The 143308-nt window shown below is 38.3% G+C and overlaps 9 protein-coding genes and 3 non-coding genes across 37 annotated transcripts in view; 5 read left to right on the top strand and 7 right to left on the bottom strand.

Moving 5' to 3' along the window:
- Positions 1-6243, top strand: part of fhl1a (four and a half LIM domains 1a) — a 10186-nt gene extending 3943 nt beyond the window's left edge. Inside the window, exons 1-6 of one of the 2 annotated variants that reach the window (XM_027136117.2) lie at positions 1924-2106; positions 4083-4264; positions 4466-4643; positions 4753-4922; positions 5640-5826; positions 5949-6243. In XM_027136117.2, coding sequence (XP_026991918.1) covers positions 2085-2106; positions 4083-4264; positions 4466-4643; positions 4753-4922; positions 5640-5826; positions 5949-6103 — 894 coding nt within the window. In that variant the 5' untranslated portion in view covers positions 1924-2084 and the 3' untranslated portion in view covers positions 6104-6243. Of the gene's footprint in view, positions 1-1923; positions 2107-4082; positions 4265-4465; positions 4644-4752; positions 4923-5639; positions 5827-5948 lie in introns of those variants that run through there. The other variant, XM_027136118.2, reaches the window with a different exon arrangement.
- Positions 6244-6587: 344 nt separating this feature from the next.
- On the bottom strand, positions 6588-34225 carry map7d3 (MAP7 domain containing 3). 18 transcript variants are annotated; one of them, XM_027136103.2, is made up of 21 exons: positions 34071-34225; positions 26239-26337; positions 25073-25153; positions 24816-24979; positions 24082-24190; positions 23368-23463; positions 22632-22736; positions 21895-21990; positions 19796-19891; positions 18301-18423; positions 15792-15934; positions 13745-13884; positions 13418-13653; positions 12083-12218; positions 11758-11938; positions 11561-11665; positions 11336-11389; positions 11132-11201; positions 10863-11046; positions 9637-9899; positions 6588-9435 (listed from the first exon to the last, which is right to left on the bottom strand). In XM_027136103.2, the coding sequence occupies exons 1-21, from the start codon at positions 34114-34116 to the stop codon at positions 9428-9430; spliced, it is 2535 nt and encodes an 844-aa protein (XP_026991904.1). In that variant the 5' UTR covers positions 34117-34225; the 3' UTR covers positions 6588-9427. The 18 variants fall into 18 exon arrangements, with proteins under 18 accessions (XP_026991904.1, XP_047658005.1, XP_047658020.1 ...); XM_047802049.1 differs by having other exon boundaries at positions 15792-15910; XM_047802064.1 differs by lacking the exon at positions 25073-25153 and adding an exon at positions 27719-27786 and having other exon boundaries at positions 34071-34121.
- A 4044-nt stretch (positions 34226-38269) lies between these two features.
- On the top strand, positions 38270-49284 carry adgrg4a (adhesion G protein-coupled receptor G4a). 3 transcript variants are annotated; one of them, XM_027136102.2, is made up of 26 exons: positions 38270-38329; positions 38488-38592; positions 38771-39400; positions 39567-39664; positions 39801-39859; positions 40077-40131; positions 40229-40260; positions 40366-40517; positions 41758-41843; positions 42146-42213; positions 42358-42393; positions 42501-42649; positions 43106-43232; positions 44583-44692; positions 45163-45367; positions 45633-45798; positions 45970-46116; positions 46357-46476; positions 46602-46647; positions 46751-46854; positions 46958-47079; positions 47174-47442; positions 47907-48003; positions 48133-48413; positions 48646-48747; positions 48849-49284. In XM_027136102.2, the coding sequence occupies exons 2-26, from the start codon at positions 38520-38522 to the stop codon at positions 48959-48961; spliced, it is 3447 nt and encodes a 1148-aa protein (XP_026991903.1). In that variant the 5' UTR covers positions 38270-38329; positions 38488-38519; the 3' UTR covers positions 48962-49284. The 3 variants fall into 3 exon arrangements, with proteins under 3 accessions (XP_026991903.1, XP_047658004.1, XP_026991902.1); XM_047802048.1 differs by having other exon boundaries at positions 38270-38383; positions 48133-48266; XM_027136101.2 differs by having other exon boundaries at positions 38270-38383.
- Positions 49285-51686: 2402 nt separating this feature from the next.
- vgll1 (vestigial like family member 1) lies at positions 51687-54741 on the top strand. Of its 2 annotated transcripts, none has more exons than XM_027135319.2 (4): positions 51687-51923; positions 52554-52753; positions 52869-53281; positions 53865-54741. In XM_027135319.2, the coding sequence occupies exons 2-3, from the start codon at positions 52564-52566 to the stop codon at positions 53279-53281; spliced, it is 603 nt and encodes a 200-aa protein (XP_026991120.1). In that variant the 5' UTR covers positions 51687-51923; positions 52554-52563; the 3' UTR covers positions 53865-54741. The 2 variants fall into 2 exon arrangements, with proteins under 2 accessions (XP_026991120.1, XP_026991119.1); XM_027135318.2 differs by having other exon boundaries at positions 51688-51923; positions 52869-53261.
- A 4062-nt stretch (positions 54742-58803) lies between these two features.
- cd40lg (CD40 ligand) lies at positions 58804-62875 on the top strand. The gene is made up of 5 exons (XM_027135256.2): positions 58804-59261; positions 60111-60242; positions 60381-60402; positions 60503-60565; positions 60670-62875. Exons 1-5 carry the CDS (start codon positions 58833-58835, stop codon positions 61050-61052), a joined length of 1029 nt encoding a protein of 342 aa, XP_026991057.2. The 5' UTR covers positions 58804-58832; the 3' UTR covers positions 61053-62875.
- Positions 62876-63141: 266 nt separating this feature from the next.
- arhgef6 (Rac/Cdc42 guanine nucleotide exchange factor (GEF) 6) lies at positions 63142-96217 on the bottom strand. Of its 2 annotated transcripts, XM_027135127.2 has the most exons (22): positions 95921-96214; positions 94872-94955; positions 91628-91712; positions 86374-86486; positions 86067-86271; positions 83859-83929; positions 83657-83751; positions 81513-81608; positions 79254-79376; positions 75528-75666; positions 75382-75441; positions 74069-74215; positions 71339-71425; positions 71143-71224; positions 70867-70982; positions 70490-70675; positions 69957-69977; positions 67107-67200; positions 66862-66948; positions 66665-66764; positions 65921-65975; positions 63142-65828 (listed from the first exon to the last, which is right to left on the bottom strand). In XM_027135127.2, the coding sequence occupies exons 1-22, from the start codon at positions 96083-96085 to the stop codon at positions 65706-65708; spliced, it is 2334 nt and encodes a 777-aa protein (XP_026990928.1). In that variant the 5' UTR covers positions 96086-96214; the 3' UTR covers positions 63142-65705. The 2 variants fall into 2 exon arrangements, with proteins under 2 accessions (XP_026990928.1, XP_026990930.1); XM_027135129.2 differs by lacking the exon at positions 69957-69977 and having other exon boundaries at positions 95921-96217.
- Positions 96218-96377: 160 nt separating this feature from the next.
- rbmx (RNA binding motif protein X-linked) lies at positions 96378-101613 on the bottom strand. Of its 3 annotated transcripts, none has more exons than XM_027135130.2 (10): positions 101466-101613; positions 100543-100666; positions 100050-100156; positions 99690-99858; positions 99389-99502; positions 99187-99304; positions 98977-99111; positions 98757-98848; positions 96612-98266; positions 96378-96533 (listed from the first exon to the last, which is right to left on the bottom strand). In XM_027135130.2, the coding sequence occupies exons 2-9, from the start codon at positions 100649-100651 to the stop codon at positions 97974-97976; spliced, it is 1137 nt and encodes a 378-aa protein (XP_026990931.1). In that variant the 5' UTR covers positions 100652-100666; positions 101466-101613; the 3' UTR covers positions 96378-96533; positions 96612-97973. The 3 variants fall into 3 exon arrangements, with proteins under 3 accessions (XP_026990931.1, XP_047658403.1, XP_026990932.1); XM_047802447.1 differs by having other exon boundaries at positions 96612-96716; XM_027135131.2 differs by having other exon boundaries at positions 99389-99487.
- LOC113636207 lies at positions 99563-99633 on the bottom strand. The gene has a single exon (XR_003438991.1). It is a non-coding gene; the product is annotated as a small nucleolar RNA SNORD61 (small nucleolar RNA).
- Positions 99947-100021, bottom strand: LOC113636206. The gene has a single exon (XR_003438990.1). It is a non-coding gene; the product is annotated as a small nucleolar RNA SNORD61 (small nucleolar RNA).
- Positions 100263-100338, bottom strand: LOC113636208. Its single transcript, XR_003438992.1, has one exon. It is a non-coding gene; the product is annotated as a small nucleolar RNA SNORD61 (small nucleolar RNA).
- Positions 101614-106537: 4924 nt separating the features above from the next.
- LOC113635917 (transmembrane 9 superfamily member 2) lies at positions 106538-121659 on the top strand. 2 transcript variants are annotated; one of them, XM_027135673.2, is made up of 18 exons: positions 106538-106833; positions 107254-107321; positions 107400-107493; positions 108052-108179; positions 108338-108467; positions 108955-109082; positions 109436-109547; positions 109823-109902; positions 110047-110152; positions 111240-111281; positions 111775-111907; positions 112029-112148; positions 112788-112845; positions 112958-113117; positions 116075-116226; positions 116322-116433; positions 116755-116926; positions 119429-121659. In XM_027135673.2, the coding sequence occupies exons 1-18, from the start codon at positions 106702-106704 to the stop codon at positions 119494-119496; spliced, it is 1995 nt and encodes a 664-aa protein (XP_026991474.1). In that variant the 5' UTR covers positions 106538-106701; the 3' UTR covers positions 119497-121659. The 2 variants fall into 2 exon arrangements, with proteins under 2 accessions (XP_026991474.1, XP_026991475.1); XM_027135674.2 differs by lacking the exon at positions 111240-111281 and having other exon boundaries at positions 106539-106833.
- A 45-nt stretch (positions 121660-121704) lies between these two features.
- Positions 121705-124592, bottom strand: gpr101 (G protein-coupled receptor 101). Its single transcript, XM_047802446.1, has 2 exons — positions 123911-124592; positions 121705-123766 (listed from the first exon to the last, which is right to left on the bottom strand). The coding sequence occupies exon 2, from the start codon at positions 123661-123663 to the stop codon at positions 122386-122388; it is 1278 nt and encodes a 425-aa protein (XP_047658402.1). The 5' UTR covers positions 123664-123766; positions 123911-124592; the 3' UTR covers positions 121705-122385.
- Positions 124593-143308: the final 18716 nt, after the last annotated feature.

Below are 143308 nucleotides of genomic sequence, written 5' to 3'. Positions count from 1 at the left end.
ACATTATCTCATTGTGAGGATCCAGAGTGGTTCTATACAATGGATGCAGTGCTACAACTGGCTTTAATCCAGAGACATATTTATCTCTTTTAATTAACCACTTGCATTCGTCTACCAGTTTTCACACTTATACAGTTGCTTTGGCATGTTATAATATATATATATATATATATATATATATATATATATATATATATATATATATACATATATATATATATATATATATATATATATATATATATATATATATATATATATATATATATATATATATATATATATATATATATATATATATATATATGAGAAATACTAGTTTTAATTAATTTTCCTCTGTTTTGTCATGCGGTGAGCCTGAAGAGCTATTCTGTGAATATTGTGTGCATACTGTATGCCTGTTGGATCTTGTTTGTTGGTTTTTGTGTACATGAACTGCTTCCTGAAACACTGTTCTGCCTTCAGCTCCTCCATGAACCTACCTGATTCTTGTGTCACTTATGTTGACCTTCATAATCAGTGTTTATAAACAAGCTGCAGATGGTCCTGACCGGATCAAGAGCACTGCCTCTCTGTGTGTGTGTTGAGGGGGTAAGATAACAGATGAGTGAGGCGTTGTTTAAGGGTTGTGCCAAAGGGCGTGAGCAGAGCTATTTCAGGGCTATCCAGAAGGGATGGTCTCAGGAGAGGACAGGTGGAATGACACAGAAAGCTTTCCCTATTGTATAGTAACAGCTGTATTTCCACCAAATGACTCATTCAGGCCAATGTCAACATTCCAACTTTTCAGAAATGAAATATATAGAATCTATTTTAAAACACGTACATCATCACACAAATGAGACCAGAAATCACATGTGTACTGCAGGGTAAAAGAAACATACTTTGTGCTTTTTAACAATTTATTATAGTGGAAATTTCACAACATATAATTGCGAATTCTTGTATTCATGATTATTTATACTAGCCTACTTGGCTGTTTGTTTGAATTGGTTTAATCCAAGAATCCTGTTATCTTGAATCTAATGATAAATTTAATAGAAATGTCCTCTGTGATTGGATAGTTCAGAAATTAAGAGCTCCATGTCACCAATAGGAAAACCATATCAACATCATATCAGTGTTTATACAAATTTACACAAATGTATTTTTGCTAAGATGGTAAAACTTTGACTAAACTTGATGCGTGATTTTTACAATGTCAATTTATTTAGACAATATCTATTAGAAACTGCTAGAAGCTAATGCAGAGTGATATGGTTGCAGCAATTAGGTTAAGATGTGTGATGGAAACAGTTTAAAGTTGTAAGTCACAGTACTATAAATACATAGCCAAGTAAAGGTAAGTACACCACTACTCACGAGAGGATGAGACATACCCTAATAATCTCATGCGTGGCTGAACACAGAAATCATGAAAGGCTAATGGCTTAAAAGTATAACACAGACACAAATAAGTGAAAGATTATGTTTGATAATTTATACACACACAAACACACACACATACACACACACACATACACACACACATTATGTAAACACAGATCATATATATATATATATATATATATATATATATATATATATATATATATATATATATATATATATAAAAATAAATAAATAAATAAAATATATTACACCACACACACACTGTACTTTTTAGATCCTAAGCCTTTGTAGACAGCTGATCCACGGCTCCATTTCAGTATAGTACACAGAGAAGCTTCCAAGTATCTAAAAGCCCTGCTGTGGAAGTTCCAGGCTGAATTGACGTAACAACAAAGGAATTTAGTATCTAGCCCTCTTTCTATGCTCACCTCTTCCCCCACTCATTTGGAGGCATACCCTAACATGGTTAGAACATGTGGTGGTTTAAGTATAATAAAGCCTGGGGCAGTGGTTTGTGAGGTGAGGTGAGGTGGTTTGAAGTTGGGGTTGTGTGAACAGAGAGTGGGGTATTGGTGCTAACTGGGGGCAGGCGTGGTTTCACTGGGTATATATAACAGTGGGGATACTGTTTATTTACCCTCTACATTGAATTCCTTGGTCCAAGAGTTACTCTTCCCTGCTAGGAACCAACCATGACTTTCTACAGGCACTCAGGTACAATGTGTTTGCTCTACTAAAGATATGGTTGGATTTATAAAGCATCATTCAAGGATTCTGATGGCTTGCTCTGTACAAACCTAAATTCTGGGACTGATTGGACTCTGGGGTTGTTATCCGTGGATGCTGATGTGACCAGTATTCACTGTTGTGGTTGTGCTGTAGGATTTGGGAATTTACTTTCTTGATTTGTTTGGTGTCTGTCTGTCTGTCTGTCTGTCTGTCTGTCTGTCTGTGTAAAATCTGAAATCTATCGATCTTAAACACTACTAAGATGTTTATTCTGGTGTAGTGGTTATTGTTGGCAAAGAATTTTTTTGTGACTGGATTGGATAATTCAATACTTAGGCTTATGTGCTATGGATTTTTATTTTTATTTATGTAAGTATACATTTATGGTCTCTGCTTTAGATACAGTAGTTTCTTTTGATGGATTTAGTTTCCATCTCTGCTGGTTCTTCCTCAGTGACTCAGTTCAATCCTATGAAGACCTTTTTGGATAATCCATGTTCTTCCCACTGGGACAAAATTGCTACACTATTAAACTCACTGGCAGAACACACCAAAAGGATCACAGAGGTTTGATGAAGCCAAATGACCTCATAGTGCTCAGGTCACAGGGATGAAGTTCAGATTCAGACTCCAGAGCACAATTACTTTAAAATTGTCTGCATTGTTTCAACATTTATTTTCAACATGCTATATTAAAGTACGTACTATACTCAAGTCTAGACACTTCTTTACATTGGACCCGCATTGATGGTCACAGAACAAAGCTACATGTGAAAAAAATACATAGGAGAAAACGAACAGTTGGGATGTCAATGCCTGTGTAAAAGTTTTTAGTAATATAATTTGAAAAGAATTGTACATATTTATGGTTTAAGCCACAAGACCAACCTTTTTCATACCTCCTTTCAACATCCTGAAACATATTCACTTCTCAATATAAGAGATGATAAAAGATTATTCTATAAAATTAACCAGCGATAATCAGCTGTTGAGATTTGGATTTGTCGACATCGGTTAACTGTTTTCTGATCTGCTAACACCTTTCTGAGAACCAGCTTTCTATTTGTACTCTATCGTCGTATCTTCCATGGTGTTATTAACTGTACTTTAATTATTAAATTGTGATGATTTTTGTTACTCTGACCTATGGATAATATACGGACTGTTTATATTGTACTGTATACTACCTCCAGTGGTATGTTGACCCATGGAACTATGGGTAAGACAACACCCAAAGACTGTTGACATGAAAAGTCCACTGGGATGAATTAGTCTGTCCTTCAGAAAGTACTCTCTTTATCAATGGCCAAAGCATGTGGCTCTGTCAGCATTAAGTGAAGGTCTTAAAGCTAGTTGGAACTCATAATTGTGGCCAGTTGGATAGCTGCTGTCCTTTCATACATATCTCTTAGATGTTTGGTATACTGTTGCCAGGCTATGCATGATTACAGCCAACATGGAAGGAGAATGGATTAGCCCGAAACCATTCATCATCCCATTCTCATCTTTCAGGCTGGAACATCTGAGTCACCCACACAGATATAAAGCAGCAATGTCATTGTATTTACGTTCATAGGTTAAATAAAGCTGCTGACATTTGGTGCTGCTAATACTGGACTGACATCTTGAACGAATTAGTGCTGCATTGTTATACTTTATGAATATGCTAAGATAAATTTATTATATTATAATATATTACATATAATATATATTACAAAATCATATAATGAATAAATAAAAATACATGTGTATATATAAAATCACGTACTGTAGCCCTGCTTTTAAACCTTGAATTTCAGATATTCTTTATCTGTACTGTACTGACCTCTTGAGGCAACAATAACACTGTATCAGTAAAATAGAATATAAAAGTTAAAATGTAGACTCAGACTTCTGAATACAGAAGAACATGTCTAGCTACTCAAAATACATCTTCTTTCTCCTGTCTGACTTCACTACAGGCCCACGTAGCTATCTCAGCTCCATCATGACCGAGCGCTTCAACTGCTTCTACTGCAGAGATGATCTGCATGGCAAAAAGTACCTGATGAAGGATGAAAAGCATGTGTGTGTGCGCTGCTTTGACAAGCTGTGTGCCAACACTTGTGCAGAATGCCGTCGACCTATAGGAGCTGACGCTAAGGTGGTCTTCCTCTTCATTTACCAGAGAGATACTTTTACATGCCACCAATTCTGAAACTTGTTGTATACTGTATGATCAGACATTTATGTATACTTTAGTACCCTTTAACCAGTGCTTTTGTCCCAGTGTGTTTTGCATAAACAGATGGCTAAATAAAACTGACTTCTCTTTATTTATTTTCCCCTCTATCTCTGTTTTAAGGAGCTGACCCATAAGAACCGCCACTGGCATGAGGACTGCTTCCGCTGTGCCAAGTGCTACAAGCCGCTGGCCAACGAGTCTTTTGCAGCTAAAGATGATGGCAAGATCATGTGTGGGAAATGTGGTGCCCGTGAGGACTCACCCCGCTGCCAGGGCTGTTACAAAGTCATCATGCCTGGTGTGTGATTCCACTCATTCGTCTGTTATTACAGTCTCATCATTAGCAAATTTATCCTCCTTTTCAGTATTCCTTCAAGCCAGCACTTGACCACTGTGTTTCTCTTCAGGGTCTCAAAATGTGGAGTACAAGCATAAAGTGTGGCATGAGGAGTGCTTCATCTGCTTTGAGTGCAAGCAGCCAATCCGCTCGCAGAGTTTTCTGACCAAGGGGGACGAATTCTACTGTGGGGCTTGCCATGAGAAGAAGTTTGCCAAGAACTGTGCCCGCTGCAAGGAGGTGACTGCTGCAAGTAAAGAGTAGAGCAGAGGTTCCCAACCCATGGGTCACTGAGGACATTGTTTCACATGCTGTGGCATTTAACAAATAAAAAAGTAAAGTAAAACACTACTAACAAATAAGTCTTCTGGACATCTGACCCTCACACACCAAAGCTTCTTGATGTGTTTGAATATATGCTTTTATATACACAGGACATCTAGTATACATTTATATCGTATAAATATATAATCACATGAATAACAAATCATAATCACCAAGAATTTGATATATTTCTATAAATATATTATAGAATTGATATATTTTTAAGATTCTATCTGTAAATGCAATCTACAATATATATCTTTAGAAGGCATAGACCTTGACACCACTGAAACGCTTCTTTCGACTTTTTAACTGGCTATTTATTTTATGCTATGAAGTTCAGTTCAGATATTAATGACATAGTGACCACCGTGTTTAATTCCACAATCCAAAATTAACTTGGAAATCTGAGAGATAATGATTTTACACAAAAATTGGGAAAGCCCTCCCTTGGTCACGGAACCTCTGCTATCCACACAGCAGTCTGTAAAAGAGTTGTCTGTTCCAGTACAATGCATGTATATATTTCATTATAGGTCACCAGATTTATTCAATGTACTGTACAAATGTGATTTCAATGCTTGAATATTTTCTTAACATTTCTTTAAATCGTTTCTGTCATCCATCTTGCAGCCCATCACCTCTGGTGGGATCAGCTATCAGGATAAACCCTGGCACTCCGAATGCTTTGTGTGCCTCACCTGCAAGAAGCCGCTGGCTGGTGCTCGCTTCACTGCTCATGAGGATGACTTCTACTGTGTGGACTGCTACAAGACCTCTGTGGCCAAGAAGTGCTCCGGATGTCAAAATCCCATCACTGGTAAATATGGATGATGCTGAACTGTAGCAATTTAATGTGTTTTAGTGAATTTTAATAGTTAGAAACCATTAATGTGGGGAAAAATCTCCTGTTTGACACCCAAATAAATTTGCTTGTTACAGGTTTTGGCAGAGGGACTAATGTGGTGAACTATGAGAACCACACTTGGCATGAGTACTGCTTTAACTGTAAGAAGTGCTCTCTCTCCTTGGCTCACAAGCGCTTCGTCATGCATGAGGAGAACATCTACTGCCCTGACTGTGCCAAAAAGCTGTAAGACTGCAGATGATGTTTCCAGATTGCATTTTAAGGAAGTTTCCACCTTATACTGGTGTTAACTAGAATTCATTACTAGTGCTTTTGGTCTGCTCCTTAATTGGTGTTTCAATAATCAAGCTAATCAAAGGCAAAAAAACAGGGCAAATAGGATGGTTTTACTGATGACATGCAGCACAGATTGAAGCAGACAGTATTTTTCTTGGTAGAAAATAGCAAGTGGTGTGCAATCAGTGTAATAAAATTTGCAGTCAGTTCTCCATTACTTCACAGCAGTACACGAGCGTCTCTGGTGAGATGCAATACTGTGATAATATTTTAGCTTCAATTTAAATACATAAAACCATGCAGGCTTTACTGGAAGATTTGTCATGCCGCTTTGTGAAAATGTATTTTGTCTGTTTAACATTATTAACACACAGGAGTATTATGCTTTTGAAATTCTGATGCGACACATTTAACATGAATCCTTTGGCATGCAACAATATTAGTATATACTTTATTCATGGCATTTAGGGTGAAGTAACAATGAATCTGAACAATAAATTTCAAGCTTCAACTAAAGCCTTCATTTATGAATGATAAAACCACAAAAAGTTTACAGATCTTATGAACATCACAAACATTTACTTATTTTATCTAGCAAAACTTTATTTTAACAGTTTATAGCTTTTCCAGTATAGTTTGGGTAAATTTACAACTATATTTTTCAAGATACTGAATATTGCATCCTATTTAGAGCCCTGGTCAATAAAATGATTGTCATGGCCAGTGAAAGCATATCATGTAACATTTTAGTTTTTAATATAGGAAAATAAATATATGTCTCACCCTTTTTCTAAGGCACCATTCTATCCTAACACAATAATGAACACTATAAGCTAGACAACAGCTCTGAAACCCAAAGCACTCAAAAGGTTTACAGGGTCCTGGACGAAAGAAGCCGCAACTGCACTGGTGTCAGCACACATCGAAATCACAGAGATGACTGACCGCTTGTGCAGCAGCCACTACAAGTCTTGAAGCACTTTGGGGTGTCTAACGATATTGTAAACCACGTGGAAGGGAGGGACTGCGGAAAGGCTAAAGTAAACAAAAAGGGTTCTGCAGCCCAGCTCTCCCTTTACACGCCAAGCACATTATTCGTTTTTTTTTAATTTTGCCTGAGTGTCTCCACTGGAATTCTAGACAGTGTTTGGGTCTCAACCTGAAAATTTTAACTCTGGGGTGTTCCTTGTCCTGGACAGAAGAAAAAAAAAAAAAAAGCAATTAACTAAAGCAGTGAGCAACAAAACATGGCTTTCAAGTAAACGATCCATGCCTACAGTATAAGGGAAAGAGTGGTGTTATGAGAGGAATGATACTAATTAGTTTATTAGTAAATGACCATGATCTTAAACAGTAAAATGCCCTGTGCTCAGTGGCCCCAGTCATTTCTGAGTAATCTAGTGTATAAAAAAGTCCAAACGTGCCCAAAATAGACTATATACTTGGACCAATACAAGTCTCTAATAAACACTTCAAGCATTTGAGGTTCAAGCGTTTCCTTGCAATTACTAATAGTGCTATGAAACAGACAGGAACTCAAACAGCATTTCTTTTAGCTATGAGCCCTGAGCACAATTCATCTGGATCCACCACCAGGATTTCCAATTTAGTTAAACCTGGTCCACATCGATCGTTTTTATGCAGTCACACCAAGACAATCATGTTTGAATCAACCTGACAGCATATTTTACCCAAAATAACTTGCAATAACCTCCAGCAACATTCATATTCCTCATCCGTTCATTCCCCGGACGAACGAGCAGGCCCAGGTTCTTTCGTGTTCTACATCAGATACTGTTGAGGAGCAGCAGAAGAAACATGCACCAGACACGAACCAACCAAAATACACTTCCCTTTTACTTCTACTCTCTATTCCTCAAGCCATATAGGATAACAGCTGAATACTGATCAAGTTCATAATACTTACAGAATAATGTTTTAAATATTACCTTTATGAGATAAATTGTACAAGACATAAAACTTAAGGATTAAGGATTTAAAAAAGTCTGAGGAAAAGAAAAGGTAGACTTCAAAACACTTTAGGACCTGATAGAATTATGACCCTGAGGGAATGTGGGAACACTAGCAATTATTCAAGCTTTGAAAACAGACCAGAGAATCACCTCGGTTTTAACGTTCTACAGGGAAACAACACGCAATTAAGAACTTACAGTAATTTCTGTGTGCTAGAATGACACAGTTGAGAAAGAAATAGATTCACTCTGACATTCAGAGTTGTACGTTAGTTTTGGGATACTCTTACGTTAGACTTATGCGAATATCTAACCGTGAAATATATGTAGAAGAAAACAACATCCACATTCGGCAACAGCCACAAACCTGAAACGAACAATGTTAAAACCTTCATTCAACAAGTTACAAATATGTTTCCAGGTGTTTTTTTTTGACTGGAGCACCGTCATCCTTTAAAGACTAAAGAAATTTGAAAAGGTTTTGGCTGAGCTTAAAAGTCAGCACTTTAACCAAATCCTATTGTCACTTTTTTATGAAATACCTTGACCAAGCTTTGCTAGGGTTAGAGTTTAAACAACAGCAGGAAAGAGGACAATTATCAGCCTGTTGCCTGCATCATCACATTAGATTGGGCAGAAGCTGGAAAATGCAGGTAAGGGGCTACATGCATTAGAGTAAATTTAAGGAAGCGCTGCCAAGGCTCTCTGTAGACTCATAAGCAGAAAAAGCCTGGATAACTGTTGTACGGTTGAACAGTACTTACTCAGTTCACAAACAAATTATACCAGTGTGTGAGAGTTGGAAGTGTGCCTCCTCTGACCTCAACAGCTTTACTTCACATTAAAATGCTCACTTCTGCTTCGGCCCACTGACAAACTGGGATCATTGAAATAACTAATTCGACTTTAACGAAATACACAAACAAGAAAAATACAACAAAATGTATAAAGAAAAGAACGAGTCATAAAATGCAAAGTCAGAAGAATAAATTACAAAAGACTCAACATAAAAATAACATTAATATTGACGAGAAAACTGACAAGATGCACAAAACAAAAAGAAAGAGGCAGGAAAACAGAAAATTAAGCATAATGAAAGATTATGTGTCCCTGAAGCATTTTACTTATTTTCAGCTTTTAAAAAAATGTATATTCTACTATATTTCCGGAGGTGCAGACGTTGAGGCCTTCCTCTCTGATTCAGTTTTCTCTGGCTGTCCAGCTGAGCACAAGAAACTTTGGAACTCAACCAGACAAAAATCGTGGAGTGCAATTAGCCACCGTCCTTGTGCGAAGATGTCAAATCAAATCTCTGAGGAGAATTATGTTTGGGGGGGACCAGAGAGAAACAGAGGGAGACAGAGGGAGAGAGAGGGAACACACAGGGCAAATTCAGTACAATGCATACATCTTTGAGGCCATATGCAACAAGTACATTCCTTTCTGTTAAAGTGCTATTAAGGATAAAAGAGATCAGAACAAAACATGAGCACTAAAAAAAAAACCTCCTCACCAGAAAGGGCTTCAATGGGTTGAACAGGATGGAGGGAGTTCACAGGAGCCGACTTGTCATCAAAGGCCACTCTGGGCCCATCAGGTCCCACACCACAATCTATTAGACCCTGATTACAGGAATCGGGCCGGACTTTAGTGTGAACTCCCAGATCAATGAACTCTTCAAAGCCCCAGGAGCCTCCTTTCCCATTCACCCCGTTCTTACAGTCCTCGTTCACAAACTCTGAGCCCTCCATCAGATGTGCCTGTGGGTAAGAATTACTAGAGGAGACAGAATTGAATCTTTAACTGATGAACCAGGTAACAAAAGACTTTAAACAAAAAAAAATGTTTAAAGCTACAGTTCTGTGTCTCTGTTCACACCTGGTCATGTATAGACATTAGATTAAGACAGATTAATCCAAACTAAATATGATTACTCAAACCATATAAACAGAGTTATCAGTATTCAGGTGAAGTAAAATTGAGGAATTATGCAGAACACCGTCAGTGTTTTACAATTTAATGAAGCTGGATTTCACATGCAAACGAGGACCAGTGTGCTGTTGTGGCATATCATATAACATAATGCCTAGCTGAAACAAAAGCATCCTATGTTTTAAAGTTACAAAGGGATGCACGTACTTGAGTAAGTGCAAAGATGAACAAACTAAGTATTTGAAAAACCACAAATGCATGTTGTCAGTTCTTAAAGCTCAGATTAACTTTAACACACCCTCACATCTGACATCCTGTGCGCTGATCCGCACTCCCTAACCAGCCTCCTTTTTTGGGGTGAAGTTGAAGTTGTTTAAGTTGAACCAGAAAATACAGAGGAGGTCATTTGCTTTAGGAGCCATTTTAAATGATAGAAATACATAATCTCAACACAATTTTAAACGACCCCCACATTGCTTACACCAACAACAAAGTGTTTCCAGTAAGAGACAGCACACAAAAACATTATCCATAAAATCATTTTCTGCACAAGATGACAGAACCCAGGAAATACAGGAAGCTGGTGGTGAAGTGTCAGGAGTCAGGTTTCTAAGCAATGCAGCACTCAGGCATTAAAGCGACTAACTTGAGACACACAGTTGGTGTAAACACACGTTGTTAAAGAGACATTAAAATGACCAGGTGTAAATAGGGTCCAAAATAAAAGGTAATGTTCAAGTTGTAAAACTAGGTATGATAGTATCCATCATGTGAGGGACGGAGAAGATAAAATAAGACTTTCTGTACCTGATGGCTGTGGGCTGTGCTGCACTGAGATCGTTGTTGTTTTCTTTGTCATCCACTATGCGGTGTTCTTTCATGTTGTTAAGTGGCTCTGATTCCAGCTGGCCTTCTTCTGAAGTCATGTTTTTCTCCTGGACATCCGACTCGATGACCTCTTTGTGTTGCATGGAAGGCACAGATTGGTCCTCTGAAATCAGGAAGATCAGGAACGTGGGTGTAATAACCAGTAGTGAAAAGTCTGTACTATAATACCACCTAAGATGCAGATTTACCCTTTTCACAGTTTAGCTGGTCAGTAAGATCGTCACCGTTCTCGTCTAGCATGCCTCCCTCATCGTTACCCTGCAGGAAAGAATCATCAACAAATTGAAAGCCCTGCTTTATCACTTTATAACCTACAACAGCCCTTAATCTTAGCAATGTACAACTAGAAAAAACAAAACAAAACAAAAAAACAAAACAAAACACAGACTTGCCTTATCATCATTTTGGTCCATTTTTCTGGTTCTCTTCATAATTTCCTCAATTCTCTGCAAAGATAAACAAAACAAACAAAAAAAATGCTCATATACTGTAGTTTTGAGCAATAATGGATGAGAAATTTGTGTATTATAGTGACAGTATGGCAACTATAATCACCTAAACAGTGAAATGTGTGATATGAGAGCAGGTATTAATTAAGTAGAATGATGGTGTTTCACCTTCTTCCTCTCCATGCGCTCTTGCTGGTTTTGCTGCATGATGCGCTCTCTCTCCTGTCGTTGCTTCTCTGCCTCCTCCAGAGCCTTTGCTTCTGCCTCCTCTCGCTGTATTCGGACACAAGATCAATTACTCAGTGATTATTCCCACCAGTCTCAGCTTTCTGAAGGATATGTATGATGTATAGAGTTTAGTTTGCCTCTTTCTGTAACTCGGCTCGTTTCTGTTGCTCCTCCAGCTCCAGTCTCTTTCTCTCCTCTTCTGCTTTACGAGCGTTCTCCTCCTCTTCCTTCTTTCTCTCCTCTGCTTGAACCTTCTCCTCCTCCAGACGCCGCACTCTCTCCTCCTCAGCCAGCCGCTTTTCCTCCTCTTTTCTCACCCTACAGTGCCGGAAAACTATTTAGCTCTTCAGTACATAAGCCATCACTCTCACCTAATGCTGCAAACTCAAAGTGATTCTGTTTACACCATATATTAAAAAAAATGTAGTAAATAATAAAAAGAAAAAGGAAACATGCGCTCACTTCTCCTCTTCCTCTCTCTGTAATCTGAGCTGTTCATCTTTCTCCTTCTGCTCACGAACCAGCCGCCGGTTCTCTGCCAGGATCTTAGCAGCTTCGGCAGCAGAGTTAGTGCTGGCTGTGGTTTTCAGACTAGGATCTGCGAGAGTCACACAGACAATCAGTTCATTTACCAAACAATCAAATACATCATGCAGGTGTTTGGCCAGATAAAGCTTTATAACATTTCATAAGACAGGCATGCAAAATAAAGCAGCCTGAAGTGAAACAGCAGCTTTCAGCAATACAGACTAATGAGTCCAGAAGAGGGCGCTGTAAGGCAGTGAAACTGGGTGCTGACGATACAGGAAAGTAAACAGATTTATTAGAAGATGCAGTAATTATTTATGTAAAAGCTAATTAGAGGTCTAATTGTACTTAAAATGCCCAAAATCCTAATGACATCTTTAAAAAGCACTCTTTATCCAGATGTGTTCATCTTTATCCAAAGAGATGTGTTCATATAAACATTTGACCATATATTAACTTTAGTATAATAACAAGGTCACAACAGAACTTCAGTGTTAGTATTTTAGCTTTTCACTTAAATGCAGATTATTTATTCATTTATTTATTTTATTTTTAAATCATGCTCAGCCTTTAAGCAGAATGACATATTACAGTACACGAATGCTGAAAACAGTGCCACGGTAAGTCTGGAGAGTTTTGATTATATCTGGAGAAGTCATTTTCTATACTCTAGCGCAGGATTGTCAGACAGAACCTGCCCAGGGCATAATACTGTTTGTGTGCTGTGTATCGTGTGCATGAGGCTAATTTATTGAGATTAAGATCAATCGTTAAAATCCTATCTATGAACACAGACTATACAACTGTTTGAACTATACAATATTTAAAAGAAAGATCTACTTTTAGAAACTTATTTTACTGTAAACAAACAATGCTGCTTCCTTTTGCATGTTTCTTCTATAAACACACCCTAAGCTCTGTGGAGGCCATTTTTATTTCTCTACTTGTTAGTTGGCTTGTGGTAAACCAGGTCTGTCCACTTTGTCTCTTATTATATGGACTGTTATTATACTACAGGACTATTATATTATTGTTATTAAAGTTTAAGATATAATAACTTCACCATCATCATATCCAAACCCAATGTTACTCCTTTGCAGTTTGTACGCAGGTCACTAATTCCAGTCCTGCAGACTCTCACAACTCACATGACTCAGCACATAAAGTGCTTGTTATTTTTCTAGCTAGTTGAAGCAGAGTGTCTTCAGTGGTGGTTTGGTTAGCACTGATTAAAAGTATGTGAAATAAAATACGGTGGGTAGTTCTCACCATCTTTGGGTTTGGTGCTGGGGGCTGGGCTGGTAGTGCTTGTATCTTGAAGTTGTGATGTTTGAGCAGTCATTGGAGATGCGTCTTTGGGCTTGGACTCTCTCTTCCTCAGAATGGGAGGGCCAGTTGGAGTGAGGGCAGGTTTCTGGATAGGGGGAGGTTTGGAAGTAGGCTGAGGGGATGGAGGCCTCTGCTTCACCCCACTAGGGGAAGGTGGCCGATAACGAGGGCTTTGCCTGGAGGAGATAAACACAATCAAAATCTGCCAAGATAATCTGAAGGAAGAGAGACAGAGTCTCCTCGTTCTCCTTTATCTAAGTCTCTTACTTGGCTGCTCCAGGTGATGGTGTTCTCCTGGGACCACTGACAGGGCTTGGTGAGGGAGAGCGATGGCGGCTAGGAACAGTGTTAGGGGAAGGAGGACGTTTTGCTGCAGGTGAAGTGAAGGACTTGTCCTTTTCAGCTTTCTACACACACACACACACACACACACACACACACACACACACACACACACACACACACACGTATCCAAAACGTGTCATTTTCTCACCCTACTCACCTACTAAAGGAACCGTGTTTATTCTACATGTATTTATCTGATATACTGTATGTAGACTTGTGTGAGATGGAAAAAAGTGACAGAAGCAAAATGTCAAATCTAACACTTTACACTAAATGTCAGCAACGAAAACATTATTATACTATAGCACTAATATCATTTTAAAACCAGATTTCAATATTATATAATAAGATTTCATATTATTTAAGAATCACTTAAAAATCCACCATCCAATATTACATTTCTGTGATTACCAGAGTACCTGACTGCAGAGCTGGAAATCCTCCTCTACTCTCTGAGAGTCTGTATGGTAAATCTGTAAACAAGCCTAGGTGTATGAATGTTTTTAATGTGTTTTAACTAGAAAGTGCATTTATCTGATAATGATGTACTGGTATGTACATGAACCAGACTGAATTCAACAATTCTTACATCTGATTCACTGATGTATTTCGTGCCATGGACACGTGACGCTGACGAACTTTATAGCCCCAAACCTATCTCAATAAACACGTTAATAAAAGACATTACTGACATTTCTTTCTAGACTAAAGATGATCAATTCAAGGGTTGAACTGATTATTTTGTGGTAGAAACAGATGAACAGCCCAGTGTGTTACTGCAACAGCAACTGACAATGTCAAGGTGAATGTACCAGGCCTCTGAGAGCCATCTATTTATATTACACAAGTCATACTTGCCAGAATCAGAGCAAGGTTACTCAAATGGCACTGGGACAAATGCCTAGATAACTAATATCATGTGATGATTAAACATTTTTGGTTTGTTTGGTTGATATTTTTTTTAGACAGAAATGTACTATGCCTGCACCTTAAAATAAAAAAGAATCATTATATACACTTGTATCTATGGCCTGCCCAGGCTGTGTGTCAAAAATATTATATTACTGCAAATTAGTGGTTTGGAAGACTGACCAAATAATGCAGCCAATTCCTAGCGCTTTGTAAATCACAATTTCAAACCAAATACCTTGAAGAATGTTTAATGCAATGTAAATGTGTTCCGAAGGCGCTCTGTTTAGTAGGATTCTCACATTTTTTGTGAGACATATATATAATGTCAATTCAATGATTTAGTGACATAATGATAAAATCAGAGAGAAAATTGTTGGCAACGCTTTCATTACTATGGGCCATGTAAGAAATAAAATGCACTACATTTTAAAAAACAGGACTAGAAAATGCAAACATTAGAGGGCCTGATGTGACCTACCATGCTTTGCATTCAGCAGATGATTCGAGTATTGTGCATTGATGGCATTCTGACTAAAGCTCAGACAATGGCCCAGTGTGTTATTTGTGAGATCTTGTCAGGCAAAGCCAAAGAACATCTCAGTCACATTTGCAGCAACTGATAATGCTTAATTTGGTTACTGGTTTAACCAAAAAAATTATTATTTTTGAGAAAACCTAGATACAGGGGGGGGGGGGGGGGGATATAGCTCGAGAGAAATACAGTTCCTTGATTAGAATCAGAATAAAGTACAAGCCTACTTTGCAAAGCAAATGAAAATGGATGCTTGCTTATAAAATAGTTGACCAATGTAAGTGTACTATTGCATGGAAAGTAAGACAGGGAAAGGGTGTGACATCTTTCATCCCTTCATATTATCCTTGTTTGACATATGAGGTAACTTTTGGAAAGTGAGGGATCATTTAATATTTAACACAGACTTAATCTTTCCCATACAACCACCATGTAAACGTGTCAAAGCATGTAGCTAACCAATGCGATACATAATACTATACATATAACATTGGGAGTAAAGAATGATAGTTCATATCAGCTCACCTGAGCTGCGTTCGAGATGGATTCAGAAGAAGCAGAGGTAGTGCTAGGGGTGTTCTTTTGGCGATCAATGCTGCGACTTCGTAGGGGGCCACGGGTGGAAGGCAGCGGTGTGGAGGACACTGATCGAGGACACAGGTGAAACTCTGATCAAGAACGTGGTCAGCCGAGCATGGGACAGGTGGAGCCGGGAAAAGGACCGCAAGCAGGCCAGTGGGTGAAGCACAAGCAGGAAGTATAAAGAGGAAAGGGAGAACAGGATGGGATGATAAGAGCACAAAACAGTTTGCTATGTGTTAGATGTATACTGAATGATGGAGGAGATTTCAACACTGATTCAGGAGCAAGCGATGATTGGTTTGGGTGGGGCGAGGCTGGCAGGAGATTTGTGGAAGACACACTTTTACATTACTTAGGCACACACACACACACACACACACAATCACACACATACAGACACACACACATACAGACACACACACATACAGACACACACACATACAGACACACACGCAGACAGAGAGAGAGAGAACTAGCTTTCAGACACAATCACAAGCGATCTGCACACTGGACATCATATGCACCAAAGCAAAACCTCCAGCCTTGAATGGTGAACAGCCCACAAATCACCACAAGCACCACAATACACACACACACGTATACACAAGTAATTTAAAAATTCAATTAGCTCAAAAATAAATCTTGCATACTAATAGGGCTGTTACACAGTATCATTCTGAATAGGTCTGTCACTATTAACACTATAAAACTGTTCTGGACACAAGCAATAAAATCACCTATGAATGAAAGCGTACCAGTAAAAATGTTGCATGTGAGGCCTTATCATTCCAAATTGTAGCCAGTCCCACTGACAAACCTTTATGTATATGTACACACTACATAGACACACACACACACGTATACACTCACTGAGCGCTGAGGAGAGCTACAGTAGTCCTGGGTAGGGCCCATAAAACCTCAGGAGATCAGCAGTTATAATACAGCAGCAACAATCATGCCATGGTCAAAATCACTGAGGTCACTCTTTTGCATGTTTTTTTTTTGCATTGCACTGCTGCCATATGATTGGCAGATTAGATAATTACATGAAGGTGTAGATGTTCAAGTGCTCATTGAGTGTACATACAGAGACACCAATGTATCTATGTATATATATAGTGGATATAAAAAAGTCTAAACTCTACTGTGTGTGATGCACACACACACAAAAAAAAAAGATAAATCATGCCTTCATCAGTCAGATAAAACCCAAGAAGATCCTATAGAAACAGAAGATCTTTATTTGTTAATAATTGACATTGGTTCATTCTGAACACAGCCACTGATGTTGTAAAAAGGTCTGACCTGATTTATCTTGGCTTTATATTTTACATCACAAAAACCTTTTTATATCCACTGTATGCATGTTTACCACCAGACCCACATCAATGACTAAAGCAGTTTGTACAGCCAACACACTGCAGCATTAATTGATAACTGATCCATAAGTTTCTGCTGAGTCATTTTACGCTTGTGTCTATTTCAAGAGACAGTGATACTGCCTTCAAATCCTACTTATGTAATACAATTAGCAGGGGAAGAGCTGACCCAGGCATTCTACCTGCAATTTAGTCCCTATCAAAGTAACTGTAAAAATAAAAAGAGAGAAAAACAAAGAAAAAAAAGATGAGAAACCGTAAATTGTAGGCTGTTTAAAACTTAGCTGAATTAAAAAAATTATGAAAGGCCTTTGCATATGAACCATTTGGTTTTTTGCATCGAATTGGACTCAAATTTGACCATCAGTGTTGTGTATTTAAGCAGATAAGAACACAGCGATGACTCTTAGTCCTGTGGTCTTGGTCCAGTTCCAACTCTAAAACGGCTCAACTGCATTGAGAAAGTGTTTCGCAATTTACATGCTAAAAGTGGGCAATATTTTTGCACATACTACATGTAACTGTGAGCCGCAAATCGCAAATTAAGCCACCTAACAGGGCTTCAGAAATGTACGTTGTTTTGAAACTTTGATGAAGAAAAGAGAAGACATTCAAAACAAAATGTGCTATTTCTATATTTACTGAATCGTTCATTTAGCACTGTGTTCTTTTAACTTTTAAAAGTTTTTGGCTCTTTACACAGATTTGCCAAAAGTTTATTCAGGTTGATCCCACAACATATTTCTGACTAATAAATGAAAGTGTATCATAAGCATGTTTTCTGCTTGTATCTAAGTGCAATAAAGTGAAACCAAACAGCAAACAAATCAAATGTAAAAAAAATCTTTGCCCTTACAACTCAACTTGCACTGATTTACTATTATTAGAGTGTTCAATTATCTGCATGACTTTCCTGGACACGGGTGCTTAAGTGAAAGTATTCGAGCATGCTTAATCACTGCACATTGTCATGCACCACAGACCAACATAGCATAAAACCCCACCAACACTACAGCCATCAGTTTCTACATGAATAGGTCCTGTTCAGTCTCTCTAGATTTTCTCTAGGTTACCTGTCTCATCCGTTCCATGGGCTGAAAGGGCTGCTGCACTCTTGCTCCTAGCTAGAGAGGCCTGGGTAGGGGTGAGGAGACGACTGAGGACACTGCTGTCCATGTAGGCCAACGGGCGATGGGCTACACACGCACGCGCAGCATGGCAACACCCGAAAAATATTAAAATAAAAAACAGAAAACAAGAGATAGAATGTTGAAGGATAAACACAGTGATGTTGGGAAGGGTTAGTGACACAGGGATAGCTAAAACCTTAAAAATGAGGAGACACCAACATGATACCAATGATTCATGTGCCCAAGTCACCAGGTTGTGCTGCCAAGAGTCATGTAAGGTTACTGTTGGGAGATTACTGGAACATTAGATGTGTAGGATGACAAATGGTTCTCATATATAAATACATGGATCCAGCATTCAGGTGTGAAATCAAGAGCCAGACAAAATAGAAATGTGATATTCTTTAGGTTACTTTTCATGATCATGCTCGATATCAAGTAGACAATCAAATGCATCTATAAACCTAACATTTACATTCATCCGTTTGGAAGATGCATTAATCTGATCTTTGAGTTATAAACGATTTAATTCCAAGTCTGGTCTCTGCCGTATAGCTCACTTGGCACAGAATGATAAAACATAATACTGGAGCTTGATAAAATTTGGCAAAGCTGATTCTCTTACAGGAGATACAACAAGCTCTGGCTGTCATGAAGATGTTTTGTGTCCCTGTAGCTGTTAAGCAGGTCTCTCCTTTGGCACAGTGATGGGGAGGCAGAGCTCGGTCTGGTTGAGCTGTTCTAAACTGTACCCTTGTTTTATTAAAGGACTGCAGGTCATTAGTGAGCAACTGATAGCGTGGCTGTAGGATAAAGACTCTTTAAGAGGATTTAATTGGTACACATACACTATCCCTCCCTCCCCCTCATTTTTCAGTCACACACACACACACACACACACACACACACACACACACACACACACACACACACACACACACACACACACACACACACACACGAAGAGAAAACAATTCAGTGCAGATAAAGCTTCCATTCTTGGCTCAGGGAAAGAAATGACATGAGTAGTTATGACCTCAGCATGCAACAGCAAACACTGAGAAGCACAAAAGTGTAGCATCCACAAGTCTGCTAAAACAATATTGTGGAAAAATTTTGCATAAAGAGAAAAGTCAAATGTTTTTTCTGGTACAGTACGTGACACAGGGGAAAAAAATGTAGTGTTAATACTGGATTCAAACGAACATAAAGAGACTTTCTTTTAATACTCTGTATACTCTGAAAATTGTAACAATGCCATTAGTTAAACTTGGGTAGTATAATACTGTGCTGCAACAGTGGGTTATGATGTGGTTAGTATAATATCATCATGCTGCAACAGCAGGTTAGTAGTAGGAGGCAGCTCAAAACAGCATTCTTTTGTTATTTTTTTTGTGCACGCGGATGCAAATTAAACAGCCATAATTAGACAAAGCACCTGATTCACTGGGTGCGAGTTTCTCTGGTTTGCCAGTGGGTGGAGCTCTATTCCCTACACGGGAAAGGGAGGAGCTCCGTTTCTTCAGGACAGGATCTAAAGACAATCATCACCGACAAAGTTAAGGCCTAAAATGGATTGCAGCCTGGTTCTTCTGAGCATGTGAATCTCATTTATTTTAGTTGTAGGCAAACTTTTAAAATGAAGTAAAACAAAACAAAACAGGTTTGTAAACATCATTACTATAAAAAACAGAATACAGCAGGATGCTGAAGTGACATCTATAATTTAATGACCGAAGCCTTTCAAGTACCGTTGTCTATTGTTGCATTGTATTCAGCATCTTTGTACTAAAAAGAATGCAGAAGTATTTGTGGTTATACTATGCATAGTAAGCCCTGTCAGACTATAATATGGCCTTAAAAACAAATAAATACATGCCCCACCTTTAACATGGGTGGACAAATGACAAATAGCTAACCCACCAGGGGAAATAATAGCTCCAGTGTGCATGGATGTCTGGAAGTATATTTGACTAAAGCCGGGCTCACACTGTGATACTGGCCATGATTTGGTCGTCTGAGACCAATTTTGGAAATTCTAAACGATTTCTAAAATCCTAGGGTAAAATCTGTATTCTTTGAATGCTGACACGGTTGACACGGTCACTGACAGCCTATTAATGGCCGTTGCGATCATTTTTTTCCTCCGAAGTTCTTGAAGTGTCAGACGATTTGAGACACTTCTGCAGTGTGACGTCTCCTACGACGAGCGTCAAACCAATAACCAATAGCCGCCTCAGAGAAGATGATGTCGAAAAACAAGAAAAACTAAAAGCATTGTAGATTGTTTTCGTTTGCTGCTACCTGCCATTTTAAGTAGAGAATGCAGGTCTGAACGTGTCACGGATTGATGACGCAAACCCTGGACAAGTCTTCTCGTGTGTGTCTGATTTTGACGCGTCATGACTGTCATACAATCTGACAACTGAGATCCTGACAATGGGGTGACATGGGGATCATGCTTGTACAGTCTGATGAGCAACAAATTCAAAGGATGATGGAAAAATTGCACAGTGTGAGTCCGGATTAAGATAAAATGTACACTGTACTAACAATGTAATAACTTCATTATCAACTAGATAAGTGTATTAATATAGACTAAAGCAGTAGTGTCCAATCTTATCCACAAAGGGCCAGTGTGGGTGCAGGTTTTTCTTCCAACCAAGCAGAAGCCACACTGGAGTCTTCTGCTTGGTTGGAATGAAAACCTGCACCTACACCGGCCCTTACCGGATAAGCTTGGACACCGCTGGACTAAAGGAAACAATCAAAGTGTGATCACTGTGCTTATGACCAAAAAACTGTTGGTAAACATTTCAGCAATAAACTGTGGGGTTCTATGCATTTCATGTAAATGATCTAATTTGCATGTGAAAGATATTACTTTAAGGCTCTTTATTTTCTCTTGAATTATTTCATGGGGAGGTAGCTGGATGTTTTCTTACTTTAATCAGTGTTTCCACCTATATACCATAACGTGGTGATTAAGATGAGACTAATCGTTACCTGAAGATCCTAAATAATCTGCTAGGCAAAAACAGATTCCCCCTCAGCTGAGTACTGTACTATTGTATATACCTCCTGAACTGCATTACAAGCTTAAACATATCATAAATATTAAAGAAAACGTTGTTAGTCTTTAATTGTTCATTTTTACAGTCATGTCTAATAACAAATTAAGACTGAAACATATTTAGCTCTCCCGGGTGCCCAGAATGAGATTGACAGGTTAACAGTAAACCTCACAAGCATCACTGTCAGGCTTTGAGCTGTACTTTTTCCCCTTAAAAAAAAAAACTTTTTAAACTTATCAACCAGTGTATTTAATACTGCTGGTCCATGTGGCCATGTTGTATAAATTAAGCATGGCTTATTTAATGGCTGATATTTATTTCAATGCACTTGTATCTATGTGTATGCATATATTTATTAAATGACAGACCATCTTAACTTTATGCAAATCTCTAGAGAACCTTCTGACTCTAATTTAGCTGCTGCAAAACTGCCTGCAGAAAGGGAAGAGGGGAAAATCTGCACCTGTCTTTTCCACCTGAGGCTGTTTATGCGCTTCCTTAGAAACCCGAGGGACATTGCTAGGCAACCGGTTCAAAGATGAACTCCTCCGCTTTGCACCTACAAGACAAAGAGATCTCACAACCTAGAACAGAGATTTAATAACGGAGCGATTGCTTTACGGTGTTTGACGGTGGATCCGATAGCCTGTATTTGTGCATCCCTTACTGCTAGTATTTTACATCCCATGATAGAAAGTGCTTAGTGTTCTTAACGGAAGGAAATCAACATGAACCAAACACAAATAGTGCTAGTGGAAAACAAATCAGCTGAGTCACTACTGAAGGATCCATCTAGAGGGAACAAAGCTGTTGTGAATAAGAGCACTACAATAGATTTGTTTCACCATGACAGAAAGGCTGCACTAATGACAGCATTGATGTCTTAAGAATACACAATTCATACAATATCAACCTTACAAGGTAAGATCATCGAGAGTGCCGAGGTGAATCAAAAGCTCACACACGTGAGCTTCCCTAGTGATTATTTTCCAGTTAGAACACTAACATATTTTAAACATAATAGATCATTCAAGCTCTGATTTCGATACATGCAAGAATGGCACTTGTGAAGCGTTACCAGCCATGTCTTGTAGCCCCTGAATAAAACTGCAGACATCCTGCACGAAGGAAGAAAGCAGGTAAACACACTGACGGGGTGTTGGTGAGGTGTGTGAGGAAAATAAGCACGGGAAAACTTACTTTTGTCAGGAGTGCTGGGGAGGGTGGCGGATGAAGAGGAGAGGCGCTTGCTGATAGCGGAGTCGGCAGACTGTTTGAGGTTTGTAGTAGAGGAAGAACGCTTGTCTATATGACCAACATACAGATAGAGCAGGGTAAAATTAGTGGGGCAGCACAGGACCGTACAGTTGTGAAAGGTCTAGATTCTTAAAAAAAATTTTTAGGTTCAGTACAGGCTACAACACCTTTAAGACTGACACTAATAAACCACAGAATTTTAGAGATCCTCAGAATAATATTTCTGTATTCCCACTGACTACGTAATAAACATATTCAAGAGTGTGTTATTAGCCGTAAACTATCTCATAACCAAAAGTACATGAGATATAATAGCATCACAATGTTGCAGAAAGATTTTTGCCGCATGAAAGTTACATGCCAAACCAAAGCATTCCAATTTGGCAGGCAGTTAGTTGTCAATGAGAAGGAAAGCAGACAAACTCCAAGACCTTTAAACAAAGTTTTTAACTGCATATACTTAATGTGACAAATGGATGCCCATATCAGTGAATACAATAAAGTCAGGAAAAAAGAGTGAGTGAAATACAAGAGAGCACCACTTGTGAACTTCCTTGTTGTGAATAACAAGGCATTAAGAAGGATTCAGTGGTGAATGTATGAGTAAAAAGGAGAGAGGGTACAGAGCCAGTTTGTGCCAAGCTGTGGAACTAGGGGCAAGCAAGCAAGCTTTGACCACCTTGTGGTGTGGCGCTTCTGGTAGGCTTGGAGACCGGAGAGGCTGGGGAGATTACTATAGTGACTGGGGAGGAGTTGGGGCCACTGTCGCTCTCACCTGTGGGAGGGGCACGGATAGACACATAGCTCAGGGAGATACATACACACTCTCTCCAAAATGGGAGAGTTGGAAAAAAAGAGCTGAGATCATTAGGGAGTTACCTGTTCTCCAGCAAACATCAAATACACTCACAAGCACACACACACACACACACACACACACACACACACACACACACACACACACACACACACACACACACACACACACACACACACACAAGCACACACAAGCACACACAAGCACACACAAGCACACACAAGCACACACAAGCACACACAGCTAGCATTACAGATGTAACTTTGAAACTAATATTGACTTGCTAGTGTTTCATTGCCTGCACCAGCAGTGAAACAGCAGTGCACAGTTTACATAGCAGGTCATCTGATCTTTCAGAGGGAATGAAAATTAACACCCCAAAGCAAAACAGTGGACATACTTTTGCAAATTAACAGATCTAGCAGAGGATTATTTGAGCACATGTGTGTGATGTATGTGATGTCTCTAGAGTCTATAATCTAGTGCATAAATAAATCTGTTGTGGCTGATAATGTCTTGAGATAAATGAAAGAGAATAAAGTAAAAATAAATAAATCTTTGCTTTAGTGTTCATACCATTTCTGTTGTCAGAGTCCGACAGACCACTCCATGACCATCTCTTCTGCCTCTGCTCCACTCTCTGACTGCGCTCCATAGTGCGCCGCATCACTGCCGCATAGTGCTCCTACACAGCAAAACATTACACTGTATAAGCATAGAACACCAAGGATATCAGATAGAACATGGACCAGGGGCTGTGAGTAAATCAAGCAAACCTTGCCATATTTAATTACCAGGGCTGAATCTGCTCACCCTTCTTACACAGGAAATACAGGCAGAGCTAATAATATGGCAAATAATCAAACCTTCTGGATTCGTTAATCTACCTGATCTGGTGATACATGCTATACAGCGGATAAGTATTAAAAGTTGTCTTCCAATCAGCACAATAAGCTCCTAGCTTAAAAACCTGTTAGTACAATAAGAACAGTAAACAAAGCACCATTTGTCTTTAATCTTGTTCCCAGTGTAATGCTAATGTAATGCACCACTGCCATGTAAGTTCAGGCCACATACAAGTTCTATAGTGAATACACATTGTATAAAGTGGTTAGTTTATTAATAAAATGGAGCACTATAATTCCATCTTGACTACAGTGTACAGCACTACGTGTACTTACACTGCTCACTACATGAGGAATCACCCTGCCTCAGACACCATAGTCCCCAAACACTGGTCAACTTAAATTTAAGTTATATTAAATCTAAAACAATAAAAAGCACAAAAGTTAGACAAGGAACAAGCATACCTTCTCTTCCTCCTGCTTCTGTTTCCTCTTTTCCTCCACAGCAGCTCTTCTCTGCTCCTCTTTCCTGCGTTGCTCCTCTAGCTTTCTATGTTTCTCCTCCATCTGCCTCTCAACCTGAAGCTTGGCCTTACGTTCCCGCTCTAGAATCTGAGACCCACGTGCCACTGCATTGATCACATAGAACGTGTGCAGTTGTTAATAGGGTGTGTGTGGTTTCTGCCAATTAGAACACATGCTGCCTCTAATGGCTGACTCACCTTGCTGCTTTTCTTGTTCTTCTCTCCTTTCTTTGGCTACTCGGAGTTTGTCATCAATTCTAAGTGCTGCTCCGTCAATGACTACAGGGAATGCAAATATACTCTATGTATGTCCCAGAAGCAGTATACTTCATTCTAATCAACATCACACTTCTTTATGAGAGCTACTGAGCTGATAGCAGCAGTGTCAGTGCGATAATCCCAAATCACATGCTCGCCCATATTTTAGATTCGATTAAGAGCTCAGGTAACCTCGTGCAACATTTACACACTGGGCTTGTGGTCAGTCAGCGAAGAGCACTAATGGCATTAGTTGTGACAGATGCATTTATGTAGCAGCACTGGTACTTACTCCAAATCCTCATAGACTGGGTGATATGACATCATAAAACAATACACCAATAAACGACATACGTATGTATATAAATATATTTGTGAATACGGTCAGCAATTCGATGAGCGATAATCTTTATCACTGTTACAAAACTGTATCTACCGTATATATTTATAGCTATTTTATTTAAATTCAAAAATATATCTAAATATATTTCCAGGAAATGTACCCACGTATTTTCAATATCTCTGATATATAGCTTCCACATGATACAATATGATTCACAGGGCAACATTTTAATATTTAACTATACCACTGAATCTGAGTTCTAAGTCCAAAGACTGAATATTTGACAATAGTACTGAATCTGCTATGATTTCAATTACACAACCATTTTCATTTGAAATTATATTACTGACAATGTGAGTGAAAAGGACAATCGTTCATACACGGACATGAACTTCTCATGAATTTCTTAGTATTTGGCACGTCTCGGTTTTGACAGTGTGCACTCGAGCTGGTTACACTCCGGTGTGAGCAAAGCTTTATGATCCGTTTTACATCAAATCCATCATAGTGTTGTCTGAACAGACATGAGGAAATTCTGACCTGCACAAATCATTTAAATGGTTTACATTTAAAAAACCCGACCTATAGTAACGAATCTTGGATTATAAGCATTTAAATATTTTAAAGCAGAGGGGAAAAAAGTTTCCTGACACAAACTACTGTCCTTTATTTATTTGTTTCATGTTTTGTACTGCTCCTATACATAAGCCATATGTAAATAGGACCAAGACATGGTACATTACTATATTATCTGTGTAGTTACCTGGTTTGGTATGGCTCTTTGTAGCACTGTCTGTAACTGGTGCTGGGCTGGTCACTGCCAGGCTCCGCCGTTCTTCGGCCTGTGCCTGCGCAGCTGCAGCTGATAAAAGAAATACAAAATACAGAACAATAAAGAACAGATCCTTGATGAAACGAAAAAAATAAAATAAAAAATAAGTCAAACATGTCTAAAGCATAAGTGCTTTTATGCGAGACAACAAGAGGAATTCTGTGCCCGCGGAATTAACCGCAATAGTGTGAGACTACAGTGAAGTCAAGTCGAGAACTGTGAGGTACTGGGAAGAAAAGTAACAGTGGAATAGGTGTGTACACAATACATATATAGAACATGAATAGAAAACAAATGCCTTGCCTTTTGCAAGTTTAAATATGTAGCCTCTGTCATGGGAGAATACTGTAAAGCTTTGTGAGTAGAAGAGGAAAAGAAAGACATAAAGAATCGTGAATGTGTGTCAGGAAGAGAGGTAGCTTTAAAAGAGAGAGGGATATTTGTTGGCAGAAGCTGTAGCTAGCTATTGTGCCGGTTTCTTCTCACGCAGTTACGTTGCCATTTATATTTACTGATCACAAAATACATGTGGTAACAACAAAGTGCAAGAGCTCTTTAGATGCTTATAATTTTTAGCAACATTCGGTGTCACCGTAATGAGAAAATCCGATGTCGAAGTCATAGAGACATGCAAAGTCTGACAGATTTTTCCTTTTTCTTTCTTTCTTTTTTTTTTTTGGGGGGGGGGGGGGGGGTTACAGACCATCGAGATAAAGCAAGGGATATTTCTTGCAGGTAGCTGAATAGCATTATGGGTCAAATGGATAAACAAAAGTAAAAATAGATCAACATGTTGAAATTTCTGACACTGCTGATAATTTAATTATTATTATTTTTAAATAGGACCTAAAAGTAAAACCCAAACATCTGTCCGGTTCTTCTGGAAATGTAAGCGGATCGACAAACCTCTGGAACATGCGTAGTAGTCTAATTAACCATAATAATGAATTACCGCTAAATAGAAATGTACCACTGTATGAGGCACAATAAAAAACCCATCTTCATCACTTTAAGGTAGACTAACCAGTAGAAGGTCTCAAACATGTCTAGTTTGTGGCATGAAGTTTTGCTTTTAATGCTGAGTAGCAGACAGTGTTAACACAAAAATATCCAACACAGCAGTAAATTTTCGAGGGGGAAATGGCTGTACCGGAAGTGCAGCAACAAAAAGCAAAGCGAGGTGATTAGTTGTGGAAACAACCATGAACAAAAGCACATCTAGTGGAATGAGGCTTTAAAATGATTTTGGAGGGATGTGACACAGTAGATGAAAACAGCAGACTATTACATTACCCTAAGCAATCAATCCCCCATGTAACACCTACAGAACTGGCTGATTTACAAACAAGATCTCTGGTGAGCATTTGGTATGAACAATGTATACATAACTGGACAATTAATTCAGAACCACCTCTATACTCCCCAATCCGAATGTCATCATTACTGCCAATGCGCTGTGAAGTTCACCTTATAGTAAATCTGAGGAGAGTAACAGAGCAAGTAAAAAAGCATCTGTAAAAGAGCTCAGCTGATACTAATAATGATTTTAAGGAGCTCAAAATGATAAGCTAAATCGTCTGCACAGTCCCAACTTGTGAAAACAAACACACACACACACACACACACACACACACACACACACACACACACACACACACACACACACACAAACACTAACCCTACTCAAAACTGAATAGAGCTTGTGAAAAATTGAGATGAACATGTTAATATCCTGAAAACAGTGGCTTCATAATCAAATGAATAATTCTAATATATTTAAGAAGTATGCATCATAAGTATCTACTTACATTAGTTACAGCACTATCTAATCAAATATCTATAAAACTAAATAAATGTTGAAAATTCATATTCTACACAAGGGGGACTTGTACATAAAAGAAAAAAACAATAAGAAGAATTGGTATCACAGTCCTCTATCTATATACATCTTTATCAATAAGGTTTCGTTCGTTCATTGAGATGAGGCCAACCCTGTGAGGATCCTGCGGCATCTAGAGATGTACCAGTTCCAGTTAGAATCAAAGTATTCAGACATTCTATGAGGAGATGCCAACTACAGTACATGTGGTCTTTGAGGACGACAACCTCCTCATCAATATACAACTGTCAGACTGTATATTTATAATCACACCTTGCCACAGTCACCTCAGACTTGATCATTGGGGATAAATACACGTGTAAGTTAACACAAGCCAGTCTTATACCACACGTAATTAAATGATGTTAGAGCTTAGTTGCTTTGTTAGATTTTAAAACAGCCTGCAAGCTATTTGGGTGTCCAGACTGAAAAGAACAGAGCAGTTTCGAGAGCACTTCAAACCTAAGAAGCAGCCGAATCTGCTCAGTATGCAAAAGGACACCGAGTCACCTTCTGCCACCGTGGGCTACAAATTATAAAGCATACAAATACACAGCTGCTAAACAATGAGCACTAGCAAATAAAGCAAAGCGATTTTGCACATCTTACTAAGACAAATATAAAATACTGCACAGCAACAAACCAGAGCATCAAACCAGAGGCAGTTACGTGAGAAAAATATATTTTAGTCAATGCAACAACGTCAAACAAGTATGATTTAAACAGATACTACATGTGTGCACATCAATGATCTAGGTCAGGTGAAGACCACACCATAAAGCACAAATTAGATACTCAAGTGTCATCGTGAACACGGTTACTTTTGCAAAATCAGACAATTACGTACCAGTAAACCACTGTAAGGAGCACACGTTCATACGAATGACCGCAACGGTTTTGACATTTCCAAAAGCTTAAAATGACTTTTTGTCCCAGTGGATATCACATGACTGACTTATTCTTATTTCACTAACTATTGTTAGTGATGAGTCATTTGTGGTGTCAGTTTCTGATCTTCGACTGATTAAATTATTGCACGTTATGAAGGTACAATAACAAACATTTACATGATCCGTTCGGACTCTTAGCAGCATACTGTAACAAACAAACACTGTACGTTAGACTGTAACAAAAGTAATGCTTTCACTGCCATTCCTCTGTTAGCATGTTGTGCCACATTCAGAGTGCTACATAGATCTCTAAAGCTCTGGATATGTTTGTGAAGCCTGCTTGTGTTGTGAATTGATGTGTTCAGTGGATTCAGAAGGCTTAGGTTAAGTCAAATCACCAAATAAATGACATTTTAAGACAATCCTACCTAAATCTATAAAATGTATTGTTCGGTACACAAACGTACAAATAAAGAACCTTACATAACACTGTCATGCCCAGGAGAGAAACAGCTTTCTGTACGAGCAGTTATTTTGTATGGAATTTCAACACTGTCACACCCCACAATTATACCTACATTTTTTGCTTTCACTTAATACTACTACTACTGCTGCTAGCTAAATTACTCACAGATCTGACTTCAGCCAATTATAAGCCATTACATAAAAAAACTTATAGGAATGAAATTACAACAAATCAAGATTTGTCTTTTTCTATCATTATTCTTTATTTTAATTCTGTTTTACTGTTGTTAGCTGGTAAAAAAAAATACACAAAGGGAAAAAAACAAACTAATTTCACACATTTCATGTTACCACACAATAATACTATAATTCATATCTATAAGGGGTCACTTCAAATAATAACTAATATCTAAGATTGATTTCTAATCAGATTTTCATAAACTAAAAAGTTACCATACACTTAAAGCGTCATTGCCTTGTATTTGCTCACCAAATGCTCGGACAGCCTTTCAATAATCTTCTCACGCAGATGTTTAAAGGTTTATATAATTAAGGTATATTTTGTAAGTTCAGATATCTCAAAAATATCTATTTTTAATTAAAAAAAAAGGCCTGTGCTATCAGGATTTCCCCTTCTTAGATGGTAGATACATTCACTTCTGGGTTGCTCTAGGGCACTTCTGGGGCCAAGGTTTTTTTGGGGGGTTTTTTTACCCACAAAAGTGTTGCAGATGATTCAAAGCAAGGACCCATTTTGTTACTACAAAATAATTATTCTCTCAAGAATCTGTGTATCAATTATCATCTTAAAGTAACAACAAAAAGACATGGTCAAGTAAAATATAACACCACTATACTTTTTATTTAGCAACAAACCAAATTCACTTGGTCAGAGAAAACACTAGGAACAGTCATGCAAAAAACACTGCAGCCTTCTGTATTCCTTTACACTGGGAGGAAAACCAGGCAGTGAGAGTCGGCACATAGCGGTCAGTGGGCTCCTGTTACAACCAGCAGTCAGTCCACGTGCACAAGTGTGTGTGTGTGGGTGTGTGTGTGTGTTGCAGCAGCTAGAAAAAGAGGAAGTGCTTATAGCAGATGCCAGTAATGCAGGCCTTCACACAGGGTCTGGCTGTGATTCCCTCTCTCGTCCTCATGCTCTTTCATACACAGAAAAATGATGTCATAGTTTTCATTGCAAAATAAACTTCACAGACTCCTTGATACACTTTTTTTCTGAGCATAATATAACAAATATTAGACTCATTATGTAAATCCTTAAAATAATATTGTGACTGTTAATTAGAGGCAAAATCACTGAAACATTTCACTGACAAAACACAATTGGTCCGAGTGTCATTATTAATAAGCTGACTTGTTTTGCTTGAAATGTGTGAAAGTCACCAGCTAAACAAGCTAATAACAATAGATAATATAACAAATCAATAAATCCTCAGACTACCTGGCTACACTTCAGGGGCCTGTGAGGGTCACTGGGCCTCGGTCTGAGTTTTCAGGCCAGCGTACACATCATATTAGCCAGGATGTCTATACAGTAGCTCAGAATAAACAGTTACTACAGTGTATCTACAGTGTTAAACTAGGTCTTTATCAACATGGCTAAAAGCTTTCTATTGGTATTTGAAAAACTGGCAGTTCAAATAAGATCTCTATTTCCCTGAATGATCTACAATTCCTTAGACTAGGAACAGCCTTTTTTTTTTTTTCCCCCAATCAAATGATTTTCTGCAAAAATATTTGACATTTTAGTGTTCCAGTGCAAGCTGTAGAAACAGTTATCAGACATATTAGATAAACTGCTTGTCTATATGCAAAATGTTGCAAGAAAATATAGGATTTTAACAGGAAAACCCATAAATGTTGTGTCATTGGACATCACACATCACATGATTCTGCTACAAACCAATAAAACTCTAGCAGGAAAAAAACAAGACGTCAGCATTGTGCTGAAATCTTCCTGTACCTCTATTTGAATGCATGTCGACTCCATAAACTATTCTGGCTATTCTAATAAGGCAAGAAAAGTATTCTCTTAATATTAAATGTATATAAAGAGCTCGCAATATTGTATTATGCTGAACTTCTCTGCCAATAGTCTGAACAGTTCTCAGTGAAATTATATGGGTGGAATATATGAGAATAAAATTCATAAAGCTAAATTGAATCCATTTAAATTATTTATTTAAATTACCCCTAAAACTTCCCTCATAACTGTCAGTGACGTATGTGTGAGTGCATACATGCTGAAACTTTCAACAAAGTGATGTAATATGTGATATAAATACCTTTGTCTTATGGCCAACATTCCCTTATGTTTTCTGTGCAACAGCTTGTGACTACAGTAAGATTTACAGTTAACCTGTCCTTCAAATCTGGACAAAGACTCCAATTTTTTCATGAATGTAGTCAGAGGTTTTCATACTTTTGGAGCCATTCTGGGACGTATATCTACCCAAATTCCTCTCACCGATGCTGAAACACTGCTGACAGTCATATACATCAGTCATTATGAGGTCAGATGACGCCTTGCACCAAAGCTCTTTAGGTCAGCTCCTCTCTTCTGTTAGCTTGTCTGACAGCAACTCATATCCCGGGATGGCACAGATGGTACGATCAACAAACGCACGATGGAGACGGTTCATTTAGACAGATGTCCGCACACAGAAGTGGTGTCCAGTTTAGCAAGGCACAAGTGGACCTCTCAGCCAATGCTAACTGTGGTTCTGGCTGGTGGAGTGGGCCGGCCCTCTGGGTCAGGACACACTAGCTGACAAAACTGTTTACTGTAGGAATTTCTTCCTCTTTTGCTGATTCTTCCCACATTGATCATGAATTTAGCAATCTGAGACATTTCATCTGAGAAATGGCTTTCTACATTGCTGCAAAAATTACTTCAATTCAATAAAGAGTCAATAAAGACCTTTCACTTGCTGTTCATTTGAACAGCACAAAGTTTGATGACTTCAGTACTACACTGTGCTAAATGGTCTGATTCTCTAATGTGTTCTCATTTCATTGTTGCTTATTTGTTTAGCACTGGCAAAAAAAAACACTGTTGTAATCCAAAGGTAAATACATTTAGATGTGGTCTAATTCTGAAGATGTGTGATACCTTCATGTTCAGGATAGAAAGTGATATTAAACATGCAAATCACTGCAAGTTCATGAATTTATGATGTTTAATGCCAGAGGGTTTTTTTCTCAGTTCTTCACTCAGAGCTGAAGGGGGATATTTTTCATTTCATAACAATGCCATACAGTGTACAATACACTGAACCCTGGCCAGTAATACTCAAAACATTAACTGTTTGATTCCAATGTTGAATTATTCTGCAACTTATCATAGGGCATCATGTCCACACACATTCACACCTCCAACATGTTTTAGGGGCAGGGAGAAAACCCACATGAACACTGGGAGAACATGCAAAACTCAGACACAGGCAGGAAACTGATTTTAGGATCAAACTGGGAACCCAAAAGCTTTCAATTCGCAACCCCAAAACAATTAAAATGTTTAATGTTTAAATCTAACATATTTCAACATGTTAGGAACCCAGTCTGGATCGTATTACATTCTGATTTCTATGACTTTTAGTATCGAGCATCACGATACTGCACCTGATAATAGTATCTTAGATAAACCGTTAGTATCGTGACAGCCTTACTTTCTTCAGCGTTGATCAATTAAGTGCTAAAAATGTCAGATTATACAGACACAAGCGTCGCACAAACACAATACCGGTCACAGTAAGATTAATACCACAAATCCATGGTCGCTAACGGCAAATTAGCTCGCCGGTTGCTACAGAGAAGTTAAGCTAGTTAGTTAGCGAACTTAACTTACCCACAATCATAAGGCAACGAGCCCTTAAACATCAACAACAACGACTAAATGACTAAGTTATATGTGTTAACTACTAGGAAACGAGCATAAAATATATCTGTTTGAGGTATTCACGACAATAATGAGATGTTATTTCGCCCTAAAGCTAATTTAGCTAGTCGGCTAAACCGTCATCAGGTGACAGGAGCATCCTTAGCTACGTGTCCCTGAGAGGCGCCAGACTACTGAGATCTGTGTCAACTAAAGCTATCGATCACGGGACGTTACCATTACTTAACATAATCCCTCTAAATAAAATAAACAATCATAAAAAAGAGTCGACAAACCCGGACAAAATAAGTCAACTACACAGTAAGCTAACTACGTCCATGATTAGTTCCATAGTTAATATATAAACAAGCAGTCACACAAAAAACACAACGTTTTTAAGCTCGGCTAAACTTTTCTGCAGTAACGTTAATTTAACGCGAACAACAAGCTTTGTGCAATTTATCTGCACATCTTTAAAGCCGCTAAACTGCAGCCTGTCTGTATGAAAGCTGCTTACTTTCAGCCCCAAATCAATAAAACTGCCTCAAAACACTACAAACTTGTTACAGTTGTTTTTTTTACTACCATTCGGGAAACTGTGTGGTAACTGATATAATTGATGAAATCTTACCCATCTGAGCTCGCAATCCTTTCAAAGACGTTGTGCCTTCCGCCATTTTTATCGAAGTTTTCCTTCTCTTTTTTTTCTCCCTCCTACATTCATTTGCTCGCAGCGCGCGTTAGCCGGGCACGCGCGCACACTCACACGCACGCGCGCGCGCGGGCGCACACACACACACACACACACACACACACACACACACACACACACACACACACACACACACACACACACACACACACACACACACACACACACACACACACACACACACACACACACACACCACAACAGAGCGTTACAGCGCCATCTACCGATCATCTGGAACGAAAAGTTAATTAATCGTTAATAGTTAATTTGTTAAAAGGAATAACACCCTGATTTATTTGGCTTAAGTTCTAAGATGAAATAGCCAGTACTTTAAAAGAAAACACTCTGCTTTTGGTAGACTAGACCATCTTTACAGTCGCTGAACACTATCTCCTGAGCCTTAACCTACATGGCTACTCATTTATTTTTTAGTTGTGTCTCAGTTACACTGAATAATGTAGTGACGTCCTTGTTACTTATCCCTGAAGTGGGTGTTAATGGAAGTGGTATTATGTCCTGTGGAAGGTCATGTCATAATTCAACTGGTCCTGGACTGTTATGGGAAATTAGTTTAAAAAATTATTCACTTTTAAACTTGGACAATCACTGCTCTAGTTGCTTCTTTAATAAATACCACATTGGAAGGTTGATGAAATTGACAAAGAAGATACACAAGGATACCCAGATCGCCAGCATATGTAATTCAGAACCAGGAGTAAAGTGATATACCTTTAAATTCCTTTTTGTCATTGTAGGTCAGTGGCAAATTAACAGGGTAGTCGTCTCGTGACTTCCACAAAATTCCCTGTGTGCTCCTGATAAAAATAGAAGACAAAATGCTAAACACACCATAAAGCCTGCAGTATCAGATACTTGGAGTTTTTTCTTTCCTTTAGCTGGGTCTGTGCACTACAGAACACTACAGTAGTAGCAGTGTCTGTCATTACAGTTAACAAACTGTGTAGTGGTACCACAATTTCTCATTAAACCTCTTTTTATACACTGTGAACATGTGATTACATGTGTGTTGTGTACACATCAGAGTGGAATGTACTGAATCATGTGAAGTGAGCATGAAGGCACAATGTTTCTCAAAGGGAGACCTCAACAATAAGAGCAGAAGAGGAAAGAATGATAGTTAAACTGATGTACTGTAGTTTGTCATGACATTATAGACCAAGGTTATATAGCAATCCAAAAGCTATTCTTGTGTACATTGTTATAATAACTGCTAGAGTGACTGATTGATTGATTGACTGATTGATTGATTGATTGATTGATTGATTCATTCATTCATTCATTCATTCATTCATCTTCAGAAAACACTTCATTGTGTTCAGCATCACAGCATATAATGCTATTAGATACTTTGAAATGATAAATGATACTTTTAATACAAAACAAATATTTATGAAATAAAGCTGAATTAATGATAAATCAAATCGTTTTTAAGGCATCAATACAGTTTGTATCTGTACTGATTCAGGTCACCTCTCCTCAATCAGGCACCGTGTTGCTTAGCTGAAGCACCATCAGGCTGTGGAGCTAAGATGGAGTGGAGCGTTTAAGCTGATGAGGCAAAGGACACAATAGCACTGATTACTGCATGCCATGGAGGGCAAATAAAGATTTCTCTGTGGTGACCACTCAGTCTTTTTGTTCTTGATAATAGTAAACTAAGAAATATTGCAATAAAATCTGAAAAACAAATTGCAGGTTAAAGGCTGCTGTCAGTACATATTGCTCAACAAACATAGCCATGAAATAATCTTTATGCCCCATCATAAAATACTTGAAAGGCTTGGTTGTCACACACGAATCATTGTGAATAAAAAATTAGACATAGAAATGTATGTGCTGTGTCCTGTATCGAAATACATGCATTTGATATAATATTAGTGTATTGGACTATTTATATTTTTTTTTTGGAAAGGTTTTTTTGATTTCATCATTTGTTCTACAGATAGTAACACCAGACATTTACTTTCATAGTAAATAAACAAAATACGGGCATGCTCAGAAGATTTTATGGTGAGAAGTGTGGAACTGAATGACCTGAACGACCTGATACAGAAGTATGTTGGCCATTATTTCTTGTTTTGTGGACTTCACCAGATATATAGTGAGTTCAAGGAGAAAGCACAAAAATATTATTTGTTTGTTTGTTTATTTGTTTGTTTTCTGCCCTACTTCATCATGATCATGAACTAGTCTTGCAGGCAAAATCCTGAGGCCTACTGATTTTAAACTGTGAGGCACTATTGTCTTGCCAAGTTTGGCCACACGGTGGCACTACAGTGATCTAAACAACAACAACAACAACAACAACAACAACTATCAGCATGAAAGCTGGTCTAGTTACGAACAAGAACTCTTGAACTCTTTAAACAGACCATGTGGAAAAGCAAATAATTGTGTGTCATCCTAGGGCAGATTTCTAACAAATTTTGAAAAGGCTCCAGCTACTCAAATGTTTGACACACAATGTTTACAATTATAGTTTGTAATTTGCTGAAACGAACCATTTAAATTTATGAACTTTTCACTAACAGAACATAATTGTAGTAAAATGATCATTAGATTCACAAGGTATTATTTATTGATCTGAACAAGGAGCGAGATGGAAAACTAAAGCTTTTGTTGTCGGTGCTTAACAAATGCAGCATTTTTATAGAGACACATGAAAAAGATTTGAACATTTTATTATGAAATTTATTTTAAATCAGGAAGGCCAATACAACAAACTTTGTTTAAACAACACACACACACACACACACACACACACACACACACACACACACACACACACACACACACACACACACACACACACACACACACACACACACACACACATATTTGAGAGCCCGTTTCCCGCACTCTGGAGGATACAATCCAGACGGGTGGTAGCCAAAAAGATGCCGTCGTATTACAGGAGGAGGTGAGCGCACGAACCCTCCGGAGCTTCGCGAAGGCCCGCAAGGGCTCTCCCTCTGCATGAAAGCATGCATATAGGTGTGTGTGTGTGTGTGTGTGTGTGTGTGTGTGTGTGTGTGTGTGTGTGTGTGTGTGTGTGTGTGTGTGTGTGTAAATCTCAGGAAATGAACGCTGACAATCTGATCTTTCATCTCAGATTCATCTTTGGATTTCAAACCAAAAGTCTTCAGTGTATAGTGCCCATAAGAGAATTGTTATCTCATCATTCCAATATTTATATTGGAGACTGAATAACAAATATAAGAATTTTCAAAAAGTTGGGTTAAGATTTTGCTTTTGCTTCACAGAGCCCCAGGTTTCCCACATCCCACATTGAGAACCACGGTTACAAACGACCAATTAATATTTACAACCACACACAGTTGTCCAATGGTTGTCTTATTTGAAGCTCTATCTCTGAACACTTCGCTGGGTCAAGTCTGGAAGGAAAAAAAAGTAATCAGATTTGTTTGAGAAAAACCCTCGCAAACTGGCTCTAATCACCAAGCAGGTAGACACAGGATGTGAACTGTTTGTGGAACATCCACGTTGTGATTAGATGCACAAATTCTGTAGTCTTGATTATTTTACCACCATTTAATTTGAGCTGTTTAGCTCTATCTAGCTGATAACAACCTGTCTAACAACCTAGTATGCCATAAGCAAGTAAAGCACAGCCCAAAACAGTTAAAGAAATCAGTAAATACGAGAGTCAGCCAAAAGAATTTTGTAATGTATACACAGTGTCTTTTCTGGACCACTACAGTGTAGTGCTTATACACTATGAGTGATTTCCAGTTTTGTCTTGCTTATCATCATAACCTTTGGCAAGGTGTGCCTTGTCTTATACATATGAGTTGTGTCAATGGCATCATGCAAAGTTCTACCAAAAGACTTGTGAAGTAAGTGTCCTCTGTGTAAACATTTTCATTTTACTTCTTAGACATCTTCCATCATTTCACAAAACACATGGCGTAGGCTGCATGTAGCCTCATTTTATACAGATTGTTTATGGTAGCTTATATCAATATATCGATACACATTATTAGGTTCATTGCGTTCTCCGTGTTTAATGATTAACTACTGAAGAGAGCAGGAGTGGCTGTAAACGTCCAGTACAATAACTTTCTTTGCTTTTGTACCACAGATCGGAAGGCATGACCTGACTACAGTGTACAAGGATATCTGCCTTGCATAGGATGGTATATTGTTATATTTTTGACATTTTCCATATCATAGAGAGATGTCATAACTTAGTAAGTAATATTTTTATATAATTATGTATAAACTAATACATCAAGAAGAGCTTGTGAACTACAAAATGTGTTAGTGTGCATATCTCTTTGTTTAACATGTTTAGGAAGAAATATCCTGTTTCATAAGACTCCAACCATGGGCCAAATTAAGAAAAGCCTGGCATTTACTGTTTGTGTTTGGATTTTTGGGAGCTTTCTCTTGTGTTCAGGTAAATTTGCTCAAAACAGGTGATTGTAACACAGTCTACATGCAATCTTCCAAATCTTTTATGTCTATATTCAAAAACATTTAGCTTATTTTTGTTACTGTGCCATTGACATATATTTATTAGCCGATTCTACGCACATTTTTTTCATAACCATACCCTAATTTTGTTGATCTTTCAGTTTCTGCCAATCCCAGCCTCTGGGGTAAGAAAGTGGACTTTCTAGGTGTGGGGTTTTGTCACTGGCAGCTGAGCAAAACCTTTTCTATGCCGTCTTTAGTGGAACTGAGTGTGTGTGTTGACCTGAAGCGATGGATCTCCACTACAGAATGGACTGCTTTTGTGTACAATAAACCGGGAGGACAGAACATCGAGCTTGGCTTGGGTGGAATGGGGGGCAATTTGAAAGCCTGGCTTTTTGGGTATGAATGGGTGATTGCACATGACCTGCCCCTTCAGAGTTGGCACACGATTTGCCTCACATGGTCAAATATCAATCGCAATTTCCAGTTGATTATTAATGGCACAGTTTACTTTAATTCTAAGGTAAATGAGTCAATGCCCAGTAGCTTGGCTCCGAATGGCACTCTGACTTTGGGGATATCTCACAGAATTGTTGGTGGAGTTCTGGATTTAGAGACCGGAAAAAATTTAATTGGGGAAATGACACTTTTCCGTATGTGGGGATTTGTATTGACTCCCCAACAGCTTATTGATTTGAAGTGTATTAGTGGAAACATCGTAACCTGGAGCATGAATACCTGGGAGTATCAAAGCTGTCCACCTATTATTGACAACAATCTGAAGTGTGGTGAGACAATCTTTACACCTTATTTACACCAGACGTTTCTGTTTGTGATTTTACAAAACTACACTTAATCGTGAATACAATGAATACAGCTTGTGAATATTTGACATTTATAAAGGTTTGGGATCTGTTTATAAATGTAAAGTTCTAATTATTTCTCTCATTTCAGAATGTCCAAAGTATAGAATAAATATGGAGATATCCATTACACAAAAGATGAATTATAATCTAAACATCATTGAGATCACGGAAATCACAGAGCAGTGGGTAAGAACAAAAGATCAGCATCATTTTCTTTTTCTTTTTTTTATCACATAGCGGTACATTAAACCCTGCAACATATTAAACAGATGTCATGAAATGAAATGATGTCAGATTGTCTTTTCCTTTTACCCTAATTCAGCTTAAGGACATTTTCCCTCCGAATATTTTACTGAATTATGTGTTCATATCACATCTGAGGTAATTTCATGTTTACTATAATATCTTAAAACTTTTTATGCATCTTCATGATCTGTTTTTACTGAAGATTTTACTTGGATTTGCCGATATATTTTTTTTTCATTTATTCTGAATCTAATCTTTCATTTATTTGTTTGTCTTTTGTTAACAATTCTATAATAAAAGCATTTATTGTTTATATCTACCTGACTCTGAAATCCTTTCTGTTCAAAATAAGCCAAAGATATAAAAAAAACAGTCAACTCATTGAAGAGAAGAACACTGAAATTAAGGTAGGTCAAATGAATGGACAGATAATGACATACTATTGTAAAAGTTTGAGATTGGGAAGCATATACTGTGTTAATAAAACCTTGTGCATTTGTGCAGGGTGGAAGAAATCTGTTACCTAAAACAGAATGGTAAATTTGAATACATATGTTAATATACATTCACACAGCAGAATCAATTCAACTTATCTTATTGGATCATTCCGCATGTCTGTTTTTCATCCACTAAATGTTAAGGTTCAGAGCCCTGGTTTATATGACGGTGAGTCCTGCAGCTGCTGTAGATGAGACTCAGGCTCTGCTATGGACAATGTTAATACCCACCTACAAGCACAGTGATCACATCAGCATACATACTGATCTGGCCTCTGTAAACATCCTTCCACAAGGTAAGCCTGTAAATACAAGTATCTGTTTCTCAAGAAAGATCAATTCTTGTTCATCCTGTTTTAACGGCCATTATTAAAAAATTCTAGAGCTCTACAGCAACAGGCTGTAGCAATATCACAAATAATCATGCAAAAGTGCTGAAAAAAATTGCTGTATGAAAGAATATTAAGATTTAAGTCAGATGTTATTAAGATCAGATGTTAAATTGTTAAATGGCACCTTAGGGAACAAGGTTATATAATTATAGACATTAGGAGGAGACAGATCTGGTCAATTATGACCTTAGTGTTAGTATAGACATTCTGAATAAAAGATTAAATGGCTGATAAAACCTTTATGGCATATAAATCATTATACTGAAAATTTCCTTTGGCACGCCAATTGGATTGATAATGTTTTAAGTTCAAGTTTATGTGTTTATTTGTCACATACAACAAACTATACCACATATAATTCTTTAATTGCAAGATCCTGAGCTGTACAAATAAGCAGAAAGGCACATAAAGTGCATAGGATGTGTAACATTAACTGCACGACAACAATAACAATAATTAGCACAATTAGATTAAGTATAATTAGATAACATTATTTACAGTGTTAAAAATATAAGGAATCTATAGGAATCAGGAAACCTGTACAGGTTTATTAAAAAATATCACAGTACTTAATGTATTTGTCACAGTGCATCACTACTGTTTTGTTGATTTTACATGCATTTATTTTGTTCCTTAATTCCATTGCACAGTAATGTTATGCTTTTTGGTTTGTTGTGATTTTATAAATTTTTTTTTAGCTATATTTAAAAATAAAAGTAGTAGAGTTGAAGTTGAAGAACCAGTAGTACTCTGAGCATAGATATGAATCAAGCAATGAATCAGGTTGCCAGGTCTGTAGTTCCATAGCTGGCTGAGCATCTTTGTTGTCTGAGTGACACTGGAAGTGACATGACAGTATTAATACACCTTAATGTAATAAACACTGATGATTGAAGTCTTTTTTAATTGATGTACTAAACAAACATCTGAAATGAAAGAATTATGAATTAATTCAAGTCTCTTCAGTTTACATTTAACAAACACCAATAAATATACAATGATTAATAAAGTTAATGGTATGTTAATGATCGTTAATTAAGGGAACCTCAGTTTAAACTGTCATGAAGAGTCTCGTGTTTTATTATTCCTATTAATAATGGAAAATACTATTAACCTGGAAAATCTTGATTTTTTCCTTTATCAGAATTTATAGACACTTTTTATAGAGTTCATATGAACCTTACAATGAACGGCTCTGTGGGGGACACAGCTGAGACCATTCTACTCTGGGTGAACACACACACACACACACACACACACACACACACACACACACACACACACACACACGCACGCACGCACGCGCACACGCACGCACGCACGCACGCGCGCACACGCGCACACGCACACACACGCGCACACGCACACACACGCGCACACGCACACACACACACACACACACACACACACACACACACACACACACACACACACACACACACACACACACACACACACACACAAACACACACACACACCTTCATATTCAATGGATGCTGTTTCTAAATGAAATTCATTTTTTTTGTCCTAAGCTTCAGCCAACATTGGGAGGAGGCCTCAAAATGAAAGTTTTAAATTTCAAGCTAACCAGTGTTCCTAAGTAAGTGATGCATAAATGATTTTTTTTTTTTTTCAATTTGGTTGCCTAAATAACTTTAATGACTGTAATGATGTTCTGGCTGCATTTGTGTGTGTGACTTCTTTCCTTCCTTCCTCTCTTACCTTGGTGATATTGATGTCACAGAAACTATAGAATGAAGAAAGCATTGCCAGACTTCAGGTACCATATTCGATATTATAGCTACTGAGCTGCTTTATGTTGTAGATCACTGGATTTGACTGTTAACAACGAACAGAAAGGTTTATGGGTGTTCATGTTGTATATAGGTATAGCTGCACCTTCCATGTCCAGGCCCCACCTTCAGTGGATGTCAATGAAACCAAAAAAATTCTTTTTGACCTCTTAATGAAAGGATTTTCAAATAGTTCCATCACAATCAATGTCTCACGTGAGGAGATCATCATCTTAAACATAGGTATGACTTACATGGCTCAAACACACACTCTACATTAGAAATAAACACTCTAAGAAAATACGCTGTACCTGTAGAGTACAGGTGAGACACACAAGACCTGTAGATCAAACACGGCCCTGCCCTGTTTCACGGCCCTCAGTTTCTAATCTGAACTTCCATAAATATTTATCACATGGCCTATAGTGACTGCAGTGATCAGTATGTTCAGTGAGTGTTAAGTGTAATATAGAAATATTCTAGAGAAACAGCATTTTTTAAAACAGATATCCTTCATCAGCTCTGTAAGGGAAGTGTTTCTGAGGCTTTGAGATATGAAACCAGTCAAAACGTGCTCATTTAATACCTTTATTCATTTAATACCTTTATTATACTTTTTTTAGAAGTGTTTTTTTTTTCTAAAACTTGCTAATTATTAGCATCTTTTATAAATGTACTTTTTCAAATCCTTCTTTCCAGAGCCTGGATTTTGCCCAGAGGATAAAACTCTAACCGTTTATGGACAGTATATTTGGCCCTCCACAACAGCTGAGGACAAGTATGAGATGTGGTGTGAGAAGGGAAATGAAGTTGCGGTAAGACTTTGGTAAGAATGCAACGAATGAAAAGCCTTTATTATCATTGTATTTTTCTGTATACAATGAAATTAGGAGCACTGCTCCTGTCTGGTGTTATAAAAAAAAAAAAAAGTAACCACTGTGGTGGCAAAAAATAAATAAGACGCTATAATTTTTCAAATATATACAAAAAGTGACTGAGAAATTATATTTCATAACATTATCATGCCTTCAAAGAAATACTTGGTCCTTTAGTCCAAGTTAACGGACCAGTGGCAAGATCGCCGCCAAGGTCTATTCAGGGAACCAATCCAGCCACTGAGGGGTTAACTCTCAGTGCTGGTCTCCTGACCAGATAAAATGGGAGGGTTGTGTTAAGGAAGAACATTTGGCATAAAATCTGTGCCAAATCCAAATACTGTATGTGGATCAAAAGATGACAATTACAACAACAACAACAACAACAACAACATTATATTCATTGCTTGATTGATTTCGGCTTTGTGCTAATTCACTTACTCCAGCACTTGTGTTTGATCATCAAATGTTCTTTCTATTTTACATAAATATTATTATTTATATATATTATTATTAACTTGAAATATATAAAATTTTAAATCAAAAAGTAAAATAAAAACAAGTTATTTCTGCTCATATTACGGGATATTACATAACAGAAGATTTGCTGATTTGCAGATGATTAGAATTTCTCAGTTAATTCTAAGAGCAATTTAACTTTTTCCACAAAGACTTTTATCACAATGTTAAAAGCCTCTCAATTGATTCTGCTTACGTAAGATTTTGCATCACAGGGTACTCTATGTACAGTATACAACCTAATGCTTCCTGGAGTAATTGATTTTTTTATTTTTTAACAAGCTTATGACAAGCAATATGCCTCAAAGCAGAAATTAACTTTGAAGATAACGCATGTAAATTCAAATACAACTCAAATTTTAATCCCCGGATAGATCAAGATAACAATGAAAATTTAATAACTAAGGTACAGCTAATTTATTTTATGGAGCCTGTCTTCAGTATATGATGATGGCAGTGTTAGCTTTGGGTATGTTTGCTTTTGGGTTGCTGTCACTACATGGAAGAAACCCTGATTGTAGTTCTCTGACCTCCCTGTCTGACCCTGTGTATAATTTGTATGGAAAAGAACATGTACGGTAATATAAAATCATTTGTACATTTAAAATGCAATATTCAGTAAAATCATCTTTTTCTGTTGTTGATGATTAATGTTGATTCACTGTGCAGTATTTGTATATATTTTATATATAACCGCACAGAGTGTATATGTGCAAATACTTATAATATATACATTTATATTTTTTAAATATTGTAAAATATTATATATTTTTATCCCACAGTAAACTAGATGGCAGCACTGATGCAGCGATTTGGGATCCACCAGATTTGTCCATGTGTGAGAAAGTTGTGACAGACATCGGTGACTTAGAAAGTGTCACAGTTACACAAAGTAAATGCTTTATACAGGATACTTGGATCTAATTATTTACTTTTGATTTATTAATCTACAAATAAATCAATAAATTATAATCTGTTGTCTTACACATTTATGTGATTATATAGTACTATAAAGACTTTATTAGTAGTTATATAAATGTAAGGCTTAGATGTATGGCTTAGATGTTAGCACATTTGCATTTCCCCCAGTCCAAAGACTTGTGTTGTAGGCTGATCGGCATGTCTAAAATGTGTGTAATTATGCTCTACAATGGGTTGGCACCTCCCTCGAGGGTGTCCCCTGCTTTGCGAGAAAATTCCCCCAGGGTACAATCAAGGATACTTTGACCGATTGTATGAGTATATTGTACATTTTTGCCAATATTTCTGGACAACATTCTATCTAGCCTTCCTTAATTATTAAGCTCGACATATTATCTCAACATATGATCTGAAATTGCTTCTGTATTTCCTCTCCCCCAGATAATTCGGCTGACATTGTGGTCATGATTGAGAATTTATTGCAGAACCAGACAAACTTGAGTCCTTCTGAACTGGACACTGTGTTGCAGAAACTGTCTGATGTCACATACATTGGTATCATGACCACTCAGTTGGCAAACAGCATTATAAATGTGGTTTCAGACCTCTTTTTCTCCACATCTTTTCTTTCCGAAGCTACAAATGAGTAAGTAAAGCGACTAGTGTTTTGTATGTAATAGCTTACAATGGTGCGTTTGCAGTTAAATTGTACTTTAAACTAGTTGAAAAAGTCTGAGATAGTGTAGTCTCAGATATAGAAGTTCGGAGATAGAAGTCCTCATCTTTCTGATGACATGCTAACATCATGAAGCATCGATGATGTGGATAGTGTCACAGTTACACCAAAAAAGCAAAGCCTGTACGCTGTTTCTGACTGTTACTGTACATTTCCTGTTTTTTCTGTGGTTCAGAATAATTTCGATCACTGACCAAGTAGGATCTAGGTTGGATTTCTCTGGAGAACTTCACAACACCACAGTTCCTTCACTGGCACTACAGATCATCAATCTAGATCCACAGCTTTTCCAAGGACTCACATTTGGAGTTTCCTCATTTCAGACAGGCCTTCCTCCTGAGGTGAAACCTTCTAATAAACCCTTGAATTATTACCGAAACATCTAGATGGAACAAGTGACTTTATACTGAACATAAAGGCAACATAAAGATAAGAGAAAATATGTACAATAACCAAGCTTGTATTGAGTAGCAGCGTTTTCTGGAATAGATCTTGTCTCTTCTCTTTTGTAGATATTTTTTAACCAGAACTTTACTGAGCAGTCTGACTGTGGCACTGTGGCATCCATATCCTTACCTCATGCCCTGGAGAACTTTTTCCCCCAGAGCAACAGAAGTCGTGTTCAGTTTCATTTCTATGGTATTGAAAACCTATTCCAGGTAAAATTCACCTCCACCATTTGTAGGTTTTTGAAATGTGTTATATTGCATTCTTAAAAAAATGCTAAACTATACAATTGCTTGTTACTGGTACAGTACATCTTTAACAACATATTTAACATATAAGGTGTATTCTGTCACACAGATAGAATGTACCCTTGTGGGTATGACCTTTGTGGCATATAAACTTTTTAAAAGCAATAAAATACATGGATTCACCCTTGAATATCCCATCTGTAGGACCAGCTGAGTAACCTGGTGCTGAATTCCTATGTGGTTTCTGCCAGTGTAACCAATGCCAGTGTGAGTGACCTGAAGCAACCAGTCATAATCACTCTCCTTCATCTTCAGCCCAAACAGGTCTGTAACAATATGGAGGCTTTAATTGCAAGATAATAAGATAATAATTTATTCTTCACCATTCCCTATAGTTGTCATGTGACATTTCTCCAGTATTCTTAAAATAATCTACCGTTTGTTTTTAGGACCGGGACACAGTCCAGTGTGTCTATTGGAATTCAGAGAGGAACTGTAAGTTTCAATTCTAATAATTAATTTATTTATAATTATAATCTATCCATGGGATTAGTGGAAACCTGCAGTTTATATAATGATGTGTTTGTTTGTGTGACAGATGGAAATGGTGGCTGGGATGATACTGGATGCCAGGTTAAATATAGCAATGCCACTCATACATCATGCCTCTGTTTTCACCTCACACATTTTGGAGTGCTGCTGGTAAGCAGAGTTTGTGTATATTCTATTATACATAGCATATTTTGAATAAATGAATATTTGAATTTCACAACACCCCACCTCTCTATTCTCTCTTACCTTTCAGGATATATCCAAAACACCCATAAACCCCAAAGATGACTTGATTCTAACAGTTATCACATACCTGGGCTGTGGCTTGTCCTCCATCTTTCTTGGCATCACTGTGCTGACTTATATGGCCTTTGAGTGAGTAAGGAATTAACAGTGATGAATTATTAGCATCATGTAAAAGATTGCTTGTCTCATAATATTAAACCTGTCCTTTGCTTTTGTTCTACAGAAAGCTGCGACGAGATTACCCATCTAAGATCCTTATCAACCTCTCAGGAGCCTTGCTGGGTCTCAACCTGCTCTTTTTGATTAACTCTTGGCTTGCTTCATTTAATAACTATGGCCTGTGTATTGCAGTGGCTGCCATTCTTCACTACTTCTTTCTGGCCACGTTTACTTGGATGGGACTTGAGGCGATCAACATGTACCTGGCTTTTGTGAAAGTCTTTAATGTCTATGTTCCGTCCTACATCCTTAAATTTTGTGCTCTTGGATGGGGTGAGAGTTTTGCGAATATATGTTTTCTTTTCAAATTCATCAAATGAAAATGTATTTAAAAGGTATCATATACTGAACAAAAATATAAACGCAACCCCATTTTTCATGAGCTGAACTCAAAGTTCTAAGACTTTTTCTACGTACACAAAAGGCCTATTTCTCGCAAATGTTATTCACAAATCTGTCAAAATCTGTTAGTGAGCACTTCTCCTTTGCCGAGATGATCCATCACAGGTGTGGCATATCAAGATGCTGATTAGACAGCATGATTACTGCACAGGTGTGCTTTGAGCTAGCCACAAATAAAGCCCACTCTATAATGTGCAGTTTTACTGTATTGGGGGTCCAGAGGGGTCAAAGGGTTGAAAAGCACTAGGGGCACTAGTTTTGAAAAGCATAACAAATGGTTTAGATACAAAACAATTATATCTGAGTGCTGCTAATATCTGAATCATTCTTTCCAGGCTTACCTCTGATTATTGTCAGTGTAGTTCTTGCTGTGGATAAAAACTGCTACGGTACCACTCAATCCCTCTCATCAGCTGAAGAATTCTCATCGTTGTAAGTGTGTTTTAAGCTATATACATGGCTTTGAGAAATTTCCCGATTGTGGGAAAAATAAAGGTATATCTCATTTTATCTTGACTCATAGTTGTCTCTATGAACACCTCTCTGTGTTGTGTTTTGCAGCTGCTGGTTACAGAATGACATAGCATTCTATGTGAGTGTTGTGGCATTTGTGGTGCTGATCCTGGTCTGCAACATCAGCGTGTTTGGTGTGGTGCTGATGCAGATACGAGGCATGCAGCTCAGTAAAGAAGCAGGTCGGTGCAGCAGAATGCTACATGAAATGCGTGTGATGGCCAGTCTTACCTTTCTGTTGGGTCTCACATGGATGCTGGCTTTCTTCACCTGGGGCCCGGTGCGAGTCCCTTTCCTCTACCTCTTTTCACTCCTTAATACTCTTCAAGGTACAGTAAGAAAGCAGCAGAAGTAAACTATGGTGTGACATGATGTACGCAAAGGTACTTCATGAAATGCTAAAAATGTAGGACTTTGTGTTGAATTTCCAAAGTGTAGACAAGTTCACACATCATAAAACTGACATCTTTGCTTTTTTTTGGCCAAATTCATGTCAAAAAAATCAAATAGGTAAACACAAAAATGCCACTGCAATACCGGACATCTTTGTTTTTATTTCAGGCTTTTTTATATTTCTGTTCCACTGTCTCATGAAAGAGAATGTACGTAAGCAATGGAGAGTTCACTTATGCTGTGGAAGATTTAAACCCAGTGGCTGCTCAGGTTGGTATTTAAGCTCAAGAACATGATTTGTTATATTTTTTCCCCCCACATTTTGTGTCATGTAGCATTGAGACGAAAATCTGTTTACCTTTTAACCTCAGACTGGAGTGGTACAGGGACGCTGGGTGGTAGAGCTAAAAGTGTGAATTTGGCTCACATTTCATCTGAAACTACAAGTGAACGGAAGATTTCCAGTAGCAGTCAGAAAAAATGAAAATTAAAGGAGAGAGACGGCAGCATTCACCGCTCAGGCTGGAAGTTCCATTGTGCAAATTTGACCCCATATGTCTACTCAACCAAAATGAAGCGATTAATTCTGTCAATCTCTTCACCAACACTTTCATTATGCAGTCTTTCTATTATGCTTTTTTAAAACATCAAGCTTCTGTGTATTAAGGTTGTTAATGTCAAAAAACTGTATGTTGTTGGTAATATATTGTATTCTACAACTTCTGGTGGTTACAAAAGTGTAAAGCAGTGTGTACATCAAATCATTTGTTGAATAGATAAGCAGTAGATAAAATATACTTGGCTTTATGGGTTTTGTGTGCCTTACAAAATACTTTAGATGTAGTGATGCAGTTGACTCTTTTGCTGCATTAGTAACAAGCACAGACTCAAACACATCTTAACAGAGCATATGAGCATAAATTATATAATACTTTTATAAGTTTTCTTACTTTTTTGCAACATTCTCAAACTTATTTATACTACATTTTTATAGGGCAAGATACTGAGTTATTTATGCTCCAGTGGAGATAAACCTGATCAATGGCCACATTGCTTAGGCTTGGGACATCTTCAGCAGGCACTTACAGAATCACAGGGAATAACTCAATTTTTGTATTTTAACAGCAGGGAACAAATCAAACAATAGACATGGCCACTGAGGCTTCTAAAAATATAAAAGTAAGCATCTTGTTGCAGCAGGAGTACAGGAAGCCACAGTTGTAAAAGTTTCACCTGACACATCACCATGTATCCAGTGTTACTCTGCTATGCCACAATGTGAAAGATTTGTTGGAGACTTCTTATACACCATTTGTAAACGCACTAAAGTTGTGTGATCTGATTAAATGGCACATGCTGGCTACAACAATAGATGGAGAAAAACAAGGGTTGAGATCAAATCTCCTGGTATACATACCTGTAGAAAACTGTGCATTGGTACTAGTATCTGTAAAGGCCTTTAGCAGATTTAGGGGACCAGGAGGCACCAGACTGTCACCCTTTTCTGTCTGAAACATGATTTAAACATGTGACCCCAGTGCTCTCATTCATTCATTCATTTTCTACCACTTATCCGAACTTCTCGGGATGTGACCCCAGTGCAAGAATCGCTAAACATGTCCAATGCAATGTATGTGAATATATGCTCTAAACTTTGGGCTCTTCTCTTTATGGTTTCTAAACACATGCTCTGCCGCACAAAGGTATAAGTTCAAGCCCACTGTCTGCTATTGACTGCAGAAGTGCAGTCGCTGCTAAACCAACAGAAAATACATAAATACATGAGCCAAATTTCCTGACTGACACCTTTATATTCTGTACCCATCCTGAATATAAGAAACCTCATTTTAATTATAAATAGCAGTTTTTGTGTGCTACGCATACTGCTTATGATGCAAGCAATGAACAAAGACTATTGATTTGTAACAACAGACTAGAAAGATGCATATTTTCAAATTCCTGTGGCTTCTGAACACAGATTGCTCAAGTTACAAGCACTGTGACTCATTCACAGTCTTTTATTTTCATATTCTGTTGAATCAAAATAGATATAATTCAGGACTGTGCATAAGAGTTAATCCAAGTGCTTATAACCTGAGCTATTTGTGTTCCACCTCCACAGGTAGATGTGCATCAGAAAGAAAGAAGAATCATCATTTGTCATCTTTTATGGCTCAGACTGGAAATATGCTAATTTATAGGGCCAAATTCTAATTCACCCTAATATATTCACTCTCATAATTTATGTGAAAGGCACAACACTCTATAATATAAGGAGATCTTCTGCGGCAGAGTATAGTTGTCCATAAAGATTTATAAACGTATGGAAGCCTTTTATGGAAATCTTCTTTCTTGAATTAGCATGTAATTCTTTTCTAGATTTGTACTCCATGTGTCCTAAATACAGCTGCGGATCCTACATTGCACTCCATGTGTCCTACACAGCCCATCTACTTCAGTGGACCACCGAAATTAAAGGGTTATATCATAAGCAAGGTAATAATAATAATAATAATAATAATAAATAAATAAATAAATAAATAAATAAATAAATAAATAAATAAATAAATACTAAAAAAATTATTATTACAGAATGCATTAATTCCCAGTTGGCTTTAAAGACTAAATAAAAATAGTTATTTATTTGTTTATTGAGGTTTGACTTTGAGACATTCAATGCTTTCTAACCTATTCAAATAGACAGGCAAGCCGGCTAATAACTATACGGCTACAGTAATAAACATAACTTTGATGGGGGTGTTGTGGTTGTGATTTATGATCCCTAGAAATAGCCCTGGCTGTGATTCCTGGTAACTCACTTTAAGAACAACCAATTTAGGCTGCTGAGCTTCTATTTGTGGATATGCAGTGATCCTGGGGTCAGGATGGAAAAAAAGATTTGAAGTAAACAATAGAGCCTTATGTGAAATTAAATTGATTTTAAAAAACAAACAGCAGATTAAAGATCATCAGACCTGGAAACAGCATTTTTTTGTTTTGTTTTTCTGAATGTGTCACTATAAGAGATTAAAAACTAAACACAAATCTGCTCTTGATTCCATTTTACTGGTGGGAAAAAAACAATTCTTAAAGAGTAAAATGAACTGATGAGAGCAAGGTGAGTTGTAGTGTTGTAGAAGTCAATTTGCTTTTCCAAGAAGTGTGCTTTCCTTTTCTCTGTCATTGTGGTTTGACCAGTTCAGGCACATTCTGCTCATGCTGGAAGAACTGCAGAAAGAACACACCTGTGACGGGCATCATTAATAAAGACGCTAAGACTTTCAGTAGAACCCCGCGTCTAAAAGCTGAACGAAAATACATACTGTTCACCAAAGGATTCTTTTTTATCCCAGCTATTTCCAGATGTCTAGATGAAATCCAGCTGCAGACTTTGAGCAGGCTCATTGTTTACTTTTCATATTGGACAGACCAGACATCTACTGCGGGTAAGAAAGAAGGCATGGCTGGAAATGCAGGAACTTCAGTTGTTACGCTTCTCATGGAAAAATATTATTAAAAGTTTCTTTTAGCATTTAATGATCTAATGTTTTAGCTGGGACAATTCATAAAGTCAGATTATATGCTGATTTTCTTTAATCAAAAATGTACTGCTTTAAATGCAAAACAAATGAAATGAACTCATGTACAGAACTTTTTCAAGCTTGAAGCAGTTCATTTTAAAAGACTTAATCTTTTTGTAATTTCCCACCTATTTAGTCTCCTGTTTGTGCTCGGCAGCCATGTATTTCCTTCTTGAAAGGATATATCCACACTATAACAATGTTAACATAATGTACTTTCTATATACATTTTTATACTGAGTAAGAAATTTGGGGTAGATTCTAAGAATAAATGACAGCTCTATTGGATAAATGTTTATGATTTTGAATGATTTTGAGACTTCTACAGTAGCTTCCCTCACTATCATGATCCACATAGTATGGTTGAGGCTTCAATGTTTTATCCATACAAGACCGAAAACCTAAAATGTATTTGTTCCTAATTTACACTTTTAATGTCACATAGTTTGGCCAGAATGACTGGCCAGGTAAATTAACACACACTGTAATCTCCAGAATCTCAGTAATGGAGCACCAACCAGGGAGTCCAGTGGCTGGAAAAGCAGAGGAGCAATCAGGAAGTCTTCTCCTCACCTACTTCCAGGGAGATATTAATAGCATGGTAGATGCACATTTCTCACGTGCCTTAGAAAATCTCACCAAACCAAAGGGAGACATCACTAAAAACAAGAAACCCCGAAAATCATTCAAACCTGGTAACACATAGCTTAATCTCTAAATATTATAATTTTAATATCTTATAAGAATACGAGGATAATGAATATATTGTGACATACATACAGTGAAGTATTTCTATTTGATGTGTTGCAGAGCAGCCAAGTACAAGTAACTGGGGCATGCAGTCGAATCTGTGCTTTGAAAGCACAGACTCTTCAGGACGAATTGAACTTGGCAGAAAAGAAGAGCTGCAGACTAACCACCGTCTGCCACATAACACTCCTGAGGAGAGCTCCAGTGTTTGGCTCGGTGGTCCACGACAGGGCACGAGTCTGGTGTTGCCTCCCATGGTGTATCCCTCTGCTGCGTCTGCTGAGGGTTTGATGATGGCAGATCATCAGTACAATTCCCTATTAAACCTTCTGCACAGTGACCGGCCAGATCTGGGCTCCGTCATGGTAACCTCCAAACAAGATCTCATGCCCGGCTGGGCCCGGCATCCAGGATTTGGAGATCAGATGACTCCAGATCACAGCCTAGACTCTGGTATCGAAATTCAGACCTAGGTTTTGTACTACTAACATGTAAAAAACACATTATACACAATTAGATTTGTCATAGTATCCTGTAGGCCTAATGCTTTTCAGTACGTCACTGTCCCGGTTAATTAATTGACTGTCACTGTCCCGGTTAATTAATCAACATGCAATCATGCATGTTGATAGATTTTATATAGAAACTTGTTTAAAGCTCCAGTTTTAGTATGATAATACTCTGTTGTATTAATATTCAGTTTTATCATCACAAATCTGAATCTTTTCACATCCATTGTGATTTAAATGCAGCTGAGTTATAAACACAATTTTAATCAAGTTAAAACAATTCAGTTGAAACAAATCTACTTTTATTTGTTTCGTATGTTTAACAGTCAACATGGTCACAAAGCAGCTTTACAGAAATCCATATGTAGACCTGGATCCCATACATGTAAGCCAAAAGGCAACAGTGGGCAAAAACTACAAAATGTAGTTAAGAATAAAAAAGGAAACAAAACAAAACCCTTAAATCCATAAAAGGGATTTGTGTTGTACAGAGGATTTGTTTTGAGTTACTTCATGTCTGTAAATTGTCTTGTGTCTGTTTTTGCAGGTGTGCCAATGATGGAGAAGAAGGATCTATACTGGTATTAAGGAAGCACAGTTGCAGTCGTTAGACACCTTTACGTAGGAAACAAAAACCCGATACTCATTATGAAGGAAGTCTTATCATTGTTTTACTTGTTTTAAGAGTTCAGAGCCTTGAAATGCTTCACGCAGAAGCTGCTGCACCTGACTACATGCAGAAAAACCTGTTCGAGAACAAGCTCATCACGTAGTCCAGCACAGCGACTTTTAAAAGAACATCCCTTAAGCTATGTTGGGGTTGGTGGAGCATTTTCAAAAGACTTTCAGACAGCTTACGAAATCCAGGTAATTCCTAGATATTTATTTCGTTAATCTTTTAATTACTTGTTCTTGTTTTAGAATTGTAGAGACAAAAATGATTATCTCATTAAATAATGACTATATGGGAAACTGATGTTTGTTATTTATAAACAAAAAATAAACATATATGGATGTACGTGTAGTTGCCTTCTTGGAATTTTATATGAACGATAATATGGACATGAAAGACAAAATGAATGAGACAAAAAACAAGTTCAACTGAAAAACGAGTTGCACAGAAAAAAACCTGAGATAGTCATCTGACAGGATTTATTTATGTGAGCTGCCTGAACTGAGTTTTTGTTTAACCTTGGTGAAAATAAAGAAAAGTACAAATGTATGAATTTAGTTGAAGTACAACTGTTGTAAAATGTGTAAAATAATAGAAGCTGGAATAAATATGGTATGGGGAATTAAGTGTATAGAGTTTAAGTATATGACTTCTGTTAAAAATGTGTACAATGACTGCTGATATATATTTTTTGTTGTTGTTGTGATCCATTGTATACCAGGAAAATAAATACAAAAATGTGTACCATGAATACTGACCACTATTTTTATCCATCCCTGGAAAATAGATGAGTTTGAGAATCGATCTAGAAAATTATTCAACTACAGTATGCGTATGTAGGTCATGTGGTGAAAAGATTTTTATAAAAACAATATTTTTAATATGTCTACAGTTTACTTTAATGAGAAAATGTCCTAAAGCTAAAAACTAGAGTTTCAGATTAACTTATCTAAATGCTAGAGTTTTGGTATCTTTCAAGGTTCGGTAGTTAGCTCATGTTAATTCATAAATGTTTCTAGTTAATCTTGTTAAGATGCTACTTACATGCTATCCTGAACATTACCTAAATGCTGTAGCCGCACATACTGATGAGCCAGAACATTAAATCCAATGACAGCTAACATTGATTTATTGCAGATTTTAAGGAGATTTTAATCTGTAATGGAGATTTAAAAAATGTAGGTAAGTTAAATTCTTGAAAATGAAAGTATAAGGATAGGCCATGTATAAGTGAACACTGCAAATGATCTCTGGTCCCCCTAAAAGGACCCATGGACCTCCTCATTTCTTAATATTTAGAGAGACATAATTTGAATTAAATGCAAATCCCCAACACATCAATCAATCTTTTACATGCCACAGTTTTTTCTTTTGTTTCCACAAAAAAATGAAAATAAAAGACAACAGAACATCTCTGCAATGTCGTGTAAAAATCAAGACGTTACACTGGAAGTACATGAGCACCTTGGACACAAGGCAGGAATATCAACAGATGAGTGAAGTCTGAATTCTTCAAGAGCTGTGGAGGGAACACCAAACGGTCTGAGGCCAGATCGGTGCTAAAGGGAACCGAAAATGAAACTCTTTTTTTCCATTTAATTGTGAACACCAAAAGCACTGAGATCATGTGGAGATCATTTTTAGCTAGTTTTCTGGTTCACTTGAACTGAACTGTTTGTTTCATTTGAAAATGAATTTGATATGAAACTAGAGTTTCACTACTCCTATTGGTCTCTGAGAAGATGGGCTGGAGTTCATCATGGCTTCTGCTCTGCACTAGATAGCCAGGCCAACACTAAAATCTCTTGGGTAGAATTGTACGGAGGAGAGTATCAGCGGTTAACTAGGAAGAATTTAAAGCTTATGGCATTGTATTTCTGCCAAACTTTAGTTGGTTATTTAGTAATTTTATTTGTCACAACATTGCCACCTAGTGAGTGAAAAATTAAGTGCACGTTTGCTTAAAAATGCATTATAGTAAAAATACAATAAACATGTTTATGTTTTATTGTTATGTCTATTTATGTCTGTTTGTTGATTAGCCTATACGATCATGAAAAAGATTGTTACGGTGTATTCAAATAAAATCGAACCTATATAACACAAATATTGTTTGTTTTGTCGCCTACTTACTGTATGTACCCACCCATTATTGGTGCCTTCACAAAATTAGCAAAATTCATTGCATGAAATAAACTTCACACAACCTCTCCATTCAAACAGTAGCAAGATTTCAGAAAACAGATTTCTTTTAAACAACAACCAAAAAAAAATCTCAAATAGAGGTACTTCTAATGACTATTTTCCCTTCATTTTTTTGGCACCCATTAGCAATATTTTAAACAAAAGTTCATTGATTAAAAATTTATATTAGATTTCATTTGCTCTCAGTCTCCATGATCTAATGTTGTATTTACTGTGCCATGTTTCCCTGTGGTAGAAATATGAGGTTGATGGAAGACATGGAAATGTTTTCCATTATGATTGGAAAAACCAAGTAACTTTCAACAGAAAAGAGACAGATGATTGTTGCTAAGCACAAATCAGGCCTGTATATACTACATGTCTGTGGGATCTTCACTGTTTTACTAGCAGGTTTCACAGTGGGTCAGTTGTGGCCTAGTAGTTAGAGAGTCTGACTCTTAACCCTAAGGTTGTGGGTTTGAGTCTCGGGCCGGCCACAACTGAGGTGCCCTTGAGCAAGGCACCAAACCCCCCAACTGCTCCCCGGGCTCCGCAGCATAAATGGCTGTCCACTGCTCCGGGTGTGTGTTCACGGTGTATGTGTGTGTGTGTGTGTGTTCACTGCTGTGTGTGTGCACTTTGGATGGGTTAAACGCAGAGAACAAATTCTGAGTATGGGTCACCGTACTTAGCTGTATGAATGTAAAAAAATTAATAAATATATAAGCAAGGCATGTCACCAAACACCTTTATTATGTGAAAAACACATTGATCAAAATTAGAGAACTGTAACCACTGTAGCAGGAAAGAAGATGACAGCTAACATTTTTTTGGGTTGCAGCTGTGAGAAATAAATAGAAAGTATACAGCCTCTTGCTCTGAATGACTTGAGCACAGCTTCGGCTGCAGGACATCACTATTTTCTCACACTGCAATCGTGTGTTCTCGGTCCACTCTTCAACCACTCTCTTCCACAGTTCAGTAGATGTTCTGGGTTTTTGAGCAATAACTTTGTTTTCTAAAGAATTTCATCAGGTTTAGATCAGGATGTATTATTATGTCAGTGTTCTGGAAGGAACTGCTTTGCCTGGTTGATTGCTATGTTTTCCACATCGTAAAGGGCTTTTATGAAGTGACTTATAACCATATCATAAATTAGTAACGAAAAATACCATTCACCAGAATTAGGGCCATAACAAATATCAACAAATATCACTGGTTTACAAATGTGTTAGTAGTTTTTTGGTTGTCAAGTATTGAAATCAATTGTTAAACATCAGTTCTATAAAAACAAGCTGTTTTGAAGAATTTCAAGAAAAAAGCCCCACCTGAGAGTGTGTCCATAAATGCAGTAAGCAAAAACTTCACTAAGCATCATTAGAACTGGTTTGTCAACTTTTGTTGAGTTGAGTACTCAGATGAGTAAGGAAAAGTGTAACCACACTGACAGAAAATACAGACTAGTCATGCTTTGGTGGTCTAGGGGCTGACAATACCAAATTCTTTTAATCTGTCAGACTGTTCACACATGGTCATACATAGGGATCTGACTGTAGAAAAGATATTATATTTAATAACGCTTTCCGGTGTTTAGAAGAAATTATAATTATATCCTCCAATGTCACACAAATGAGGATGGGTTCCCTATTCAATCGGATTCCTCTCAAGGTTTCTTCCTTTTCCATCTAAGGGAGTTTTTCCTTGCCACAGTCAACGCAGTCACCTTATACTTGCTCGTTGGGAATAAATACATACACATTTAAATCAAAGTCTAATACTAATCTTGAGCTTATGCATAATATTAATCTTGAACCTTTTGTACCATATTTTTTATTTCCTGTAAAGCCGCTTTGAGACAATGTTCACTGTTTTAAAGCTCTATACAAATTGTATTGAATTTAAATGAAAAGAACGTTGAACAAGATGGCGAGTCATACGTACTTCCAAACGAAGGCAGAAATGTGCCAAAATTCATGTTTTGCTATGACCAGCTTATCTTAGACTCTCTATAGTGGAAACCTGGGGTATAAATCTAACAATATAAATAAGTTAAACATTTCTGTATAGCGACGTGGACCTAGAAGAAACAAGGTATGAAAGCATTTGCAAATTCAAGTGAGGATTTTGATGAATGCAAAAAAAAAATAATAAAAAATTCAATAATTTTCAAAGTAATTTCAATAATTTTCAAAGTAACATTCTGGCCAGAACTGATGCAGTAATTATTTAGCAGAAATGATTTTTAAAGCAGCACATACGGCATTACATTGCAAATAGCTATGGGCCTTGATTGTGCATTCAGAGTTTACACAGAGAAGTTCATGTGTTTGTGTGTGGCTTGCGTTACTGTCTAAACCAGCAGCCTGAGAGCTACGGGCTGTATAGAGTCTGTCACAGCCTTTCAGCCACATGGCATTACACATGGCCTTTTCAGCGATACTAAAGTTTCGAATACACAAAGATTTTATTTGTTCCATCTCCAGGGAAAATATGCAGTGTACCATCTAATATATTTTTGCTGTGAAGGTTGACTCTAAAGTGTCATTTTATTTACAATAATTGTTAAGGAAGAAATGAATAAATAAAATGAACAAAAAAAGAAAGAAAAAGGGATTTATTTTCTTATTAATTCTGATTAATTTGTCATGGTAAAAATGAATGGGAAAAACTGAAAATACAACAACAACAACAACAACAACAAAAAAATCACTATCACAACCAAAGTCTGTGTGTGAAAAAAAAACACACGAGACACACAAAAGTTGTTCTTCCCTATTTGAGTCTTTCAGAGCTTCCAGGAAGTTGCTTTCAGATGTAGAGTTGTGTTGGTGGAGGCCATTCTTCAGACCTGTATGGGTGGATCTGGTGTTCACGTCGCGGAACCTGCTGCCTGCAAATATGTCCACAATGATAAACACCTTTCATAGCAGCTTCAATCCTCCGCCGGTTCCTCCACGGCCAGGCCACCGAGGAGGTCCAGCGCTGCCATCAAACACACCGTTAGTCAAGTTCATATCGGTGCTGCTGCTTCTGTTAATGATACTGACGTTTGGAGGGTTTCTCTACCTGTTCCATAGAATCAGCACGGTAAGCATTCATATTCATAATGATTATAGACTAGATTTAGGATAGATGTTTATAGAATTATAAGTCTGATATTCTAAACTCAAATGTAAGCTCAAAGTATCTTAATGATCTTAGGAATTATTGTTAATGTATTTGATATAAATTTTTTTTTTGTTTAAATACTTGATACTATATTATACTCTAATTTAAATATTTAAATTCTTAGTTTTGTAAGAATATCCTGGAAAATAAACATTTGCCATTATACAATAGAGGAAATACAATCATGATTCTACATACATTTTAGATTTAATTCGGATTTGTATAATAAATACATATAGTTATTAGTACATTGTATTCGTCATACAAATATTAAAATATGTATATGAATATTTGTGAAATTTGTGATCGTTTATTTTTTTTAAAAAAATAAATAAATAATTGATTATAAAGAAAAATTACAACAAACCTCATTTTCTGGTTTGGCTATGAATGAGATATTTAGATATTTCTATGTTTTTTAATTAAATTGCCAATTTGAATATCTATCTAGGCATTTAGAAAGAATTAGAAGTACAGAAAGCATAGATTTACAACAAATAATGTTAGTCTACAAATAATAATCTATAATTAGTTTTCATTCAGTCATTTCTGTAGTTACTAAATATAAGTGTAAAAGTCAACAGCTTTCTTCATACTGAGCAAACCAGAAACCTTTGATTCAAATTACTGATCTGAATTCTGATTCTCACATATTCTGCTTCATACACGTTTCATTTGCAACAATACATTGTGAGCATTGTGGTTTTTGTGAGTGAATACTGAATGCAACAGCATGTTCACACGAGGCTTTTCCTGTCTTAATGGCAGCTGCAGGACAGACGCACTGATAACGAGATAAACGCACTAAAACAACTACAGCAGTGTGCTGAGAACCTAGGATCTGAGAATTTACAGCACTGCAACAAGCTCGTGGAACTCTATAAAAATCTCCTAAAAAAGGTGAGCACATTTTTTTTTTACATGGTCCTTTAGTTAGGACATGGACTAACAGCTAAACTCTCAAAGTATTTGGGGTATTTTTTTCCTAATTATGTAGTTCTTAACAAGATCAATAAACTGTTCAAATCTCTTTTATAGGTCTCTGAAGCTGAAGGAAAAGGTTAGTACATTTTAATGTCTTGATTCAGAATGCAGGAACATGTGAACGTCTCATTTTGAGAGGAGTCGGAGCTGACCATTGATTTGTTCCCTTCTTCTAGTGGCTTTGTTGATTGAACCTGATTCCTCCACCAATCCTCAAGCAAGGTTGGTGTTAAGTAAAGGTAAGGATACTCGTTTATTTTAAATCCTCTTCTTGTGATTTAAATAGCTGATCGCTTATTGACCTTTAAATAATAATAAATCCTGTTATGGTTTTTTTCCTCAGAGGAGAACAAATTCAATACCCTGGTATGGAAGAAAACCCACTCTGTGCTGGAGAAGATCACCCTCAGCTCATCAGGAGTCCTGACCATTCAGTACCCTGGATATTACTTGATCCAGTCGCAAGTCACCTTTTCAAAAGCACATGAAAAAGCACCACTCTATCAAGCCATATGGTCCCAAAAGTCAAATGACGAAACCCCAAGTGAACTGCTCAAGTCCTTTTGCAGCTTGCCTCGGGGCAGTATGATGCCTGATCTGTGCACTGCCTCAGAGACAGGGGTGTTCAGACTTGAGAAGGGTCACAAACTATTTGTTAATGTAACTGACAAGAGCTTAGTGAACCTGGACGCTACCACTTTTGGATTGTTCAGGCTACAGGACTGAGAGCAGACTAACTAAGAACTAAGAGGATCTACCAGCACAAGGCGAAGTGGATAACAGAATCCATCTTACAGGGTATACATGGATAACTATATGAAATTGGATGAAAACTATTCAAAAAAAAAAAAAGAAAAGAAAAAAAGAAGGCTGGAACTTCTGCAGAAGAGCTTCTTCCTTTAACTTTCACCACAATGTAAGCTCAGAGGAAAATCTGACACATCGTTAAGTGCGGGATTTGCAGGGAAAATGAAATGTGTGACATTTCAGAACCCATTTCTATACAAAAATTAGTCAGCAATTCTAAACATGCGGTTTAAAGAAGTGGTGTAAATGTCACTTTTATGTAATATTCTCAATCTATACTACCAAAAAATAATTTATTAACGTTGAATCTTAGCTACTGTCTTTGCAATATATTTATGAAGGGGGAAATCCAGCTTGAAGAGACTACTCTGATGCATGTAATAGCTTGTGTCGTTTTTACATCCTGATGATTTAGCTGTACAATACAATGTGACACTACATTTATTAGAAGCCTGGTTTTCTCTGAAGAATCTGCACTGACGAGAACTTCTCATATGGTAAAAAAAACAACTAGAATGTATTACAAAAACCGGCGGTTTATTTCTAAATGATGTGTCACAGTAAAACTTTATGATAAATATACTGCAGACGGCAAGTAGGATTTTTAAATGGAAGTTCCCTCTCTCAAAATATGTATTTATATTTTTGTATTAAAATACATTTTTTTCTAAATCCAAAGCAAAATTTTGTTTCTATTCTGACTTTCTGATCAATATGTGAGATAGTGATAGTAATATGTGAGAAAAACAAGAAGGCTTAAAGAAAGGTCTAAACACTTCCTCCTAGTAATCATGACTACCTACATAAAATTCTAAATTTTGAAGCATTAGGTGTGACAAACACTTTGGGTTTTTTTTTTCATCATCTGTATAAGCACAGTAATGCTAGGCTCTCCTTCCCCCTCTACTTTCCAGCACGATGCAATGGCTTTACCAGTGAGCATGAACTCTGATCTGACCTTTTCAATTAAAAACAAATCGCTCCATCGATGCTGGCATCACTACAAATGTTTCCATGTATCAAGAAGTGTTTTAAACGAGTGTGAGATCCATTCCAAAATGGAGCAGCTGACAGAATAAATCTGAGAAATGTAGATATTTTTAGATTTTTAATCCCACTGGCTGCCAAACACCCACCAATCTCTTACATGTGTGCAAGTTTCCTTTATGCACATGAACCATATACCACAAAGAAGCATGTAATGCTCTGTATTTTACTACATTTCATTGTCTACCATGGAAAGAGTGAGTGAGAGATTCTACACTCAGATCCGGGACACATTTTTCTACTCTTACAGGAAGTGTTCAAACCTGCCACACTCATTCCCTTCTCTCACACGCTTTCTGTTCATTTTAACCTTTTCTTTCCTTTCAGTCAAAATCTTACCGAGTTAAAGTTTACGCTTAAACTGAAGGGTATCGTATGTTCATTGAGTGACAAGAACTTTTCATTTCCACTTTTTTTTTTTTTCTTCTGGGTGGCTCCATAATTTTTTTTGTGCTCCTAAAACATCTACAAAAACAACCAGGAAATATTATTTATGTTTTTATTAAAACAGTTCATTTAAAAATGAAGGCAAAGTGAAAAAGGAATAGAAGCACAAACAAACAAAAAAAAAAAAAGAAAAAAAAAAGAAAAAGAAAAAGAATATATTTATATATGTAACAAATGTTATTTGCATAGTAATCCACATGATCTGCAGACTTGGGCACTTAAAAACAAAAGTCAAAAAATAATGAACATCAAAGAAAAATCTCCTGCAAGTGCTACAGATATCAGGCAGTTTTATCCAATCCCAGTGACAGCATCCAATATTCAGTTGAACAAATATCATGTGATCATATAGTACCATGAAAATGGAGACAGACAGAACACTACGCAGCACAATCAGTCCTTCAGATTATAAAGCAGCACATTATTTATGGATAACATGCACATCAGCAAGAACATAAATCACAACAGCTGGATAGGGATTGAACATAAGATGCCACCAAAGTGACATTGTGTGTCAATGGGAATTAGATTGCTAGCAACTACAGAAATTTTTAAATAATACTTACTGCTATGCAAAACACACATAAGCACAGCTTAAACAAATTACTGAGTAGTACCAGTAATTAAAAAAAATAAAATAAAATAAATGTGATCACAGCACTGTAGAAACAGCATGGTGTATGTTAAAGGAGTAAATCCTGTCGACTAGCTGGATAACACACCTCAGTGCAAATTGAGGCTCCTCTCGGTCAATGCATAACAGTTAACGGTAAACCAGTCTTCAGTCTTATTGCATTGAATACTAGTTGGTTATTATTATTATTTTTTATTATTATTTTTTTTGCAGGACAGCGCTAACACGTCATTCCTTGTTGTATGGCTTCAAATGTACTATTCCACTGCTTCTTAAAGTTAAATATATACCTATTTATAATAATATTGCCCACAGTGTCTAGTTTTGCATCAAACAACAGTTTCAAGGTAATGGCATAGAGGAATGACAAATTAAAGGAAAAAAGGCAGCTCTTTGCTATGACGTCAATGCCTTCGGGAAAAGGCACAGAAAAGCTCACTAAAAAGTTTGAAACCCGATGTAAATCATACGCTGTGGCCTTGCAGCTCTAACCGAAGACCTGTATATGATTTAGGAGTGAGAACGGAGGGAACGTCTTTTCCATCTTGTGGCTTGTTAAGAACCAACACCTTATTAATACACGGCTGTTTTATTTCCCCTTTAATTCGTTTGCCATCGTTTTGTATTATAAGTATTTCATTTCATTATTCATGTGCCTGATTACTTTACAGGAAAGATCAGACAACGCAGCAGAGCATACAACGTGTATCCAACAGGGTACCAGTTAAGTATTCGGACATGTTACAAAACATAGATCGTACAGCTATTAACGTCCTTTGACTTACGCCTTTACATCTAAATTTGGTGATTCATTCACATTCACAGTGCCCCAACATCCTGTGGTGCAACAGCCTTTAATATAGATGGCTTACTAAAAGCGTTAATGCTGTAACAGCTATAAATACACTGTGAATTTCTCGGCAAATTCAGCATGTCATAACTGCGGCAAAAGTGGCAAGAATCTACAAAAAACTGACTGTATTTAAACACAAAAAAGGGGTGAGTAACAGCTACAGTAACAGTGTTTTTATAAAAACTCATTTCCTATTAAAAACAATGATCGTCACTAATAATAAGTCTTCCAACAGACTCAGACCAGGTTGTTAAATGAGGTGTACGGTTATACTGTAGGAGTGCTTAAAAAGGCCCTAGTACCATGTTTTCAATCCAGGACGACTGCATTCAAAAATAAATAGATTTTTTTGTTCATCCACAGAATATGGAGGTAATCAATTATTGTATTATTGAATATAAAAGCTTACAGGATTATTATTATTTTTTGGCTATACTAGCTATTATATACTGTTTTAAAGTATATATGATATACATACATTATAAATTATATCTTAATAGTATTGAAATTGTATTTTATTACTAGGAATAGCTGCATGGTTCGCTACGAACAGCTCTGAACAAGCATAACAACGACGGAAATATAAACACAGATTATCTGGCGTCAAGAATGGATATAGAAATACTGTACAGTATATCAGAGATTGTAACAGACACGGTTCATGGAAATATTTTTGATGGCCAGTGATCACACACCAGCTACCTTGCAAACTTTTCTAAAAGCTTAAAAAAAAAAAAAAAAAAAACCTAAAGCAAACAGTCAAATCTTTTCAAGATGACCATCGTGGCATCTCATGTCATTGATGTGCAACATATTCTATAGTCCATGTTAACAAGCACAAAATTCTTCCTCTATCAAACCAGATAAACCTACAGAATCAGAAATACTGATTTGCCGGTGTACCAGAAAGGTAGTTTCATATATAAAGACACAGGGACTTTGAGCTTTCATGCTTGGTGAGCACAAACACGCACGTATTGTTTCTGGTTGAAGACTGAATCTTATTTTCCACACATTTCCCCACTGAGTCTGAACACTGAATCTTTTCCTTTTTCCAAATGCACGGAAACAATGGCTTCATCCGAGCATCTGCTGTATAGCTACACTGAATGATAATATTCATAGCAGTTATATACTGTACGTAGTTCTACCACCGTTCGATGGTTTTATGGACAGGTACAGAAAGTCTGTTATAATAAGTCACATGGCCAAAAATAACAGGTACAGACTTTCACAACTATGATGTAGTTCTGCTGCATGAGTGTTTAACACATTTTTGTTGCCCTGTTTGTAGAAACTGAACTCATGCTGCAGGAACCTCTTCTGAAACCCACTGAAGACATCGGTAAAACACACATGATCTCATAGCAAGAAATCCACAAAGTTATTCTTAAAAACCAAAAAAAAAAAAAAAAAGAAAGAAAGAAAAGAAAAAAAGTTTACAAGGCAGGAAGGCTCTAAATGCAACATTTGGTGTGAACCCAAAACTAGCAACTCATCCACCCACTCTCTCTCTCTCTCACACACTCATACACACTCACGCACTCACTCACTCAGACATGCAGAAAGGGGAGAACATCTCGAATGTTACTCAGTGGCTTCCATCTTCCCACACATAGTCATTCTTCTGTTTAGCCAGCTTCCTGACCAGGCGCTCAAGCTCTTTGCGGGATTTCTGCTCTTCTTCCAGACACTGTTTCATCCACCTGTTCTCCTAAATTCAAAAATCATGTCTCATCAGACCTCAAACATGCAACATTTGGAGACAATAAACATAGCAGGATAAGCAAAAAATAAAAATTGTACCTTCTTTAACTCATGGACCTCGTCTTTTAACGCGTAAACAGCATCGACAAGGCTTCTGGAGGAGAAGGAATAAATAGTGAGACTAATGTTGATCCGTTGAAGCTCTTCAACCTCAATTGCCGTCATGACCGCATTCTGTCTCACCAAACATTGCTTCAATAAAACCAATTGCCAAATATGATAAATAGGTATGATCACCCCTGAACAGAACAGAAGACCTGAGTGAGATAATACTGAAATTTTCTTTTACAAATTCCATAAAAATGTAGATAATTTAGATTTTTCTTCAACAATGCTGTTCAACTGCTCAGAATGTTTCACAGATTCATGGTTCTGATAATAATGCTGCCTATAAGGGGTCCACAAAGTTATACTCGGGGTCGCTACACAGCGGATCGTTTACTGCATATTTAGATTTTCCGTGGAATCTATACAAGCTGCCCTTCCTTGAGCAACCCTCCCATTTTACCTAGGATTGGGAACGGCACTGAGAGTGGCTGGGTTTGGTCCCTGCCCAGGAATCGAACCCATGGCCTGAGGGATCCTCCACGGACCCATCTATATCATGTAACAAACTGCCGCTTGTTTAATACTTATTTAATAATTATTTAATTATAATTATAATTATTATATAAGTAATTACTTAATTACTTTAAAAATATGATGACTCGGCTGACTGAACAATAACGCAATGTACTTTAATCGTCATTACAACGTTTTCATTTAGGAGCTTGTTTAACATACTTCTCCTCAGTGACTGTTTGTCCGTTGCTTTTCATCTCTTCAACAATTATCTTCTCCTCCTCTGGTAGCAGGACTTGAGGGACACCATCTTTGCGTACAGCTAGGGACGCATGAACACAGTGAGTCAATGTCACAGCAGGAGTATCTTTTTCTTTTTTTTAAAAAAAAAAAATGCTAATATTATAGCTGATAAGTACCTGTTGCGGCCTGGTGCAGGCTGGCTCCAGTACAATAGGCTTCAATCACCTTCAAAATTTGGGCATCTTCTTCCAAAGCTGCAGTACCTGTTAATTTCAGCACCACAACCCACATCTGAGACTTTCAGAGCGCAACAGAAACTCATGTCCTAATTATTACCACAAAGTGAGACTCTTTCTCCACATCTCTGGTTTTGTTTCTTGATTAACTAAAGCAGTATTCACCAGCATCCCATTTAACCTACTTTTTCTGAGCAAATAATCATCATCTGATGGTTTTCTTTCTGTCTTTCTCTTGTTCAGGAACTTCTTGATGGGTTTAGGGCTTTTGCTGGAATCCTGGAGAGACAAGGTGGTTGTGAGGACACAAAAGAATCAAGCAAAACACCAAGAACAACACAAATGGTACAACAAAGGATGAATTGGGAGGTGTGTGTGTGTTTGTGGGTGTGTGTGGGCGGATGGGTGGGGGGTTGCTATTAAGAACAAAAAAATCATGCTAAAACCAATGCTTTTGGCCTTTAATACATTCAATTCAGTTAGTAAAAATAAATAAAGAAATAAGACACACATCATGTAAAAAAGAAATAGACTGCAATACTAACTCAAGACCTCATCCATTTGACATTGTTTTAAAAAAAAGTTTCTGACTTTATTGGCACTACATAAGCATGTGGACACGTATAATAGTGCAAACTCTAGTAGACTAGCTTAGATAGTGGTACTGTTAAATTAGTAATAAGTCATCATAATAAACAACAATTTACATTTACTTCTCATTTACATTTATGCCATTTGGCAGACATCTAGATCCAGGGCAACTTACATTTGATCTCGTTTTATACATTGAGCAAGTGAGGGTTAAGGGCCTTGCTCAAGGGGTGGCAGATTGGTGGACCTGGGATTTGAACTTACAAGCTTCTGATCAGCAGTCCAACACATTACGCACTATGCTACCAGATTCTACATTCTTATTTATTAACATAACAAAACTTGTGACCAAGGTGTGCAACAGACTTTGAATCAACTGAAACTGCTAACGAAGGTAACTTGAGACAGGTTTATTAACATTAACACACTACAATGAGTGCAGACAAATCTGGGAACAATGCTATAACAGGGATACTGTGAGAAAATGAATGCCTTCCTCAACTGACCAATTAGAATCATGTATTGCACTGGATTCTCTTTCTGAGGAACCTGAATCGGGCCCCAGGCTTGCATCAAATGATCAATAATCATTGATATTTTAAAACTATTTGACATGATTTCCTCACATATAAATCTACACTATATGGGCAACAGTATGTGGACACCTGACCATCAAAACTCACAATCATATGCGTGTGTCTTCCCTAATCTTTTGTGCACAGTTTGAATCACACAATTGTATAGAATGTATTTGTATGCTTCAATGTTACAATTTCTTTTTACTGGTACTAAAAGCCCAATACCTGATGCCACTTGACAATGTCATAACCTTCATCAGCACATGATCTCAAATTGGACCAATCCCCCTAACCTCACTCTAAAACCTAGTGAAAAGTCCAGAAGAGTGATGACCATAACAGCAAAGAAGAACTAACTCAATAATAGGATGTTCAACAAGAACATATGGTTATGACTGGGCAGGTGTTTTCAAACATTGTGCAACATACAGTAGTGCCATAAAAGGCTGCGACAGCAATCAAAGTCCAGTAAAGCAGCCTTTTTTCCCTATGACTTTCTCCTAAGCTGTCGGCGTGAAGGCTATTGTGCGCTTTCTCCAAGACACGTGACGCCAGCAGAAGGAATCATTTTGAATTGCTCATCGTACCTCATCATGGGGTGGCGTAACTTACTTGGATAAAAATGCTATCCAACCCTTTTGTATTATCTCACAGACATCCACAAGTGGCTACTGTTGCTGTGACTATGAATATGGCAGAGAGTATACCATCTCTCTTATCCAGAGGGCACGGCCAATAATTCCCCACTTGGACCTTTGACGGGATTCAGTCTTCTGATCTCTGGATGACTGAGTCAATGCTTTTCTGTCTCAGTACTCAGTAGCCCGGAACCAGGTTTTTTAAACATTACAGGTGGACAGACAGTGCAGAATATGCGGCTCACGCTACAAGCAAGGGACAGTTAGTTTGTTGCTACTCGAGACAAACTGGTTGAAAGCGATGTTTCCACCAATGTGCCTTGTCTTTAATAATGAAATGTAGAGATGCTCTAAAGCAGTTATTAATTGCAATTTATGATTGATTTAATGAATTTTTATTTACATTAAAGCACACTAGTGTGTTATTACGGACATGACACGGTTTACAAAAAATACATTTAACAGATAACAATAGATAATCTTAATTTGATATTTGGATGAAAGCATGGCTTGTACCAGTTTTTGTTCAAAGTAAAAATAAATAAATAAATAAATGAAGTGCAAAAAGTACATTATAAAGAACTTAGCAGAAATTTAATAATTGAATATTACCACATTAAATAAACGCAAATGACAAAAACATAACGAAAGCTAAAGCAAGCACAGACTCAGCGCTCTCATTCAACAATACACTACAGGATATGCAATAGTGCTTGCTTTCAATTTCTGGGAGCCACATCACTCACTCACTCACTCACTCACTCACTCACAATACCCATTTTGATTAATCATCTCTTACCCTTTTAACTCATTTGTTTGTTACAAAACTAAAACTATCCCTGAAGAAAAAACACACAATTTCCTGTTTGTTCCTTCAAGGTAAAAGGGCTTGGAAGCAAAATCATGACATTTTCAAGAATGCTGAAAGAAATAGCAGTTTACGGTATCTTGCACACAGGACACTGATCAGTGAAAGGATGCGGGAGGACACAAGACAAACGAACAAACAGGAAACGAGTGGTTTATAGGAACGAGAGAGAGAAAGAGAGAGAGAGAGAGAGAGAGAGAGAGAGAGAGAGAGAGAGAGAGAGAGAGAGAGAGAGAGAGAAGGTATAGAAAGTAAAAGGAAAAAAAAAACAAAAAAAACAATGAAGCATGACTAAATTGTGCTGCAACACCAGAGCTAGCCAGGCAAACAAGACACATAAATTGACTGGTCTACTCTTACCTTCATGATATAAGACATCCTCTAAAGAAGCAGGAAATGAAGAGAAGAAAGTGTATGAGAAAAAAATGGAAGAGTCCAATGAAACAAGATGAAGAGCACAGTGAGAGATGAACTTTTCTACTGGGCTCTCAACCTGACAGATGCTTACACATTCTAAATCAAAAGTAACAAGGCCAGACTTTAGGCTCTGTCAAGTACTGTAACCAGGCCTTGTGATAACGAGTCAGCTTTAACAAATTTCAAACAACTCTGAGAAATCTGTCCTGCTCAGCACAGTCGACCACACCTGAAACTTGTGGTAAGTACTCTGGTAAAGTTAAGGTAGTGGTTGTTTGCTGACAGTCTCCACAAGATACTGATATTACAGTAAAAACGCTCAGCTCTGTATCTGAAGGGGTAAGGGGCTGTTTAGGCTTCCTCTAAGGACCACTCAGCTGAGTCACATATGTGCATTTTGCTCCCACACAACCACTATTCTTCTGACTCACTGTTTTCCAAACACTGTTAAATGTGGGCATATTAAAGCCTCTCACCTCTTTGTAGCCCAGGGCAGCGGATGGTTTAAGTGGGGGAGCAGGTCTCAGACAGCTCAGAGACCACGGCTTTGTTATTTTAGGTGGCTCCAGAGCGCAGCGGGTGCTCGTGGATGTGTTGAAGCTTTGCGTGTGGCTCAGGTGAGACGGTGTGCCCACCACGCTCATGGTCTTGCCTTCTACATTCTGCCAGGTAGAATCAACACAAGCAAACATGCTTAACAAAAAAAAAAAAAAAACATTTTTCAATCCAAGAGTAAAGCAGAAAAGACAAAAGCTCCCTTTGTTAAGTGACTGTAAGAAATATGGTCTCTTGCAGAAGCTTATACAATCTTATTTGTGATGCTCCTACTGTTTAAAACCGTGAAGGTTCATACCTTCAGTATGGTTCCTACTGGGCTTCCACCTTTGGTAAAAGCATGCAGGTGCTCCAGCCATTCCTGCAGCTCCTGGGAGCTACTGCAGAAAACGGTCATGCGCTCGATGGAACCTCCTGCAACACAACCACAGCATTTATTATTACCCATTATGTCAACTACAAAGCAGCTTTTCATATTGAAACACACTGAGATGTTTTGTACATCCAGAACACATTCATAATTGCCAGAAACTGCAACAGAACACAAACACATTCATATAGATCTGAAACATACCTCCAATCTCAAATCCATAATGACCAGTCTCCGCATCCTCCACATGTTTGGTCACCGTAGCTCCTGAAAGCTGCAGTCGTCCCTGAGAGAAAAAGACCTCAGACGTTTAATGAATATTAAGATCTGGTTTTCATCCAAACTAGAATTGTGAGTTTGTTCTAACTTAAAATGTGTACACTGAAAATCGTAAACGTACCTGATAGATAAAGCCACTCATACGTGGGCTGGCAGACAACATGATTAGCACATTAGAAAACAGCATGAAGTAGCGTTCCTCTTTGTCCTGAGAAAACAGACACATGTACGCTCAAATAAATAAAATAGAAAAACAGTAATATGTTCCCGTAATGTGTAATAGAAATCCAAACATGGGCAAGTGAAGCAGTCTGTTTAAATCATACAGTTGCGAGAATATGCATAAACCACAAAAATAAATAAATTAATAATTAAATTCTGTCTTCTGTGACTAGACTTAGAGAGAAAACAGAAGAATTATATTTTATATTTAAAACGTTGCATAAAGAAAATGCATCTTCCTCCTCTTTTATGCTCAGCCTCTGAAAAACACAATTTTAGCCCCCTATACAGCTTGAGCTTGAGTTTCCATGCTTTGTATAGTGTGGTGGCTGTGTATGCTGATCATATCACATTATCAAAAATAATACAGAGGCTTAATATAGGAGCCGTTGTCCCTCAGTATGTTTTTCTTTCCAATATATGTGGGAAGCAACTAGAAGTGTATAGAATGTTATACATTTTAAATAGCTAAGCTTTTATAGCTTGCTGTGATATCATGAGCCTATAAAACAAAAAAACTCCAATCACTGTGAATTATCTTCCGTTAGGAAATAGTTTATTCATACAATGTCTGGTTCATTCTATGCTTTTCAAGAAAATAATGAATGTTAAAGTGGATTTAACCAAAACATGATCCAAATCTATTCACCCACTGTAGCAACACTTTTCTTCTTATTTAGTCATTCTTTCTGTTTGGCACTCAAAATAGATCATTCTGTGGTTTCCATTTGTATCTGAGATCAGAATAAAAATGCCTCCTTGTTATTAACTGATTGAATATACACAACAAGTTTGTAACCAAGCCTGGGACAAAGTACTGTAATTGGGGTTCATTTTTAACCCATTCCTCTAGCCAAATCTTCTTCAAATCCCTGGTATATACAGTATGATGGTCCAAAAATCCTAAATGTTAAATTCATTTTTCTATGGATTTTTAATCAGGAGATATGCCAAGCAAGGGCTTCTTGAATTATTCAGGCTATATGTTTGAGGTCATTGTCTTTTTTAAAAGTCCATCTTCTCCCCAGATTCTGATTCTTGGCAATGAGATTCAATTCCCCTCTCAATGTCCCAGAATATTTACTCCATTCATGTTTTCTACAATGATGTGTAATGTCCCAGTATCATTACAGCAAAGGAGCTTTATGACATGACTCCCACCACTGTACTTCATTGTGGGAATGATGTTCTTGGGAACATATGCAAAACTGTTTTGTTTTCTGCAAAAATAATGAGCCAATGAGTTGTTTTCTGTTTTGTCTGAGTACATTATTCGAATAACCTCCAATATTTTTGCTTACATGAAAAAAGCTGAGCTGAAACAAAAGGTGTTCTTAGTGGTTTAACTCGTCAGGATATAAATGTCAGGAAATGAAATCTGATCCAATACAAAACTGGGCCTGTCATTCCTATACTTTTGGAGGGCACTGTACAAGTGGATCATGGCTTCTTTTTTTGCATTTTAAAACTGCTGGTATTCTAAGTATACAAAGGCAAAGTATGTAGTGTGGGAATTCACACTGGCTTATCTGTATGTCACAACGATTTGCAAACTGAAATAACTACACTGCATAACTGAGAATAATAAACATGTGGCTTTGTGATTTCTGACACCTTAACACCTTTCAAGAGCCCTTGATGACCTAAATAGAGTTCTCTAGAACACAAAACACCTATTCCTCAACAAGTGAAAGACAATCAGGCATCACAGTGACGTTACTGAGAACAACATGCCCTATCTAAAGGGACAAAAAGACAAGACTCATCTTGTCTGCTAAAAGACCTACAGCAGAAATATCCAGCATGTACACTGGCAACAATCTCTTGCGAAATCATGTGCAGATGTATTACTGTCTGATGCTAACTTTTTGGGCACAATTCTACAATACAGTTTATCACCAAATGAATACCACAGCCATTGTGAAGCATGGTGATGGGAGCATCATGCTATGGGGCTGCTTTTCTGCAGCTGCCACTGGGGTTGGAACCTACAGGTCTCTGTTAGACAGCTGAAGATGAAGAATACTGTAGAAATCCATGTGCAAAGGGGTACAGAATGGCTAAAGACAAAGATACATGTTTTGTGACTTAATGGACCAGTCATATTGAACACCTGTAGAATGGCAAGAAGAGAACTGTGCACAGGAGAGTCCTTTGAAAATCAATTTGAAAGGATGTGTGCAATAAAAAATTGCAAAATCGAGATGTGCTACAGTATGATGGCAGCCATTAAAGACTACTACAGACAATCATAATACAACAGCACACAAAGCCATTCTAGACAACTGGGCTATTTTTCAATAGTGCAAGTGACCATAATAAACTGAATAAATGAAGTTTTTTGAAGTAACACATAAATTTCTCTTTTTAGGTTGTCTGAAGGCATCTGTGATGTTATACTGATTTAATTTAATGTTTTTTGTTACCTTTTTAACATAATTACTGCTAGTGAGTATAAAGTGTGGCCATTCGTTGAAAACAAAGGCTTTTTGAGTATTTTATCATGTTGACAAAAACGATGTATATGTGTAACCACATGAATGAGGAAAAATGAGCATGTGTTTTTGTACTTTTTGACACTTAGACAACTCCCTAGGGGAAGGCTGAACCACCCTTCCTTCTTCCTCACCTCACTAGAGCCGCTCTGCACATGCACCTGAGACATGTAGGCCACTTGGCCTAGAGACTTGATGCTGTCACCTTCCCAGCCACGCACAGGCTCGGACAGTATCTGCACCTCCAGGTCCTTTCGTTTGCGCAGTTCTTGGCACTGCATCTAAGGAAAACAGAGTCACTCAGTTAGAGTACATGGGTTGACAAAAAAAATACAAACCGTTAGAAACAAAAGTGTACAATTTATCTAGTGTATAAATGTGCCAACAAATAATAACAGTAGCCTGCGTAGTCAATATAGGATTTAAGATTTCAAATGAAATGACAGTAAAAGAAAAAGTCCAAAGCATGACATCATCAAGGGAAATAATTTGCCTAAAATCATTTTTCAGTCATGACAGAACCATGACGTGACATAGGCAGAAAACAGGTATGGAATAAGGTAAAACGGTCACTAGGTGCTGTTCCTTTGTGGTGGTGATAAAAAAGGAGTTTAAAAAAGACATAGCTGTTTTACATTTCAGATGAAGCTTTTGAATGTAGTTACTTTCTGTGTATTGATGTGGGGGTAGACCTGGTCTAAAGACAGCATGCAAAATGGCAAGGGAATCTACTGAGAATAAAAGGGAAATTCCCTGAAGAGACAGGAAAATGTAACACAGAAAAAAGGTGTTCCACAGTGTACACTTACAAAAATCAAACAACGCTTAGGTTTAACATAACCCCAAAAGAGGATTCTCAACCAAGTAGGAATGACTCACGGAGTTTAACATCTTATGGGATAAGTAAAAAAAAAAATCTACTAAAAAATGCTTAGACCTCTTTAGTGAACACCTACATCTGGAACATAAACTCCCACTCCACTGAGGCTGGTTTTGGTAACCAACACTGGTCTCAATTGTACCATGAACCAGTAGTCAATTTGCTAAAAGCATACATAATGCAAATAAATAATAAAAAAAATCTTACAATTTAGTAATGAAACAAAATCTCAAGGGTTCTTTTAAAATGGACATAGAAATATCACACCAGATTTACACTAAAGTGGAATAAAAGGTGGCAGTTCATTTTGGTATTTTTATCACACACCCTGGCAAAACCCACACAATCCTCTGTGATGCAATTTTTTCATTTGATATAATTATTAATTGTACATAACTGTAAAATCTTTTTCTACCGTAGTTTACCTCAATTTACGTATATTTCCTTGGTTACTGTTGTTCATACAATGTACATAAAGTACACATTTACAAAAACATGTACATAACATCCATCTATCTATCCATCCATCCATCCATCTATCAGCTCAATAAGGGAGTAGTTACATACCACAAGATTTTTAAAAGCAATATTTGCTTTCAGGATGTCACTGTAATCTGGATGGGCTTCCTAAAAGAAGGGGGAAAAAACAGCTTTACTTAGGAGAAGCACATCTAAATGGAAACCTTTTCAGTGTTTGAGGGTTTGGTATTTACCTCTATATGTCTTTCCAGCTCCTGCAGTAGGGTGGGATACTTTTCCAGCCTCATGAAGGGTTTGCTCAAGCTAGTGGTTAGAGTCAGGATGCCTGGAGCACTGGCTCCCTGACTCTCCATGAACTTATCCAGCTCTTCACTACAAAAAACAAACAAAACAAAAACAAAAAAAAACACAAAACCCTGAAAATATATACAATGCTCAATATATCTCTATGTTCATTACACAAAGCTCTATTACAAGTTCACAGGTATTATGAAATCATTTAGAATAGTGTGTCCAAAGCAAGTGGTCAGAAACATTAAGCAGCTGCTATCAGAACTGGTATAGATTGTGAATTGTGTAACTGACTACACAAAGCCCCTAGGGAGAGCTCTACATGGACTGGAACAGTTTTAAAAAAAAAAAAGTATTCCCAAGTCTCCCCAGCCTTGTAATCAGAGTCAAAGTGGATCGAGAAACACGAAATGAAACAAAAACTGAAAATATGCAAACAGAAATATCCATGAATAAAAATTTTGAATGTAAATGTACGCAGACTCGACAGGCGACAGGATCTGAAGAGAAACATCAAGTGACGTTTACAAAGCTAAAACGGTGTACTGATCCATGCAAAGACCATAAAGACAGGCCATCATCAATGAAGAGAAACAAAAAAGGATAAAATGTTGTGTACAGGATTTCATTCAACCTTTCAAAACTCAAGTCAAGTTTTTCGTGAAAGAAAAAAAATACAATAGTCTGTATTGTAAGCCTAAAGAAAACAGGTCTCAAACCAACCTAACAATTTCATTTTATTAAAATTAGAAATAATATTGTACAGATTTTTCTACACTGTATACACTTACTTATATGCCATAATATATATTCTACTACAAATGTTCACCTGCGTAGGCCATAATAGGAAATGGGGCAGATTCTTTTTCATGAAATACCAACCAGGCTCTGTCAGTGTATCTGAAGCAATACAGATTTGATTCAATGAAATTTCCTGTGAAGCATGTCTATTTCTAGAAGTGGCTTATGGCAAACGGTCTACACATGACCTTTACATACACCTTACAAACTCAAAAATGCTGAAAGAAAGCAATTTGTTTTGGTTAAGGTGAAAGACTGCTTTTCGACTAAACCAACCAAAGTAAGATGATTCATCACAACATAACGCTTTCACTAAGTGTATGTGCTGTGGAAAACGCTGCAAAGATGCTGCAGCGTGAGATGCAATTTTAAGCACACGCTCAATTTCTCCATCAGCAACAACCACATCTATAGATATCCTGTTGGGCTAGCGCCAACTTCCTGTGTTGCCTTGACAGTTTGCTGATAGGGTTTACTTTGGCAAGAAACATGCATGAAGAGTGTTACCCTCACTGAAAGTGTTCACTTTGCATTTTTATGCAACAAGAAAAACTAGGTGAAAAGTATTTACCTCTGACGAGTACAAGACAAAAGCACACGAGCACCTCCAGGTGGAGAATTGTTGCCATTCTACAAATTTACCTGCAGTACACTAGAGATGGAGTGATTTTAAAAGAAATATAATTTCTTTTAAAATCTTATTTCAAAAATTACATCAAAATGATGTGTAGCATAAGATTGGCAGTTAACTATATATATATATATATAGAGAGAGAGAGAATATTGGTAAGTATAAACTATTTGTCTGATTAGTTAGTTTGATTGTGCTCACTTTGTCTGCTTTTAGGACTTGTGGGAAATTCTGATGATGTTTTGGGTCATATTTATGCAGAAATATAGAAATTTATAAAGGGTTCACAAACTTTCCTCATTCCTAGTGTCAAGCCACTCCTATACTCCAGACAACATCAGAAGCATCTTACTGGGCTGAGGAGACGAAGAACTGAAGCATCACTCAGTGGTCCAGGGTAAAAAGGTAAATGTTTCATTTGGATATCAGGATCCCAGAGTTTGTAGAAAGAGGAGAAGCACAGAGGTCCAGAGTGAAGTGTGCACAGTCAGTGATGATTTGGGGTGCAACGTCATCTGCTGATGTTGGTCCACTGTGTTCTATTAAGCCCAAAGTCAATGCAGCCATCTACCAAGAGATTTTAGAACACTTCATGCTTCCATCTTATGACAAGCTTTATGGAGATGCTGATTCCAGCAGGCCCTTGCCCACAGTGGCAAAACTACTTGGAACTGGTTTGCTGACCGTGGTATTATTGTGCTTGACTAGCTGGCCAACTCACCTGACCTGAACCCTACAGAGAATCTATTTTGTATTGTCAAGAGGAAGATAAGAGACACCAGACCCCACAAGCCAGATGAGCTGAAAGTCGCTATCAAAGCAATCTGGACTTCCATCATCTGATCATCTCCATGCCACAATGCACTGATTTGTGCAAAAGGAGCCCCAACCAAACAGTAAGTGCATAAATGAACATACTTTACTCAGACTTTTGAATTTTCAGTATTATAAAACATCTCTTTGATAATTTTATGAAATATTCTAATATTTTGATATACTGGGTGTTTGTTTGTCATGAGCTGTGAGCCATAATGATTTCAATTAAAAGATAAAGGCTTGAAATATTTCAGTTCATGTGTAATAAATATAAAATATATGAAAGTTTTACTATTTGTTCGAAAGTTTTACTATTTCCTCGCTATTCTAATTTTTGGAGATGTACCTGTACACTGAGACTTGAGTATATGAAATAAAAATGAATGTTTTCATTTATTAATGTATTAAAGTATAATGTATTCCAATTACAATATATTCAGATGTGGCATTTACATTGTAAGAGTATGATTCCAAAATGTACGAGTTTACCCCACACACACACACACACACACACACACACACACACACACACACACACACACACACACACACACACACACACACACACACACACACACACACACAGACTAGTTCCACCACAAATCTTGTATAAGTGTATGAATCAAAAGAAGTCTCTCAGAATTACATCAACACGTCCCAGGAATTCATATCCGAGTGAAAGATAAATGGATCAAATAGTGCGCATGCCTGGTCCTGAAACTCACCTTGTGGAATATGAGCAGGCTTTCTGCATCTAAAAGACACTCTTAGACTTTTTAATTAATGTTAAGCATTGGACTGTTGACAGAAATTCTGCTACTGCTGTTAGACTTTCTTAAATATGACTCGGGCAAATTTCTTAAAAATACAGAAACAATGCACTGAAAGTCAGATAAAAAATAATATGATTAACGAGGGGCAAATCTCAAAGGGAAAATTACATTTTGCAGCAATTTGATCGTGTCAGGTGGGCTTCAGGTCATGCATGCACACTCTGTGTGAACGAGTTATCTTTCTATTAATGCCTGTGATTGTGTTGGCATCATGTACTCATAGACAAGACTTGCATGTGTGTGTGTTTGTGTGTGTGTTTGTAAACTAAACAGTCATAAATTCTGTTTTTACTCTTTCAAACAAAGCTAAATCAAACCTTCACAAAAACAGGATTACATTCTGTTTACTTTTTTAAGAATAATACATATGGTTTAGCTTTACGCATGCGTTTTCATTTCATATCAATACCAATAAAATTATTTCAGACATTCCTTATGATAGAAATCCTTCATATTAGTATACCCTAAACCCATTCTGCAGGAAATGATCAAGATTGGTGAAGTTAAATCACCAGTCATTTTCTCTTCTTAAACATTTCCAGTGTATCCCTGTGACCAAATGACTAGTCCATGTGGCTAGGACTAACCTGTGGTCAGTGAGTACAGCCACTGCGGATGGATGGCTGGAGCAATAAGACAGGTACAGCATTCGGATCTGGCACATCATGTTCATGTAACAGCCACCGAGGCGCTGCTGGCCTTCAGGCATCCTGAGACAGACGCACATTGGAGAAAGAGGATTAGATTTTAGTATCTGTGTACAGGTTTTCAATTTTCGCTGCTGCTTAGCACCATTCAGATTTCCGAACTGTTTGCTCTCTCCAACACCCACTTATCTAAGATGTCTTGGCACTTTACTCCTGACAAGGTGCCAGAGCTGGTATCTAATACATGTCTCATACAGTGGAAAACTAATGCTGGTTCTCTGTATGCAAGATGAGATTCTGGTATTAAATAATGATATCCTGGTACAGAGGAAAAGGTTCTCCTTCTGTCAGTCAAGCTGTCATACTTTTATATGTGCCATTAAAAATATATAAACAGTGCAGGATATTAAGACTTCTGTTTCCATATTTCAGTCACATATTTAACAAGAGTGGACAGATAGATATACAAATAGACAGTACAGACAGACAGACACAAACTAAAAGGCTTGCATCCCAAAATCTCTCATCCCAACAGCGACTCCATTGTAGTGTATCACTAGCCTACGCAACCCCTATAATGGTCAGGGATAAGGACAAAACAATGAAAAGAAAAAAACCTGAGGTAAAGAAAATGTAAAAACAGGCAAAAAAAACAAACAAAAAAAATAGCAAATTCTTTGAAACGTCTCAGACTAGACAAAGTCATTTCTACAGAAAACTACACAAGAGAATGCAACACTTTGATTTGCAGGAAAGAGAGAAATGTGTGCGAAACAGTTTCTAATAACCTGCTTGCATGCTGTGGGTAACACATCACTGTACTAATCCCAATCATCTAGTTTCATATTCATTTTGTAAATGTAGATAATGTACTGTACATCAAATGAAATGATTTTTCTGTGCTGCATTTAATAATCAAACGTCTTTTCGTCCAAGTTTGATTTGCCTTTTGCCTCATTTGAAATGCAAATATTGTGGCTTTCAAGTGAATATTAAGCTTCTGAAAATATTTTTTTTAAAAATCGCAAACTTCTGTATGCAAACTAGGCTGAATGTGAAGTGTCTACAACTCCCACATGCTTTCAGAAGATGGCGAGAAAAAGGAAACTTTTTATATTGTACACAAAAAGCTGGCTTTCAACAGTGATTTTAAACAGACTGTAGGTTGTAGAAACTCAGCATATATATTTTAAATCACTTTCTAGCTAGGAACGCTAGGCTAATATTAGTTGCTGCCGATCTTTAGCTGGCTAACAGCCAAAGTAAACTGCTTAATGAGAATTTCGGTAGAACATGAAATGTTAATGCTTAGTTTTAATGCCACATCTCTTTGTATCACATTATTAATGTGAGTATGACAGATGATTATGACAAAGGTTTGACCAATCTGAAGGTGTCTGCTACTTGCTAGCTTACTCACATTTAGCCTATCATACATTAAATCTGTATTTTGAGTTTAGGGTTATGTTGTTAAAGGCAAATCTTACACACAGCAAGTTAAACTTGTCAAATGTTAATTCATAGTATATATGTGTGTGTGTGTGTGTGTGTGTATTTTACTATATTGAATGACCCACTTCTTTAAAACAGTTGTGTACTAGTCAGTTGCTTGTTATTGTATTATTGTATTGTCCTGCATTGCGCTGGTTGCACACATGCACTTTATGTAGTAGCTTGTAGATCAGTACTGGAAGAAAGTGGCAGCCATATGGTTAAGATGGTTAAGGTGTTGGATTACCAATTAGAATGCTGTGATCTCAATATCCCAGGCCCAACAAGCCGCCACCTCTGGGCCCTTGAGCAAGGCCCTTAGCCTTCAGTTGTATAAAATGTGGCTCTGTATAAGGGCATCTGCCAAATGCTTTAAATGTAAATGTTGATCTATGTAGTGTAGTTAGTTCTGTGTTTTATAGCCTCATGATCCTGGAGAAATGTAGATTTATTTGATTATATACTGTACCATCTCTGTATGGTTGAAATGACCAATAAAAGCTTCTTGACATGACTTATGACATGATTTACATTCTTCTAGAGACATTGCGTCCTCTATCCACCGAGACCATTATTGCCTGATCACATTAAATATAGATAATATCCTAATTTTAATCAATACAGACAGCTGTTCCAACCGTACATACAATGTGGACTGAGAACGGCAGTACATCATTATCAACAATTAACGTTTATGTCGAAACTCACTTGCTGCATTCCTCTAAAGCCGCACAGAGTCCCTGCTGGAAAGTGAGAATTTCCTCCAAGTTCCCACATAAACTGCTGCTATCAGCACTGGAAACCCTGAAGAATGAACAGACACACAGAAATGCACACAGTTACACACACACGGACAGACGGACACACACGGACAGACACACACACACAGACAGACACACACACACAGACAGACACACACACACAGACAGACACACACACACAGACAGACACACACACACAGACAGACACACACACAGACAGACACACACACAGACAGACACACACACACACAGACAGACACACACACACACAGACAGACACACACACACAGACAGACACACACACACACAGACAGACACACACACACAGACAGACACACACACACAGACAGACACACACACACAGACAGATGGACAGACACACAGACAGATGGACAGACACACAGACAGATGGACAGACACACACACACACACACACACACACACACACACACGGACAGACACACACACACGGACAGACGCAGACAGACAGACACAGACAGACAGACAGACAGACAGACAGACACAGACAGACACACACACACACACACGGACAGACACACACGGACAGACACACACACACGGACAGACACACACGGACAGACACACACACGGACAGACACACACACACGCGGACAGACGCACACACACGGACAGACAGACAGACAGACACAGACAGACAGACAGACACAGACAGACAGACAGACACAGACAGACAGACAGACAGACAGACACAGACAGACAGACACAGACAGACAGACAGACAGACAGACACAGACAGACAGACAGACAGACACAGACAGACAGACAGACACACACACAGACAGACACACACACACACACACACACACACACACACAGACACACACACACAGACACACACACACACACAGACAGACACACAGACACACACACACAGAGAGACACACACACACAGAGAGACACACACACACAGACACACACACACAGACACACACACACAGACACACACACACAGACACACACACACAGACACACACACACAGACACACACACACAGACACACACACACACAGACACACACACACACAGACACACACACACACAGACACACACACACACAGAGACACACACACACACAGACACACACACACACAGACACACACACACACAGACACACACACACACAGACACACACACACAGACACACACACACAGACACACACACACACACACACAGACACACACACACACACACACAGACACATTTAAACACATACACATTTAAACATGCATTTTGAATTTAGAAAGAATTCACCTAAGTAAACCAGTCTTATTGCTAAAGTGGGTTAAAAGAGGAAAAAAAACTGCTCCCAGCTAAAAACAACAGAAATATTTACAATTCATTTCTAAATATTCTGCTACACTTTTTTTTTTTTTACATATGTAACATTAACAAAGATTTAATCATATCCCTGTCATTTCACTTTAACATTGATTCTCCTGGTTTTGAAATATGACATACCCCCTCATCCCAGCAGTCTTGTCTTGTAACAAGCTGCATTTTTTTTTATTTCACATTAACAGACAACATTTTAATTGCTGAGAAAAAAAAGTGCATCCGAGTGACTTCTAAAGCATCTTATTTTATAAAAGCATAGATTAAAAGCGTACATGCTGTTGACAAATTCTGTTTCCAGGATGTTCCATGAACACTAATTTCCTTCTGGTTTATTTAGCAGTAAACGTTTGTTATTAGTCATCATTTTGTGACAGAAACAGATCACACTCTTACTTTTAGTTTGCTGCTTTAACCGACTTGCTGTTTGTTATTCAGTTGGATATTTAAAGTCAGTTCTATTATTTTAAAATTCCTTCTATTGAATAATTCTAAAATAAATTCTACACTAAAATAACCAGGTACTGTAGCAATTCTCTGCGATTAAAGAACTGCAACGTTCGCAGTCCATTAGAAATGATTTCATATCTTGACAAGGCCTCAAAAGACACAGGTCCAGTTAAACATGCAGCATATTTTTAAAATAACCTTAAATCGTTAATCAAATTAATGTTACATATTAAAATGGTGTGATTTCTTGCTAAATTCTTGCTTACTTGTCGCTGCCCTGTAGAGGTCGCAGATAGGCGGTGAGAACGGCCTGGAGCTCTTTCACAAACTCGCGCTCATGCTCCAGGATGTCTTGTACCACCTAAGACAAAACCACAACAATGTCACGAGCATGTGGTCTTTCTCCAGAAGCCTGTAACACCTTTGACCTGACCTTATATCCGAATTCTATCCATTGCAGTAACTCACCACATTGTAGTAGTTTTTGGTCAGCTGTGGAACATCGAATCCTTTTACTGCTTTGGGGGAGGTTGGTTTTTCTACACAACACAATAAATTCAGCCGATGTTATTATGAATAAACAGCACCATAATTCACAGCAATTATGTTAATCAGTCCCTCGCTGAGTTTTTTGTGACTGCTGAGGCTGCAGATCTTCCGAATATCCGAAGTTGCTTGATTTTGTGTTTATTTCAGTGCTCACAAAATCCTGGAGGATTAATTATTAATGATTAATTATAGCAGATAGAGTCAAAGTATTCTTATGTTTATATCAGTTTACTGTCACTACAATACTCTGCAAGCATTCTGCAAACTTGTCATACAGATAATGGTACAAGTCTTGTTTAAAAGAATTAGTAGCCAGGCATTGTATAGAAGGCCAGCTATGTTACAATATAAAAATGAATAATGTTGCATGTTGCACGCAGCTTGTTGTACAGCACTTGCTGCAGAAAGTGTGAAAAAAAATACCGATTTGCTAGCAAAGTGAAACCAGAGTGTTCCTTTTCGATGTTTCTTGAAAGTCAAAAAAGTTGTAAAGCGCTCAGTAGGATGAAATATGATACTGACATTACTGAAATCCTGCAGAACAAATAGCTAAAATTCTCTGTACACACAATCTAGCCACACACTGCAAATAAATGACTTGGCAAATAAAAATAGTGGAATTGATCTAGCATGACCTATTTTCAGCCTGTTTTAATCTCTTGCCATCATTTTACTTAATACAAACAGTTATTTCAAGAGAGAAGGAAAATATCTGCTTAAAGATTTTTGCTTTAAGCCTCAAAATGATTGTGTCTACAAATGTATAAAATGGTCTTATGCAATCGTTGAACATTAAATGAGCGACAATATTAAATACTGAGTAGGGTCTGCCTTTGCTCTCAAAACTGTCTCGCTCCTTTATGGCATGGATTCCACAAAATGTTGGAAACGTTCCTTTAACATTCTGATCCATGTTGATATTTTGATATTCTTTGATATCAATAGTTAGAGGTGATCATCTCGACTATAAACTGTTGTAGAATTGACATTAATTACATTATTTACTGTTCAGTGTCACCCGAATGAGGATGTTTCCTCTCAAGGTTTCTTCCTCATATCATCTGAGGGAGTTGTTCCTTGCCACCATCATCACATGCTTGCTCATTAGGCATAGATGTTAGAGATATATAGTAATTTAGCTGTAAACTTTACAATTTGTATTCGGGTTTCTATGATTCTGTAAAGCTGCTGAGATAATGTCTAAGTGATAAACGCACTATACAAATAAACCGAATTGAAAGGAATCTACTGGATTCGGATCTGGTGACTGTAGCGGCCAACTGAAGAAGACTGAACTCATTCATGTCATATTCATGAAAATAGTTTGAGACCATTTTTGCTTTGAGGAATGGTGCGTTGTCATGTTAGATGTAGCTATTAAAAGATGGTAAAATGGCTGCATTGATATGATGAGTGGCCAAAGTGAAAAACTTCCCCAACACCATCACACCACTTCCTCCGACCTAGACTGTTCACACAAAAAAGTTTGGGTCTATGGATTCATGCATTTGGTGCAAAATTCTGACCCTAATGTATATGAACCTCAGCAGAAATCAAGACCATGTTTTCCAGTCAACTGTCCTGATTTAGTGACTCTGTGCCCTTTTGCAGCCTCAGCCTTCTGTTCTTGGGTGTCTAAAGTGGAACCTGACATGGCCTTCTGCCTCAATGTGTCCTGTTGTGCATTCTGAGATGCTTTTCTGCTCAGCACAATTGTACAGAGTGTTATCTGCTAATCCAAATAAATCTAATTAAGCTCATTTAATCAGCTGCTTAATTCTATTTAGTTACAGAGGCTGATTATATTATTAGCTAAAGCTAACATGGCTTTATTGTTAACTTTGCCTCCTCTTTCTATATCAAAGTTCCACATCCATGTCCTTTGTCTCAAACACATATTGTGCAATATTTAATAAAATGCATTAAAATAATTAAACAAGCATAAACAACCCTCTGACCTTTTTCAGAAAGCTGTAGAAGTGATACATAGTCCCTTAATGTGGGGATGATGTAATGTCAACTGATTGAACATGACCTTGGTTTGAATTACTGACCAAGAAGGATTGTGGGTACAAGTTTGCAACGAAGGACTGACCATGACCTCGCATACTGGACTGGGTTACTCACCACATGGTTTGACCTCTCGGACATAGTTGCTGGGGAACCATCCAGTCTTCCCATTGAGCATCCCCTCCCACCACCCTCCCTCTTCCTGCCGGGTTACATGGATCAGATCGCCCTTGTTGAATGACAGCTCGTCTTCGTTGTTCTGCTTGAAGTTAAAGCGTGCCTTCACCACCAGTTGGCCGCCGGCTCCATTTTCTGACATCTCCTGCATCCGAAGGCACAAAGACTATATGTTTAGTCATGTAGGCTATTACCGAGACCTTTAACTCCATGAGCCAGGACCTCTTACTCTGGTCCAAGGTCTTACCACTGCTTTCGATTGTCTCCGCAAGGATCTGGATTTTGAGATGGATGATGACGAGATCGACAAATTAGGAGTGGAGGAGCTGGACTGTGGACATTGCCTCTCAGTATCACGATCTAGCAAGAGGAAAAGGGAAAGAAAGAGAAGGAATGAAGGAGAGAGAGAGAGAGAGAGAGAGAGAGAGAGAGAGAAACAGACAGACATAGAAGAATTAATTTCACAGCACTTAAAAAAAAGAATGACACTTACTTTTAATTCTAATGGCTATTGAGCATGTATTTTATTAAATACGTTACCAAACACATTTAGGACTGTGGATTCATTCTGTATTTTTTCAAGATAATTACGCAGATCAGTGATGTTTTTTCGACGAAACAGCCAGCATGTCTTTAAATGTGAAGTATTTGAATGCAACAATTGTCATTTTCTTTTGCTTTTATAATTATTACTATTTTATTATAAATGCAGCAGGTAGAAAGTTATTATTTCTATTTTAATAAACAAAATTATCTCCAGTTCATTTCAATAGACATGCTACAAATCCGTTTTATTTAGTTTACAATACAGTAAGTATATACAGTATGACTTTCTTGAAGCTTGACATGACATCTGAGAAGTACAAAAATGCTTTGTAGCCATTTCCAGTTATACTTCAGGTCTGTGAAGCCCCTATATACTCAGAGTCTCCTCAGTGAGCTGTATTCACACCACGCTTTCCACAACTCTCATTTCCAGCTCTCTGTTTGTCCACAACCTTTATGTAGCAGTAATGGATCTGCAAGACCGATAGATCTGACAGACTGTAATCAAACATTTACACACCTCCAAAAACACCCTGCAGATCAGAAGTCACAGTCCTGCTTTCATGCTTTCAGCCCTGAAAGCTTCAATCTGGACTGCATGCTGATAACATATAAAAGCAGTGCCCTGTCCATTACACTTGTCGTGTACACAGTAAGAGTGTTATGTTTTATATTTTGAACAGAATGCTGCTCTGCAGGGGCCATCATGCCTCCAGATTACCTCTGTTTCACACAGTGCTGCTCTCCACCTGTTTTGACTACACAATCAGAGTAAAATAGGCTTTTCCACACCTCCAGCACAGAGCTGTGTGGTTGGTTATGTGTGACAATGTACCGTTTCTCAACCGCCAAAAACTGAAATAAAACAAAAAAAAAACCAAAAAAAAAAAAACCAAAAAAAACCTCACATACGGTTGTAAACCTAATTAAAAAATAAACATGCATTTCACATTTTCTCTTAACTGCACAGAACAAAGGGCCATGTCCGTGTGCCAGTATACTACAGACAAATTTACTCTCCTCCATTCTGTTTCATCCTTCTGTTAACCTTCATTTGGTTTGTGCATGCAGTCATTTATATTTATCAAGCTTGAGCTACAGCATGGAAGGCCTTCGTGCATAAAGAGCGATGAGCCAGAGAGAGAGAGAGAGAGAGAGAGAGAGTCAGAGAGCGACAGAGAGAGAGAGAGAGAGAGAGAGAGAGAGAGAGAGAGAGAGAGAGAGAGAGAGAGAGAGAGAGAGAGCGACAGAGAGAGAGAGAGAGACAGGGAGAGAGAGAGAGAGAGAGAGAGACAGAGTGAGTGAGAGACAGAGAGCGACAGAGAGAGAGAGCGACAGAGACAGAGAGCGACAGAGAGAGAGAGCGACAGAGAGAGAGAGCGACAGAGAGAGAGAGAGACAGAGAGAGCGAGCGACAGAGAGAGAGAGCGACAGAGAGAGAGAGAGAGAAAGAGAGAGGAAGAGAGAGACAGACAGACAGACAGGCAGAGAGAGAGAGAGAGAGAGAGAGAGAGAGAGAGAGAGAGAGAGAGAGAGAGAGAGAGAGAGAGAGAGAGAGAGAGAGAGAGAGAGAGAGAGAGAGAGAGAGAGAGACTTGTGTAACACACGTTGTCCTGCCCAGACTGTGAGCAAACAGGGCACAGAACCCATGTGCTTATGCAGATGCAGTCAGTTGCCCAAACAGACTGCTCAATAAACAACTGTCTGCTGGCCAGAACAGAAACAGGGAGCTGCTGCTACTTCAGTGTGAGACCCCATTCACACTTACAGGGGTTTTCCCATTTTACCACCCATTCCCATTTATTTTTAAAGAAAACTTTAACACTATCTTTACTCATTAAAGTTTAATCATATATTTAAGATTTGGACTTAATTTAGTCTCTTTAGAGAACACTTTTATTTAAATTGACATTAGATTCTATTTCACATTTCTACACATTCTACACATCAACATTGCTGTTGCGATTCAGAGATCTGATTTAAACTCATAATGAGGCTTTAATTTTCACCTCACTAGCCTTACAAGTTAATAATGATGATAATATTAATAACAATAATAATAATAATAATAATAATAATAATAATAATACATTTTATTCACAGACTGCTTTTCAAGATACTCAAAGATGCTTTACATAATTAAATAGTCATTATCTAACACATTGTATCCGTATAAAGCACATTATATTGTACTGTGTATACAACACTGGATAATAGCAGAGGAAATAAAAGTGTAATGCTAAGTGCAGTCTGCATATTATACCAGAAAATATGCGATGCAGTTAATGTTCGGCTAGAACAGTTTGCTGCTGCTCAACTGGTGGGAAAAGAATCGCATACCCCGTCTATGAGTCAATGACCCCTGGGAATCCCTGGATACCACTCTGAGAACCATGACTATGGAGTAATAAAGTCTTTTATTTTATACAGATATAAAAAGCACAAATGCCTCTACTTTTATTTACATAATCTTCCTATGAGCCTATTACTGTATTAACCCAAACAATGAATATGATCTAATATCACAAGTTATGTGAATTTTCAGAAGAAAAAACAGCTCGCTGCTATCAATATAATCTACAATATATGACCAAAAGCATGTGGATGATGTGTGACCATCATGCCAATATGTAGGCCATCTCCAAACTTGCCACAAAGCATGAAGTACACAATTGTCTAGAATTCCTGTGTAATCTGTAGCGTTACTGCAAATAAGAGGCTCCAGCAGGATGTCCCTGTGCACAAAGCAAGACTTATAAAGACAGGGTTTGTCAATGATGGTGTGTAAAATCTTGAATGTCCTAAACAGTGCCCTGACCTCAATGCCACTGAACAACTTTAGGATGAATTGGAGCACTGACTCAGTGCCAGGTCTTCTCGTCCAACATCAGTGCCTGACCTCATTACTGCTCTTCAGGCTGAATGAGCACAAATCCCCACAGCCACACTCCAAACTCTAGTCAAAAGCCTTCCCAGAATAGTGAAAGAATGTTAGAACAGAAAAGGGGGAATAAACACACACATATGGGGTGTTCAACAAACACAGCAGCTGATAAAGCCTCCACATGCTTTCTGACCATAATCTATAGAGACTGTAAATTCAACCATAAACAAGATTTCAATACATTTCTGTACACTAGACTCACAACCTTTCTCTGCCTTTTATTGTTGTATGTCTAGAAACAATATTTTGGCTAAAGGCTTCTGATGAAAGTGACAGAATGTGTTAGCCACTTTTCAGATGTCTGTATTAAAGATCTTTCTATACTCGAGCCTTATATATGTGGCTATACCTCTCCACACATCCCTTAGGTCTTAACAGCATACCATTGCAAAGCAGAAAGTATATTTTCACTTTATTCTTATGCTTTATTTTGATTTGTCAAGACTTAAGCAACATGATATTATTGGATTAACTGTGAATTCCACAATCTTCCAGAGAACACCAGCGCAAAATATGAAGCTGTGTGGCAAAGTTACGGGAACTAAATCCAAAACGAACAACTCCCCAAGACCAAATCCATGACAAAAGATCTGATACTGATCATACGGAGAAATTGGGAAAAGCCGAGTCAAAGGTCGGATCTAAACGTGGCTGGAATGTTGTGGGGGATTTCGGGAACAGTGGTGATGCAAGAAAGCGCTCTAACGTTAAAGCGTAAAAGCAGGACAGGTCTAAAATTCTAAACAAAATAATGAAAAGTATAGGAGGTACTTTTCTAAGTTGTATTCTAAGCATTGTTACATGATTTCCAGCAAAAATCACTGTCGTGATGCACAGGAAACAAGAGTTAAAATTCATGGGCCTTAAATCCTACAACCCTGCATTACAGAACTAGTTCATTTCATATTTCATGCACCCTCTGGAAGTGCATCACACCCTAACCACTGACCCACCACAGATGATTCATACCTACTGAAAATATCATACAAAATCATTTTGGTAATTTGCTTCAAAGGCAATTAGACAAATTATATATTAAAAATGATGAGAGAGCTGAGCCAATGCAGTTATTTTGGGTAATGGATGTGAACTGTAGGAAATGTATTAATAGTCTAGCCATGAGCAATGCAAACACAAGCTGTGTCCCAAATGACCCACTATACACTATGCACTATATACTCTATTCTAGAAGGGTAGGATCATCTCAAATGGGTCATTTTACTAACCGGTAGTATAAGCCATTTCCCAGTTGATGGCAAATGATGTCAAACGCACGTAATGTGACATCACTAGCTATAGCACAGTGAATTTTTTAAATGTTGAACAATATACTACACAACATGGGCTAATATAAATAAATAAATAAATTTGTGTGTAAGATCAGTCCATCAAAGTGTCGTCAGCCATTTTGAAAAAAGTTTTTCCCCCTCATCCATCATCAGCACCTGGTAGCTCCGCCCCTTTCCGCTAAGTACGCAACTTTGTGCGTGTTGAATGCATAAAGTGTCCAATATTCCACACTTCATTTTTCCGGTTGAATATGTGCATCAATAGCTACCTGGAATTGTCATCATGAACACACTATTTACACAATATACTACAAAACACTGTCATCTTGTGCGTAAGTATGTGATTTGGGACAACTACTGATTTAGTGAGTTAACATAGCGGTGCACAGCTTGACCAAAAACCAAATCTGTATAATCGGTCAAATACTATTATTGATGTTCATGCAGAAAGATGTAGCTAATGGTACTAAGTAAAAGCGCAGGATTGTTCAGTGCCAGTTTTGCAGCATCTGTGTGAAAGACCTACTCTTACTGGTTTATGAGAGACCTTTAGTGTTCAATTTTCTGAGGAAAAAAAAATAAACACAAGGCTTATTTAATGCCAAAACTTGTACAGGGTTGTACACCCACCTCGTACACATGCACCCATTTCACACAGATATCATGAAGTAGAACATCACTATGTTGTGTAAGATATGTCATGATCGCTGCCAGATAAATACCTTGAGTGGCGACGTTTACCGCTGACAGCGTAGACAGAATCTTGCTAAAATTCTCACCAGTATATAAGCTTTCAGGTTCAAACCCCTAGAAAAAGAAAAAGAAGATAAAGTGAGAACCACTAAGTGAAACAGGAACCAGAATACAAATACACTGCTGAAAAAAAAAGGCTTCGGTGTAAACAGTCAGAAAAAGATCAGTATAAAGTTCAAACACCACTGAGGAACATATAATGATCTCCAAAATGGTCTCCACGTTGGTCATTCGCTCTCTACCCTTCACTACTCACAGTCTGCTATCCGTTTTCTTCTAACGGGTTAGGTTTCACATTTTAAATAAAACATCATAAATACAGGCTTTACATGGTACAACGATCTGCACTAGTCTTCTTATCTGTTAAAACCCCCTTTAGCAGTTTTGCACAGGATAATATGAAGAATTAAAGAAGGTTATTGTGCTCTGTGAGGCAACTTACTGTTTGAACTGCTTTCACATCTGACATGAACAGAGACTTTATATATTTCACACTCATCTATCACGATAATTCCCAGTTGTATGTGTTTATAACCAAAATAATATATTGTTTATAATTATGATCAAAATTCAAACCACTTTTAACTAGCCTTTGTCTTTATTCGTGATAAAGCCTAATGATAAAATGGAAAAATGTGAACTATTTGAAGCTTTTTAAGTGTTTAAGTGCACGCTTAAATTAAAATCAATGATCTAGAATAGCTAAAAACAAATGCATGACTTTCTTCATGGGCAAATTACATTTATAGTTTCCATTCCTCCGGCTATGAAGAGGACTTGATGTCTTGGCCAAATTCCCCCCTTTCCTACATTTTAGAGATGTTATCTTTAAGACTGCTATCTGAAGTGTCCTTTGTTATGTTTTAGAGTTTTAAGATGTACAGTATTCCTTCGTGTGTTCTCCTATTATCCATTCATCAGAAGCTTGGGAGTATGAGCTTACCATCAGACAGAAGACAAGAAGGTGGATCTTCCTACTGGTAAATTAAACACTTAGATCTGCTATTACATTCTGCTATGTTAACATCATTATAACAAACTGATTTACAAAGTTTCCAAGAGAGTTTATTTATATGTCCTCAAAGTAACAACATCCTTCCATTCATTTTCTATATCACTTATTCTACACAGGGTCACTCACTCTCTCTCTCTCTCTCTCTCTCTCTCTCTCTCTCTCTCTCTCTCTCTCTCTCTCACACACACACACACACACACATACATGCACAAACACACACACGTGCGTGCATGCACACACAGACAAATAACAATTTAGAGGTGCATGCAACACATGTATTTGGACTTAAGAATGTACATGGAGGAAACCTACAAAGCACAGGGAGAACAATATCTAACACAAAGCAGAGGCAGGAATCCAACCCCCAGCCCTGAAGGTGTCACGCAAATGTGCAAAACTTAAATATATCCGGCACCATTCATTCAAACACACATCACTTACATTTACATACGAACCATAAACACACACGTGCAGGCTGAACACAAAGCAAATAGAATCCTGGCTTAAAAATGGATTTGAAAATTTAGAACACATGAACCTCAAAAGCCAACAACAACAAAGGTCTGACAATATTAGTCTGACAAAAAAGGCAACACTTGATTATGAAATTGAATTGTATATGCCACTAATAATCATTTCAGTATATTTGCACCTGAGCCCTAAGACTGCTTCCTATTGTCGGCTCACTTGCCACAAGGTTGGCTTCACTTTGAGAACAAGATTGGCAAGCAGTTAGCCGTATGTCTGTATTACCACTGTGTCAATGCACTAAACATTTCAAAAGCAAATGTATGCCAAAATAGTATTACAAAATGGTAATTTTGTTTAAAACTTCTGAAATAAAAGCCTTACTGCTACTGACTACTAATAAATAAGCATCACAGTGTCAAATGTGTATGATAAACACTAACATTCTGAACTCTTAGAATTAGGATAAAATAAAAGAAATGCGATGTACTTCATTACTGCTTAGGAACACTAAGCCACAACACGATAAAGTCTGAATAATAGGTAAGAGAGCTTTTGGACTACTTTTACTTTGTTTCTGCTTTAAAGTGTGTCCACAAAAAGCAGAAGCGAAAGTTGGGTAAGTGGCTTCTTTATCCAGTCACATGGTTTACATCTTCTGTAAGTGATGACCTTCTTCTCAGGTCTCATATGTTCTGCTTTGAAACATGTTGTCCATCTGCATTGTAGCATCACATCCTGAAAGTGTTTTTTTCCATAACATGATGCTAATACGGTGAATTTTCTTACTTCATTTTTGAACTAGTGTCAAATTGCAGACGTGGTTTAAAAAAAATCAGACCAATGAGACACGATCGAACGGACAAGCAAAATCGAGTCTTGGAGGAGAAGTTGAAAATATACTGTATATACATATATATATATATTTTTTTTTTAAAGCACAGATACAACCAAAACACCTTGAAAAATCCTGACGTGTCACTGCTAGTCCAACCTCACCTTCCAGGTGACAGTGCTGCCTGGACATGTTGCACTTACAAACTGGAAATAGCCCTTCAAATTGAATGAAAAGGAAAAAAAAATAGCTTCTCTTCACAATTCAGCACTGCTTTTTATTATTATTTCACTAATTATAAGTCCCCTGCTGGCTTCTCTTCCCAAGTTTCTGTATTCATAAAATGCCACAAGTAACAACAAAACTATACCATGAACTCATTTTAGCAGAAACAGCTGTGAACTGTACAGTTTGATAAGTATGCTGTAACCGGCTCAACAAACCAGCAGAATAAACAGTGATACAGGATACAGATTCCTAAAAAGTTCCTATTAGTGCAAAGAAATCTGAAACCATTCTGTCTCAAAAAGTGTGTAATTATATTCCTCTACAAATGTCTCCGACCTGCAAAGAAGAGTTCTTCTATTACTGGCTCTCCAGCTAGACATTTAATCAACAATATCTGTCCAGGCATATGTGATTTTGTTTATTGTTTATCTAAACCGAGCAACATGTCAGTGATACACAATGTTCTTCTCCACTAGTCCAATCACTAAGAGCACTTTCTTAGAAAATAGTTCTCTCATGCAGACCTAATATTGATCTCTGATCATTAATATATCCCCCATAATATACAGTCCACTTCTATGCATATGTCCTGGTTTAAGGAGACATTCATCATCATCATCATCATCATCATCATAATAATAAATAATAAGGTTCGATGACAGCTTACCTCAACCTTTAAGGAAACACATCCTTTCAAAAACTCCCGAATGTTGCCAAGGCAGTCGGCTTCACATTTAGGATCCGGACAATACTGCAAAAAGCAATCAATCAATCAATAACACAAATGTCCCGATGTGTACACGATCTCCTGCAACCGGACGAGAAACAAGAGCTTATGTTTTGTCCCGTATTTGTCGAGTTAGTGCACTGGTTCTCTCGTGTGTTTGCTCTTGTATTTAACGCTCACAGCTCTCTTTCCTCGTCACACCAAGCTTTGTGGAGGAAGTGACGATCTGCTCAGGCTCTAGCGACAAGTACGGACACATTAAAGCTGGGCTTCGGTGCAAAACAGTATCGCTACGTTATATATTCTGTCGAGCGCACCGCTTTTAGCTAATATGCTTAGCAACATGCTAAACGGAAGCTAACACAGGAGGCCTTTATCGACTGTAGTACGGTGTAAAGGGGTCATAATTTCATGTTCAGCACATTAACTAGTTCTAAACCCAAACAGCAAGCTAAGCTAAAATATTTATTTATATTTACATCTATATATACACACGATAAATGTGTCAGGATTTGATTGTTGTGGCTTTTACAAGCAGTTTAGTAGCTTGTTTGCAGCGGTTACGGAAATGAAACCACAGACTAAATTGTTGGGTATATAATGTTATATTATTTATGTATACCACACTGCTAGTATAGTAGCTGGTAGAAAGGACCAGCTTTGTTATCGTGTAACACGATACAGAAGACAAGGACGTTAGAGAATGCGGAACATTTGGTCCTGAGACAGGAAGTCGGAGTTTACATCGCAATTAAACAGGGCGTTTTTAGATCACTATCAATAAATAAGGATTTAGTACGGAAGCCTTTTTACGTGTTATTTTCTACCCTAGAACACAGCACGTATTTATCCATGCGGTTTGATGGAAAGCGTCGTCGTCCCTTTATACCTTCCTATTCACTTTATTTAAGCTTTCAATTTAAAAGCAACCATAAAGCACAGTACAGTCACTTTAGATCAGTGTTTTTTATACACCGGAATCCCGTTACCTTTGTAATAGATCCCGGGACGAGTCGCTCCATAAGCTTACACAAGACGGATCCATCTCGAAGTGACGCTTTGAGAAATCCCTCTGGATCCGCGATGTTCTTTTTGGGCGAATTAAGGACTCCTAGTGAGATGAGCCAGGTGACAGTTCGTTCCTCCGGGTTCATGGCTGATATCGAGCCACACTGCTGCAGCACACAGGCCGCTGCGCACTGCTGCTGCCCACATCCGCAACACTTCTGCTTTGCGGAACAGCGTTCAAAACCAGCAGCACAGCATCAGCACTGACTCTTGAAGAGGATAACGTACATCCCGCCAACAATGACTAGACCTCCTTTCTTAATATATTCAGAGTCGGTAAAAGTGCTTCTTACTGTTCCAACATAACGAATAGACCAGTAATAAGTAACACAATACAATTCAAACAGTGTGGTCGTACAAATAATGAACAGACACAGCTTCAAAATAGAGCAAATGTTTATTTCAAAAGTAGAAATTTAACCCCTTACAACACAATGGCATCCAACTCAAAATTGCATCACTTTGCAAGCTTAGACTCGGTTCTATCTGAACGACTCACTCACTTTAACCACTATGCACACACTCAATCTGGATCTGAAAGAAAGAAGAAAGAGAAATGAGAAACTGGAAACAGTTCTTAATGTTTAAATGTGTCAAAGGAAGTGGGTATACCTGCTGATCACTGTACATGCCGAGTATATATAGCTACCACCAAGCAGCCATCAGCACTGAAGAACTACAAGCTCAGGTCATGTTGAGCTGGCTGTTGTGTTCATCCTGCAACAAGAAACATCTAATTAACATACTGCTGGAACCAAATATCTATTAAAAATGGGTACATGAGAACAAACATTGAATTAAACAGGATCCAATTTCATTGGCTTCCAGTTATTTTCCAGGCTGAATTTTAGAACAGTGTCTTTTCCAGGCGTGTCCTTTGTTAGAATGGGCATGCTTGTGAACGGCTTTGGCTTGTGTAAAACTAAAGCAACAGCTAAAATAAGGTTCCACTGACAATGGTATGGAAATGATTTGATATTAGGAGGACTTACACTACATTGTAGAAATAGTCCAAGGTTAGGAAGCTTCATCTTAATATCCTTATAATGCCATTTGTCACTTGCACTGTGTTGTTGTAGAGTTGGAAATCCATGTTTCCCCATTCATTCATTCCCCTTCATGTCATTCATTCCTGAGACTATGGGCCTTTAAATTCAAATGATCCACTGATTTTTTTTTAACAAAAGATTCCTTTGGTTGCAGACTTTGTTTTTGAGTCAGGTTGTACAAGCATGAAATAATTGTAGTGTTAGATTGCAGGTTATCGTCTGCAATGCCAGAAGAGGTATAGATGGTGTGCTAACTAACCTATAGTTGAGATACCACTCAAAGCATTGCGTCAAGTTCACTTAGACCAGAGACAAAAGGTTTTGCTTTGCTTACCAGCTGATGTCAGGTTTAATCTGGTGTTGAATTGTTTCCTGCATATTGGTTGTCTTTGGAATGGTCGTTGTAAGCCGTCAGTGTTTAGGGCTTTGTGATGAGGAATCCATTTGCACTGAGGAAAACTATACTGATAAAGAATTTGGCAAAGACATTGGTCTCGTTCTCAACAGACTGAACACAGTCAACAAGATTCTCCACATAATCTAAAATGGATCAAGTTTAAGCTTTGCCTCACCGTGAATGAGGCTGGGAGATGACAATTTTCACCATTTATGTGGGTCCTCTTGGAACAGGAGTGGGGCATGAATGTTTTGATAAAAACTTTTATTGGTAGATGAAAAACAATACTCTTGGGCATTGCAGGGTTTTTAACATCACTAGGGCACAAAACTAAACACTTCACTTAAATTGGCAACAGTACTATTAAACGAGACACGGTCAGGGGAAAAGAAACAAACACTCAGGGGGGGAAACTCAAAAAAAGGTTGTGTACAGAATGAAACCGAAGCTAAAAGTTTATCTAGAAGTTAAAATTGTAGCCTCTCTTGTCTCACAATGTGACCTAACCCTTTTCCATCAAAGTCCATCTCAGTACCGACTTCGGTTCATTCCTCTATCTGCTCGATTAGCTCCACGACCCCGAGGTGCGCCTCGGCTTGAGCTGCTGTATTGGCGAGGAGGGTAGCCTCTCTCAAGGTCTTGCCTGGCCGGGCGCTCGGCACGGCTAGCAGAGTACGACTCACTCCGACCGCTGGTGTAACTGTCGCGACTGCCATAGCCATCCCTGGAACTGCTGCCATAGTCGTCATAGCGACTGCCTCCACCACTCCCACCGTAGGATGGAGGGGGGCCCCTTGAGGGTGGGGCACTGCGTGAGTTACCTGCAGGGTCAACGGGTCATGTAATTGGCAAAATTCACAGACATTTTTTGTGCAAGTTGTCAAGTGCCCAATGTCCTAAAAATATTCCTCATGGCTGGTATGAATGATTTATAGATCAGGGCCATAAGCACACTCAAGTGTTCCATGATTTAAATGTGAATGACTCTGGTGCTCTGGATTTAAGAATTAAACGAAGTTAACATATTGGTTCAACTTGTATCCTTTAGGGAAAAGGTCAAGATTGTAGATTGTAGTTTGATCACTTTGCATCTTGTTTGATTTAGACTGGGCTCTTGGAAAGGCTCAAAGAAGGAGGAAAAATCTTATGAGGGATTTCTTGTTGAGCGATTCTGAAATTGTACGACTTTAGTTGAAAGGCAGCTTTGGAGGTACCCTTGACTACTTGGATTGACATGAGGCAGTCTTGTCCCAGGATGCTGTTCGAGTACATCCTTAAGCTCTTTTCTAAAAAACAAGTTTGGAATCTTACCGTAACCATCATAGGGTTCTCTGTAGGAGCCTCCAGTTGTTCTCTCCATATAGCCTCTAGGTTCACGACCTCCACTGTAACTGTCACGATCACTAAAGGAAGAAAGAAAACAAAAATCAACCAAGAGGTTCAATGTCTCAAAATGTACAAGTAGAAAAGAAGCATTTTAGATTAGATTCAACTTTGGCATTACACATGTACAAGGCAACGAAATTTATACCTGTAGCTTCGAGACATTGAACCATAATCATCCCTGGAACTCGACTGGGATGCATAATCACGATATGAATAGTCACGTGGTGGAGGCCCATAGTCCCGGTTTTCCCTTGAGCTCATGTAGTCCCGACTAGAATAGCTATACATCATGGATTGTGAGGTACACCAAGATACATATGAAGTTGTTCAATAAGACTTCATTTATGTGCCTCACCTGTCTTTAACACTGTAGTGATCATCACGTGGGGATGGGTAATCATCCCTCCTTGACATAAGAGAATCTCTGCGAGGAGGAGGAGGACCATAAGGATCCCGATCCCTAGACATTGGTGCTGCAAAACAAAATTAAAGAATACAAATTGTAAACCAGGTGTAACAAAGCAAAAACATAAAAAATGTATTTAAAAATCACTTACGCCTGCCCATTGGCCCAGAAGGTGCTGATCGCTTTGGTGGTGGCCCTCCATTGCGCATGGGTGGTCCTCTTTTTGGTGGGGGTCCTCTGGATGACATCCCTTTAAAGAAAGGTTCTACAATCTCTAGGTTATCACAACACTTTACAAAACAGCAGACAAATTAGATACACAAATAGGCTCAGTACTTCTTAGAGAACAAGTGAAAAATCAACTCCAATGGATCAAATGAAACAAGTCATCATAGCCCACAAATTAAGCACTGCAAAAATAAAGGAAAGGTCTTTAATCTTTTCTTTAATACCTCTGCTTGGTGGGCCCCGCATTCCACTGGGACCCCCTCTGGACCCCCGTTGCCCTCGAGGAGAACCACGACTGCGTGGATGCACCGACGATGGGGGGCCTCGACGGCCAGATGACTCAAACTGAGGCTTTGTTGCCTGCTCCACTTTGATGGGTTTACCATCCAGGGCCTTGGAAAAGCAAAGGCTTACTTTAAAGATGTATAGGCTAAAACCAGTATTTATATACACATTTATTTTGTCTAGAATGTTCATAAGTAAGCTCAGTACTTCTTAGAGGACAGTTGTCCTAAATCAGTTCAAACTGATCATTACCATAAAGCATCATCACAGCTTACTACCACAGCTTAACGTGATCTTACCTTTCCATTCATTTCCCTCACAGCATCTTTTGCATCACCAGGATTCTCATAAGTCACAAAAGCAAACCCTCTGGACTTATTGGTCTCACGATCCTTCATCAACAGAACTATTAAGTGGAGGAGAAAATGCAAAAAAAAAAAAACAAAAACAAAAACAATTGTTTAAAAGTGCAAACCATTAAAATTTTAAAATGGAAATAAAAGCATGTATGCAAGCTCAGAACTTCTCAGAGGTATTGATGCAATTATTTTCATTTTGTGGCTCAATTCCAAAATTGTTCATCACAGCTCGCAAGGCACCCACTGAACAACTATGATGTTTGTACCAAAAGTACAAAAGTTCACTCAATAGCAAGCCCCACCATGTCCATGTCTGACAATTCCATGCAAATTTTTACTTTGTACCATTAGCATATATTAATCTCCCTAATTCACAGTGATCAACATAACAGCAATGTCAGACCCCTTATTTATTCTTAATTTCAATAATTACCTTCAGATATCCGGCCAAATTTGCTGAAATAGCTTTCAAGAGCTTTCTCTGTAGTTTCAGTGTTCAAGCCACCGATGAAAAGCTTCCCAGGCCTGTCTGCCTCCGCCATAGTCAACTGTAAGGACTTCGAGAGAAAAGGCTTCATTATAAAATAGTGTTTACTGAATGAAGCACCGGTTATAATTCACAATGTTGGGCTACAGTGAGAACTTGTAAATAAAACAAAAAATAGGAACATTGTACACAATTCAAAAAGTTATTTAAATAAGTAGTGCTGCATAAAACAAGGTATGACAGTAAAAATTACTGTTCTATAAAGTTCATTTTAATGCTTTATCTTGCTGTTTATTGAATCCAGCTCGTGCACCAGCTGCATCTATGACTAGTTTTACATGTTAGCTTTGGTTAAAATACTACTCTCACAACAAGTAATGATATCCAAATACCCTATCTAATATTAGCGCCAACTCGAAACTAAACGCAAACGTACGCGGTTTATTTTAGTCAGCACGATAGAGATATATATGTTTAAACGTTAAAGCTAGCTTGTTTGGTTAACGTGATTCTCAAAATGGCGGATGCTGCTGGCGATTTCACTTTTTTTGTACAGCCCATGGGCATTGTGGCTACGATACTCGATTTGCTCCCTAACTATAAACCGTTATGAGCGGTTATGCCGTTATATCCGTTAAATTTGAACGTTAATAAAACAACGTTTGTGAATTTATGCTGCTGCTGCTCCTAGTGCTTAGCCACGCTAGCAGGTTTGTGAGGACGCAGCGTGCTAATGCGCTATTGGACATATCTTACTTGTTCAACAGTGCAATTTGTTAACAATTCTGAACTAATATTTGGTTCTCGTCATAATAAGCGAGAATAAACCTACCCAGGGTAACAAACGACGGTCATTTAAGAGCACTCACCTGACAACGTCGGACACTCAACAGGGGAAGCTAAAAAGACCTCACGCTGCCTTTAATCATTCAGACGTCCCACCCGTGGTAATGTAAATTGTTGCGCATGCGCTCTGTTCGACGAGTAGTCTCGCGTGAAATACATGATTTAATAGGGTCGAACGGGATCTAAACTTTAACGAGGCCCACATTTTTTAGTATTATTATTATTATTTCAAAATCTTAACATTCAAATCAAGATACTAAATATGAATCCATCTATAATTTAGAACATTTGACATCAACAAAAAGTACAAATCCCAGGTCCACCAAGCTACCACTGCTAGGCCCCTGAGCAAAGCCCCTGAGCAAGGCCCTTAACCCTCAGTTGCTCAGTTGTAAAAATAAATAAATAAATAATGTAATGAGATAACACCATCTGCAGGGATGTGGTGGTTCAGCAGTTAGGGTGTGGGACTACTGATCAGAAGGTCATGAGTTTGAATCCCAGGTCCATCAAGCTGCCCCTGCTGGACCCCTGAGCAAAGCCCCCTGAGCAAGACTCTCAATTACTCAGTTGTATAAATTGAAAAAGAAAAAAGAAAAAGTTAAGTGTGTCTGGTAAATGTACAAAAACAGAATGCTTTCTTAATAAAACAGCTATTGGTTTCAGTCTATAAAATTGAAAACATGTTTCCCTGCTGAGACTGTATGCCACTTCTCACTCTGATTAAATGCTACAATTGAAGTAACACATATTTAAGGGTTATTTTATTTATTCTGTCAGATATACAGTGATTCTTTTAAGGGAATTTTATGTATTTTCTGTGAAAATCTCAGCACAATCACTAAAGACACTAAAGACTGTTGTTTTGTTTTTGTTTGTTTGTCTTGATTTTGATAAATCTGTCTTAAGGATAATTTGGTAGTGTTAAGAGATGTTTGGCAAAACTGAAATATACAAAAATATACCCTGAATATATAAATTATTCCCTGAATCAGAATTCCAGGATATCAGAAAAAGCATTCTAGTTATTTAAAAGGCAAAACAAATCAGTCAGAACATTAACAGAACAGAAAACTAACATTAAATGAACACACTGTTAACAGACAGCTTTTGATTTGAGTCTACACTTTGTATATTTGACCAATATTCATGAGACAATCCATATATCCATATTCTGTACCACTTATTTTACACAGTGTTGATGGAACCTGGAGACTATCCCCAGGGCTCAAGGCACAGGCTGGGGGACACCTTGGGTGGAGTGCCAACCCATCACAGAGCACATTTTCACACACTGCAGACAATACCACTCCCGCTGGATAATCAATCTAAACCCCACTGCATGTTAGGACTTGTGATTTAGTTTATCACATTCACACTCAAAACTGTTTAACAGAGCAAGGGCAGATGTTCATATAGGAGGGAACCACTGACAGGCTCCTTGGCACCTTGACTGTCAAGACTATCTGCCGTTTGCTTTAGGAGGCCTTTCCCAGGCTTAGCTTAAAACATTTCCAGGTACCATTTTCAAAGCCTCCATTCACCAGCTATGAGTAGAAAGTTTCCTTTCTGCTTATATTAGGTGCATGGTATGTCACTAAAACATTTCACAAGTATAGGAAGCATTTACTTCATACAAACTGGAGTACAGGTTTTTTCTTTGATGGATTATGTTATGCATGAGATAGCACTTAAGGGTAAGTTAGTTGATGTAACATTATTGATAACTCCACCATTTTGTATTCAGTAGCAGGGATTTATTTTAAAGTACATGATTCTAGCCTTATAAATATATCAGCATGTGTTAAATAAATACAACATTCAGTTTGATTGGATACAAACTTTAATTGGATTGGATATCACCCATAGTCCAAACTACAGAGAAGAGTCACAACAGCCATATTGGAAATATAGAGCCCATGTCTAAATCCTGTAGAAGTGGAAGCCAGGCACCATCTATGTGCTCACTGCATTGAAGTTGACTAAACAAACGAACATGATGTCTGATTGTGATATCAACTGTGCTGACTGCAAAGTATGTGCCACTGACAGATTTAGACTTCAGATACAAATTTAGCCTAAACTCAAGCTTAAACATCTTGCTAGGCACAAATGCTCTAGTTCTGTGCCGACTAATAATCACAACAAGGAGCCAAGAAATCAGTCTGAGCCAGAGCTCAGTGGATTGTGTTCTGAGTAAAGTGAATAATAACAAGTTTTTCGTTGTGTTGCTAACATTCTCACCAGATGAAGGGCTACACCCACATATGTGCTGCTCATGTGCTTAATACAGATAGACTGATGATGTCCTAGTGAGGGCACTGCATTGAATGTGACACACACTTGCAATAAATTAGCAATTGAAAAGTACTGCTATCATCAGATCAAGCTTGTCGATGCCAATGTAAGTGAGCTGAACAACACCTCATTGCTATGTTCACATATGAGTGAAAGTGGCTGTTGGTGACTAGACGTGGGTGTGTTCAGTGACGTAACAAAGGTAAGAGAAGTTAAACTAAACTAAAGCCACACAGTTCAGTTACTAACCGTTCGACTGAAAACAGTAAAGCGCATATGATCTGTGATTTAGCAGCAAGAAAAGTGATTTATAAAGTTACTTGTGCCACCCTCTGACAAATGTTATTACTATGGAAAAAAGTAATAGGAACATCTACTGAAAATCTTAATAAATCATTTAATAAATTATTTAATTAAAAACATAATATGTAAACTAAGAACTAGGGGGCACCTTGGCTTAGTGATTAGCACGTTCGCCTCACACCTCCAGGGTTGGGGGTTCGATTCCCGCCTCCGCCTTTTGTGTATGTGGAGTTTGCATGTTCTCCTCGTGCCTCAGGGTTTCCTCCAGGTACTCTGGTTTCCTCCCCCGTTCAAAGACATGTATGGTAGGTTGATTGGCATCTCTGGAAAATTGTCCATAGTGTGTGTGTGTGTGTGTGTGTGTGTGTGTGTGTGTGCGTGCCCTGTTATGGGTTGGCACTCCGTCCAGGATGTATCCTGCCTCGATGCCTGATGACGCCTGAGATAGGCACAGGCTCCCCGTGACCTGAGAAGTTCGGATAAGCAGTAGAAAATGAATGAATGAATGAATGAATGAATAACTAAACATAAACATCTTAGAAGTGTGAGAATTTCTTATATGGATACGAAGTCCTTTGTTATACAAGTAAATGTGTATCCTCAACTCTTAATGATAGTGTTGAGTATTTTTTTAAAAAAACAACAACTGGTTAACAAATGGTTCTAACTCTAATCCACATAATCAAAGTGTAACCATACCCTGAGTTTGTCAGACTGGTTTGTTTTGTTTTAACAAAGAAATATCTTTAGTCAATTATGTAGTAAAGCTTTGTCTAAGGACATGTTCATTCAACAATTATGAAAGGAGACTTTGGTGCCAGTGCTTTGTAACAGACAGCACATTTTCTCTCACAGGCAGGTTTTTATTGTTATTACTTCCGCTGAGGTAAAAAGAAGCTATAGGGAACGACATAGCTCTTTATAGCATTATAGTGATGATAAGTAATAACAGAATCAATCTCATCTTAAAGACATTATAAATGGTAAAAAGCCATAAAATGTCATTCATTAATAAATTCAAAGTTGGCCGATTCCAAAAAAAAGGAACAACAGTTTTGCCAGAGGCATCACAGAAAGAGCAAGTGGAAGAGATATCACTTTTAAACTTTTTTAATGGCTAGCTGGATAGTATTTATGAATTATTTTGTAGGAAATATTTTTCACTTTGTTGGAAAGAAAAAAGGTATGCAGAAGCGTCCATACTCTTTTCCAGAGGCTATGTTACTCCTATGTTAATTCATTCTAAATGAATTAATTTACTGACCAGTAGAATGTTCTTGTCAAACAACTTTTGTGGACTTATTCTTGTCAAACAAAATGTGGACATATACAGAACAGTACATTTATTTGAAATAAATATTTGTAGGGTGAGAAGGGGCCAAGCCAAACGAACCTGCCTGTGAAAAGCTGAGTGAGTAGCTCTTAATTTATCCATTTTATAATTGAATTAATTTCCACAAAGACCCTGGACCCCTGTTTTAGCCAATTAAACTTAAAGGTGTAACTAAGAGTACTAAAGTGTAAGAAGTTAAGACCACCTTTTTCAAGAGTGTTCATTACAACAGATTTTTAATATAGTGAACTGATTGCTTCCATTAAAAAATGAAAAGATGCTGGTCGACGATTTTACCTACTTTGGGGTCTAGAGGAACAGGTTGAGCTGCATAAGGAAGTCTTGAAAGAACTTCTGCTTTAGAGAAGGACTCTGCCTCTAAAAGAAAGATCTCTTTGTAACCACTGGTTAAAACTTTTCTGAGTCTTATCAATAAGTGCTTTGTAATTAAGAGTACCTTTCATTTTGGTCATTCACAACTAGAAGCCCTAAATAAGTAATATTATCTTTCACGGGGATATTATAAATAAAAGAGTCAACACAGTCTTTAATAGCAAAGAGTGCACATTTTACACGTAAAAGAGTACAAATAAATTAGAGGCTTCTGAAAATAAATTGATAGCACTAATTGCCAGCGGGAAGTGTGTAGCATCTTTAAGAAAAAGGGTTGAGTGATCTGCAGGTTGACTGATAATTACCTCTCCTCCAGCAAAAGATATACCTTTTGGACTACTGATTGGATGGTTGTGAGTTCGAATCCTAGGTCCCTGAAGTTGTCACTGCTGGGCCCCTGATTGCTCAGTTGTATAAAGTGAAATAAAAATGTAAGTCACTCTGGGTAAAGGTGGTCTGTTAAATGCTGTAAATGTGAAATATAAGGGGAGATCAGACATCCCTGTCTAATGACCATGTTTTAAAATCACTGAGCTGTTACCATTTGTATACAAGGTTTTAATTGCATTACAGAAGAATTTCCCAAATTTCCCATTTTTTTAAGACACTGAAAAAGTGAAATTGTGAATTGCCTTATGCTTTTCAGCAAAAAAAATAAATATAAAAAACCCACCTTTATTGTTGAATTAAGCTTAAACTACAAGTGCTGCTTTTAGGCCACGCCCAACGGCGTCGTGATTGGCAGACAGAAATAAGCAGCGTCCCTCGTTTCGCCATAGGCGTTAGAGTTCAGTTGGAGGTGTAGCGTATGGACACGGTGCTGTCTGTGTGGAGGGGCAGTTTCACAGCGGAAGTAGAAAAGCCAAACCTTTATCTCCAACAGAGTGGTAAAAGAACGAAGTAAGGAACTAAGCCAGTCGGAATCTGTCACAATGAAACCCCTGGACTTATGCTTTAGACTTGTCTGCAGTTTTATTGCTATTAGCACAGTCTCTGGATTCTATCTTCCGGGTTTAGCTCCGGTTAATTTCTGCGAAGAGGACAAGAAAACCGATGACTGTCAGGTAACGTTGGCACTTTTCCTCTACTTGTCTGTCGCACAGCCTTACAGCAGGTTTGTAGGACAGACACGATGCTGTATATTTAAACTATTGGACATAGATAACGTTCAAAGTCGCATCTTGCTATAACTTAGCTCAAGAGCTAACTGGTTAGCTGAGTGAACTAGCTAGCTTACTTTTCCGTGCAAGTCACGCTGAGTGTCAGTTCGTGCTCCTGTACACTTCTCATTCTGTATCTGTAAACACACACACACAAATATAAATAAATAAAATATTTTTATAAGTTTATTTACTGATAATATATATCAAGTTGCAAGTCTTCCAAACATGTCCAAAGCAAAATCCAACTCCAAAAATCACTTAATTTGAACGGCTTTCTATAAGAAAGTGTGTGTTTGACAATGAAGTCTCTTATCACTACAGAGTGAGATCCAGCTGTTTGTAAACCGGTTGGACTCCGTGGAATCAGTCCTGCCCTACGAGTATGACGTGTAAGTGCGATCAAGCCTTCACTACAACCAAACAAGTGATACCAGCTTATCTGCTTCTAATTATATCAATGATTTCAGGTTTGATTTTTGTAAAGATGAACAAGAGAAGAGACCCTCAGAAAACCTCGGGCAGGTGCTATTTGGGGAGAGAATTGAGACGTCACCTTACAAGGTAGTATGATGTTCCAGTCCTGTGCACACTGATGGACGATGGATTTTTTTTTTTTTTTTTTTTTTTTTACTTTTACTTTTCTTTGTTTGAAGAAATCACACTTCATTACCTCATTATGTATGCTAGGTAACATTGCAGGAGATTTGCGCCTTGCTTGGTCTCTGTTCATTTTTTTCCCTTTCCATGTTGTTTCTTCAATATCTTTCATAATTAATGGCAAAATGAACAAATACAATTAATAATATAAATGTTGCGCACAATAATTAAACATTTTCAGAAGACACATTGTGTTTGTTCTAAAAAATGGTCATAAGAACATTTTTTTAAAGATTCATTCGCTCACAAAATAAACTTCAGAAATGCTTTAAGCAAACTTAATCATGTCTGAAACATTTATTTTTTTTAGTTTTGTAAACTATGAGCCTGCATATCTGAGTTCATCACTTATTGCTAATGGTTTTGTTTGAGGGTGCCTTAATTTCTAAAGGGAAGTGTTTTTCATTCATCACCTTTCACGTATTTTAAAATGTGTTTTTTGTTATAAACGTTCTTTTTCAGTTCAAATTCAGGAAAGATGAGCCTTGCCGTAAAGTGTGCACCAAATCCTATGATTCATCTAAACAGGAAGATAGAGTTCATTTGGAATTTCTTAAGAGAGGCATGGAGCTGAATTACCAACATCACTGGTGAGTGGCTCTGCATTTATTTTGTTGAATAACATTGATTTTGTTTCTGAAAAGCGATGTGGAGGCAGACTCACAGATGCACAGGTTATATTACTTTCCTGTTAGAATTTTAATAGTTAGTGCATTTTGTTATAAGAAAAAATGTATGTTTTCTGCAGGATTGTTGACAACATGCCTGTAACATGGTGCTATGATGTGGAGGATGGTCAGAAGTACTGTAACCCTGGATTTCCTGTTGGCTGCTTTGTTACCTTGGACGGACGATCTAAAGATGCCTGTGTCATCAGTGTGAGTAAGCTGTTTGCTACAACTGGAGTCTGATACCTAAACCATTCATAAGACCATAGCTGCTCTCGAGTTTACCTGCTACAATTTTCACGAAACAGTAGGTGAGAAATCCTCAGATGACTGCCGAGATTCTGCAGTATGGAGGCAGTGCATGTTGCATTATCCCATAAAGCAATGGGACATGTGTAGAAGAGCTAGACTAGTTAGACTATACTTGCAGTTATCATGACATCATAGGTCACATGACATGGACACCATGGTAGATATAATATTTACAGATTTTATTCATAGTACACACGTATACTGAACAGTACATACTGTATCATGGGCCGAGCAGTACTGAATTGAATGCAGTAATGTACTGTCACCGAACACAATGTTGGTCTTATGCCTTGTCTTTTCATGCTAATTGAAAGCAGATTTGTAGTTGTGTGTATGCTAGCCTGGAATTCTGTGTTGTGATAGTGCTGTCTGTTTTTACATGAAGTCTGAGTTCAACAAGAAAAATACTTACTACCTCTTCAACCATGTGGATATCACCATAACTTACCACAGTGGGGAAAATGAGAGTTGGAAAGGTGCACGGCTGGTTGCTGCAAGACTGGAGCCAAAAAGGTCAGCCATTTTTGCCACAATATTAACATATCTAACCATATTATTACCATATACTCTTTACATCAGATTTTTAATATTGTAAGTATAAGAATATTGTAAAAGCTTTGTAAGTCGTAAATAATTGAAGGTATAGGAAATTGTGCTTGTCTTGTGATTTTCTTTTAATTTACGAAAAAAGCAAAAATATAATATTAATAATAAAGAAAGAGTGTCATCCTTTTAAATGTATTCCTTTTCTGTCAGGTGTGTCTGAAGAGCATGGTCTCTCTCTCACTCAGCTTTCTTTAAGTAATCAAATATTTTTCAAGAGGTAAATTGGCAAAATCCTGTTTGACATCTCACTTTTATTGCAGCATTAAACACGGTGAGGAAGCCAGCCAGTCATGTGATGGGCCGCCCATGGACGTACCAAAAGAGACCACTGGCAATCTGAAAGTGACCTATTCTTATTCAGTCAAGTTTGAGGTACTTTCACTGACTCACATTTGAAACCTGTGTGTGTGTGTGTGTGTGTGTGTGTGTGTGTGTGTGTGTGTGTGTGTGTGTGTGTGTGTGTGTGTGTGTGTGTGTGTGTGTGTGTGTGTGTGTGTGTGTGTGTGTGTGTGTGTGTGTGTGTGTATACAATGAACATAAATGTATGTTTGGATAGATTTATGTTTATATATATAAAATATATATATATATATAAACATGCATCTATCCGAAGAGTCTGACTCTCTGTAATTTTTTTTTTTCCCCAGTCCACAGATCAGATCAAATGGGCTTCAAGGTGGGATTACATTTTGGTCTCCATGCCTCATAGCAACATCCAGTGGTTTAGGTAAGCTCTCTCTGTCTCTCCATCTCTTTCTCACTCTATCTTGCTCTCTTTCTCTCTCTCACTCTCACTTAACTGACTTCATTTGTAAATATTCCCAGGCATCTAAATGCATATTAATGACATTTTCCTCTGCATTCTGTGAAGCATCATGAACTCTCTGGTCATTGTGCTCTTCCTCTCTGGCATGGTGGCCATGATCATGCTGAGAACACTACACAAGGACATCACCAGGTACAACCAGGTGGACCAGGTACAGTACTCCTTTCTGTCAACTGCTTATAATGACCTCTTTAAACAGCTGCTTTCTCACCATAAAAGCACAATAAAGCATTATTTAGCTTCCAGACCACTGAACTCAAGAACTGCCACAGTAAATGCAGTAAACTCGCTAGTAGTTTGTGAAGACTGCTAGAGAATAAGAAAGTAGTGATTGTGTTTTCATTACGCTTTACTGTTAAATACAGAACATGCTGTATGACTGTCCGTTTAGCAATTCCTGGTAATACCCTGAGCTCACAGCAGCTAGCTGTAGCATTACAACAACACAAGTGAAATGAGTTTCTGACACAAGCTTAATATAATTTATAGGGCTTTTTACATTGCACTTAACCCCAGGTTATTGTTGTTCACACTAGTAATTTATAAGCATGTTTAGCAAAGTATTTGTGTTGTTTACCCAACATGTGCAGTGTGTGAATGTTGTGGCTAGATGCTTAGCAGCAGACACCCTATCAGAATTTGACGAGTATGTGCCTCATATCACTCCTATCACGTGCTGTGTACAGTCTCAGAAACCCCACATGTTGTGTGTTTAAAAAAAATGTGGAAAATGTGTCAATTGGAGGGAAATGGAGAGTTTTATTTTTACAGTTATGATTCAAAATTTGTATTGCACAGTGAGAAATAACGGAGAATTTATTGAGACTGAGCTAGCAACTATCAGAAGTTGGATAGACCAAAAGGCTTAGGTGGGAACAATAACAAACCATTATTTAAAGCAGTCATATGCTGTATTTAGCCACTCCTTGCTAATACGTCAGATTATGAATAGCTAGGATTAATTGTTAACCCCAACATATGAGCAGTATGAACCGACTAACCAAGATGCTGTTTCCCTGGGTGGAGTATGATGAGGTTAACAATGAACATAAATGTAAAGCACTTCTGTGGCTTATAGACTTACTATAATGCCGTAAGTATGTTTTAACCATATGTTCTGCATTAAATGATTATCATTTACTCTTCTTTAGGTACAAAATTAACTGCTTTGTAAGCAATCATGTGTAATTCAACCACACAAATGAGAGTCACTAAAATCTTATTTGTAACATTTGCAGGCAGATGTGGTTAAGATCCACCAACACTCAGGCATTGCATATGTAAGCCTATTTCCAGGCCCTGTTTGCATATCTTCTTAGGGTGACTTGTTTTTTTTTGGTGACTGCTGAATGAGTAATTTCTCTTCGTTAGAGATTTCCTTACATGATAAAACATGGTGTATTGGTTAAAACTCTGACAGGAATCATGGTTAAACATTTTAACAAATGCGTGCACATTTCTGTGGGATTTCTGATAAACATTTACTGCTTTATAATCCTATTTATTCTCTGCACCATATTTTATCATAGCTCAGTTGTATCTTGCTTGTGCTGACAAAAGGACTTTATCTGATGTCTGATGAACTTTTATTATTTTATTTGGGGTCTGAGGAATGGTTCAGCTCTCAGAATATATTGATTGAAGTCTTTCTTTTTTACTTTAATTTAATTTAATTGATTTATTTTTGCTTATGATTGGCTTCTATTTGAAACGAGGCAAAGCCTTGTCCATGTAACCTTGGAATCTGATGTGAAGTTATGATCTGTGGTGCAGGAGGATGCTCAGGAGGAGTCGGGCTGGAAGCAGGTACATGGGGATGTGTTCAGACCTCCCCGGAGCGGCATGCTGCTGTCTGTCTTTCTAGGGCAAGGCACACAGATTTTCATCATGACCTTCATCACACTCTGTAAGGAAAACCCAAGTCTGTTATACTTTTTTGAAGGAAGGTCTTTGATTAATGCTTAATAGTTTTTTGTGGACTCCTGCTTTTGCTCTGTTTACAACAGTATTTAAAATCTTCTTTTTAGTTTTGGCGTGCCTTGGATTTTTGTCTCCAGCCAACAGAGGAGCACTTATGACCTGCGCAGTGGTGCTGTGGGTCCTTTTGGGCACGCCTGCTGGATATGTTTCAGCCAGAATGTATAAAAGTAAGGTGTAAAGTGCTGGCATATTGCTAATTGTGCTCTTAACGAACAGATGTTTCATGGCATTTATCTTAATATCTGACGTGAAATAAAAATGGCACTTGAAATATTAGTTTATGTATCTCAATCAGAAGTAAAGGTTTAGCATATGTTAAATGTATATGTGTAGTTGTACAGACACATACATATAACTTTTCCCAGGCCTCCACATACCAAAATTAAATATTACTGACGGTACTCATGTGGCTCTCACCTACATTATCCTACCTCACCATTAATTAATTTAAGCACCAAAAAATCATTTTGTAAGAGTAACATTTAGTTATATTATACAGTAGCTTATTTTATTTAGATGTTTATTATTGGTATTTGTAGTAGATGTCTGTAAATGCCTTGAGTTTTTTAATTAGAATTTTTTATTTTAAACTTGCTTGCATACATTTGGTCTTGTGTGCGTGCGTGTGTGCGTGTGTGCGTGTGTGCGTGTGCGCGCGTGTGTGTGCGCGTGTGTGCGCGCGCGCGTGCGTGCGCGTGTGTGTGTGTGTGTGTGTTTATATAGAGGATCATTTGCTTAATAATCATTTTCTCTAAGATTGACTGTATGACCAGGGATGATATGATAATTTGTTTGTGCTTCTTCAGGTTTTGGTGGTGAAAAATGGAAAATAAATGTTTTATTGACAGCACTTCTGTGCCCTGGGTATGTTGACATGTTTTTTATTATTTTATTATGAGGGAAAGAGGTATTTTTAGAGGTATTCTATAATGAGATGACCTTTAAGATTCACATTAATACCCAATGTCTTTAACAGCATCGTGTTTGCCGATTTCTTCTTGATGAATCTGATTCTGTGGGTGGAGGGCTCGTCCGCTGCTGTCCCGTTCCCCACACTGGTAGCTATCCTGGCACTGTGGTTTGGCATTTCTGTTCCTCTCACCTTTGTAGGCGCATACGTTGGCTTCAAAAAATCGGTGAGTTGCACTGCTTTGTGATTTTTGTACAGCACAGTTTTTGTTGGTCTTTTTCAAATGAATCAGAAGGATAAACAAGCCTTTGTTGAGCGTGACCTTTTTATGATTTTCTTTGTCATTATGTCTTGTAAGAATGTACCTAGTTCCACCAGTTCCACCACCCTATGTCAACGTGAAATGTAGCAACACAGGAAATGCGCATTGTAACTCATGGACCCAATCCTGACTCCCAACACTACTGAACACAATAACAAATCATCTCATCCCAACATCATCAGTAATATTAAAAATAAAATGTGATTTTTCCATCTTTAACTAGCTTTATGTTCATATGTGCCATTACAAACGGTGCGATTTGGCTAGATGACTTTCTCTGACAATCATACAACACTTAAAGGCTGACGTGAAGACTTGACTGGATAGTTTGTTGTCCATGCTGAAAAATTCAACAGAGTTGCCAGAGCAGAGGAAGAAGATCTAGAATTGGAGCTACTGCACAGATTGCGATAATTGAACCAAGGCTCTTAGACCAGACACTCTAAACTGAGTTGCAGAGCCAGGCATTGTGCAAATAATCATCTGTTGCACATGGGTATTGATATGAGTCATTGCCTGACAGCTTGAAGATGATAGCTGATTTTGTTGTTACAGCTCAAGCAGACTGGGTTGTTGTATATATTCTCTCAGGTAATAAGATCAGGGGTGGACAGGTCATAAATTCAGTAGTGGGACAACCATGCAAGGCAATGTGCTTGTCCAATCCCATGTTTTGTGAGCCTAGGGCAACAGACAGAAATAGTTGAAATTAGATATTTACATACACCAGAAAAAAACACAAAAACCTTTTTTTCTTTACTGTTGTACATTAAATCAGAGTAAACTTTTTCTGTTTTAAATCAATAAATATTAACAATTTTTGCATTTGTTAAATGTCAGAATCGAGCGAGGGAGAATTTTTATGTATTTTTATCATCACTTTCATCAAAGTCAGAAGTATACATACACTGTTTATTGTGCCTTTAAAACAAAACAAAACAAAAAACTCCAGATTAATCCATTCGGAGCTTAAGAAGCTTCTGATAGGTTAATTGATTCCATTTGAGTTAATTGGGGCACACTTGTAGATGCATATAAAGGAACACCTCAAACACAGAGCCTCTTTCTTTGACATCATGAAAATTAAGAGAAATCCACCAAGACATCAGAAAAAGAATTGTTGACCTCCACAAGTGTGGCTCATCCTTAGGTGCAATTTCCAGATGCCTGAAGTTCCCATGTTCATCCATTCAGACAATAATACGCAAGTGTACAAAATATGGGAATGTACAACCATCATACTGCTCAGGAAGGAGACGGATTCTGAGTCCCAGAGAGGAACGTTTTTTGGTGCGAAATGTGCGAATCAACCCCAGGACAACAGCAAAAGATCTTGTGAAGATGCTGGCTGAAACTGATAAGACAGTGTCATTATCCACAGTAAAACGAATACAGTACCGCCATGAGCTGAAAGGTTACTCTGGGAGGAGAAAGCCATTACTTCAAAACCACCATAAAAAAGCCAGACTACTGTTTCCAACTGCACATGGGGAAAAAAATTTAATTTCTGGAGACATGTCCTGTGGTCTGATGAAACAAAAATTGAACTGTTCGGTATATTTGGAGGAATAAGGCCGAAGCTTTGAAGCCTCAGAACACCATCCCAACTGTGAAGTATGGGGGTGGTAGTATAATGTTGTGGGGTTTCTTTGCTGCAGAAGGGACTGGTGCACTTTACAAAATGGATGGCATCATGAGAAAAGAAAATTATGTGGATATATTAAAGCAACATCTGAAGACTTCAGCCAGGAAGTTAAAGCTTGGGTGCAAATGGGTCTTCCAAATGGACAATGACCCCAAGCATACCTCCAGATTAGTTACAAAGTGGCTTAAGGACAATAAAGTCAAGGTATTGGAGTGGCCATCACAAAGCCCTGATCTCAATCCCATAGAAAATTTGTGGGCGGCACTGAAAAGGTGAGTGCGAGCAAGAAGGCCTACAAACCTGACCCAGTTAGACCAGTTCTGTCAAGAGGAGTGAGCCAAAATTCCAGCAAACTATTTTTAGAAAGCTTGTGGAAGGATACCCAAAACGTTTGGCCCAAGTGAAACTGTTTCGGGGCAATTCCACCAAATACTAAGGAAGTGTATGTATACTTCTGACTTTGATGAAAGTGATAATAAAAATACATAAAAATTCTCCCTCGCTCGATTCTGACATTTAACAAATGCAAAAAATAAGTTAATATTTATTGATTTAAAACAGAAAAATTTTACTCTGATTTAATGTATGACAGTAAAGAAATAAAAGTTTGTGTTTTTTTCTGAAGTGTATGTAAATATCTGGTTTCAACGGTCTTTGCTTGTTTTTTAGTTTAATGGAACGTTAGTTTGCTCATTGCCAGACAGCAAAATTAATACTGAAATAAATGAAAGTCACGTTCTGACCAAATTCTCTGGTTGTTTGTTGCTTTAATTGCCAAATAAATTAAGTAATCTCTCATCTCCTCCCAAGTTTTGTAAATCCTCCATCATTATATTTCTAACCTCTGAATGCATGGTGGAACGCTGGTAATGCATATATAGTGTTGAGCGTATGCAGTTTCCCTCTGTGTATCATTTTTCAACTAATAAAATAATACTATATTGTGCATCACTGAAACTTCCTGTAGTGGCTTGGAATTTTGGCCCTTGTTTTTCCTTGCATGGATATTTGTTCACATTCAGTAGAAATGTAGTCCTAGAAAATCCTAGAACTAAGCCCCAAAAAAGATAGATGCCATTTTGTCTTTAGTAATGTGTTAGGAGTTTCTCTCTTTAATCACTGTAAGTTCCAGCCTGTGTATTGTCTGTGTTGCAGGTCCAGTCTATTTCACTCTGTATTCATTCATATTGTTGTTGTTTTTTTTTTCTTCTTACAGGTGATCGAATTGCCAGTGCGAACAAACCAGATCCCACGGCAAATCCCAGAGCAGTCCTTTTTTACCAAACCTATTCCAGGCATCATCATGGGTGGCATCCTGCCCTTCGGCTGCATTTTCATCCAGCTCTTCTTCATTCTCAACAGCATCTGGTATAATTCAGTCTCATGAATTATTCAAGATTTATACACCCCACTGGTGCTGTAAGATTAAAAACTGAGTCTTTTCTGACATTCTGTACTTGCAGGTCTCATCAGATGTATTATATGTTTGGCTTCCTGTTCTTGGTGTTTATTATCCTCCTCATCACATGCTCAGAAGCCACCATTCTGCTCTGCTACTTTCATTTGTGTGCTGAGGTGAGGATGTAGGCTTTGTACTTCATAAATTGTTTAAAATTCATGTGCCTGCAGCAGGAATGTATGAATTTATTTGTAATATCTGTGATGATGTGAATGACAGGGAATAAATATTTGAAATTCTTTGCAGATCTATATTGTGATGTGTGTGTGAGTGTGAGTGTGAGAGAGTGTGTGCAGTATGGATACCCAGGCAAATGGGTCTTGTTCTCAAATGTGTCTGTTTCACACTTGCATTACTGTATTAAAAAAAGACACATGAAATTGAAACGTATATCTCGTAATGATGCCAGATTTCTCTGAATTTTCTTCTTTTTACAGGATTATCACTGGTGGTGGCGATCATTCCTCACTAGTGGATTCACCGCAGTTTATCTCTTCATCTATGCCATACATTATTTCTTAACCAAACTTCAAATCCAAGGAGCTGCCAGCACCATTCTTTACTTTGGCTACACCTTGATAATGGTTCTGATATTCTTCCTTTTCACAGGTGAGTGAACAGACTTTCATTGAAATGCCTCACTGATAACACAATGTAACGCAATTTGTAAATGCGCTCTAACCACGCAAGTTAGTCATTGTTTAACACTATTAAAATAACTATCGGTTCTGTAATCAAAGCCATCAATTAAATCCTTCAGTCTGGCAGCAGACGGCGGTATTATGGCCATATTTCTGGGTAGAAAGATCCAGGAAAGAGCAGCATGTAATCTGTTTGCTCTGTTTACACTGCCTGTGAAGGGAAATAATGTCAATATGTTGCGCAGTGGCCAATATTGGTAGACAATTAGGAACGAGGATATGTATCCTGCTATCCTGTATCCTGTTGTCATTTCTGTCAAGCTTGAACCACTTAATAACTTGTGTGCTTACTCTGGTGGATATTTGCTTTGTTCCATGGTCAAACCTTTTTTCATCACCTCACACCTCCTACTGTGCTGGTGTTTGTTGTGATTTTAGAAAAGAGAGAATAAATCTTTGAGCAAATGCAAAATTTAAACATGTTTCAAAGTAAAGTGTTGAAATGTGGACATTAGTTTGAATACTGTAGCTGTATCCCAGATGACATGGTACACACTGCTTACTTACACCATGCACTCTGTACTCCAATGTTTAGGGTATGAGTTCTAGAAGGGTCGAGTTGCCTTAAATACAACATTAATGATTTACTAACCAGAAGTATAAGCTTTTTTCCAGTCAATGGAAAATTGTGTCAAATACACGCAAGTTGACGGCGTGAATTGTGTAACATGAGAAATGTTTGTGTGTGTTTTTTTTCCCTCTGCTTCCCTCCCCTTTTTTTCCCTGGTTAAATAAGTGCATTATCTTGGTATCTGCAACACTTGTCCTTACTAGAATTATACTGTTTGTTCATATTTGTGTGATCTGGGAGACATCAGACATCACAAAAATATGTATAACTGTACAATTTGCTGTTACTGTAGTAACCAAGTTAACAATAACAGGACACAAGCCTATTGCTTGATATCCCACCTCCTTTTTTTTTAATTTTTCTTCTTTCTTCTTCTTCTTCTTCTTTTCTCTCTTCCCCCTATTTTCTTTACCCTACATTTCATATTATGCTATGGTATATAGGTGTTTATGAGAGAGTAAATACAGAAGCTTCTAAATATTTCAAGTCCTTTTTAGTGTTCTTGTGTAACACAGTAGCCCAGTCTCATTGCCTTTAATCTAATATTTCCCAGCTTTTCCCTCAGTTGGAGGAGGATAAAGAAAACCAGCTCTGATCCAAGAAGGCGACATAGTATATAAATGACACACTGACCGCTGACCTTATTTTGCTTCCCATCTTCCGGAAACGCTGATTTTATTATGTCCTTTTCTTTCCTAAGTCCTTTTTCTCAGTCTCTCCTCCCTGTTATTGAATAGCTTCAGCCATGAGCTGAATCCTTGCTTCATGGTTTCCATTTTCATGTGGTAATGCTCTTCTTTAACACTGATAGTTTGTGTAGATAATAGAGGCCTAGAGCATTTACAGTCATTACTGAATCAATTGGCCATTACACAGGGAACTCTATATGATCACATATGATTGTAGGACTCTGTAATGCTTTGCTATTATTGTCTTAGATTTGGCACCACTGTTTTCATAATATCTCATAAACCAGGAGCCTGATATCTTTGTTGCCATGGCATCTAATAGATGCTTCAGAAACCCTGGATAAAGCACTTACACAATTTCTTCAACTTTTAAGAGATGAAAACAGGAATTCACAGAGAAACAGAACCTGTTTGTGTACTGCACTTTCCTGGGTGCATGTATTTTCTAAGTGGATGAGGTCAGACATGGTAACAGCACGATCTTGCTGTTCCAGGTTGAACACACCCACACATTCCTATATGTGGAATGTATTAAACCTGTACAGACATCTAATAGCTGTGGATCACGATTTTCTTCCTCTCGCTCCTTGTATGTCGAATGAAGTCTGATTGAGCCTTGCAAAATTCATAGACTGAACTGAACTTCAAATATCAGCAGATTTAGAAATGTTGATAAAAGAAATTGTTGCTAGAAGACGATCACTCAAGGTACCAAACTTGATCACGGCACAGCTGACTTATATTAAGTGACAACCATAAATGGTAAAGCTCATAGAGAACTGGAAACTAACTAAATGGGGAAACGTTCTTCGTAATAAACGTTGCAGTGCATTATAGTGCTAACTCTTCCTCTATTTATAATGAGCCTATTCTTTTGTTTTTATTGAAGGGTTAAACATCTCTCCTTCCCAAAGTTGATATTCATTTTATTATATTTACATTCATTCATTTTATTTGTCATGTGTGCTCTTGACTCAGCTATTTTTAAAAAAATTGATAATGTAATCTTTAGAAAATATCTAAGAGCTCTTGTAGTACAGGAAGAGTTTATGTACAGAATGTTCATAAATAATATATTTCTTGTTCCATTGCTTTGAATGATTTTACAAACGAAGTTCCAGCTTGTCTTATTTGTCTTGTCTTTCCACAGGCACCATTGGCTTTTTTGCCTGTTTCTGGTTTGTAAATAAAATCTACAGTGTGGTGAAGGTGGACTAATTTGGAGATGTCAGCACTGGACTTTCTGGACAATGTGGTGTTCAGCTTTGGCAGACTGTTGATGGAGAGTTGTCCTTTTTTTGCTTGTAAACTAGTTCTAATGTCATAATTCTGTTTCTCCTGTATGGAATTTGGTTGATTTGGTTTGCACAATTAACAGGTTTGAATGTTATGAATGTGATTGACAAGCTGGCAACTATTTGCCTGTGAAATGATTTACTTGTCAACGAAGGTGGTGGACTGTGTAGAAACTGAAAGTGTGAAGGAACACCGATTGTGATCAAATGAATCTGTATGGAAGATTATCTGCTACCTGAACCTTAAGCACAAATTGCTTCTCATTCAGAACAGACATTTAGATTTCTTATATTGAATATCTTATATATATTATGGTTTTATATTGGTCTCCAAATATGTTTCTTTTTTCTTTTTTTTTATATAAAGCTATATTGATGTTTTATAATTTGAATGGTAAAACATGAACCCCATTGTTAAGTTTATTTCTGTTTTATAAAATAGTTCTAAAGTGAAAAGGTCTGTAAATAAAAAAGAAATGTAAAAAAAAAAATCCTATAGAATTTCCGAAGGGTTGTTTATAACATGACTAATAATTAGATATTAAAATGACTGTTAAGGTATCTTTTAATTTTTATGGCTCTCATCCACTGAATTTTATGTAAAACAAAGAAAGGAACTGATTTAATAATTGACAGAGATTGACGTTAGAGCAATAACAATTCAGTTTTAATTGGAATGCTCACAGCTGCTACTGAGCTTTAGAAAATCATGTGAGGTATACTTAAAGATTCCTAAAATCTCTTTAAAAAAAAAAATCATGAAACAAACATAAAACACAATACAAATCATTACAATATTTATCAACATGGTTTGGAACAATTCTGTTCTTAATATAAGTACAAGTTTTACAAAAACACCTTGCATTATAAGGATCTTGATTGTTTACTCATTAAGCGATGGATTTACTGGAGAAGAATGGTGGTTGAGACTTTGAGACAAAAAGACCTTGTTGGAAACCTATAGATGTGTAACAATTCATATCTCCAAACCAGTCTAGAAGAATAGGTAATATGATGATGATGATGATGATGATAATAATAATAATTATAATCATAATAGATACAATTTCCGTTAGCTTTAACACCTCAGGTTATTAACTTTATTTAATTTTTTTCTTCATTCCCAGCATTTTGAAGATCGTAAGCTGTATCATGTGCACTGGAAAATTAAACAAAAATAAATTAATAAATGCAATGTAAAGTGTCCCAAGACAGGGGGCTGCTGAACTATGTTAATAAATCAAGATTTCAATTGCAACCTGTTTTAAAAAACACACCTTCATTACATCTTTATTAGTCCATATTGTCTGAGACTGAAAGTTTAATGGTGTGGTAGATGACGCATACCAAAAGAAAACAAACAAGGCTATAAAACTTTACAAATCTAGACAAACATGTCAGACAATTAAAAAACTAATAATATAGACTTTTCTTTGTTAGTGTTTCTATAAAGAAGGACATATTTCCAGTGTTTTATTTCACTAGCCAGTAGTGAATGTCTATAAGTGTTTTGTTCTCCCAGTTTCATCGCTTAGCATGACAAATATTGCTCTGGACTTTGTCACTTGTTAAGTAGGACTGCACAATATAGTGTTTGTTAATCAGTATCGTGGTACTTGCTTCTGTAACCTACAAATAAATACACTCGTGAAACATGCTGTGAGAATTTAAAACGGCATAGACTATATCGTGCAGCCCTATGAGTGTATTATGAGGGGGAAAAAACTGAATACAGATGTGCAAGAGGTTGCTCATCCTGCTGTGGTCCACCTCCAATGGATGGTCTATACTCTGAACATTTGGTGGATATACAGATTTAATTATGTTTCTCTTAAGGCTAGTGAGATTGTATACAGCGCTAAAGAGTAGACAGGTGGCCAAGAAGTAAAACTACACACACTGTACTATACCTCAAGAGGCTGGATACTCTCATGAGAAACACAAAAATTTCCACATAAAGTCATTCTTCTAGCTAAAGTGTAATTGCTTAAAAGATTATTATATGTCTTTATAAAGATTGATTAAAAGTGTAAAACCTCCAGCATTGTTTACTTTTCAAATGTTAATAAATGCTGTCAAAATTTTGCTTGTTGCTTACAGTACCTGTAATTTTGATGTCTGCTTCTTTTGATGATCTGCCTTTTTTTTTTTTTTAATGAAAGTGTTTCTCCAGCCATGCATTTGAGGCACCACAACAAAATTTATGTCACGCTAATATTTAAACTTCAAGGCTTCTACCTGTCTCTGACAAATATTTGGACTCAAAATACGTATGTTTTGGTTGAACTTACAAATATTGCACATAGCATCACAAAATGGCATACATGTAAATCCCCACTATACCAAAAAGTAGTAAAAATATACTACATTTAACATACCTTTAACTTCATTATAGTTCACTATTAACAGGCCATTCAATATCAAATACTATATTAACTATTTCCTGCATCAAGAACATCAGAAAAGCATTTTTTAAATGTGCAACCACCAGTTGAAACGACGTAGGAGCTAATAGAGATAAATGAGTTTTTTTGTGTATTTCAGTTTTTGTTTTAGTTTTTTTTTTTTTCTCTTTTAAGAAACTGACAAATAATAACTACTAACCACTGTCAGTGTCTATAAAGGTTTTCAGTCACCTAAGCCATTTTAAAAGTCTAGCAGTATATCAGGGTTAGACTGATGAAACCTACTGGATTAGCAATCAGACATGTTTAAGACAAAGCTAGTCACCTGGACTAATTACTTTTGACTCTTTCATGCAAATTGATGTATTCGTTTTCCTCAAGAGGATTACAAACACAAAACATTCACATCACTTGGTGCTATGAAGAGTAAAATCCCTCTCAGGGCTCAAGCTAACAGACGTCGTCTCTTTGTGGCTCTCCTTAGACCTCCGGGCTATAGGTGAAGATGATGTTGTCCCTTCCTCCCAAGTCTGAAGGGAACATATGCGGATCATGTGGCTAGGGATATGCATCTGTGCTGACCGCCCATCTGTCACTGTGAAGCAGCTGTCCACAGCCGAAGCTCGCCCTGGACGGGTCTGTCCACATCGTGGCCCGCAAAGCAGCGCCAAGAACTCCTTGCGCACACTACGGTGCATATAGCCATAAATGTATGGGTGCAGACAGCACTGTAGGAAAAAGAGGACCAGTGCCATTGAGGCCAGCCATGGTGGCACAGCAGTGCGGGAACGTATGGAAATGGTGCTTAAAACACTGTATGGGCCCATACTGAACACATAGGAGGCCATGATGACAAAAACCACCCGTGCTGCCTTGCAGTGATAATGGAAGCGTCTGTGTCTGTTCCTGGCAGGATTTGTGGCTGAAAAGGAGCCTTCTTGTTGCTGTTGCTGCTGCCTGTGGGGACTGGAGCCTGAGTCTGGAGGGTGATTTGTCTGAACAGGGTGCACCAAAGCATTCTGCCGCCGGGCTGCTCTAAACACCATCCAGTAGCAGCCAAGCATGATGGCCACAGGCAGCCAGAAGGAAAGAGTAGCCACCAGCGCTGAGTATGAATGGCTGGAGGACCATACCATGGTGCAGGCATTGTGGTGTCGGTCAAAATCGATAGCTCCCCAGCCATAGAGAGGTGGGGTGCTCTGCAGCAAGCTCACCAGCCAGGTAAGCGCAATCAGGTTAGTGCCCAGGTGAGGCGTCATGCGTGTTGGATATGACAGTGGGTGGATAATGGCCAGGTAGCGATCCACTGACACGACAATAATAGTGTTTACACCAGTAAAAGCAAAAAGGTGCATAAGCACCACAAGGGCTTGACACAGATGGATGTCCAGTGGCCAGACCTCAGGTACAGTGGCAGCAATAACAAATGGCATGACAAGCACAGTTTGTAGCAGATCAGCTAGCAGCAGGTTGAGCACGAAGCGATTGGCCACATGCAGAAGCTGTGGCTTTCTTTGAAACACCAGCAGTACCACCACATTGCCAAAGAGAGACATGCACACAATAGCTGATATGGCCACCATCTTCACAGCACTGTTTGTCAACGATGGTGGCTGGAAGGCACCAGGGTCCCAGGGCACTGCACTCAAGCTATAATTCATGCTAGGATCCTGCATTGTGGGCATGGTGATGCTGATTAAGTGGGTGATGATGCATGTGGCAGCCTTTAACACCCCAGCAACATCATCTGACAAGCTGTACAAGGCTTTCCGCTGTATCAGTCTTCACCTAGGAGATTATATACAATGGAAGTGCACGGAATGTCTATATTCAACAGCATGACAGACCTTGTTATCACAGAATCAGCATTTATTCAGCTTTTTTTTTTTTTTTACAATGTACATTCAATATGGATAACCAAATCCGACTTACATTCTTAGATCAGATCTGTTAGAGCATAAATCACCAATGAATTCAGTGCCACAACATGACAGCTACTTGTTTCATATTCTCCTTAATATTTCTTCGACACAGCTTACTGACCTAATGGCACGTTGGTCAATCTGTGAGCCGTTTTTTTTTCCTTCACAGCGGTGATAAAACAGCTGGAAAGCACAGCTGTCAAAATCCCATTGTTAAGCCAAGCGCGGATTGTCTGGACACAAAGAAGCTGTCGCTCCGGTCGCAATCCAAATCTTTTAAAACCCCGTGGAATTATTAGTTTTCTACCTTGCCATTGTCACCCTCATAAGAAGAGATGGATCTTCTTTATCTGTAGTGCCATACCCAAGGCTGTGGTATGTTTTTAGTCGTGCGTCCTCCGTGGAGAGACCCATTGATGCTACGCTCTCATTTCAGTGATAATCAATGGCCGCGTTGTGCTTTTGCATGCAGCGCACGTCTCTGCTCATCATCGTCAGCGTTGCTTTCTCTCTCTCCTTCTCTTTTCTCCTTAATTCAGATCCGAATCAGATCGACGGTCATAACACACGTCGGTGAGCGATGATTGCTCCCTTGTAATGGGCTATAACATGCACCTGCGCTATATGCAGTTGCATAGCTGCTCTGGAGCATAAATAGACCTCAGATGCAAACATCATGGTCCTGAAAAAAAAAAAAAAAAAAGAAACAAATGTAAGGTGGAGATGAACTAACATACAAAATAATAAAAATAAATAATAATAATAATAAAAAAGCATGGACATGTTTTTCTTCTTTGTTCTTTAGATTTTTAGGTTGGAGTGAATAAATAAAAGTACCCCAGCACTTTATATAAACTAGCACTTTATATAAACATCATTTTATATAAATGATTATTCCATTTTTTTGAGCATAGCTTAAAGATTATATATACACACATAATATACAATTAGTTCTTCTTATTGTAAAGGTATATACTGTATTCAAGCAGTAATTATTTAATTTATCTTCAGCAACTGCTTTATCCTAGGAACACTGTTCTAAATGGGAATACACACGTTCACACCTAGGGGCAGTTTGACAGTTGTGGGAAACCCATGCAGAGTTGGGGAGAAGATACAGAACAAGCCAAACTCCACACAGACAGTAACCAGAGCCCAGGATCAAACCAGAGTGGTGTCTGCTGTACCTCTGCCAGCCGTAATTAGATTCTACAGTAATCTACTAAATGTATTAATCTTATAAGCAAGCCAGTAAACCAAATAGAATATATTTTAAAACTGTTCATATGTAGATTTATTTTCAATTACATTAAACTGTATGTTCAAATTCGAATGTAAATTTAAATTTATTTGTAAAGCGCTTTTAAGAGTGGACATTGTCCCAAAGCGGCTTTACAGAACATAAACCTAAAACAAAAGGTTAATATAAAGAGTAATATAATACAAAAATTCAAGATTAATATTAGACATATTTAAATGTGTTTGTATTTATCCCCAATGAGCAAGTCTGCGGTGACTCAGGCGACTGTGGTAAGGAAAAACTCCCTTGGATGGAAAGGAAGAAACCTTGAGAGGAGCCAGACTGAAAGGGGAACCCATCTTCATTTCAGTGTGAAAATATACAGTCTGACAGTCTGTCCTCAAAGACCATATGGAGTTGGCATCTCCTCTTAGTATGTTTGAATACTTCATGAAGAACAGTTCAACTGGAGCTGGTAAATCTCTAGATGCCTCGGGAACCTCACATGGTTGGCCTCATCTCAGTGAAGGTCTAAAATCTCCATGGCACGAAGACAGTCTGAGCTGGTACAATTTCTGTATGTCTCGGGATGGGTAGAAAGAGAGAAGCAGTGGAGAGGAATTAGCATACTGTAGCTGCTGTTCATAATATTAGCAAGCACTAGATGATAATGTGCATTTTGTCAGATGTATTAGCGCACAATATTATGGGATGTATTATGTGTATGCCTGACTAAAGAGATACATTTTTAATCTAGATTTAACATGCAAGTAGTCAGTTGCTTAACTGTTTAATTGTCCCAATTATGCTAATGAATAAATGAATGTGTATGTATCCCTGTAATGGACAACATATCCAAGGTATATTCCTGACTTGGATTTACAGCAGGGAATCACACAAAGCTATTGGTATCTTGGTTGTTGTACTGACTTTTATGTATTTTATTGAAAATGAGCGAATCATGATTTTTTTCTTGGTGTTGTACAAAGACCCTTGACAAAAAATCATATTTTGATAATGTGCTCAAGAACACTAAACAAGTTAACTAGCTAGCGCAAATTTTAAAATTATAATTTTAGAGAAAAATGTCATGGTCCGAAATAGACAAGAAAGTGGCGAGGCTTTATTTTAGAGTTGAGTAGAAGTAAACCAGTGAAGTTTAGAATTAACTGCAAGAAGGTCATTTTTATTAAACAACACTTGCACTCTTATTTAGTCATTTAAAATCAGTTCACTTTAGCTCACATGAATATAGCTAACTATTTACTTAGCTACATTGATAACCTTGATAAAAATCATAAATGTGTCTTTAACGTCCTGTCTGCTTTTAAGTCAAATATAACATCTTTTAGTGTGGTTGTGATGCCTGTGTATGTCTAAGCATTGCTACACACAAGAAACTCTGTCCTTAAATAGAAGCTAAAATGATTTATCAAATCTCCGATTGGCACAAGAAGGCGTGTCAACATGTTTCAGCTATTTCTCCTTTATATTTATTATAAAAATATAGATTGTATTTCACAACCATATGCTTCAGATTCCTTGGGCATGTCTAGGCTTGGTGTCTACCAGAATTAAGCTTGATGGACTCTGATTATCACATATCTGCTGTATTTACCTAGACAGTGACAGCAAAGAGAGGCATCCCGACAGTGGACAGTGGGTGGAGAGATCTTCTTAGGCAATTTAAGATTGTGATCTGTTATCTGATGAACTAAGTACAAGATAAACTATGACTAACTGCATAGAAAGATGTACAGAGTGATGAACGAGAAAGTAAACCTAAATGCATGAGAGTTGAAGTGAATATTACAGACTCACATGGGCAGTAAGAATAGGACTGTTAGGAGCTACTGAGACAGTTTTATGCCATACCATCAGAGGGTGCTGGCTGGCATTTCTTTACTGCTGGCTTTTCTGTTTGTTACTCCCCATATGAGTTGTGCTTTGCCCTTTCTATTGTTCTGCCTTCCTTCAATGTCACCTATTCCCAATTTACCCTAATGTTTTGCCCTATATATATATGACCTTTGTCAGTCATTGTTTTGTTTTTGCTCCATTCGGCCAGACGTGTTTCCAGGTTCCCATGGTTTTGTTAATTATATTGTATTTGTCCCGTGTTTGGTGTACGTCTCACTGAAGTTGATAATTAATGCCGTGCTTTATGTGATTCTGCATTTGTGGCTGATTCACTGTGTACTGGTGATTTAGATGACCGTAGAGATCAGGGTTTGATCCTCATATCAGTCTCAATATCAGACAGCTCTTTATTGAACTAATGCAGAGATAGAAGTGGATGAGCTGGAAAGAATCATGAGCCATGGTTTTATTATTTTTTATGTTGGAGTTTAAACCTCATTTGTATCTTATCCTCATACAGAGCAATGAAACAAATTTCCTTATTGGTGAAAATATAAGTTAACAATAAAACAAGCTCATTGAAATATAATAGCGAAACCATAGACCAAAATACTGTGTGAAAATCATTTTAACAGACACACAGACACACAGACACACACACACACACACACAGAAACAATGAAAACAGTCAAGCATAGATAACTTAAATCATTTATTCTAATGAGCTACTTAGCTACTCCTTAGCTTGACATTGACAGGTGCCATTTTAATGAGATAATGTTATTCATGTCACCTGTCAGAGGTTTTAATGTTATGGCTGATCTGTGCATAGCCTTTGTGTGTGTGTGAACAAACTCATGTGTAAATATATAATTACAGCTGCAGTTTAAGAACACAGGAAGAGGAAGTACTGTAAGAGTGGTAAGTGCATGTATTATATGAACAGGGTATTAGATGAGGATTACCTTAGAGAAATTGTTGTTTGCATAAAAAACATTCATTCATTAATTTTCTAACGCTTATCCGAACTACCTCGGGGAGCCTGTGCCTATCTCAGGCATCATCGGGTATCAAGGCAGGATGCACCCTGGACGGAGTGCCAACCCATCGCAGGGCACACACACATTCTCATTCACTCACACACTACGGACAATTTTCCAGAGATGCCAATCAACCTACCATGCATGTCTTTGGACAGGGGGAGGAATCCGGAGTACCCGGAGGAAACGAGGCTCGGGGAGAACATGCAAACTCCACACACACAAGGCAGAGGCGGGAATCGAACCTCAACCCTGGAGGTGTGAGGCAAACGTGCTAACCACTAAGCCACCATGCTCCCACATAAAATACAGTACAAGTAAAATAAAGTTGATTGTGTTCTGTTTAAACCAGTAAAACATTCTTTAAACATTTGTCTGTTAAGCATGTCTTTTCTATTTGATGTAGGTAAAGCAGTAAGGATAGATAGACATCAGAATTTTACTGGTAGTCAAAACATTACTGGTTAATAGTGTATATGGAAAGAGGAACATGATTTTTTCCCCTTTTACTGTTTAGTCCATTGTAAAGTATCAGCATTATTAAAGGAAACAAATTGATTAATGTTCCTGCAATTGACTGTGCCAGACTTGTGCTTTTAAAAGTGTAAATGTTTACAATCTTATTAAAAAATTTCAATTCTATTGATCACAATCATAGCTGATATGACATACAGTTAAATGCTTTTTACCAGTGGCTGTTTTTATTGGGAGAAATTATGGATGCATTGTACTGTATGCTGAGCTGGAGGAAGCAGAGAAACAGAAGGTGCAGGATTTAATCAAGAAGACAAGTCTTGGAGAAAAAGATAATTGATGTGGTCCCCAGGAACCTGCCAATGCTCAAGTTTCCCTACAGCATAAACACCAAGGAACAGTATTAATGTCTGTCTGCAGAACACAGACCTGAGAGGATGTGCCTGTGAATCCATATATGCACATGGGGGTGTGTCTGTAATGTCCAACAATAAATCTGATTTTCATGAAGACACTTTTTTTCCAGGCTGCTTTGTGATTTTCTGTTTCTTCTCAAATTTTGACACATCTCTATCACATTTTGAGCTTTTTGATTGGCTCACTGAACACACTGGATGTTGACTGGACTTTGCCCTTTGTTATGCAGAGTGTTGAATTGTTCATTAGGAGCTTGGACTTCATCATCAACAAGCAATGCCTGTAGAAGGCATATATTACGTTCGGAAACATCATTGTTGAGGTCAACTACTAAGCCATCTATTTTTTTCCTTTCCCAGTACATTGTGTTCACTTCCCACACTGTTAGGAGACACGTGTGTAGTGGGGTGTTTATTTCCTACACTGTATTTTGTATAGCTGCTGTATGAAACAACCTTCAACATATGGCCTAAAAGGGGGGATCAATCCCAGTTCCTTTATACTAACACGACATAGCTGTTCTGTTTCTATATATTTTATCATGCGTGTAATGCACATTGTTTGCTTTCCATATCTCCTCGTGCAGCTGATGACGGAAAATGGACGCCCCCGAGTGATACCACTACATGAAGTAATCCTCTGACGTGAAAGCCAACACAGATATCAGGAAAATGAGCAGCAAGATCCTCCTGCTGATTTTTACTCTGTCCAAGACCAAAGAGAAACAGGTGCAACAAAAGACAGGGAGTGGCTGGACAGAATGCTTACAAAGATTCATAATGGGTCTGACCACAGCATGAGTCACGGCATTTAGCAAACACCCTTATCCAAAGTGACTTAAAATGTATTATTTCTATTTATACAATTGAGGGTTAAGGGCCTTGCTCAGGGGCCCAGCAGTGACAGCTGGGTGGACCTGGGATTTGAACTCATGACCTAAAGTGTAGTAGTCCAACACTTTAACCACTAGGCTACAACATCACTTTCTTACACAGTCTTACAGAATGAGTATTTGTGTGCATCTAGAGAGCTTCCTAATAAAACAATAAAAAAAAAGTGCCAATACAATGGCATATAACAATATGATCCAGATTAGTGTAAATCTCCTACTGTGATAAAAGATGACAATTATTATGTAAAAAAAAAATCTGATATCTGTGAAACACACACAGTAACAACTCTTCTCTTCTCTTTCAGAATGCAGAAGGCCTTCTTTACCTGATATTAATGTTACTGGGTTTACATTTTTCCCCTCACCCTCTCATACAGTGTGTCATGACAAAGACGAGTGAGGATCCAATTGCAGTTAACCTTTTAATAAACAAAACATGACACAGGAACACAGACAGGTAGGCAGGACTAGGCAGAACACCGGGCTGACAGGAAACAGAAAAACATACATATAACGACTCGCGACAGGGAAGTGAACAAACAGTGTATATATATGTGACATGAACCAATCACCAAGCAGAGACAATCAGAGACAGAGACGACACACCTGAGGGAAAGATTGAGTACAATTAGTGTCCATGGTAACAAACAAGTTGGCGGGGCAAAACAATCAACAGCAGTGCAAGACAGCAGACAGAAACAGGGCAAACACAGAGAGGCTCATTACTGTAGAACATAGCAATGTTCTGTAGCTTTAAATCTGAGCAGACTAAGATCCTAAAGCTTGCTTATACGCATGTGCAGGTTGGTGCTGCGGTGTAAAAGTTTGGGTATTCTATATTGAACTCTTGCATGTCTCTTAGTAAAGATATTATTGTTAAAAAAAGATCTTTGCCTTGCCACTCGTCATTCAACATGGTGTCAGAAGTAGTCTGCACAGCATAGTGAAAGCAGCAAGGAAAAGCAACAAGCATCCACACAGTAAGCCGTCGCTCGTCATCGTATAATAAATCATGGCTGAAGGGTTTCGCAGACCTGATCCACTTGTATTTGATGGAAATGTCGCTGAAAATTGGCGTGTGTTTGAGCAGGAATTCAACATATTCATTGCTGCTGCACACTCTGAGAAAGAGCCTCGCACGAAAGCATTCATACTGCTCAATCTGGCCTTCTCGGAAGCCATCAAGCACGAGCGAACGTTCGTCTATACACCCGCTGCGTATGCAGGCGAGGGAGAAAACCGATGAATGATTACTCAGGCTGAATCATGCGAGGACCCGGAATGTCTAAAACGCAAGTTTCGCGAACTTTGCAGCCCACAAACAAACATAACGATGGAAAGACACAAATTTAATTCAAGAGGTCAAAAGTCAGGAGAAACAATCGAGGCATATGTAAGTGACCTACGACATAAAGCACAAAGTTGCAGGTTTGAAGATTTACAGGAAGAATTGATAAGAGATCGATTTGTGTGTGGTATACTTAACAATGGAATGAGAAAACTCCTGTTGCGTGACAATGAGCTAACGTTGACAAAAGCCATTGAAATATGCCAAATACATGAACTTAATGACCAGCACACTAAAATACTTGCTGGACCAAGGCACAACTTGACAAATGTGGACAGTGTTCAACAAACTGTAAAAAGAAAACTGTTTCGTACTCCAAAACACAGATTAGATAAGTTTGCCCCGCAACAGATTCATAATTGTAGCAATTGTGGAAGCAACCACCAGGCAAAACGGGAGAAATGTCCTGCATATGGCCAGCAATGTCACAGGTGCAACAAATGGAACCACTTCCAAAAATGCTGCAAATCAGTGAAAATTCAGCACACACGAAATCTAAAAAGACTGTAAATCAAATTGATGTTACCAAAGCTTCAAATAGCAGCGAAGACTCATTCTTTATAGATGGAGTTGCTGTAAATCATCAGGTAAAGCAAGGTACACAGATAAAGCAAGACGAAAACCTTCAGGTGTCAGGCCATGTGAAGCTTGTGGCGTATGGTGGAGAGGAGATCTAAACTGCTGGTTCAACCATGTTATCTTGCAACCTGAGTGACCAGACCTACTCTCTACAGTTTTATGTAGTTGAAAAAAATGTACAGCCATTGCTCGGACTGTCAGACTGTCTTCGGATGGGCCTTATTTCTCTCAATAATGCAGTCCACCAGGTCAAGGTAAAAGAAAACCCAAGTTTAATCCAGCAGCTTAATACAGAATTTGCAGATGTTTTCCGAGATGAAATCGGAAAGCTTCCCATAACGTACTGCATGAAACTGGACAAAGAAGCTCAACCTGCCGTCCGTCCAGCACGCAGACTTCCTGCTGCGATGCAACACAAGGTAAAAGCAGAGTTGGAAAGAATGGTTGCCATGGGTGTAATCACTCCTCTATCTGAGCCAACCGATCGGGTGTCATCTATGGTGGCGACTCACAAAAAAAACTCAGATGAAATTAGACTGTGCATTGACCCTAGGGACCTAAACAAGTTCCTAAAACGTCCGCATCACCCTATGCGCACAGTGGAGGAAGTGGCAGCGCAGATGCCAAACTCCACAGTATTCTCTGTGCTTGACGCAAAAAGCTCCTTTGGCAGATTTCGCTGGATCATAAGTCCTCCCTTCTGACTATGTTCAGTACTCCATTTGGAAGATTTTGATTTCTCAGGATGCCCTTAGGCATTAATTCAGCCAGTGAGGTCTTTCAGCGCGCTATGGAACAGATCTTTGCCGGCTACCCGTGCCCGGTCATAGTTGATATCATCGTGGCAGGTAACGGTGATCAGGAACAGGATGCAAACCTAAGGAAAGTGTTGGACCGTGCTCATGAAGTGAACCTGAGACTGAACCCTCAGAAATGCAAATTCCGCCTAAGTGAGGTGAGCTATGTCGGTCATGTTTTCACAAGCAAGGGACTACAACCCGACCCAGCAAAAACAAAGGCAATCTCAGAAATGCCGCCACCAGACAATGTTACTGCATTGCGGCGCTTCCTGGGTATGATCAATTACTTAGGAAAATTCATACCGAACCTTAGTGAACTGTCTGCCCCTCTGCGCGAGCTGACCTGTAAAAACACAGAGTGGTGTTGGTTTGAACAGCATCAGCATGCTTTTGAAGTTTTGAAGCACAGGATTTCTAGTCCACCTACCTTGAAATACTATGACGTCCTGAAACCTGTCACACTCACCTGTGATGCCTCCCAGTTCAGACTCGGAGCTGTGTGTCTCCAAGAAGGTGCTCCTGTCGCATACGCCTCACGTACTCTGACGCAAACAGAAGTATGTTACGCACAGATAGAAAAAGAACTTCTGGCTTTTGTATTTGCGTGCAAGAAATTTAATGACTACATATATGGTAAACAAATTCACATCGAAACAGACCACCAGCCACTGGTTACCATCCTTAAAAAGCCTATCTACACAGCTCCAGCTAGGCTGCAACGCATGATGCTAAGATTGCAGAAATACAACTTCACAATCACATACAAGAAAGGGAAACATATGTTCCTTGCCGACACGTTGTCACGTTCCCCCAGAGACTCACCAGACGAACACACCGATGACGGGGCTGACTTTGAAGTTATGTCAGTTCAACACATCTCGTCTTCCAGACTGAAAGAGTTGCAAACTCATACTGCACAGGATCCAGTCCTTCAATGTCTCTGCAGTATCATCAAGTCAGGATGGCCCTCTAGCCAATCAAAGCTGCCAGCAGAAATTCGTGAGTATTTTCCCTTTAGGGATGAGCTTACAGTTGATGAAGATGTACTCATGAAGTGACAGAGAACGGTTGTTCCAGAATCACTACGCAGTGAGTATATCACCATTATTCACAGAGGTCATCCAGGCCTTGATGCAACCAAACGCAGGGCACGGGGCATTGTATTCTGGCCTTCTTTGACCAAGGACATTGAAAAGGAGGTACTATCGTGCTTTAACTGTTACAGTATGAAACCCCATCAACAAAAAGAGCCTCTACACTTACATCACATCCCAGATCTCCCATAGTCAAGTGTGGCTACGGATATCTTTGAGTGGAATGGTCAACACTACCTCGCACTAGTTGACTCGTATTCGGGATGGTTTGAAATTGATCTGCTTTGTGACCTGTCCTCCAGTACAGTAATCACAAAACTCAAAAGGCACTTCTCTGTTCATGGGAGTCCGCACAATGGCTTTTCAGACAACGGTACCCAGTTTACAAGCCAACAGTTCAAAGACTTTGCTGCTGCTTGGGATTTTACACATCACTAGTAGCCCTGAATATCCACAAGCTAACGGACTAGCTGAGAGGGCAGTGCAGAGTGCAAAACATCTAATGGAGAAATCCAGGAGGGATGGCTCTGATGTGTTTCAAAACTTGCTCAACCTCAGAAATATTCCACGTGACCACACATTGGGTTCACCAGCTGAGAGATTAATGTCGAGACAGACACGCACATCTCTGCCAATCAGTAAGTCCATTCTGGTGCCAGCCTCAAAGAATAATGTTGCTGTCAAGAATCAAATCTCAAAAAAGAGACATTGTCAAAAGACATACTAAGTCCAGCAGACCCCTCCGACCACTCTTACAAGGAGAGGTAGTGAGACTCGCAACGTCCAAAGGCCATGACCGAATCGGACTCGTCAAACAGCTCTGTGATGAACCACGATCATATCTTGTGGAAGTTGAAGGAAGAGTATACAGACGAAACCGGAAACATATCCTTCCTGTCATGGAGCCACCAAATGTCGCTTCCCTTTGTTCAGATCCCCTCTGCTAAATCTAAGCACAAATTCCCCACTCCAAGTGAGGTCAAAGAACAACCTACCCCACAAGGAATTGAGAAGAAACCACTGAATGAACATTCAACGAAGGTTCTTTCTACAGCTCCATATGTGCCCAGAGCAGGTCGCATTTGCAAACCAAACCCAAAGTACTTGAATGAAAAAAAAGTAAATAGAGACAGAAAAGAAAGTTCTATAATTCAGTAACAAAATGTTTGATTTATTAATGTTATTATAACTGATGTTAAAATTTGAGTTAACTTCAATATAAGGAATTGTTCATTAAGCAATAACTATCAAAGTTAAAGAAGGAGGATGTAGAACATAGCAGTGTTCTGTAGCTTTAAATCTGAGCAGACTAAGATCCTAAAGCTTGCTTATACGCATGTGCAGTTTGGTGCTGCGGTGTAAAATTTTGGGTATTCTATGTTGAACTCTTGCATGTCTCTTAGTAAAGATATTGTTAAAAAAGATCTTTGCCTTGCCACTCGTCATTCAACATTACAGAACCCCCCCACGAGCGGCTTCCAGACGCTCCCAAGGCCACAGAAAACTGGTCCAGGAGGGTAGAGCAAAGGCGCCATAAGGGTGCGAGGGCAGGTGAGTTCGTGTTGTGGCGGAGCCGGCCGAGCAGGTAGCCAGGGCAGAGCCAGCAGAGCAGGTGGCCAGGGCAGAGCCGCAGGTGGAGCCAGATACCAGAGCAGGGCTGGAGACCAGGGCGGAGGCGCAGGCGGAGCCAGAGACCAGAGCAGGGCCGGAGACCAGGGTAGGGCTGCCGATGCACTCAGTGAGCTGGCCGTGATCGCAACCCATTGTGGTGCAGGGGGTGCTCTGAGCCTGTAACTAGGGACGGGAGAGAGAGAGACTGACCCAGCCGGGGAGACAAACCCAAGAGCAGGGAGGTTGGGCAGTTCCAACACAACCATGTTGGGCCAGGCAGAGAGTTCACCGTCATCTTGGACAGGGCAGAGAGTTCAGGATTACCCCTTTTGGGCAGGGCAGAGAGTCTATGGAGCTTGGGTGTAACCATGTTGACTGAGTTACCCGACTTCGTCATTTCGGTCGACCCGGCTGGTTCAGCTTCTTCCGTCAACCCGGCTGGTTCCGTCGATTCTGTCGACTCGGCTGGTTCCGTCGACCCGGTCGGTTCGGCTGGTTCCGTCCACCCGGTCGGTTCGGCTGGTTCCGTCCACCCGGTCGGTTCGGCTGGTTCCGTCCACCCGGTCGGTTCGGCTGGTTCCGTCGACCCGGTCGGTTCGGCTGGTTCCGTCGACCCGGTCGGTCCGGCCGGTTCCGTTGACTCGGTTGGCCCATCTGGTTTCGTCGACCAGGTCGGATCGGCTTGGGAGGCAGACGGCTTAGGGATGCCGGCCGCCCGAACCGACATCATCGGAGTATCCACCAGGTTGGAGATCAGCCGGTTCGCAAGGGCCTCAGCAGAGCTTGCCTGTATGGTAGCCATGTGAACCGGCTCGGTCACAGGTGTGCACGGGTCTGGGCTTGATGGAGGCACTCCTAGGGCATTCGGGCATCCGCGGCTGGTTTGGCTCCGTAACCCACGGATCCCAATGCTTGCTGGCCCCCCCCCAAAAAATATTTAAGGCCGGCTTCCGTCTCTCCACTGCCCATGGTTAACGAGGACCCGCCCAGGAGCAACGAAATCTGACAACGACCCCATTTCTCGGCCAGCCGGCATTAAATAGCGTAAAACATTCTCCAGTCCATGCCTGAAGATGTCTTTAAGAGCTTTCTCTCCAAAGTTTACCTGGTTACACAGGTGGACGAACATCTCAGCATACTCCTTGATGGGAGAATCTTCCTCACACAGGCAAAATAGGATTTCTGCTGGATCCATTTGTGGCGAGTCGTTCTGTCACGGTTAGACAAAGACGAGTGAGGATCCAATTGCAGTTAACCTTTTAATAAACAAAACTCGACACAGGAACACAGACAGGTAGGCAGGACTAGACAGGTAGGCAGGACTAGACAGGTAGGCAGGACTAGGCAGAAGATCGGGCTGACAGGAAACAGAAAAACATACATATCCATATAACGACTCACAACAGGGAAGTGAACAAACAGTGTATATATATGTGACCTGAACCAATCACCAAGCAGAGACAATGAGAGACAGAGATGACACACCTGAGGGAAAGATTGAGTACAATTAGTGTCCATGGTAACAAACAAGTGGGTGGGGCAAAACAATCAACAGCAGGGCAAGACAGCAGACAGAAACAGGGCAAACACAGAGAGGCTCATTACACAGTGTAGTTGCCAAGCACCAAAATTAGTTGGCAAGTGTCAAATCTTGTAGCTTTTGAGGCTTAGTCTTGATCTGCAGAAGGGACTATGGGAAGATTTTTATGATATTTTTACTTAGAATTTTTATTTTTTTGCAAAAGGATGAGTAAAGGGTAGTTTAATTAGGCTGTAATGTAGTTACGGTTTATAGCATTTTGCAGACATCCTTATACAGAGTGACTTACATCATATAGCCGTGCAGTTGAGGGCTAAGGCTCTTGCTCAGATGTCCAGCGGCGGCAGCTTTTCACAGCCTGAAATTATTTTGAATACTTAATCACTTAGCTACCACATTCCTCATAAAGAGGCAGTGAGTGTGTGCATTAACAAACACTGTGTAACAAGTGTTACATCAGCTGCATTTGGCAGTTACCCTTATATGTAGTGACTTATATTTTATCTCAATTTATACAACTGAGCAACTGAAGGTTAAGGGCCTTGCTCAGCAGTGTTGTATAAAGTACTAGAAAGCAATACTTGAGTAAAAGTACAAGTATCGTACTAGAAAAAGAATTGGTAGAAGTGAAAGTCACCTTTTAGAATATTACTCAAGTAAAAGTCTTAAAGTATCTGATATATACTGTACTTAAGTATCAAAAGTAATTTTCTGATATTTAATGTACTAAATTCGCCACGGTGGCTAGCACGTTTGCCTCACGCCTCCAGGGTCGGGGTTCGATTCAAGGCGTGTGTGCGGAGTTTGCATGTTCTCTCCGTGCCTCGGGGGTTTCCTCCGGGTACTCCGGTTTCCTCCCCAGGTCCAAAGACATGCATGGTAAGTTGATTGGCATTTCTGGAAAATTGTCCGTAGTGTGTGATTGCGTGAGTGAATGAGAGTGTGTGTGTGCCCTACGATGGGTTGGCACTCCGTCCAGGGTGTATCTATGGAGCCTGAGGCACAGGCTCCCTGTGACCCGAGGTAGTCCCGATAAGCGGTAGAAAATGAGTGAGTGAGAGTAATGTACTTAAGTATTTGAAGTAAAAAGTAAAATTTCAGTGATTTTCGGTAGGTATAAGAGGCACTTCATCCGGTAGGAAGAATCTTTCATTCCAATGTACAGAAACATTTCTTGCAAATACGGCCACGGGTGTATAACGTTATCTTCTTCACCCTGTTCACCACTATCGTCGGGGTGGTCGTCTACGACGGGGCGGCCAACCCGCTGCTCCCGAGCCGCATGCGGCTCTTAACCCGGTTTCATGAGGCTCTTACGTTCATATCGAAGTTTGTATTTGTGTCTTTTTAATATGAGTGTTCGCTTCGCTTGAGTTCAGTACGGTATTTTAGTCAAACGCGCATGTGAGTGGGATGAAAACAGCTCGAAGTTTTTCAGTAGGAGCAAGATCATTCGAGTAAACAATTTGTGTCAAGTTCGCTCTCAAAATGGCAGGGGAAAAAAGGTGATGATCATGTGTGCCCATGTGTATGATGTGACTCTTTGCGGTAACACTCTAAAAATGTGGCTCTTGGTCTCTGACTGGTTGGCCACCCCTGGTCTACGATAACTGGAGGTCCTCCAGTAGGTGCTTCCATGGCGGTTTCAGTTGTGCTTCCGCCTCCTTTTGGCAACATTGTGTTGAAATAGAGCGTGCGGAGCTGCGTAATGCAATCTAGGACATTTCTACTGATTTTATTTTGTAGTAACGAGTAACGAAGACACTTAATGGAAATATAGCGGAGTAAAAGTATACATTTTATCTAGGAAATGTAGTGGAGTAAACGTAAATGTAGTGAAAGTTGACGTAAATTTAAATAGCGAAGTAAAGTACAGATACGTGAAATTTCTAGATTGGCAATTCAACACCTTAGCCACTAGGCTACTACATGCATGTTGGTAATTAGCTGGTATGATTGGTCTTGTGTTAAGTCCTTAAGCAAAAGATAGAGAAAACTGATGGAGTGTGTGTGTGTGTCTGTGTGTGTGTCTGTGTGTGTGTCTGTGTGTGTCCTGGAGATGAGGATGGGAAGAAAATGTGGCACATATGTTGTATTTGTTGTACTGCAGAATATTATCCATATCACTGACGTATGAAGTCTCATAATTTATCTTAAGTATTGCTGAACAAGACAGCTTTAAAAAAGTTGTAGAGCTCATGGGCTTTTAATATTTCAAGTTGGGAGTACGTACACACACTGAAACAGTTTCTAAACACACACACACACACACACACACACACACACACACACACACACACACACACACACACACACACACACACACACACACACACACACACACACACACAGTGAGCTCAGTGAAGTAGAATAAATAGAATATTCTATGTGAAGCTTAATGGTGGCATCTAGTGGCTGTTATAGAAAACGCCAAGCAGCACACACACACACACACACACACACGCACGCACGCACAGAAAGACCCCAACACATTGAAACTTAATCACAGTTTTTTAAACATGGTGTTTCTAAACATGGTGGTGGGTATGTAAGGGCATGTGGAAAAGAACACACACACACACACACACACACACACACACACACACACACACACACACACACACACACACACACACACACACACAAATCGCATCTGCTTTATACCCAGAAGAAACATTCCTAATATTAAAGGTAAAAATGTACAGAAATAGCTTCAGTCTTCCATCAAACCACAAAGTACTCAAAAATGTCAACCCAACAGTGGAACTGAGCTGTATTCTAGTTTTGAACCACAAAGACGACAGCTGGGTCCAGGCATAAGAGAGACCATTCAATCACAAAGAACCTAATCTCCATTATACAGCATGTTGGTTAAAAAGTGGTTGTTTTTCCTTCAAAGGCACCGGGGTACTTATTGGGATCCATGACATCTTGGTTTCTAAGAGTTTCTAAGACTTTTAGAGCAGAGTATGGCCTTGGCAGGAGGTGAAATTTAGGACTTTGATGGATCTCAGAGGAACATATTCCAAGGCATTCCTTCTGATCCACAACAAAATAACTTTCATCAAAGAAGTAAGCTTTTGCAATAGCCAGCCTGCTTCAATATATTAATTTTGACAGACATTGTGCAAGTTTCCAATTGAAACCAGGACATAGTCTGAATAAAGGAGCAGGGATTGAAGCAAACAAGATCTTGCATTTGTTATGTGTATCTCTCTGCTGAACCCCACACACATCACAGAACATTTATTGCTGCCTATTTATTATTTGTATTATTTGTATAAAGTATGTATAGTATGTATAGATGTACACTATGTGCACACCTAAACACTCATGTACTCATTCCAAATACCATGACGATTAACACAGAATGTTCCCCTATTTGTTGTTAATTACATTTACAGCATTAGAAAAACTCCCTCATCCAGAGCAACTTACAAATGTGCTTGAAATCATAAATAATGGCTCACTACGACATGGACTAAGAACACCATCAGTATATTGGGAGGAAGTAGAGCAATAAGAGCTTTTTTAAATTAAAAATCTAATACACTAATTGAAGTATTTCAGAAAGAGGTACGTCTTCACATGTCATATGAAGATTGCCAGTGACTCAGCTCCACCACCAGTGCCAGAACAGAGAAGATCTGTGTCTTGATGCGTACCTTCCTTGTACCCTAAACGATAGTGGGATCACTCAAGCAGTTCTATAACAGCCTCCAATCTTCTCTGAAGGTTTTCAAAGAGATTTTGGAATGTGGCTGAGAGAATCTGCTTAATCAGCCACAAATACATTAGCAAGGTCGGGCACAGTCATGTTTCTTGAATAGCCTCAGGACTGCAATTACTAAGAACAATTTGCACTCAAGTCTCCATCATTGAACAGTTAATAACATCAATTTGAACAGAACAGACTTTAAGTTAAAACTATAATGAATTCAGAAATGAGTCATGATGCTCATACTCATTAGTTTCTCATGAGGTTCTGTAAACACAAGATCACTTTTGGACTATATACAGTCTAGAGTATAAATTTATAGAAGAGAAATTAAGAAATTATGTACGACACACAATCCTCTGTCACTCAGATGAGGATGGGTAAACCTTTTAGTCTGGTTTAGCTCATGGTTTCATCTTGTCATCTCAGGGAGTCTGTCTGTCTGTCTGTCTGTCTGTCTGTCTGTCTGTCTATCTATCTATCTATCTATCTATCTATCTATCTATCTATCTATCTATCTATCTATCTATCTATCTATCTATCTATCTAAAGCTTTGTGACAATAACCATTACATTGAATTGAATCCAACCATATCCTGATGCAGCTCAACCTGTAAAGTGCTTTTAACAATGGACATTGTCTCAAAACAGCTTTAGAGAACATAAACACAAATCAAAAGATTGATATAAAGATTAATATAATACAAAAATTCAAGATTAATGTTAGACATATTTAAATGTATTTGTATTTATCCACAATGAGCAAGCTTGGGGTGACTGTGGCAAGAAAATCTCCCTTGGATGGTAAAGGAAGAAACCTTGAGAAGGAATCAGACTCAAAGGGGAACCCATCTTCATTTGGGTGACACTGGATGGTGTGATTATAGATATACCCTAATTCAATACACAGTTTGACAAATGTTGTAATGATGAGGAGGTGGCTGTCCTTAAAGACCCATGTAGTTGGCATCTCCTCTTAGTATGAAGCACAGTCCAACTGGAGCTGGTAAATCTCTGTAGAAGCCTCAGGATCCTCACAGGGTTGGCCTCATCTCAGTGAGGGTCCAAAATATGCATTATAATCATATAATTATATATTTAATCTTTTTTATGTATTATATGTAAATCTTTTTGACTGAACATGGAAATAATTCTAGCAGACACTGTAAGGCAAATTATATAAATCTGTGTCCCTGAGCCTCATGCAAAACCAGATTCTTTCTCAGGATTAAAAGAGAAGCTAAAAGGGATGGAGAAGAATTATGATGCACTGAAGAGAGATAAACACACTGATACAGTAGTCTGTCTACTAGAAGCTACCAGATTAGAAACATTTTAAAAGGTTCCTATTCATAGGATGATGCTTGTTTTCTCTGTAACAGTTTAAATGTAATTACTTGTGATTTTGTTGGGGCCTCCCATTCATAGTAGTGGACTGTCACCACAACAGGCTAAAGTGTGCAATTGATGACTGTCCTCTGTTGGCCAAAGAAAGACATTAAAAGTATTTGTACAAGGTTCTTTTAGGAGATTAACTGGCTATGAGGGCTACCTGCCCTGAATCATATTCATGGAGCCAACACAAAAGATTTTCCAGTTGAGGCCACAGCTGTGTGAAAACCATTGCTGAATAGGGTAATGGTCACAAAAGACAAACCTCAAGTGTAGAGGAAAAAGTCTTCTTAGATGTTAGTTTCCCATTCATGTGATGATTCTGTCTGTTTTCTATTGAGGATCTGTAGACCAGGCACCAAAGCACCAAGGCTAATTAACTTCAGAGGCAGTGTTGAGGCATGGCCTGCAAAGTAAAGGCAGCAGAAAGGACTAAAGTAGTTGTGAATAAAATCTTTTGCAGCACACATTACAGTGGTTGAACATGAAACTGGCAGTACATACAGTAACATCTGAAGCCGACCTATTCTGCACTTTCTTTTCATTTGATACAATCTGCCAACACAACATAACACAGCATTATTGAATTACAATGGAATTGGTGTACTCCCAATCTGGTGTACGTGTTTGTTTATATTATAAGTCTCTATTTCTGTTCTTTTAAAAGAAATTACAATATAATTTGGGTAGTTTGCAAGGACAAGGCAAACACATGCTACAGAATGGTAAATATGCAGCAATTTGCAAATGTTTACAAGAACAGTTATATATTTGGATAAAGTTGTGCCTCTGATGCTGGAACTGAGAGTAATGCAGATATCTGAATATTAAAGAAGTTATCAGCAGGATTACAACAGGCTTGCCTCCACCTCCCTCACACATACTGGGCGTCTTTGTGCTGGGATGCAGCACACCATCAAAATTCCATCTGCCATTTTCATCTTTGCCTCCTGCAGGCCGTGTGTGACCGCCCTGACCACAAAGAAAACTACTGCCAACTCTACATCTCTCTCTCTCTCTCTCTCTCTCTCTCTCTCTCTCTCTCTCTCTCTCTCTCTCTCTCTCTCTCTCTCTCTCTCTCTCTCACCAAAACTTGAATCACAGCCAGTTTCTAAACATGGGAGTGGGTACACAAGAGAATGCAGAAAAGAAAACAGATGTATAACAGAGGGAGAGGCAGAAAGAAGGAAAGACACAAATACAAAATGCAAAAACAAAAAGGGATGCTGATGTACATGCGAAATTGCAAGCACCATTATCTCAGGGTTATAACTGAGAAAAGCAATTGAATGGTCCTCTTTCATACACGGGACATGCTGTGCCATATAGAGAGAACCAGAGGGAGGCCCTGGGCGCTTTGCTTGTGCTTACAGAGTGGAAAGGCTCTGACAGGTGTGTCATTA

The sequence above is a fragment of the Tachysurus fulvidraco genome, chromosome 17, assembly GCF_022655615.1.
Source record: "Tachysurus fulvidraco isolate hzauxx_2018 chromosome 17, HZAU_PFXX_2.0, whole genome shotgun sequence".
NCBI lineage: Eukaryota > Metazoa > Chordata > Actinopteri > Siluriformes > Bagridae > Tachysurus > Tachysurus fulvidraco.
This window is presented reverse-complemented; position numbering and strand designations above follow the sequence as displayed.

What these genes read in the sequence shown, in the direction of transcription:
- map7d3 (XM_027136103.2), bottom strand. Translation starts at nt 34,116, where the DNA reads ATGGCGGAAGGCACAACGTCTTTGAAAGGATTGCGAGCTCAGATGG. An exon ending in CCATCTCGAACGCAGCTCAG is followed by an intron (nt 13,885 to 15,791) that starts GTGAGCTGATAT and finishes GTGTGTGTGTAG; the next exon opens with AAAGCTGAAAAGGACAAGTC. An exon ending in AGCGCATGGAGAGGAAGAAG is followed by an intron (nt 11,390 to 11,560) that starts GTGAAACACCAT and finishes TTATCTTTGCAG; the next exon opens with AGAATTGAGGAAATTATGAA.
- adgrg4a (XM_027136102.2), top strand. Translation starts at nt 38,520, where the DNA reads ATGGGCCAAATTAAGAAAAGCCTGGCATTTACTGTTTGTGTTTGGATT. An exon ending in TGACAACAATCTGAAGTGTG is followed by an intron (nt 39,401 to 39,566) that starts GTGAGACAATCT and finishes CTCTCATTTCAG; the next exon opens with AATGTCCAAAGTATAGAATA. An exon ending in AGACAGGCCTTCCTCCTGAG is followed by an intron (nt 45,799 to 45,969) that starts GTGAAACCTTCT and finishes TCTCTTTTGTAG; the next exon opens with ATATTTTTTAACCAGAACTT.
- vgll1 (XM_027135318.2), top strand. Translation starts at nt 52,564, where the DNA reads ATGGAGCACCAACCAGGGAGTCCAGTGGCTGGAAAAGCAGAGGAGCAA. An exon ending in CCGAAAATCATTCAAACCTG is followed by an intron (nt 52,754 to 52,868) that starts GTAACACATAGC and finishes GATGTGTTGCAG; the next exon opens with AGCAGCCAAGTACAAGTAAC. An exon ending in AGATCACAGCCTAGACTCTG is followed by an intron (nt 53,262 to 53,864) that starts GTATCGAAATTC and finishes CTGTTTTTGCAG; the next exon opens with GTGTGCCAATGATGGAGAAG.
- cd40lg (XM_027135256.2), top strand. Translation starts at nt 58,833, where the DNA reads ATGGGAAAAACTGAAAATACAACAACAACAACAACAACAACAAAAAAA. An exon ending in CTCTGAAGCTGAAGGAAAAG is followed by an intron (nt 60,403 to 60,502) that starts GTTAGTACATTT and finishes CCCTTCTTCTAG; the next exon opens with TGGCTTTGTTGATTGAACCT. An exon ending in AAGGTTGGTGTTAAGTAAAG is followed by an intron (nt 60,566 to 60,669) that starts GTAAGGATACTC and finishes TTTTTTCCTCAG; the next exon opens with AGGAGAACAAATTCAATACC.
- arhgef6 (XM_027135127.2), bottom strand. Translation starts at nt 96,085, where the DNA reads ATGAACCCGGAGGAACGAACTGTCACCTGGCTCATCTCACTAGGAGTC. An exon ending in CCAAAAACTACTACAATGTG is followed by an intron (nt 83,752 to 83,858) that starts GTGAGTTACTGC and finishes GTTTTGTCTTAG; the next exon opens with GTGGTACAAGACATCCTGGA. An exon ending in GCTTTAGAGGAATGCAGCAA is followed by an intron (nt 79,377 to 81,512) that starts GTGAGTTTCGAC and finishes CGTCTGTCTCAG; the next exon opens with GATGCCTGAAGGCCAGCAGC.
- rbmx (XM_027135130.2), bottom strand. Translation starts at nt 100,651, where the DNA reads ATGGCGGAGGCAGACAGGCCTGGGAAGCTTTTCATCGGTGGCTTGAAC. An exon ending in GCGGGGCCCACCAAGCAGAG is followed by an intron (nt 99,503 to 99,689) that starts GTATTAAAGAAA and finishes TAGAGATTGTAG; the next exon opens with AACCTTTCTTTAAAGGGATG. An exon ending in TCAATGTCTCGAAGCTACAG is followed by an intron (nt 98,849 to 98,976) that starts GTATAAATTTCG and finishes TTCTTCCTTTAG; the next exon opens with TGATCGTGACAGTTACAGTG.
- LOC113635917 (XM_027135673.2), top strand. Translation starts at nt 106,702, where the DNA reads ATGAAACCCCTGGACTTATGCTTTAGACTTGTCTGCAGTTTTATTGCT. An exon ending in TTCATTCTCAACAGCATCTG is followed by an intron (nt 116,227 to 116,321) that starts GTATAATTCAGT and finishes CTGTACTTGCAG; the next exon opens with GTCTCATCAGATGTATTATA. An exon ending in GATATTCTTCCTTTTCACAG is followed by an intron (nt 116,927 to 119,428) that starts GTGAGTGAACAG and finishes GTCTTTCCACAG; the next exon opens with GCACCATTGGCTTTTTTGCC.
- gpr101 (XM_047802446.1), bottom strand. Translation starts at nt 123,663, where the DNA reads ATGCCCACAATGCAGGATCCTAGCATGAATTATAGCTTGAGTGCAGTG.